Raw genomic sequence first — 144,179 nt, 5'->3', positions numbered from 1 at the left:
TTCCCGATCTCAACTTCAACTGAGAGGAGGTTTATAACGTCATCCTGCCTGTAGGCAGGGCTCGACACTAACGGTGGCCCGGTGGCCCGGGGCCACCAAAATTGAAAGTCGGGCCACCAGATTTCAAAAAAGGGCAAATTTGGTGGCCCGCCTCGAGCCACCAAATTTTTTTGAAAAGTACGTCAATTAATTCGTAACTTTTTGCGCCGGAAATTAGCAGTTATATTTCTTTAAAGGATGGATGAAAAGGACTGAATGAGTGCCTGAGAGTGAGTGTTGCGAGTTTGTTGAGGTTTATTTATGAGTAGATACGTCCAACTTCCAATTCTTACTATGACTGGATAAAACTTAGATATTTGACTCATAAAAAAAAAAGACTTTTAATGTTTTTTTATTTTTTATTTTATTTATTTATTTTTTTTTGGGGGGGGGCCACCAAATTTTTCTCTCGAGCCACCAAACATTTGAAATTGAGGATTTTGGTGGCCCCATCGGGCCACCAAACAAAAAAGTTAGTGTCGAGCCCTGCTGTAGGCCTAAAATATGTTTACAACTCTCCCCAGAGGCAGGTGCGGTTGCCGTTCGAAATCAAATATAAGACATGTAAGAGATACGTAGCAATCGTGTGGTCAACAGTGCTCATTAATTCCATAAAAACGGTAGCTTATAATAGGAAGTCCAGATGGGACAATAATAATTCATTGGTCAAAAGTATTCCTTTACCGTCATGTAGTTTAATGTCTGTAGGCCAGACAAATTCGTATACAAGTTATTATGAAATTCCACGTGCTACGAATAAATGGTTGAGTAAAAGTGAACCTCTTGTTAGACTTTCTGTTCTAGGCAATACATAAAATAAGGTTTAAGCCGCTAGGCGTGCAGCCCGATTGGCTTGAAGTATAGGAGTAGAAGTAGACGTTTTTCTTTTTAATGAATACCAACCTACATATGCTATTTGCCCGACTGTGAGGAGAATAATACTCCTGCTGCAGTGCTAATCTCATGCCCGGAGCTCATGCCTTTTTCTCCTTAATTCTCCTATAGAAAAATGCATTTATAACTAAAGCTGCTGACGATAGCTACGGCATATTATTATAATTATATCCTATATAGCCGTCACTTACATGTTTCGGCAATCAACTCTGGGAAATGTAGGCCTACCAATTTATGCAAGACGTAGACTTTAGCATCTCCTCAGACGAGGAAGATGATGAGTAGACCTATAAGCTTGTCGTGTAAAGCTGAGAATACCAATGCTGTACGACGAAAGAACTCTCACAATAAACCCGGGAGGAGAGTGGTCAACTATAAACTCTATAGTGTCTTCTGTTGTTTCATTCCTGTTCTAATGTGACTTAATGATATGTGGTGAGCATTTTTATGGTAACTTGGACAGCGACAATTAGGCCAGTACCAGCTTTGTCACCATGTCACATATTGGTGGCGGCTGTGGGATTTGGCTTTGTCACAGTGCGTATGATCATGGACTGAAATTTTTTTTTTGGGGGTTGTCGTTATGGAGACTGATCACGACCAGCTGCAGCATGGCAGGTGAAATGTAAATTGGACCAAAGCCTGCGACCAAAGTTCAAAATTTTGTGTAAACATTTATAGCGCCAACAGCAGGATAATTTTCTGGATGTGAAATCGGATCAATGCATGCAATTGTATAGGGCAATATAGCATTATGACACCAAGATGACAGCATTTTCAGATATTATTTACTACGATTATTAGGTACATGCGATATTTTGCATGAATTATTATAGTAATGTTATCGTTAATAGTCATCATCGCATTGTATACTGGCGGATCATAAACGAGGCCATAGGTATTATTACTGAGTAGCTTACTCATTTGCTGGTTTGCAAGATGTTTTGTCTTGGGCACCACAAACTACTGCGTTTTTCTTTGTTTCTTTTTTCTTTCTTTTCCTTTTTGTATTTTTTTTTAGCTGATTGGGCACCATAATCAGTGACAAAAATTATGAGTTGTTTTATTTTGTCTTGTGTTTATTTGTTTGTTTGTCTGTTTTTGTTGTTGTTGTGTTGTTGTTTCTTTGTTTTTGTTTTTTGCTTGTCAGCTGATTAGGCACCACATTTGACTGATATGTTGCGACTTCATAACAATGACAAAGGCAGTGACTTTTTTATCTTTTTGTTTTTATTAACGTATAATTATACAGTGTGTAACATAGGATGATACAAGAAGAATGATAAGTAACATATTTACAAAAATAGTGCACAATTTCATAACAAAAGGATTGAAGCACAAGAGTAGTAACACATGAGAATTGTAACATGAAACATATATATGTAGTTTAGTGGCTATATAGTGTTAACATGTGAGAACTAAACAAACTAAGGTTGAGATCAGACTTGATTTACATTGTGTATTGAGAAGGACCACTTCTCGTTTCTGTGCTATTTTGTACTCGATCTTTATTTTATATTTCATAAACACAATAAAAGCATGAAAATTTGGTTGCTTTTTCTGAAATCTACATCTATAACTCAATGTAAAATTTCAAGTACAAAAACAAACACTTTGTCTTTATCCCCTGATCATGGATCTCGTCGTTATGAATTCCAAACATCTTATTGGTCAAAGAGAGGTTTTAGTGAGAACCTGTTTTCTTTCTTATGAGGGATATCAGTTCTTGCCAGAGTCGCAGAATATCTGGACATGTACCAAAAAGGTGAAGTAACGTCTCTGGTGACTCCTTAGAGTAAAAACAGTTCGGGGATTCTATCTTTTTAATTCTAAACATAAAATCATTGATGCCAATATCATTATGAAAGATCTTAAAATAAAAAGATCGAATTTGTGTTTCAAAAGAACATCTAAAACTGTCAACGTGATGCCTTGACCAGTCTGATTCTTCTAACTTCTCATTAAATTTTAATCTTTCATTCCATTTTAGTTGCGTTTTTGAAGGTATAATCTTCTGTAGCAAAATTTTTTGTAAGAGTGCCGTGGAATCTTTTTAACTCTTTATGTGCCACGTTCGCACGTCCGGCTCAGTCGACGGCGTGCCAGCTTCGCATATTCTGCTCAACAAACAAAGCCGCCAAGCCCGATCGATAAACCGCTAATTACTGCTAATCCCGCGGCACAATAAAAGCGTTTCTCGTGCTTTTCTTCCTCTCATATACGACTTGCATTCTATGTGGTGGTCGACTATCAAGCGATTTTCCCAACTAGATTTGTTTGTGCATTCTAAGTTTTCGTCACGATTTTATGTACAAAAGTCATGCCTTTACAGTAATGTAGAAACTGGTCATTCAAGAGAAAAATTGAAAAGAGATTCGTCATACAATTTATATCGCAACAAAGCTTGGCATTCCTCTTTGACTTTGCCTACTATTATGCCCATCTTAACAGAAATTTGTAGAAGTTATACAAATCGGAAAAACAGAATTCTTTCTCAAAGCATGACTACCTTCGTGCCTCAGAATAACGTGGCACACAGGGGGTTTCCACCATGGCACATAAAGAGTTAACCTTCAATAAATCTCTAACAATCTTATTGTGACTACTTTCATCAACTTCACAATTATTATCAAACCAACACAACTCAATGCCATTCAAAAGACTTTCATACTTTCTTCTGTCACGAATTGATAAATCGAATTCTATAACCAGCTCTTCAAATATTTTCACACGACTACCTTGAAATACGTCTGAAATACGACAAACACCTCTTTCAAACCAGACTGGGTAATAAAAGTATATGGTCGATTTTCTTGTTCCACCATAAAAATTCTTGCAAGTGGAAACTGTTCAAACCGAGGTCGATCAGAACATTTGATCTGTATTTATACCAGGTTACTAATGACTCCTTCACTTGACAGTTCATTAATTTATTGAGGACACATTCTGGAGGGTTTGCCACCCATAGAGAGCCAGGGTCATTATTAAAAGAGAGTAGAAATTCCAACTCTATTGCTTTCCAAAAACTGTTATATTCTGGGTCAAGTATCAGCTTAACCCAAGTCATTTATTCATTTTTTTTTTTTTTTTTTTGTGTGTGTGTGCACAGGCATAAGTTTCTGGGTCGGTCATACACAAACCACAATCCTCAAAACTGTTAAGCAGAAATTCCCGCTTAAACCCTATCGTTACCGTTATTCCAGATAAATTTTGTATAACATCGTATTGAGTTTCTGGAAAAAAATACTTAGGTATTGAGATACACAGGACTGAAAATAAATATAACAGTTGAGGCAGAATCAGAGCCTTAATCACTGCTATTTTACCTATCAGAGACAAACCTCTATGACCCCAGCAGTGTAAAGTCTGTTCTAACTTTTATTTCGGCACAAAATTAAGATCGTGGCAGGGATTTACTTTTCAAAGAAAAGTTGACGTCCAAGGCCTTGAATGTTTGAGTGCGTCATAACAGACCTTCCTCGCGGAATGGCTCGTGTTTAACATTTTCTTTATTTCCAACATGAATTGCCTCGCATTTACTCGTACTGACTTTGCATCCTGAGATTTTCTTAAAAAAAACTTCTAAAGGCAGTGACTTCATCGCCGCTCGCTGAGGGCGCATATCAGTGGCGTTTGCAGAAGAGTCTGGAAACGAGACCAGCAGCACGATCCAATTTTTCACGTTGGTTTTAATACACAGACTGCGTTAGGCCCTATCTAATTTGAGTGTTGTCTTGGTTGTTGAAACATACGTTATCATGTCAGTTTGTCGCTTTTACTTGCAAGGAAACTGCAAATTTGGTGACAGGTGCAGATATGAGCACCCGAGAAATCAGTCTGGTAAGTAAATAGCGCATGATTTGTGTGATCATTTTCGCCTCCACAAACCATTGCGCAGTCCCATATATTAAGATTAATGTGTGTATTGCTGGCGAAGGAGACCGTATCAGGTTAGGAACCTAACAGTAACACTAACGTTAGCAGCAAATTCAGCACCAGAATATCTAACAGCTCTATACATTATTTACTCTTGTCATCTGCGAAATTTTGCGTTGGGACACTCCTACATATGCCTGTTGGTGGTGGAGCTTTGACATGAATTAAGCTTTAATGATTGGAATATTTTGATTTGAGTAAACATGGTTATGATGGTAGGCCTAAAAATTAACGTTACTTACAATTGTATTAAACATGTTAAATTTAATTTGCCTTTAAATGACATAAATTAATAGTAAGTTTAATATAATAGGGCCTAGCCTAGAGAACTAGGGTAGGAAGTAACTAATGACACATGTTCCCAAATTACTGAAAGCAGGTTTGTGAACTTGACCGCTTCCTAGTTTCTGGTAGAACTTCTGCGTTGAAGTGAGAAATTCACTCATAGCCATAGGCCCAAATTCCCGAAGGTGGTACAAATGAAACCATGGTTTCAACCATGGACAAAAAATATGGAGCGCCAAGTGTCACACGGAATATTTCGATACGAAATTGGTCATTTCGTCGACAAAATGACCATTACGTTAACGGAATTATCATTTTGTGTCTGACGAAATGTTCATTTAGTTACAAAATGTCATTTCGTTACAAAAAAAAAATAATTTCATCGACGAAATATACCATGCGACACTTGGCGCTCCATAGTTTTTGTCCATGGTTTAAACTATGGTTTCATTGGTACCACCTTCGTGAATTCGGGCCATAAAGTGCATGTCTGCCTAAACAGGCCTGTAAATTTAGCTCATTCTGCAATTTATATTGCCTACAGTACAAAACTTACATGAGAGCTTTATGACTCAGAATGTTTCGTTAGAAAAGATAAACATGACTATGAGGCTCTGTTTTTTGCTTCAGTTTTGTTTTGTTTTGCATTTTAGACATGCTGCCGAAAGATTTACCAAGCAAAGTACCAGCAAAACTTAGATGAGACAGAAATGGTAGAGGGAAAAAAAAATGCTTGAATGCTAATCCAAAATGATTGACATGTACATTGTATGACTTGTTTATTATCGCAAGGGAATCCTTATCTGATAATGCATGTACTACTGACTATGTAAGGGGTCAATTGTAAAACATTGTTAACAGTTTGAATATATCTTTACACTAAGTTTTGATACAAAGTGGTACAAGTACAGAATGTACAATGTAGGCCGATTGGTGAATGAACCATGTTCACACTTCAGCAGGTCTTGATCAGAACTTGATCTGAAATTTGAATCTCCAATGTGCAGGCTACAACAGTTACGGAAGATCTCAACAAGGTGGAGGAGGGGGTGGATCACAATACAGGTGGACAAACCCTGGACAGGGAGGTCAGGGTGACAATCGACATGGAGGCAGGGATGTTTGGTCCGACAGAGGCAGGCAGGGGGGATACAGAGATGACAATAGTGGCAGCTGGGGGAGTTGGAGTGGAAGTGGAGGGGGAGGAGGGGGAAGTTGGCATAAAGGTGGAGGTGGGGGTGGTGGAGGGGGAGGAGGAGGAGGAGGAGGAGGAGGAGGAGGTAGGGGAGGCGCTGGCAGGCAACAGGTGACGTTCCGAGACTCATTTGGTACACAGTCCTCCAACCGATTTGGCGCCCTGCAGGACACGAGGGGGCAGGATTCTCGCAATTCTTCGGGAAGCTCTACAGCGCAGGATATGAACAGTCAGGAAATCATGTGAGTTAGATGAACCAGTTGCCCTTTTCCTTTTTTGAGTCGAACCTTTGAAATTCAAGCTCCTGACTGAATTAGATATTCAATTTTGTAGTACCTAGGAAATATACTTGTAGCCAAGGATAAAAGCTGCATAACTATAAGTAAACATTCCATTACCCACAATACAAGTCATAACACCAATTCAAACTAATACACCAGACCCTTAGAAATGTACAATGTACAAATGTAAAATTATCCAGTGCTGTGATCTATTTATGCAGTCAAAGGTCACATCTCTTTCCAGGAGACCTCAGCCTCTTCATTAACAAAGTTAATGGGTTAAAGAAAAAAACAAACAACAACTTGTAAGTGATTAGTATTAAAAGCATGACAAGATCATGTAATTTTTCTCCTTCATCACCGCTAGTGAGACCATACGATTTGATGTCGAGGAGTGGGAGAGTGGGGGGATGTGGCCCTTTTCCAGTTATGCACCCAACAAGTCAAAGGCCTGTTTACCGGGTAAGTACATAATGTACAGTAACAGCCAACTTCATGTAAATAAATTAATGACCAAGAAAGTGTAAGTGATGTTCATGCTAGCCTTGTAAAGTTACTGAAGAGCAATTATCTGATATCGGCATTTTATGATTTTCCAGTCTCTTACCATCCATTTGATAACAGATTACCTACTCTGTATATGGTGTGTATTTGACAATACAAAAATCTACCATTATAATGGCAAGGAAAATCAACACTGGAGAAATACATGTGCAGTCTTTTTATAAACTTGGCTTTGAAAAGATAGATGTTTTCAATAAATCAGAGATTCAGCATGTATTGCTAGTGGTCGATCTAAGTTCCATTTCATAAATGCCGTTCAGTCAAACTCACAAGTTTGTATCAAGACTCTAAATTTAGACACCCCCCCCCCCCCCCCCCCGACCTTGGCCATCAGTGGTGCGATTGCAATGAAGTTCTGAAAATACATATAATGCCGAAATCATAAACTCATGCTTGACGAAAAAAGTATACATATCTATCTGTGTTTCAAATTGTGTCCTGTACATCCTCTGATTTCCATGCTGATAGGTTTTGAGGATCTGTCACCTGAAGAACTGAGATATTTGGCTTACGTGGCGGAAAAGACCAAGCAGTTTGATCAATATGTAAGTGTGTGCCAATCAAAACGATTTTTGTCAATGTTGTTGTTGCTGTTTACTATCCCCTGACAACCATTAGATAAACTCTGCAGGCTCTTTTGTGCCATATATATATAGGACTAGTGCTCAAAGCCTAGTAAAATCCAAACCGGACACGATGTTAGCAATTTTTGTGATATTTACTTTCTGTACATACAGGTATTTCGCATTTAACTGAACTAGAGTAAAATTATTTTACACATTATACCGTCAACCTTTATTATTATTATTTGCTTCAGAATGGTCTTATATTCAAGTAATGTGCAGTTTAATGATTCCAGGTTAGCATGCCTGTACGGTGACGGGGCGATCGTTATGCACATTACCAGTACTTGAATATGAGACCATTCTGAAGCAAATAATTTTCACACAACAATAGATATATAATGTACTGGTACTCTCAAATGAATCCCGCAAGGATTGGAACAATCATCCCCCAGCATTCCCACTGATTCCACTGATCAGTTACTAGCCATCCCCTTTATAGATAACTGTGACTAATCCTAGTACTATTTTAGTTTCCATATTTATTTATTTTTTCTTTTTGTGGACACCGTTGTGTGTCACAAAAACTGATTGTAATACATAGCTTTAGGCCTCTCAATTCAATTCAGTTTATTTACCTTACTGAATGTTTGGCACAGTAACCTTTAAAGAAAAAGGAAAAAACAAGAAAAAAAGAAAAGAAAGTTTAATTTCTTGTTAGAAAGAAGCCCACTTTGTACTCTGTCTCTTACTAAGTACTGGTAACTTCTTTTTCTCTTCCTCTTTGAATTCTGGTTGCTGAACAGAGGGCAGCGTTCACATCGGCCATCAATGCTATCAAAGGCAAGCGAGACCAGCTGAAACGACCATCTCAGACCATGAGGAGCCAGCTTGTAAGTTCAAGAAAAGTTTTTTTTTTTCCATTTCCGTTGAAATAAACAGAGAAATTATATATAATTAGTTATGGCAGAACATCTCTGTGATAACTGCAAAATTTGAAATTAACAAAATACATGTGATAATGAGTTCACAACATGAAAAAAATGATATATAATTTTTTTTTTTTCAAATGATATTCACAGTACATACGTATCAAATGAAAGTGGGAATGGAAATTGAGGGTCCCATTTAAAAGCAAAGCTTGTACAATATGTGACCTCAGAAAATACGTAAGAAAAAGGTGTGAAGGCTCAAAGAGGCATAGCACCTGTGAAAAGCATTTCTAGTTTTCTTTCATTCCTTTAACCCATTATGTTCCCAAAGTAAGATGACTGGTTTGGTGTAACTTACTTGAAACTTACTTATGAAATAATCTCCATGGCATGTGTGTCACAGGGTGGAGTGTCATTCTTTAATATGTGATCCATTAAATATGTGACCCGCTACAACAAAATGATCCTAAAGTCGGGGGAGGTCGATTATTTGAAAATTACATGATATAATCCCCTAATCTTTCTGCTTTAAATTGATATATTATAACACATTTTATAAAAATAATCGGCTGCAGAGAAACCAATGTTTAATAGAGAGCATGTCGAGACGTCTGGAAAATCACTGTTTCGAGAAAAGCGCCCTAAAAGTCTTCCTTTTGACGCAATCGCGATCAAGGGACACGCAAGTCAGTTTTCACCTCTGGACAATAGAAGGTAAGCCCTAGCAACCCCCGAAGAGTTCATTCAAGCACATCAGCGTCGGCGGTTTCCTCACCAACCAATCAGTGACCAGGATGTGAGAAGCGGCTGAGCATAGCGCACCCCGCCCACACGCACCAGTCGACTGGGCAGTGTGCGAGCTTCACGCTTCGGTTAGCAGCAAGCAGCAAACTGACCAATGAGATCACTGGTCGTTGTTAGGGGCGGAACCTATCTGTGGCGCTCAATCCAAATTTTCGAACCAGTTTCTGCTTCGTTGAAACGCCAAAAAACATGGCTCAGAAAAACTTTATTTTTTAGTCTTTCCTTTGATCATTTTGCTTCAAAATTTCGACAGATGATAGGAGACATGTTAGACTCCAATAATATATCAAAATCAGAAAATCATAAGTTTTTACCAATTTTAATGCTCTGACTTCAAACTCGATTTTCACGGCTTTGACAGTGCGCGACTTTAGGACCTTTTTGTTGTAGCGGGTCACATATAACTATTCATTATAGTGGCAAAATAAAATCAAAATTCTCTAACTCACTGCATTTGACACAAGCCTTCTGCATATCAAGATTAGAAATTCTGTTTCTGTTTTGTATTGGCTTTTTTATTTTGTTTCTGAATGATTTCCTGCAGATTTACTGGAACAGTGAATTTGAAGTCCTTTCGTCTAACCTTTGACCAATATTTGATATGCAGTGACTTAAGATCGATGTTGCCAATTTACAAGGGACAAAGGAATAAACATTATATAATAGTTTTTTTTTTTTTTTTTTTTCCAACACAGATTACCTTAAATGGCATGATTGGTTAACTCTTACTATACTAGGAACTGTAGACAGTGTATACAATGCCATGGAATTTTCTTTGCCAATCGACACTCAAGGCATGCAAAGGGTTAAATCAAAGGGTTAAAACAACTACATTCAAAGAGACCAGCAACCTGTCTCGATTGGCAATTGTCTGCATCACTACACAAATACTAGGACCATGGCCCAGTGAAGCCCACTGAACTTTTGTAGAGTGTTGCTATGTCTTCTCATATCATGTAATTCCCTCTTTGACAAGAATTTTTTTTTTTTTTTTTTTTTTTTTTTTTGCCAAAAGGGATATTATTGGAGGGTATACATAATTTGAGACTCACAGACCATGATGTAAATATCAAACTGTACCTCTTTTATGCACTCACTGTGGTAGACTACGGTGATGGCCCTTTGGTTTTCTGTAGCTGACTTGTACTATGCACTGAATGGAATCAGTAAGGCACTGGTATGCCCTCTTAATAACCCACCCCAAAAGTAAATAAACTCCTAAAGAAAGAAAGTTACAGAACGATACAAAAATGACAAAAATGGGATAAGAAATAAGGAAGATAAATATGGAAGACCAGCTTAGCGTAGCTGAATATGGGCTATCCAGCCATCTTCTCAAATGGAAATGAACAAACAAACAAACATTACATGGTATTTCACTTTCCAAATTTTATAATAAGGAGAAAAAGTAGAAGGTGATGAACTTGTGTGTTGTTGTATCTTTTTTTTTTTCCCAATATGCCAGTGGTTTCAGGATTGCCTGTACCCTTAAATACAATTTTTCTTTCCTCTCTTGCTTTAGGGCAAGTCCAAGATAAGGTCCCCTCGGAAGGCAAAATTTCATCTTTGCTCAATATTGACGTATTTGGTATCATTTGAAGCTTATGAGTTGAAGTTTTGATTTCCATGGAGGAAAAAATGATATTATGTAAATTCATGCAAATTTCAAGGGCTTCATTTGCCTAAATGTAAAACACAGCGTTACGTATGGGACATTTATAAAAATTCATATTTATTCAAAGGAAAGCAAATGATAATTGATTAATATGTGGACATAAGTATGTGGACATAAGAAGTTCATCAAATAGGTTAACTAGATGGGCAATTCCGCGGTTAGTAACGTTACATTTGAACAAATTTAGATATTTGTTTTTACTACTAAATTACCATTTATTCATTTCAAGTCAAAATTATGACAAAAAACATGTTCATCTTTCCCAGGTTTATAATACAGAAAAAAATGGATACAATCCACGAAATATTAGAATTGCTATGGCAATTTAAAGGGCTGGTTAGTAACGTTACGAAAAAAGGACATGACAAAAAAATCAATGTCTTGTAACAAAAAGTGTGCAAAAATTAAAGTTACTTCAAACAAAGTGTTGCATTAATTTCAATTATCGCATCATGACAAATGTTCACACAAATTTTTTTAGCAGTTCGACCAATAATTTCTTAGCTAGACCCCCAAAAGCATGGTTAGTAACGTTACGGTTAGTAACGTTACATTTGTCCGGAGTAATTCCGCAGGTCATTTCACCCTTTTGTAATTGACAAAATGTCACATGACTTCTGGAGTACTTAAATGTATTCATCTTTTACCCGTTAGCAAAACTTTGAGGAAAAAATTTCAAAGGAACCCACTGTAATTTGCATTTAAGTGAATTTCAGCGTCCCCAGTCCCACATGTACATTTTCACTGATGGTTTTAGATCTCGCAAAATCAATAAATATGAAAAATAAAATCTACTGAATTTGAAAGACCTTAATGATTGGTGAACATCCATGGCATTAGTTGAAACCTAAATTAAAGAGTATGATAAAGAGGCCCATTTCTTTTATCCATGTCATGTCCACCTAACTGCGGAATTGCCCAGATATGAAAATTTAGGGATTATGCAAATGATTATGCAAATTAGCTCGTGTCCTATCATGAGATGTCCCATATGTAACAAATTGAGGTCATTTTTTTAGGTTTTTGTGAAATTGCTAAGGTTATTTGAATGCCCTTTTGGAAAGTTCTAATTTATTGTTTAGAGAAATTAAATACCATAGAAAAAAGAAAAAAAACAGTAAATGAAATAATTTTTATTAGGCGTTGAAATAATGTTACGTATAGGACAAATGTGTTATGTATGGGACATCCTCATATTGCATGTGAATGCATGTAGCTAGCTGGGAAGGTCTCTCAGTACACAAATGGTCAATCATCCTGAAGAAAGCATCCCAACTTTGTTGCTACTTTTTGAGTTATAGACATTTGAAACAATACATGCACTTGACTGAACAATTTTCAGTAAGGGGGAGGGGAAGATGGCAAAATACACAATGAAAATCAGCATTAAAGGGATGATATAGTTTTTGTAGAAATGAGGATTCAGTTTTCAACATTTTATGAGATGACTGGAAACCAATAATATGAATTAAAGAGTATACAATTCTAAGACTACAGGAATTCAAAGTAAATTTGATGGAGATCCATTTTGAAACGGTTGTGATCACAAAGAAATAATGATTATAAAGTAAAATGATTTTTTTTTTTAATTGCAAGTGATACACAAATTGTCCTTATTCAGTTTCAATAGTAGCCACAACAAAATTTATGGGTACATACATACTGAGGTGTGACTCAAATCAATGACCTGACTGCTAGACAGACATCATACATACTACTCCATCACTGGAATTCCACGCAGCAGGTATTGCTTATTTATTAAGATTAATAATTCTTGTGTCAAGTTGCTTTTTATTGAAACTAAATGGCAAACTGCCCTTCATCAATGGAAGTAAACATTTTAAACTATTCAATCTTTTAGTAGTAACTATCCTGATAAAAATAGGTCATACATACTCAGGTTGGTCATAAAAAATATAGAATATGATTGAATATGATTATGATGATAAATATTTGGGGGATACTGTTTCCTTGACAATCCGGATCAGTATTTGAGTAATTTCAACTGATTCCACCTCAATAATTATGCAAAAATTTGTTTATGGGTATTTTGCAAAATCATTTTGCAAAATACCCATAAACATGGTTCTCCACGCACTAAACGAATGGGGGACAAAGGGCATGCATGCTCAGGTTGGTCATAAGAATATAAAATTATGATTGAATATGACTATGATGGTGAATATTTGGGGAATATTGTTTCCTTGACAATCTGGATCAGTATTTGAGTAGTTTCAACTGATTTTACTTCAATAATTATGCAAAATACCCCTAAACATGGTTCTTCACACACTAAATGAATGGGGGACAAAGTGTCCCATACGTAACACGTCATGTCTGTCTTTAATTAGAACCTGTAATTAGAGCTTTTTGCCTAATGACATGAAACTTACCTGTGATAATCTTGAGTGTTGTGACTTTCATCACAGTGAGTTACAAGTTATAGAATGAAATACTTTTAGAGAGTTTTGAGGTTGGAAAAAATGTTCAAAAAAACAAAAGTTTTCTGGTCCCATACGTAACGGCACATATTTTCTCTTCTAGAATATAACTGTCAAGGTCATTTTTCTCAATTTTTTACATGTTTATACTTCTAGATATCAATCACCATGATGAAGTTCAGTATGATCAAAGGCCATTAACACTATTTTTCAGGTCATAAAAGTCTCTGAATGTCCCATACGTAACGCGGGTGTTATCTTGGACTTGCCCTTTATTGTTTGTGTTACAAACATTTTGAGAAAGTGATACATACCTGTGGAAAAGTGGGAAATATTCAATGGGCTTAGAACTGTCAGTAATAATGTGATACTGTTCATGATGAAATTTTCGCCATGGTTTTATTAGCTCACCTGAGCCAAAGGCTCAAGTGAGCTATTGCGATCGCCCTTCGTCCGGCGTCCGTCGTGCGTCGTGCGTCGTGCGTCGTGCGTCGTGCGTCGTCCGTCGTCCGTCGTCCGTCGTCCGTCGTCCGTCGTCCGTCGTGCGTCGTGCGTAAACTTTTTACATATTCATCTTCTTCTTGAAAACCCCATGACCGATTTTCATCAAACTTGGCAGGTAGCATCCCTAGGGGGTTAGGAACTCAATTTGTTAAAATGGGCACCATGCCCCACCCAGGGGGCCCCCAGGGGGGCCCAAACCCCCCAAAATTAAGGAATCTGTAAAAATCTTCTTCTCTAGAACCAGAAGTGATAGAGCTAAGTTAATACTATGAGTTAGTACATTGATGACTGTAGTTTCAAGTTTGTTCATGGCAGAATCAGGGGTGCCCCCCTTGGGACCCAGGGGAGGGGGGTGGGGAAGGGTTCTAATGGGGCCTATTAAATTGTACATTTTCATCTTCTTCTTGAGAACTCCATGACCCATTTTCACCAAACTTGGCAGGTAGCATCCCTAGGGGGTTAGGAACTCCATTTGTTAAAATGGGCACCATGACCCACCCAGGGGGCCCCCAGGGGGCCCAAACCCCCCAAAATTAAGGAATCCGCAAAAATCTTCTTCTCTAGAACCAGAAGTGATAGCTCTAGGTTAATACTATGAGTTAGCACATTGATGACTGTAGTTTCAAGTTTGTTCATGGCAGAATCAGGGGTGCCCCCCTTGGGACCCAGGGGGGGGGGGGGGGGGTGAGGAGGGGTCCTAATGGGGCCTAAATTGTACATTTTTATCTTCTTCTTGAGAACCCCATGACCCATTTTCACCAAACTTGGCAGGTAGCATCCCTAGGGGGTTAGGATCTCAATTTGTTAAAATGGGCACCATGCCCCGCCCAGGGGGCCCCCAGGGGGCCCAAACCCCCCAAATGAAGGAATCTTTAAGAATCTTCTCTAGAATCAGAAGTTATAGAGCTGAGATAATACTATGAGTGAGTACATTAATGACTGTAGTTTCAAGTTTGTTCATAGGAGATCCAGGGGTGCCCCTCTTGGGGGTAGGGGGGGGGGGGTGGTTGGAAGGGTCCAAATGGGGGCCTGAATTGTACATTTTCATCTTCTTCCTGAAAACCTCATGATGGATTTTTGTCAAACTTGGCAGGTAGCATCCCTAGGTGGTCAGGATCTCAATTTATCAAACTGGGCACCATGCCCCACCCAGAGGGCCCCAGGGGGCCCCAATTCCCCCAAATTAAGGAATCTTGAAAAAATTGGGCCCTTATTGTACATTTTCATCTTCCACTTGAGAATGCCTCGTCAAATTTTGGTAGAGCTGTGAATAATTTAGATTAGTGACTGCGTAAAAGGTGAACTTGCGATACTCAGGTGAGCGCTAGACCCGCGGGTCTCTTGTTTCTGTAAATTTTATCGCATCTAAAGTGCGAAAATAATAGCAGGTGAATTTAACAACATTGAAATAACAGAAGGCAAAAAATATAACTAAAAAATAAAAGCAAATCAATCCATGCAAGCATTGGATTGGGTGCATCTCATCTGATGTAAGGACTAGCATGTTACGTGGACAATGATGTAGCGATATTTGGAGCAAAACATCCCGTTACTCACACTACAGTGTAGTACAGTACTTCGAATGCAAAACACACTACTTGGTTTATGTACAGGGAATCAACACGTAAAGACATTTAGTAGACATACAGCTGTATTGTCACCAATTGCTCATTCTAATTTTTCCATGTAAAGTAACAATTTCTAGACCCTAACAAACAAGATATCAACAAGTGAAAATGCCCAACAAGAAGCAATTCGCAAAATTATTTTTGCATAAATTTCAGCTCCTTTAGGAATGTTGGGGCCACTATACAGTATACTCTATTTGTTTATCATACAGGTGGATATATACCGAGGAATTGCCGACAGGAACCCATTTGCAGAGAGCAGTGCACCTTCCCTTTTTGGGAGTAATGCACCATCACTGAAAGATATCTTCGGACCAAAGTAAGGATTTTTTTTTTTAATCACTGTATTCATTACTTTTTCCTCATCAAGAGATATGAGCTTGAAATGAATTGAGGTTTTCTATTGTAATGTGTTTACTATTTGAGATGCTCTTCTGTCAGGCAACAAAATTGCATGGTTTCTTTTTTTCAGTTTCATTGTAAAAGCAGAAATTTCTCCAGGCATAGTGTACATGGATTGCAAAATTAATACAGAAAGATTTGTAAAACAGTCAATGAAAGTATAGGGGTATTCAGACTGCCAATACAAAGTCTATGAGTCTTTAATAATTATTCTTGTTGAATTTTGTTTCGCTGTCCTCTTTATATGAGAATTCAGGCTATTGCATGCAAATGTAAAAACTCAAATTGTGGTGGCGCTATTTCATTGTTGTGATAATTTCTTGACAACACTCTGTTGGTGCAACAGCCCGATCTCTATTTAGTGGTACATGGAAGTCATGGAGCACTATAGAGGTATCCCTATCTCCAAACTGCATGGTTTTTGTAGATTTTTGTACAGTGGTCTCTCGTTATAATGAAGTCCCTGGGATCGGTAGTTTTCTTTCATTATATCAAAATTTTAATCAATCAAATGTACAGTAAAAAACAAAGAGCTGGTAATGTTGTGGCCTGAATTTTTACTTTGGTTTATTGTAAACTGGAATTTCATTATACAATGTAACAGTGTTATAACAGGAGTGCACTGTAGCAATAGTTGGGAAAAGAAATATCAGCTGTAACCTCTAAAGACGCAATTTTTTTTTTTGTGAAGTGACAATGTAATCATGACAGAAAGAGAGAAATAATATGCTGTGAGTATTTCTGTTGCACAGTAACTCCATATTACTTGAAGTAAACAAGTAAACGCTGAGAACGTTCCCCTGTTTGACCTATGTGTGTTGCATTTGGTTGTGTATTAAAAATCATCTCATTCATCTGTACGTAGTATATGACCATGATAAGGACCTGACTGCTTGTGAACAAAATGTTTATATTTATTAAAGGAGCAACGAACGACAATGCATGTATCAGCTGTTGCTGGCGGAGAAATATATGAAGAAGAAAAAAACAACAACAACAAAAGGAAAACATGGAAATTTATTTTTCTAGGACATTGGACAAAAGTTTTTATTCTTACCATCTCAAGATTGCATTTACATTGTATATCCTTAATATATCGTAGTAAGTGGTCAAAGAAATGTGTACTTTGTATATCAAAGAAATGGAGATTTCTGAAATTTACATTGCATTTTCTTCTGTCTCTCTGCTATTGGGAATACACAAATTGTAGCTGAGCTCCAATCCAGATACAGTAGAACAGGGAATGAACTAAAACTTTTGAACTTCATGATAATAATATATAAATTATGATAATTGACAGTTCTTATCAAGCGCATAACACAAAGTGATGAATGTCCCGATGCGCTCTTCACTTTTGAATGAATTTTCATATTTTCCTTGGAAAATGACCCCTTGAAACATGCCTGTACTGAAAACCAAACCAGAACAGGTAGCCAGAAAGCATTGCAATGTGTAACATTTAAATCTGTGATACTTTGTTTCAGTCTTGCCAATCTTCAAGTGCCTGAAGGATCAAACTCTGCCGGTGCCAACAGTGGCTCTTCATTTGGGACCCAAGGACAAACCACTTCAGGTTCGGTGTCGTCAACAGTTACTGGATCAGGAACCAGTACCTTTGGGTCGACATCCCCATTAAACAGGACTAATGCCATGGGACAGACTGCTGACAAGGCATCGGTGTTTGGTGCTAGCACAAGTAGCGGTGCTGGTACATCTCTGTTTGGATCGAGCGCAGGAAATAGTTCTGGCTCTGTTTTTGGGACTGGGTCCAAGTCAACAGTGGCAGCACCCAGCACAGGACTGTTTGGCAAGCAGCCCACATCTGTACCTACCGTCCCACAGGCCAAAGCTGCTAGCTCCAGGACTTACACGCCACTAGCGGAGCTGACGGCTGAAGAGAGAGAACAGTTTGAGGCACCTCTTTTCACGTTAGGTAAAGTTCCTATGCGGCCACCACCCATTGAACTGACCAGGTAGCAGCCAGTGACATACTGACGTATTATCCAGGACTGCAGTGTATAGTGGATATTATAAACTACATTTATAGTACATTTTCTTCAGGTGTCAAATGAAACATAGTATGTAAAACACTAGTACACACACATTTTAAGGATCTTCCCTTATATCTGCAATAGAGTAGAAAATAGACAGATGAAAGGTCACATGCATAAGGTGCCATATGAAATCATTTTTTGATGTGCCAATTTGCCAAGACTGTATGTGACCCTGCATCACAGTGCTAACAAAACGTCTGCAGACATGAATTTTGAGTCGATGGATGTATAATTTTCATGAAAAATGAATTTTTGTGGTATTTTCTTCATTATTTTCGTCATGTTATTGTCCACTTACGTTGTATACACTCCTCTGTGGGTTTCACTGATCATTTCTGAACCAAGAAAAACTGTACTTCTACCTCTCATGCCTTTTTTGCCTTCAGACTAACTCATCTTATGGTTTCAAACAGCAGCAACAACAACATCAACAAAATATTAATAATAATTAAAAAAATTGATTGTTATTGTGCTGCTCCACCCAGAGCATTTACGGACCTTTTGTGGACCCAAATGAAATTAACATATTAGAATGGAATGAGAGGAACTATACTGTAATCACACTCTTTGCATTTGTTATTCTTTTTTTTTTATATTCATCCATATAGTCATGTATTCCCTATGACTGAATGTATGTAAGTTCTTAATGTAAAGATCAGGTAGTCAAGGTCAGTGAAAGTCACAGTGTGTTGTACTCTATATTTTTTTATTATAAGAGAGAAATACATTTATACATGATAAAGACTATTAGAATACAAATGAATGGATTTGAATTTACCCATTGCTATGTATATTATAGACCATGGTGTAGTAAAATTTGTCACCAAAAAGCTTAATTTCTGTGGCTTACATGAGCATTTTAGGCTCCCCAAAACAATTTAGTGCATGAGTTGATGTAATTACTTACATACAAAATGATTATTCATTTTGAAATTCAGTCTAACACATTTCTGTAGATTACATCACCAGCAATATGTGTGGTGAGTGTGCATACATTGAAGTTTGACTGCTGACATGCGCTGCATAGGTGGGATCTCTTGGATGGTGGGAAGTTGTGGCAGAATGCAACCACAGCATAGGCTAAAGCCTGGCTAGAGTAACAACTTCCCATTGCAAGCTGGATTCTTCTTGAAACCGTGATATTTGCCACTCAAGCAAGAGTTGCTATCCGGGCAATGTTTTACAGTGTACAAATTGTTATTGGGTAGGCCTGTCATTGTTGCAGTTGGATTCTTGAATGCTGTTACATATCCTGTAGAATGAAGTGATTTACTCATGATACAAATATTATGGTCCTAATTCAGGGCTCCACAGTAACTTTTTTGTTTGGTGGCCCGATGGGGCCACCAAAATCATCAAGTTCAAATTTTTGGTGGCCCAAGAGAAAAATTTGGTTGCCCGAAAAAGCAATAAAAAACATTAAAAGCCTTTTTTTTTAATGAGTCAAATAATTAAGTTTTATCATAGTAAGAATTGGCAGTTGGACGTATCTACTCATAAATAAACCTCAACAAACTCGTAACACTCACTCTCAGGCACTCGTTCAGTCCTTTTCATTCATCCTTAAAATTAACTGCTAATTTTTGACACAAAAAGTTACGAATTTGCTGACATACTTTTCAAAAAAATTTGCCCTTTTTTGAAATTTGGTGGCCCGACTTTCATTTTTGATGGCCCCGGGCCACTGGGCCACCGTTCATAGTGTCGAGCCGTGCCTAATTTAAGGGTTTTGAACTGAAACCTGCTGATTGCTTTGCACATGCTTGCAAGGCATAGTGGATTGAGCTCCTATTCAGTACCTGCAATGAACAAATACATGTACATTGTACTCCATTTCTCTCTGTATCTGGCTTCATCATTTTCTTTCTTAAAATTGATAAATATCATCTCTATTCCTATTCCTTTGTTCTTTTCTTGTGTGTTTGTCGATGTTGATGGTGTTTTTTTTTCAGTTGAGCAGATTTACACGTGTAGAAATTTATCAAAGGTAGAAGAGGACAATTATGATGTCAAGGTTCAATGGGGCAGATGAAAATTCAAAAAAGTACTTTGTAAAAATTACAGGTCAAATTGCATAAAAGGAAGTGAATCTACAATTGATATTTCATGAGGTGAAGCTGAGCTTGTGACCACAAAATTGTCTAATTAAGTCCATGACCTGCCAAAGGGACATATTTAATGTAAGAAGTCATAATGGAGCATGGGGACCAATTTTCGTCTCCCTTTTTGATACAAAAATTTCAGCCCAGTACCAATTATACTGACAAGTTTTCTTGCATGGCAGTTCTAGAATGTGCCCTGTGATGGATGGAAGCATCTGTTATCTTTCCCCTTATGGAAGGCATAGTGAATGCATTATCCTTTGAAGTCTTTCTTTTCCTTTTTTAATTGAACCATGTACATTTAATATGTCGGCATGAGGTAATAAGGCAGTATCAAGCTGAAATGAGGATTAAAGCCGCATGCTCTGATGCTGAAACAGTATAATTTGTGTTGCCAAATTAAATGTAGCCGGGCATGACATTCGAGAGTCAATTTTCAACAATGTTTCCTTTGTTCATTATGGGTATGTGTGTTGTGGGAAAAATGTGTGAGATTTTTTTTTTGTCTATCTATTTTAACACCATTTGACAGCTCAGTCGTCAACTTTCAATACCATCTGTATTGAGCTGCCACAGTAATTAATTGAAAACCAAAGAAAACTTACAGGATGACACATTCTTTTTGTCCATTATGGGTATGTGTGTTGTGGAAATGTGGAAATAGTACACTTATTTTAATGTTTGAGATTTTTTTTGTTTTGTTTGTCTATCTATTTTAACACCATTGCACAACTCAGTCGTCAACTTCCAATATCGTCTGGATTGAGCTGCCACAATAATTCATTGAAAATCAAAGAGTACTTACAGGATGACACATTCTTTTTTATATGTGAAATATTAAAAACTGCAAGTTATAAATCTTAGGCTAAATATACTTCCTAGTTTTACGTATTGTACACCAGGAACTAGCGAACAAAAACACCAAAAGCAACAACAACAAAGAAACAATAAGCAAACGACGTGTAAGGAAAACTGATCATATCAGGAAAAGCGTATGGAAAACTGTATAATTTTCGTCATTCCTGTGTTACCACCTTTGGTATTTACAAATGAAGTGCTTGAGCCCAAAAAGAGCTAAGTGCCAGTTTCATGAATTTTAAACTCAGACCATCATCAGATTGAGCAAAATCAAACCTTTCCGATGTAAGGTAATCTCACATGTAAGGTAACAAGGAATATCCTTCAGGTTAGGATTAGAAATATCCCACATTTTCTTATAATTTCCTTTGTTTTCTAACTTTAATCGCAAGTATTTCAACTTAACAAGAATGGAGTTAGCTCGTTTTGCGGTCAAACTCTTCACATTTTTGAGTCATGTATTCATAAAAACACACATACCTATGTGTTGGGTATGCATTTTGGTATGAATGTAGGCCCTACGTATATGCGGGGTAAAACTATAATTTGTCTACATTTGCATTGGCCTACTAATTTACGTGTGTAACTTAGTACAATTGTATGGATGTACGTATGTGGGTATAACTGTATTTGTCTACATTTGCATACTAATTTACGTTTGTAACTTAGTATGCATGTACGTATGCGGGTAAAACTGTAATTGTCTACATTTTCATGCTAATTTACGTGTGTAACTTAATATGCATGTACGTATGCGGGTAAGACTGTATTTGTCTACAAATTTTACGTGTGTTACTGACCAGTAGTCGCGGGGAATCCCCACATGCACGGATATACCACCGTTCAATTATGCAGTACACTATTTGACTGTGGTGTGAATCACCTTGCGTTTTAGATTCACAATTTGGATATCAAGATAGATATCTAATTTCATTTCTTTTCATTTCGTTTTCATTTTCATTTTCATTTTCATTTTCATTTTCATGGAATAATGGCAAAGAGTTGCCCTAGTAAGTCTTGGCTGAATGATTCAAAGTCAATTTTGAAATGTCGCGGAAAATCACCACTTGCACGGCTTATTATAGGCCTACTGTACGGTTTGATAATGAATGACACAATTCCAAATGTTGTGATTCACCTTAATACATTTTAAATTCTTAATTTCAATACATGGATCAATCAACAAAGGTAATTTCAGGGCCAGATTACGATACATACACGTACGCGCATATTATATATTCAGCTTGTATATATATTCCAAAAAGGAGGAACAGTAAGAGGAATAACGATGTTAAAGCTACCCACCGATTTCTCCTCCCTTTCTCATATCTCACATATATTGATATATATATATATATATATATATATATCCTGTATATATATATATATATATATATATATATATATATACTGTACATAACATGTACATACATATATATGTATTGATATTATATATTGTACATGTACGTCGTACATTGCATAGCCGTATGCAACTAGTGCCAAGCTGGGTAGCTGTATTGCATGGGTACCGTATAATATTCTCCGCCGATAGGTTGCACCCCGACTTTGGCGACAAAAAGAAGACAAAAAAAAAAAATGCTGAAGGGTTTTATTCTTTTTAAAACTTCCACTTTTTCTGAATTTTGACAACATACTTTGTATGTAGGCCCTATTTCTACCTGGTTTTGCATGTTGCCCTTTTTTTTTGGTGAGAGAGAGAGAGAGAGAGAGAGAGAGAGAGAGTGTGTGTGTGTGTGTGTGTGTGTGTGTGTATGGCTCTGTTCTGACGGTATGAACACTGAATGACGCAAACTCTGTGTCCCGTAATGTGAAGGAAAACTGTGTGTGGGCGATGCATCAAACTATGGAATGTAAAAAGAGCGTGCATATTATGTTTGTGTTTGCATTCTAACAGCTTGCTGTACATACGGAGCATTGTGCTGCATGAGATACAGCTATGATTATGAAATGATCATTATGTGATGTTATGATGCGTGCTAGACAGGTTACATTATAATGCAGTGGCCAGGACTGCTCTGCAAAGCAACTTATTGTTCGTGTTCCAAAAATTGGCACCATATACGTGCGTGTAAGATCCAATCTCCAACATGATTATATAACACGTCAGTTTCTTTTTGTTGTGTGGCGCTATAGCTCTGCTATCATTTACTTCATGTATAATGATGAATATCCATATCTAATGATTAAATAGGGCCTACAGATAATGTCTTAAAGAGGAAAATGTATTTTTTTTATTCGTGATAGTGTACTGTGTGTAAGTGTTAGTATAATAATGTGCGATTTTCTCATATAATTAGGCCTATAAGTAAAAAAAAATTGACTTCTGCACACCAACAGGTTAACATAACACACTCACACTCACACACACATTTACACACAGACACACACATCCCAACAATAGGTACAGTACTTGTGATCAGTACCCCGCACACGTCGGGTGCCTTTAATGGACCACACCCTGTGGAACGTGACATTCAGCATATGGTAGCAGTCATAACGATGAGATCCACATTGACCAATCGTGGGCTTTCGCAGCCAAATGGGGAGGTTTATCATGTAGTGATTTTACACAGCTGATTTGCACTTGGGTTAAGAAAAATAAAGTCATACTCTTGACCCGATCAGGATATATCAAGTATCAAATACATATATAAATTATGTTGCCTCCCCCCAACAAACAAACAAACAAACCCAAAACAACAAAGAAAAGAAAAGATGCAATTTCAGATAGGTATAGCCTTTACCGAAACGGTATATTAATGAAGCCTGCATGGATATGCATGATACGTGGTAACGTTCGTCATAACCATGGCGCTGGCTGTGCAGAAGAATATTTGATCAGTATTATTATGATCGATGCGGAACACCATGGTTGTCGATGCTTGCATGGTTTAACCAGGGAGGTGGATCACATCCCTGGTTTAACTGACTGCCTGCCAGACAATGGTATAACAGGAAAGACTCACAGATGGATTGGTATAACAGGAAAGACTCACAGATGGATTGGTATAACAGGAAAGACTCACAGATGGATTAAGGAATTTTTAACCCACAGGAAACAAAGGGTGGTGGTGGAAGGAGAAAGATCAGAATGGGTCACCGTAGACTCCAGGAGTCCCACAAGGTACGGTCACAGGTCCACTCTACTTTCTGTTATACATCAACGATTTGCCAAATGACTTAGACTCCACCTGTCGATTATTCGCTGATGACTGCATCATCTACAAACAGGTCTCGAGAGTAGAAGATGCACAAAACCTACAGAGAGACCTAGATACTCTAACTGAGTGGCAAGATAAGTGGCAGATGGACTTTGAAATGCCCAAAAAAGTCATGTCTATTACACATCACACATGCAAAAAACCCGGTCAAATACCAGTAGGCCTACTCACTAAACAACAGCACATTGACAGAGACAAAGTGTCACAGATACCTGGGGGTTGATATAATCATCAGATTTGTCCTGGAATGCGCACGTCGACAGAACAATACATGTGCTAAAGCCAACAGAGTTGTAGGATTTCAAAGGCGAAACCTTCATGATTGTAACAATAGAATTAAAGATACGACACATAAGACTCTTGTTAGACCATTACTAGATTACTGTTCTACAGTCTGGGACCCCCACACTCAGACTCTGGTAGACAGACTGGAAGCAGTGCAGAACAGAGCAGCGCGTTTTGTTAGAGGTGATTACTCTAGACACAGTAGTGTTACAAAAATGAAGCGTGAGCTGGGCTGGGAGCTGCTGAAACATCGACGCAGAGTAGGCCGCATTACCACATTCCACGAAGCGCTTGCGGGTCGCCTATCCATCCCAGTTCGAAAAGCCCTGCGTCCGGTCCGAAGGGTTCTCCGGAAATCATCTACAAATTTGTACTACAAGCTTCATCCCAATCGCCACGAACAAAAACTGTTATAAATACTCGTTTATTCCAAGAACAATTACAGACTGGAACTCACTCCCATCAACAGTTTCTAACATATCACAAACAAGGACTCTTTTAAAGCAGCAACCCTACAATACATCCAGGAGCAAAGCAACTAGACCCCACACTTCTCTCTCCGCGCAATTTTAACACCAGCGCACCCCCTGTCCGGATGGCCCCTATAAGGGTGTTGGACAGTACATACGAAGAAGAAGTGATAGACATTGCACATGCGTGACATGGTGTGTAAACATTTGAGCATCTCATAAGTGAAAGAGAATGTTGTTCACGGGGAATCCCCTGAGCTGGGCTATAACATGAACTTGTTATTGTGGAAAGCTATGCAGTTGAGACTGGGTATTTGCTCGGATCGAACTTGACTGTATTATTTTCACATAGGCATACAGCGCGATGGCCGGTTGAGCCACATTCATTGTAGTCACCTTATGGCTGTTTGAGATTAACCGATCCAAGCGTCCTAGGCCTAATGCGAGTTAATAGGCCTTTTACATACATGGAAAATTTTACCTTCCTGCTGCCATGGACCTATGTAGGTCCATGCTGTTGCTGATGGCAGTCATTTTTTGGAGACGTGCGTGTGGATCAGGTAAGCTCACACGATCAGTAATGAACGTATACTGTCCTGCTGTTCTTGTGAGTGTCAGTGTGTGGTATAGTGTTGGAGTGGCATCATTTCGTAGTCCCCGATAGAGGAGAAACAAGAAGCAGAAAATAACGTGAACTGGTTGATTCGTTTGAGGTCCTAGCCGTTGACTAAAACCAAGATGATAATGTCATGTGACTGTTACCTATAGAGGTGAAAAAAAGACTCGGAATGATTCAGTCATGTCCAGTAGAATCAAAATCGCGCAGCGGGGAGATATAAGGAAGTTAAATTTTTCTTAAGAATAAATTTAGCAGATTGCGAACATTCTGGCAGTACGCCAAATATCAGTCGTTGCATTATAGAGTCCTCACAGCCTGTAAACATGCAGAACAGAATCTCTCCTCCCCCCCCCCCCCTGACTACTCTCTAAAAAAAAAATCGAGTGAAAATTTTCACTCTAAAAAGAGTGAATACAAAAAAGAGTGAATTTCGAGTGAAATTGGAGTGAATTTTGAGTGAAAATGCTCATTTTCACTCATTTTGGAGTGACGTCAGGGATCACTCGAAGATTTGAAGATAAACTGCGCAAAGTTTATTCGCCTACATACATTTTGTGACCGACTCAATGTTTTCATGTATGTGGAGATTGCTACATCGAAGCGGTGATTAAGGTGATTGTCATACTTGCACTATCATTCGCACATTGACTGGACGCGGTTGTTACAAAGTCTGGATTTTTCATTTACCGCTGTGGATTTTTACTTTGGATTACCTTGCCTTTAACTAATTGATTTACTTCTGAGTGGATCATTTATCCGTGCATCGAATTGTCATCTTCTGGACATGTCCTGGGAATCTTCGAAATATTACATATTATCGCGGAATCACGTAAGTCATCAAGATTAATTGTACTTTGTGATTTACAGCTGTATTGTCATTATTGTTGTTAAATTGATACCTGATTATTTGTGCGATTATTCTCAGTGTGATTTTGGTCATAACAACACCTAATTGCTCCTGGTATAAAACTTAATTGTAGCCACAGCATTGTGGTCGGTTACATAGAGATAATGCTGTATAGTGATCGACATTATATCCTGAATTAGTTTGACTCTGCACCCTATAATAAGAATTAATCCTGTCGTACTTGCAACTTCTTAATCTGAAAACGCTGGATTACCGAGATCGTATGTAATAAGGCTATTTAGTGCATGGGCTATATATTTTTCTGAAGAACAATAATACTGGGTCTTTATCTTTTGGTGCAGCGAAGGAGAGTAATTTTTCCTCAAAGCATGATGACATTACAATGTGTAGCACTAGCTAGACCCTCTCCCATCACACTATAGCTTCCGACTTATATAAACCCTTCAAAAAAGTTTGGAAATCTGAGTTTTATCAATCATTTCTCATCTTTCCTTAAAAATGATTTATTTGTGCTTAGTACCACACAAAGATTGTTTAATTCTCTTTAAAATGATACCATACATGTCATGATTATCGTATAGACCGATTCAAGCGACTGTTCATGGAAGTGCGCCCTCTTAAGGCGACGCCGTAACTGGGGGCCAAACAGGCCGGGTCGGCAAGCGCCGTGCGTGCGTGGCAAGTGTGCCGGCGGCAGCCAGTGTTTTTACCCGCCAGCCGGCCAGCTAGCTATCTCTGGCGCTGGCAGCGATCGACGCATCTGGCAGAGACTCCAACCCCATGCACCCTCTGATCTGGAGATTCTCCCGCCCGAAACCCCTAGCAAACGGGAGACTCCAAGTTGATGTGTGCGAAGCGCGAAGTCCCTAGGATTCTAGATGTTCTCTGGTGCTATCTAAGGCTTATTTTTTCAATATAGGATAGAAATAAGTAAGAAATCCTTTCCACCGGGAGACACAGAGCCAGGGCGGGAGAAATCAAATCTCAAACGGGAGAACGGGAGATTGTGCAAAAATGGGCTTTCGGCGGGAGATCTCCCGTCGAAAACGGGAGAGTTGGAGTCTCTGATCTGGATTTGTGACAACTACAGTCTATATATATATATATATATATATATATATATTTTTTTTTGCTAGCTAATTAAAAATAGATAAAATTAAACAACTTATACCGACTATGAGCGAATGGGTAGATGACATACGGCTGTAGCCAAAACTTGAATTTCAAGGTAAATATCGGTACGATCCGTGAGTGTTTGTAGACTCTATTTCTTTGGCGATGACTTGGGTACTCGCGTGTAAGCCCCGTATATTCACATTTGAGCTAGACTTGCAAGAGAATAAAAACCGCTGGGGAGAATTACTGCTAGGCGCAGGCAGACGTCTTGCTAATAAGCCTAGGCTGTTGACAAGTTAACTGATGTAATTAAATACAAATAATGAATAATAATCTTGAGCTAGATAATGGCGCAATAAATTGGAAGCTATCACAACCAGTTAACGTAACCTTTTTAGGGCAGGCTTTTGCCTTTACTCTGGAGTGTCGGGCCATTAGGGATAGAATCTGTCTAACGTTAGATCTTGTCTAGAAATCTAGGCAAGAGTCCAGACTAGATCTAGACCTATTGACTTCTCTAGAACCCTACATCCTATCATTTTCGGTTGTCGATAACTTCAGGCAAGCCTACTGAGTAAACCAAACGGAATATAAATCTAGGCGTTTCTAGACCGTATCATATATGCCTAAACTTAAGTTACGACTACGTCGCCTGATGTACAACCGAAACTTCTACTGTTTTAGGTCCAAAGTAACCTTGCATAACATCACGCTAACGCCTAATATTATAATCTACAAAAGTGATTTTGAAATCATACTTTCTTAGTATGATTATGAAACAGATGTTTGCCACCATCCATGGTTTAATACTTATAAGTATCACTTTATCAAGTCAAATTCAGAGTTCCAGGCCAAAATTGAATAGGCCTATGGTCAATTCAGTGCTGAACATTGAAGAAGTGAAAACAATATAAGAATTTAACGCATCTTGAAACATTTATTTAGCTGTAGTGTAGGCTGTAAAATGTTTGTCATAATGATAAAGTCTAGCCAGGAAGTGGATTCTAACTTTGACAAGTAGAACACCAAGGATAAAAAAAAAAAAAAAAAAAAAAAAAAAACGGCGGTGAATTATCAAATTCTTTGATGTAAACTTGTCTTCTAAGATGAACAACATATTTTACGAATATGCAGTGATAGGCCCTAACCTAATCAAATAGAGAATCTAGTAGACATAGTTTGTTTCAAAATCTGTGCATTTTTACACCGTTGTATTTCACTTAATTTTCTTTAATTTTGCCTTAATTTATCATGCGTCAGCGGTGTCTGAATTTCACACACTGCCGTGCAGCTTCCATTTCCAGTTTTTTTTTCCTGTTATTTGTGCACCCAACAACTGCACAATGTGTTTTCCTGATCCTTCCTTTGAAGCTTTCAAAGTAGATCAATATCACTCAATTTGTCCAAAAGAAAGGCATTAAAAGCCGCTGAATGACTTTTCCACACAGTGAGTAAACAAGCACAATATTAGCGCGGCGCCAGCGGTCGCCGGCCGCGGCGCAGCGGCAGCGCCCGGCTACTAAATATATGCGCGATGGGTACGCTAGGCTGCTGAGCTGCAAGTGCAACTTCGCTGGGTAGCTAGCTCGCTGGAAGCCCCCGTTGGCCCCCAGTTATGGCGACCGTTATAGCGCCGCTAGCGGCGGTAGGTGAATAGGTCATCGAAATTGAATTGGTCTATACATGGAGGTGCAGTGCTTACAAATATGAGGTAAAGTCAGAATTGAAAAGTTGCAAAATGGCCCAATTTTTGACGTCCGTAATGCAGTTTCCTCGTGATGAGTGAGTTCCCCATTTTTTCTTTGGTGTTCATTCACTGTAACATCAGCATTTTTATGGAGTGAAACATGCATGGGTTCAACCAAATAGATAAACACACACACACACACATACGCACACACACACACACACACACACACACAAACGATCATGACTCAAACCATTTCATCTCACAGAACCTCGCCACATTAACCGCAACAAAGACATAAAGAGGTGAAATGGCATGGTCTTGATTTTATTGGAATTTCATCTTTATTTTGTCTTCATTTTGTCATTATTTTGTGTTTACTTTATGTTTACTTTGTCTTTATATTGTCAATGAACATGATCGGGGCTCATCTGGTGAACGAGCCAAGTGCTTGCACCACCGCCTGGCACCGTGTCCTCATGCTGTTGATTAGCGTCAACCAGTATCTGACGGAGTCCTGCCTATGTCGTTGCATTTGTGACCCTCTTCCCTACAGCTCGACCAAGTTGATCCCAAAAATGTTCTATGAACAATTCAGATTTCCAAACTTTTCTTGAAGGGTTAGAAGATTATATACCTCAATGTATTATATAGAATCCTCTCATCTGATTGGTTAAAAGGGGAGTCATGAAAATAGCTGCGCCCCATTGTTGATCAAAATGACGTCATGATTTACTGTGCCCGGGGCACAGTTGATTGACTGTGCCCTGTAAATACGTTTGGAGACAGACAGTCGCAACCCCGTACACATAGATCACATGTACGCACCAATGATACGACCGCCGCGCTGTCGATCAGCGTTGATTACGAATGCTACGGTAGGCCTATCTATATTTCGGAATCTATATTTTCGGTATATAAAACAAATAATGACAGCTTGATATTCGAGGCACAGTTAAAATTATGTAAGCCCTCGGTGATGTGAAAACCATAACTATGCCCTCAGCTTCGCTTCGGGCATATGGTTTTCACATCACCTTGTTCGCTTCGGGCATAGTTATGGTTTTCACATCACCTTGGGCCCATAGTTTTAGCTTTGCCCCTCATAGCAGTCATTATTTGTATAATAGGCAATTTTATTATACCCCCGCCACAAATAGTGTGAAGGGGGTATATAGGAATCACCGTGATGTTGGTAGGGCGGGCGGTCGGGCGGTCGGTCGGTCGGGCGGCAGGTGGGTCGGTCGGTCGGTCGGTCTGTTGCAAAATCTTGCGTCGCGAACTCCTCCAACAGTTTTTAAGCAATTTTAATGAAACTTAGGTAAATGATGATATTGAGGTATAGATGTGCAAGACATGTTTTTTGTGTTTGTCGGACAATGCGTTGCCATGGTAACCATAATTTTACCAAAACCTTGTGGATTGAATAACTTCCATAGTATTTGAGCAATCAATTTCAAAATTGGTATCTATGATGATCTATAGGTGTAGTTATGCAAGACACTCTTTGTGTTTGTACTTGACAAAGCGTTGCCATGGTAACCGCATGTTTTCTTCGAAATCTTGTGGAGTGAACAACTTCCACAGTTTTGAAGCAATTGAAATCAAATTCGGTAGGCATTATAGGCTTGAGGCATAGATGTGGAACACATAATTTTTGTGTTTGTCCGACAAAGCGTTGCCATGGTAACCACAATTTTACCAAAATCTTGTGGATTGAATAACTTCCACATCATTCAAGCAATTAAGGTCAAATTTAGTATGTATGATGATCGGGAGTTGTAGTTATGCAAGACACCAATGTGTTAATATAAGAAAAATGTGTTGCCATGGTAACCCCTCATTTTTGTATCAAATTGAACCATTTAATCTATGAAGGTGAAATTTGGTGTGTATGATGCTCTTTAAGTGTAGTTTTGCAAAATGTCCTTTGTATTTGTACCGGACAATGCGTTGCCGTGGTAACCACATTTTTTTTTTAAATCCTGTGGAGTGAACTTCTTCCACAGTTTTCAAGCAATTGAAACCAAATTTGGTTGGCATTATGGCCCAGAGGTATAGATGTAGAACACATAATTTTGTGTTTGTCACACAAACCGTTGCCATGGTAACCACAATTTCACCAAAACCTTGCAGATCGAATAACTTTTCCATCATTCAAGCAATTAAAGTCAAATTTAGTATGTATCATGATCTAGAAGTGTAGTTTTGCAAGACACCAATGTGTTAGTGTAAGGAAAGTGTGTTGCCATGGTAACCACTCATTTTTGTATCAAAATAAACCATTCAAGCTATGAAGGTCAAATTTGGTGTGTATGATGGTCTCTAAGTGTAGTGATGCTGGGGAAAAGCATGTTTCCATTTGCTGTAAGTTTTATAATCAGTGTCAACTCTGTAATTGTACAGTAAACTAAAATTATTCTGTTTCCATTTCGACAAGTGCACAAACTTGGTATTGACGTCATTGCCCTCATGACATCACATACTATAAAGCAACACTAGGGGCGGGGGGTATCAATCACCTTCAGTGATAATTCTAGTTATCTAAGAAACCTAGGACTGTGAATACATCAAACTATATAAACTTTGGCACACTGGACGTTAGTTGAGCTGTCATGCATTAGTTTTGATTATTTATGAAATAGAAGCTGTTCATTAGTGCACAAAAATGCTCAGCCCTGGATGTACTGTAGGTATTCGAAATATCCGTAACATTTATATATTGCTACATTTTGAGTTACTGCGAGTTTGAATATCGTTATAAAAAGTCAAAAGGCTAATCTGTGTTATATTCATATGTCACAACTTCATTTCAGACATAAGCAGTTACAAGTAGATTAGGTACATTACAATATGATACAAAAGTTGACAAATAAATTAGGGGTCAATGTCGAACAAACTGTCCTCAGATATTTAGCTACTGCTAATACAAACGATCTCATGAAATGGCAAGAGTAACATTTGACATTTTTTGAAAATAAATAACATTCCATTTGAAAAAAAAATATCTGAAAAGGTAAATACAAGCATGTAACCTCTACTTTCAGAAAAAAAAGACAAAACTGTAACGCTTAAGATGTCAAGTCCTAACGCTACAATCATGACTTTATATGTTTCATTATATAAATCAAATTTTATTCTAATCCAACATTTCTGTACATGTTAAATGATGTGTAGATTGGTCTATGTGATTAAACTATACTTTTGAATGAATGTTATAAGCATGATAAGGCATGCAAAAAAGTCGGGATCAAAGCATTTTGTCAGTATCTGCAAACATTTTCTGCAGTAACTGCTACATACTGACCTGGATTGAAACATAAGCTTGTTTCAGGGTGCATTGTTTGCAATTCCATTCTTTGAGTTCAATTAAGATAATGTCTCGTTGCATCTTGACCTTTTGAAGTTGCAAAAATATTGTCTGAAATGCATAATGTCCGTAAAGCTAGAACTGCTCTGTTTGTTTATTTGTGTGTGTGTTTGTGTGTGTGTGTGTGTGTGTGTGTGTGTGTGTTTATGTATACCTCGGTACCTCATCATCTCTGGTCCACATGGATACATTTTACAAATCTAGTTTGTTTAGCATATGTATATAAAGATATATATATATATATATATATATATGTATATATAAAATATATATCTATATTTGTTTCAATAATGACTTTAAAATATGTGGCATATACATATTTTCTGATGTGCATATTTCTGCAAAGTGAGGAAATTTAGAGAAAGAGAGATGATTCCTCTTGCAGTTTCTTTTTAGCACTGCTTTTGTCACGGCATTAGTTTGTGTGTATACTTCCCATATAGAGAGGGAAGCACGTGGAGCCAATCGAAACTTCACGTGCCACGTCTTTTGATTTTGATCATTGTTACGCACAGAAAGAAAACCCATAAATAACCCCCACGACCCGGCTTGAACCCCAGAGTTCGATGGGGATAAAGGGTGAATCATTAATGCATTGTGCGCACGCTGTAAGCAGTGACACAGGGTGGACATTTTTCATTTCCACTATGGATATGTATGACTTGGAAGATATGAGCCAATCTCAGTACTGGTCGAGCAGAGTATTTCAATTTTCTCGCATGATTACACTTAGCACATTGTCTACCGAAATCTGAGGGGTTATGCACACACACACACACACACAAAATCCCTCACATCTGCTGCAGTTCTTACTGTTTTTACTGTGTTTATACTTTACTGTAACTGTCTTTGTACTATTTGTGTTTTGTTTTGTGTATATTTCCGTGTTATGTTCTGTACATATGTCTATGTTTGTGCATTTGGAAGAGATGTGAAATAAATTGAATTGAATTGATATTAAGTTGAAAAGTTACTCAGGGATCCTTTACTAAACTGTCAACAGATAATGTCGCCAGTGGGATTCCCCCATTCCCTACTCGAAAAAAAAAAATCACAAAAATATTATAAACATATTTCAAAAACCACGCCAAAAAATATTTTAACGACATTTTTGTATTCAAAAGTGTACTGAAAATACAAGAAAAAAACCCTACAAAATATATTTTTGAAAATATATATTTTTTTCATACAGTTTTGGAACACCGAATACTGTATGTTAGAAATATATTTTTTGAATATTTTTTGTCACGTCGTGCTGCTGCAGCAAAAAAAAAAAAACAAAAAAAAAACTGTAAAAATATGTTTTCTAGCTATTTTTAATACCTTTATGATTTGGGGCTACAAAAATACTGCAAACATATATTTTTCAAATATTTTCGTTTAACATGTTCGAGTTTGGACAAAATAAATAGTATTTTCGTGAGTTATGTTGATGTTTTAGCGTATCCCAGAACACATATATAGAATGTACATTCTGTATATATGAAGACATTATCAATATCCAAATTAACCTTTCACAATCGTAATCCTACAGCTAGTCTTAGAGCCTAGGCCTATGAAAACCTATATGTATCTATACCCTATGCCTAGTTGGTACCAGACACATCACACTCACTTATATAGGGCCATTTAGATATAATGTTTTAAGACGTGGTTACCAAGTAAATTACACTTTTGATATTGAAAAATGGAAATGCCTCCTCATACCACAAGATGAAATTATGGATAACACAACAATAATATTGAGTAAACTTTTTAACACAGTTAAAATCCTATTGTAATCATAAAAACAATTAGAACTATTCTATTATTATGTTTTCTTTTTCCATAGCAAGAGAATTTGAATAGCTTATGAATAATCATGCATGACCAGTAGAAACCAGTAAAAACCAACCGGTATTATGGTTAATGGGTTTTAATCTGGAATGAACTGGTAAGCAAGCCCAGTCAGGTACATAGCTTTCAAGTGTCAACAAACTGTTTACACACAAATTAACACACACACAGACACACACACGCACACATACACACACAGATATATATATATATATATATATATATATATATATACACACACAAGATCATTATACATACCTGGTCTACATAATAGTTTGCTAGTTGAAATGTCAACTGACTTCAATTTGTACCAACTGAATTCACTTTTATCACAATTTTACCACATTTTTAATTTTAAAGCATATTTTAATGCGTTTGTTTATCAATTTGTTTTTCAATAATTAAGCTGAAAAAAAGTACGGAAAAAGTATAAGTAGTATTTCAAATTTGACAAAAATACCCCCAAAATTTCCTGTTTTAAGAGTATTTTTACAAACTGACAAGGACGTTTATAGGGAAGATGAAAAAATATAGGAAAAATATTCGTCTCATCTCAAGACTCGAAAAAATACCCCCAGAATATGCTATTTTCATAGTATTTTTTTAAATATGAATAAAATATGCTATTTTTAAGGTATTTTTCCAAAAAAAAAAAAATCGCAAAAATATGCAGTTTAAAAGAAAATACTCAAAACATGTCCGAAAAATAAGTAAAAAATATATTTTTCAGTTGGGAAAAACGACTGGGGTTATTGTGGTATTCTTCAGGTCATTTTTCTCAGCCGTCCAATCAAAATGCACAATTTAAGTACAGCAGTGATATTATAATTGTTTGTCAGTAAAGGCAACCTTAACCAGGTTTGAGATTCGATGAAGTTATCGAGCAATCGTAGTTTCATGGTCAGTTTCAGATTTATATTATGCCTGGAGGAGGATATTTTTTGTTACAGCATATGCTGTTGGCAGTCTTTTCATGTGGATTAGCGAATGGTTCGGGTAAGTGTACACAATCATGCTATTTGGTGCTGAATTTATCGTTAACCCTATAAAGCCCAAGGGGGGGCACATTGTGCCCCCCCTACCAGATTTTCGTTTGCCACTCCTTCGTCCTTAATCCGATTTCAACCAAATTTGGTGACTTTTCCTAAAATCTTATTGGGAACATTTTGATATATAATTTAGCTATATTTGATGTTGCTGGTTGCCATGGCAACCATAAACTGACAACCATGTCAGTCAGATTTTGCATCTTTTTTCTGTTCTCATTTCATTTAACAGCATTACAGTGTATGAAATGGGTGCTTCTTGGCTGAAATTTGTTGAAGAAGCAAAATTTGAAGTAATTATGGCCCTGGAAAGTTTTTCTTATTATTTCCTTTGTTTTTATGTGACAAAGGCATAAAACAATAGATATAATAGAGATAATTGAAAACAATAATATTTTCTACAGATTGCCCTTATATTTTGAGTTATTTTGATTCCTTCACCTAAGTTATGCCTCTAATATCATTAGTTTATCATATTACCAATTTGCAATCTCAAAATTCCACTATTATGCAAATATGAAATGTCATAACTATACATGTTCCCATCCCAAACATTTCATCTCAGGTCTCATAATGTATCACTATGTTGATATGAATAGCGCCCCCATGTGGTGACCTTGAGAAATTTCAAACATAACAAATAATAAAATTCCACTTGCTTATCATTTGTGGCAAATATGAAAATGATTGGTCTATAAAAGGACATATATAATGGGGATAAAGAAATTATACCGAAAAATCATGTTTTTAGCATGTTTCCTATGTATTTCTTTATATTTTTGTAAATAGCGCCCTCTATGGGTGACCTTGAGAAAATTCAAATGTATGGTCATGTAGAGTATGAGTTACTCTACCCACGTGCCAAATATGATGATGATACATCAAATAATAAAAAAGTTATATAGGGGGGGCACAATGTGCCCCCCCTTGGGCCTGCGAGGGGTCAAAATAGCTTGGGCTTAATAGGGTTAAGACATGCACATGATTGCATATCATGGGACACACGTGTTTCATGTTATACAGACTCTACATTGAGATATGGACTTGTCCACGTGTTTCAAAACAATACTGTTTTAGACACATATGTATGGAAAGTATCAGGTATAACTGGTTATAGCGGAAATGTCTATTGTCATGTTGCTTTACGATGGGGTTTTTTCATTTGGCACCTCGATCCATGGCCAAGCAAATGGTAGAAAATTACGTGTTTTACTCTGTTCGATAACTCGGAACCCAGTTCAATCGTCCAATACTGTGTGATTGCAACATGCAGGTCTATACGCCTTAACCTGCAACAGGATGCACTTGAAGAAACTTTCAGATTTGTCACGAGGAACAAAGCTAGATACATATATATTTCTTATTTTTGTTTGACTAAAATTTCCAGTGCTTATCTTGAGGATACCAGAAACAAATTTACATGCGTATCTGATTATTTGATGTTTAGGTGACATTTCTTGTTTTGTGATCGTTTGATTTTGTTATTCGTTCGTTCTACTGCAAACTTCAGCATAAAAGAGAGAGAGAAAAGGCCTTCTCCCCCGGCATCAAAAATCATTCAAGCCATATAGGCCTGTTCAATGAATTACAAAAAACAGCCAAGAAAAAAAAAAACACACACCCATAACCAAAAAAATGACAAACATAAAAAACAACAACAACAACAAACAGGGCTTAAATCATGTGCATCAAATTGTTTGAAATTTGATCGAATCTTGTCTTTCGTTACCGTAATCATAACACTATAATAAAATGTGTTTTAAACTAGTTGAAACTGTTTCAAGTGATTCAGTTTTTATGCCTCCGCCACGAAGTGGTGCCGGAGGCATTATGTTTTCGGGTTGTCCGTCCGTCCGTCCGTCCTTCCGTCCGTCCGTCCGTCCGTCCTTCTGTCCGTCCGTCCGTCCTTCCGTCCGTCCGTAATGAATTTTGTGGACAAGGTAACTATCAAAAGCTGTTGAGGTATCTTAATGAAACTTGGCATGTACGTGTATTAGGGGGTGAAGTTGTGCCTATCAACTTTTGGGTGCACATGCTCAAGGTCAAAGGTCAAAAGGTCAAGGTCAAATACATAAAATTTCACTATTTCCACCATATCTATGCAATGCCTGAAGATATTTTCCTGAAACTTAGTGTATACATGTATTACCCAATTTAGATTCTCTGGTGAAAGTTTGGGTCATGAGGTCAAAGGCCAAAGGTCAAAAGGTCGAGTAAAAGTATTAAAACTTCTTTTTTTTTCTCTGTAAATTGGAAAATTGTTCAAGGTATCTTCATGGAACATAGTATATACATGTACTGACTGGCAGTGATTATCTAGAGAATGTAGGGTTCATGGGGTCAAAGGTCAGGGGTCAAAGGTCAAGTGCAACACTTCAAAATTTTACTATTTCCCTCATGTTCATGCAATGCCAGCAGGATTAGTATTCTTTTTTTTTACACTTGGTGTATGCATGTGTAACCTAATAGAAATTCTCTGGAGAGTTTTTTTTTTTTTTTTCTTTTTTTTATTGCCTCAAAGGTCAAAAGGTCAAAGATCAAGTGAAAGTGCTGAACTAACTTTTTCCTCCATATCTCGGAAGTGGCTCAATTTATCGTGAAACTTACTGCATATCTATGCATGTTCTTCGTGAAAGTGATTATCTTATGAATTTTAGGGTCAAAGGCCAGATGAACATGGTAACAAATACTATTCAGTACAGAAATTGCACTTTTTCTCCATACCGGTACCATGAAAATTACTCATTGCATTAAATGTATGAATGGGTCAAAGTCAAGTTAAAGTCCTTAAATCCCCAAATACATGCTCTCCTATTCATCCAATTAAACCAAGGTCAAGGAAGGTGAACATTCAACACATTTGTGACAAACTTGTCATTTCAATATTTTGCCAGTTTTGTGAAAATGTAATCACACATTGTCCACATGAACTATCTAGACCTATTAGGAGAATCATGCATTATGGCGGAGGCATACCAGTCGCCATAGCGACATTTCTAGTTGTTTTTATTTTCCCTGTTCCCCTGCATATCTTACGTTAGGCTTTCAAAAACGTTTATTATTGAAAAACAATCAATACGAGTACAGAGCGCACATCTTCGTCACGATTTGGAAATGGGGACACGTCCTTCCACATGACTCTCCCCTCTCAGTCCACCTCCAAAACAATTCAGTTGACAATGATTAGAGACGAACGCGTGAAACTATAAGAGGTGCACATTTCACGATTTGGCCATTCACATCTCCCCTGGATGATTATTCTCTTTGTAGACACACTGTTTTACTACAGAATTTCCAAGGTATTCTATCCAACGTATGCTACCCAGATTACTGAACTGAAAATACAATTCAGCTGCCGTGTGTGTGTGTGTGTGTGTGTGTGTGGGAGGGGGTGATCGTTACTGGGGAAGTTCACCTTGATAGCTATGAAATTTTAACTAATGGGTTTGAGCAGTCTTGCACAGACAGTTTAATGTCTTTTGTATTCATGTGTGTGTGTGTGTGTGTGTGTTACCATGACTAGATGATATAGAAAATATACTGAGCTGAAACGTTGAATTGGGTTTTATTTACCACTGAAATAAGTACCACTTCTTGCACTGTCACCTTAAGTATGAAGTAACTGTTGTTGTTTGTTAACAATCTTATCATCATTTTGTTTTGTTTCAAAGCATAACAATAATAGGATTACCGATGTAGAATAAGAAGGTATCTATATGAATTGTGGATCCCCCCGCAATAGCACACAAAAAATGATACTTTACAAGAAATGCGTTATTATATATATATATATATATATATATATATTTATTTCTTATGAACCATTTTTTAACCAAGACTGAAAAAAAAGATATGATACCTCGAAGAATCCAGTTGTAACCAAAACAAAAATTTTGGAATATGTGAGACAAACCAGCATATCTCTATTTTCTAGATCTCTGACATCCGAAAGATAATGATTGATACTGTAAACTCTCCTGCGCTTGATATTTCCTTAGGGGGAAAAAATCGGCAATATGTTTTTTTTTTAACTCTTGCTTTCAAATTCTTAATAAGTCATTGATTGTTCTCTTTTAAAATTGCTTTTTCTGTTCTTGTAAAATTGGAATTGCCATTTCCAAAGTCATTTCGACAATGTAGAGGACTGGCAAGAATAACAGAGTGTATAAGACTTCAGCCCATTTGTTGTTTTTAAACATCCAAATGTCATCGGAATGTTTGTTTATCTTACCTCCTGGAAAAGAGTATAGTACAATAAATGTAAACCAAATTGACCTTTGGTTATCCCAAATTGTTTTCAATGTAATATTGTTTTCCCGTATAAGAAAAACAAAGATATGGTACGAATTGTTTGTTCTTAAAATTATAAAGCATTTGATTCTCTTGATAATCACATCCTGTTATAAAAAGAAAAGTAAATACTTTGTTTTGGCATCCATGGTGCTATTTGTAATTAGTTAATACTTAATCGTTATAATAAGTAAATAATCGAAAGCAATTTGATTTTGCATGATCCTGAATGACGATATCTTGCAGTGCTCTACCTTGTCCACTAGTTTTCATAATTACATGGTGCATGAATGATATCTTAAATGTTTCACAATGTTTCACAATGTTTTCTCAATGAACGTGAGAAACTACATGAGTTAATGTGCAATAAAGTTGTCTTCAATATTGGTAACACAGTGTTGTCTTTGCCAACAAGTATGCTGAATCATATGGTACGTTGTTCTTTGAATTGAAGGGAAATTTACTTAACGTGTGAAGCACAGGAACTTCTTTGGTTTAACTATGACGAATTGTTAAAGTTAAACAAACACACCGGTGTCATCTGCAAACTTTCTGAAATAGTGTATTGGTGAGATTGATAAAGTTAGACGTAGGCTACTGATTCCTTTATAACACACTTATGTCATCGTAACAGAGATCCTGCATCCTTAAATGGAACAGTTGTTCTGATTTTGATATCAAGATTTCTTACATAATCCCCCCCCCAAAAAAAAAAATCGAATAGTATAACTACCGTTTTTTAAGTTCCGTCTTATTTGTTAGCTTTTATCAGAACAGAACCAAACGTAACGGATCACGAGCAGCCCTTAACTGTGATATGATGCTGTGATTTTTTTCATGTCATGTTTACGGCAAACTTTTCTGACAATATGTTAAAGGAGCTACCTTTTAACATCATCACTACGGATTCACCTTTAGAGAGACATTGTGGTCATAAAAGTCCTGAATATTGGCGACACGTAACCTTGATAAGGCAATAATTATATTGTGATATTAGTAAATGATAGTGGTGCTATTTAGGAGACATAGTTTGTATCTCCTTAATGTTTTCAACTAAACATTCCATTCAATCCCATGGTTTACTGCTGACACTGCTTATAGTGAGCTATACATTTTCCACACGCTGCCTTCCTAAAGCTGGATATAGGCCTACTAGGTGTTACAAAAAACATTACCCACTTATGATCCTTATAGTTCGAAAATATATCAGATAACACTGTCATTGATATGAGTAAGAGCTGATGAGTGTATAATTTTAATATTTGGAATAGATATGAATATGAAAGCATGAATCAGTTTCATGAAATCCATGATTAATTTGAAAGCTAGTTTCTAGATTTTAGTCAAATTTTAACCCTCTGCACAAAATTAAGATTTTGAACATTACACAGAAACCAATGATGTGTATGTGAGTGTGTGCTTACAATGACCCTGAACAATGGACATGAATATCACCTGTTCAGAGCTCTGCTGACTAGGCTTCTGGTCTACTGCTCCAAGGCATATGGATGCTTTGTTAATAATTCATAATGGATTGTTCTGGGCACTGCTAGTCTGAATTAATGGCAAAGAGTAACATACATGCACATGAAATACTAGTAAGTAAGCACGTGTTTCCATGTGCTTGCGTACACTGCATTTCAGGATGAATGAAGACTAGCTGTTACAGTGGAATTTCTCATGAATGAATAATAAAGCATTCAAACCCTGGCCATTGTCCAGGAACACTGTCTTGGTCCTAACCACACACTCTCATACACATCAATTAACTCCTGTACAAAAGGAAGGTTTATACGGAGGGTTGAAAATAGAACAAAATCTGAACCCTTGAAAATTAATCTTAAACTTCATGAAACTGATTAATGTTTTCATTTTTAAATTACCTGCAACGAAATTGTACACTATTGTTCGTATCAATGTCAGTGAACTATTAAAGATCAAAAGTGGGAAATGGTTTTTGTAACACTTAATACGAACTTCCCCCTTTTTCATGTTTATACAGAATGTAACGTTGCTACACAAAGAGGAGTATGACAATCATTAGTGAAACAAAATGATTTTGCTTGATCAGGGCCAGTTTCATAATATTCTGTTTGACTCATTTATTTTATGTTTGATATACAATATGATATAATACGTTTGAATTTAAATGAATCTCTTCGTGTCTACGACAGAATAGTTCCGAGATTCGTCATTAAATGCCACATTAAAGGTATACTCTATATTCCTTTCTTAGGTACAAGCTTTGATATTATTTGAATGAGTTCCATTTGTTATGATTGACATGCGAATTTTGATAAAACACAAGCCAACCTGTCTATATAGGGACCTTCTCACAATAAAGGCAATCTAGTACGTTCCCCCTGTTTTAGAGGTACAGATATTGTAAACAAAATAATAGAGAAGTCTGCACATGGAATCAACCAAATTTTTGAAACGACTTTTTCTATTTTTCACAAATTAGATTTGAATGTTTGTCAAGTCTTTCTGCATCCCCTAGATCCACCACCATTGGAGACATTTCCTCTTTTGACATGTTTGATAATGATAAAGAAGCATCGCTCCACACATACGATACCAATAGCACATCTTCATCTTGATTCCTTGATATGATAATTCTTTTTTTTGTTTTGTTTTGCAAAGCAGGCGTATGTTTAGCATGCCATAATATGCCTACAATGTCAAAAAAAAAAAAAAAAAAAACCTCTGGTCGAACTCGATACAATGCGTACGTGCAGAGTCTGACTCGGAGTTGTCGTTCACAGCTCCAGTGTGCCCTCCTTGGGTTGAATCCAATATGCCACGTCAGACTAGCTAGGCATAGAGTATGTTGTGTGAAGTTCAATTGGGTCAAGAACGACCTGAAATCCGATTGGCTCTCCAGTCTGTAGTTTTGTTTGCTGCGTGATGTGGACTCAAACGGTAGTGCGTGGACTTGCTCCTTTCAGAAGCTCGCGCTTGTGCATAATACTGCCGCGCACAGCGAAACGAATGTATACACTGACGAAGGCCCGAGGCGGGCCGAAAATTTTGTAAATAAAAACCTTACTGGAACTACAAATGACGTGCTCGAGACTCCTTCTTCTTATAAAAATAACACTTGAAGTCCAACACGTGCAAAATTCAAAGATGGCTCTCTCTCTCTCTCTCTCTCTCTCTCTATATATATATATATATATTATATATACATATATCATTTTATTTTGAAATTTGGTGGCCCGATAGGACGATTAGAATTCAAAATAGATTGATATGCTTTCTTCGATCTACAGCATATTTCTTTTTCAAGCCAAGAATTCAAATTCAATGTTTTTACTGACACAAACAAGACATCACAGGGGGAAAAAAGTTAGTGTCGAGCCCTGTTATATGCATTATCATAGTTATTTTTTTTTCAAACTCGGATTAAAAACGGATTAATGTACCCTTGAGAATAATTTTAATTGATTTTGTGCTATGTAAATGCTTTTTGTATATGGGTGAGAATTTTGAACGATGTACAATTGACAATTTTCGCACCTTATGACATTCTTTCCCTTAGAACACGCCAGGATGATCTAAGAAACCAGATTTTTTTTTCATGTTATCTCAAAGATTGGTAAATTTCCTTTCAGGAAATGTATGGTTTGGTTGACTTTTGCCTGATATTTTTCATTTGACAAGGACTTAAAGCGTAAAAATAAGGGAAAAACGCTATTTTCACAATAATTTTTTTTTTCAAACTAATGATGTGCCTTTTTTATGGTACGTGGCATCTAATATCTGACCATGTTCTGGATCTGACATATCATGGCTATGTAGCACAAAATTATAAGAACTTTATGAGCACGTATAGAATTACAGAGAACAATTGAAATATCAAAGCCCTAAACAGACGAACGTCCGTGATGCTTTTATTTCTATCGCTGCTGCAAATTCTACTTTGTTGTCCCAACTGTAATGTATACGAAAATTTGATGTTCCACCTAATGAACATATCCTGCAAAAATTGTACGTCTGCTGGCTGTACATGGGACGTAACATTCTTTTATGCAAAATTATACTCAGTTTTCGTCACGGACGTGCTTCCGCTATTTTCTAATAAAGATCGTAGCACATTAAACGTTATTGGCGATATTGTTCTGAGTCTTAATCAACTAAGATCTACCCACACGATAATATGTTTGTTTTGAGTTTCTGTCCATCCTTTGTCAAATAAGAACCGAAATTATATTTCTAGACGAACCTCCGAGAAAAAAAGAACGTCCGTGATGATTAAGACGTTTTCGAGTGGGACACCATCTTGCTTTGATGGCGAAGGTGCATTTTACCTATGGCTCTCTAGCCGAGGAGCTGCATGTCATTTTTGGAGCGGACTGAGGCTCGTCCGCAGTCTTTGGACCATGCAATTCACCGAAATACGAGCAAATAATTGATATTTTCTCTGAAAATTCACCTCCTAATCACCCTCTGAGCAATATTTATGTTGTAAGGATGTCAAATTTCTTATAATTTGCATTGACAATACCTTTTCAAATTTTTGAAAGAGTTAGGAAGGCTAGGTACTCTCTGCCGATTGATTATCCGTCCTGGAACATGACCCTAGTAGTAGAACGAACGTCCTTGACAATTCCAGCGAACGTCCGTGACGTATGCAATCCCACCGATAGGGATAACTTGTCCCGAAAGTGTCCTGTATTCTTTAAAACTTTTGGCTCCAATAGCGACAAATAAAGTTTTACAAAGTAAACAATGAGTTTAGAGCAGTAGTTTCAGAATTTTTAAGGCGTTATGTGATCATGATGAACAAACAGTTGAAAATTTACTCACAATTTTACGCTTGTTTTCCCTCTAATTATACAAAAACAGCTTAACACTGAAAACAAAGTTATAGGAAAATGGAATTTTGCGTAATCTGTAATTTCTGTGCATTTAAATTTCTTTTTGATGAGGTTCTGGAGACAATTTGTACTGTTACAGGTTCTGAAAGTTTCGCTCACGGACGTTCTGTCCGAGAAAGGAAATTTCTGATAATTACAAATATATCACTGCACATGACGTTAATGTTACTTGATAATATTACTAAATCACCGAGTCGCTCATACCCAAAAGTGAATAACGTTCAGCAGTCAATTTACCTGTAATAACAAACGGAAAACGGTTTGGTCACGGATGTTCGTTGGTAGAATAAGTCAATGGATTACATAGTAGGAGAAAGAAGAACAGTGCCACTTTCTAGTGACAGATGCTCCAAGTGTTTATCTTTTGAGTATGGTAGCTGTCGTCTCAAACAGAACACATCCAGTTTTGGTCTCCATAACGGACGGTCGCTATGATTGTCATGATATTAAATGCCATAATTCATTCTTATTTTTCTCTTCACGACGATTTTTCTCTCATTCCCTAAGTAGCCTGAACATGCTGCGACCAAACAGAAAACAGAAAACAAAACAAAACACAACAAAACAAATCCGAAAAGTGCTACGCAATCACATTCAGGATAATGACGGAAGAAGTCTGTAATGGGCATGTGTTGAAGAAGAAACGGAAAAGTTTCAAAAGGACGTGGAAGCAGTTGAATGAAAATGAGAAGAAACAGAGAAGGGATCGAGCTCCAACACACAGAGAAAAGAATTGTCAGTGCACTCCCGTTATACCAAATTCCTCTGGAGAAGTTTTTTTTTTTTCTCTGTTGTTTATTTTTTTATTCATCGAAATGCCGTCACAAGCGCACAAAAATAGTGCAGTATACAATCATTGTCTGATGAAAACACGCAAATCCTCCGCTTATCATGACATGGTGTTTTTTTTTATACTCATCAATGAAAAGCAATGTTAATTTCTAATTCTTTCCAAGATTTTTTTTTTCCATTTTACATTTAAGTGACAGAGAAATCGTCAATTTGTTTGTGCTTTTGTGCTTACTTTGAAAACACATGCTAAAAAAGTAATGATTAAGAATAGGTTTAAGGTTGTACTTTGATACGTTCGCTCTTCCAAAGATTCGTTACTCCGAATGTCCAAAGGTTTGTTATTCCGAAAATGGAAAAAAAAAATGTTCGTAGTTAATTCAGGAGGTTTCTTATTAAAAATGTTCTTATTCCCAAAGTTTGTTAGTCCGAAAATCAAATATTAAGGTTCATTATTTTTAGGTCCGTTCTTCTAAAAGTGGAATGGGCCTCATATTCGTTTAGGTGAAAACGGTTATCATGAGGTTTTGACATTTGGAGGATTTGGTTGTTAACTTGTTTCTCCACATTTGGATAAGCGAACCTGATTTTTCATGTTCCAATAATAAACCTTTCGATTAACTTTCGGAGATTCCTATCATTTACCGAATAAAAAATGAGCGAACTCTATCAATTTTCGGATTGACAAATTGTATGAATAACGAGCCTCCGAAATGACGCGCTACAAAATGTTTGTAGCGCGTCATATTGTATAATATTGTATAATATTGTATAATATCGTATAATATCGAAGTCACAAAAATCCATCCAAGTTATATGGACTTACTGTGTCTTGTTATGACGAAACTTCGCAGTATCGAACCTAATATCATTTCTGACTAATATAATAACACAAATTCTCCTCGGTAACAGTGTGTTACACAAGGAGCAAACGCAGAGGGATTTCTTCCTATTGTATTCGTTTGCCCTCCCCAGCTAAACTTTGTATTTCTATAACGGAGCACATTTCTTTTGTTTTTCTATGTTAATTCTTTGTCATATTCAGCTGTGACCATGTTCGTTATAAGCAAATTTTGCATTGTAGACTTTAGATAACAAATTTAGGACCTGAATCTTTACTTCGTGATAACGAAATTTTGATAAATATATTCGTTCTCAAGGATGGACTACGTCACTGAGATTACACGTACGTTTGTACGTTCATTTACGAGAGATGGAAAAATTGTTTTCTTTGATTCGTCAGTATGAGAAGATAAACAAGCTTTTATAATTGAGAATTGGTAATATCTATTCAGGATTTTGCAGATGAGTTTGTTCTCGACATGAAATTGCTGTTTGTTGTGAGTAGAATGCGTTTCCAACTCAAGAGAGCTGCATTGTTCAATATCTTGTTTGTTCCGAACGTCCGTGATCTATATGCGAACCTCCGTGATGAAAGCTATGCTATGTTTGTTGGGTTATAGAGACTGCCTAGATCAGATACATCTTAAAAGGGTATGTTATTATTTGGGAGTGAGGATTAAAGTATTGGATAGTGAAATAAGAGGTCAAAATATTGAGTTTCTGTAAAATGCGCGTAAAGTGGAGAAAGTGTTTATCGGAAGAGCAATATTTGAACAGAAATGACGAATTTGGTTAAATCATCAGTTGTCTGCCATTACGTACAGGTTAAGATTACAAGCTTAATATTCTGCCAACACGTACACATGTCCCTTAAGATATTTCGTTACGATTTTGAACTGAATCAGATCTTTGCAAAGTATGTTAAATGGTATTCAAATGTATGTGCAGTGCTATTACTAACGGACGTTCGCCGCTCTGGACATGGGAAAACTTCCGCGGTGAATAAAAAACGTTTTCCTCTGGGAAAATCCTAGTATATTGGGTTCATATTAAAGCTTGAGTTATACTCTTTTAGGTAAGATAAATGATTTGGAAAATTTCCTTCTTTTAAAATTTTGCCTTGTTTTGGCTCAATTGTACATCGTTCAAAATTCTGACCCATATACTGAACTTATAACTTATGATTTATGTGTCACTTTACACTGTACGATTTGTGTGGAAACCTAATTAATGAAATGAAATGAAATGAAATATAGTTCAAATTTCTCATTATTACAATTAAATTCCTGTAATGCGTCCCCTTCAGGCACTCACGCACCCCAAGCCTGATCTCTAACAACGATTTTTCTTTTCCACTTTTGATGTACAACAGTTACGATAAAAATCGTATTATCAATCTTTCAAATAAGAGAAATCATTGTAGCATGAGAAGTGTGTAACTTCTTATTGAATTTTGACATTAAAAAATTGCATTTAATGACATCATACGTGTGTGAAAACACTTTAACTAATTCTGAACCCTATATGCCACATCCATGCATCGCTTAAGCATAGAGATGATGACGTAATTGATTTTGCCTATATGCAGACCCAAAGAGTGCCCTTCTTTGCACCAGCCAAAAAATCGGAATGTTTTGGTCCTAGCTAGATGTGTACCGAATTTGGTGCTTTTGCGAGAGAAAAAAATGAGCCAAATACTAGTAGTCCCTTGCGCCTCCACTTCGGCTACATCAATGAACTTTGAGAGAGCAGCTGCGTATAGTGGTTTTGTGTTATGAGAGCCTGCACTGCACAGACAGCTGGGGCTTATAGTCTGGTGAGATTTGGGGAAAATATGACTGTTGGAGGCATTTTTTAGTAAAAGTTGGGAAACAGTCTATTTTGTATAATTCAAGTACGCTGAATCCAAATATTCCGGTTCCCAAGCGGAATTTTGAGTCTAAGAGCATCTAATTTGCATAAACAAAATGGCCGCCAATCCATTGCTTTTTAAGGTGTTTCGATGATCTAATTTTCATAAAATCTCCATAGACATCAGAAATAGTAATGATTTCAGAAATTAAGGCGCAGAGACAAAAGCTACGTCATCAATTGTTCATAACTATCACTTATATATCGTCGGCCTCATGCCAAAAGGGCCCTAATAGTGTACAAAGTCTATGGTGTTAAAGCCCTTTTGGCATGAGGCCGACGATATGCAAATTAAGAAGTGAAATATGCAAATTAGAAGTTGCTGCTGATACAGCGATGTATTACCGCATAATTATGCACATGTATGTACCTACTTGTTCACTTCTGTTTTTAATCATTTTAACAAGTTATCGGGCAAACAAAAAGTACATGGTGTCGTCAGAGTCCAGTCAAAATTAAGTTCTGCAATCAATCAATTCAAAAGGATTAGTTAACACTTTTGCAAATATCTATGCAAATTTTTATACAAGAGGATACATAACTGGCAGGGTTCTAGATTCTACAACGCACTGCCGCAATATATGAATATGAATCATAGTTCTGATGATAGGTATCATTGTATCAAGACTGGTTCACGATTCCTAGTTAAAGAGATACAAAAGCCAACTTCAAGTATTAAAATAAAACACTCAGCTCATTTGCATGAATAATTATGCAAATCCATTTTCTCAACATATTTTCCCCTAAAACAAAGTATTGGTATAATGATAATAATAATACAATACATTTATAAGGCGCTTAATACCGATGTTTCTAAGCGCACAGTTTACCGGAAAATTAATATCTATACCAGAATAATACAAAAATACCAAAATACAAGTACAAACATACCAAAAAGAAAAAAAAATAGATACAGAGTATAATTACGATAAATAATGAAAATCAAAACCAGTGTGCACCTCCATTGACCGACCCACAACTGGACTATTCCAAAGAACTATCTACTAAAAAGATAAGTCTTAAGCAAAATCTTAAACTGATTAACGGAAGTGGCTTGATGTATATAGGCGGGTAGAGAATTCCAGAGAGAAGGGGCAATTGTAGAAAAAGCACGATCACCGTATTTTGTGGAAGTACGTGGTCCAGGAGTCAATTGCATTGTAGAGGAGGAACGGAGGGGTCTTGAGGAAGTAATGGAACGTAAAGAAACAAGATCTGTGAGATACCTGGGGGCTTGCCCATTCAGAATTTTGTACGTAAGGAAAAGAACTTTAAAAGATATGCGGTGATGTATGGGAAGCCAGTGGAGAGAACGGAGGATTGGAGTTATGGGCTCGGATTTCCTGGAGAGGGAGACAAGTCTTGCGGCAGAATTTTGTACCCGTTGAAGTGGGAATATATGTGTCTGAGGGAGGTTAGAAAATATGGAATTGCAATAATCTAGATGACAAGAAACAAATGCATGAGTTAATTTGGCAGTTGTAAGTCGGTCAAGTAGTTTCCTCATCTTCCCAATTTTGAACAATCCAAAAGATGCTGCCTTACAAATGTGCTTAATGTGGTGTTGAAGGGTAAGATTTTTGTCAATGATCAAACCAAGATCGCGTACCCATTCACTACACTTGGTAGAAACATTATCAGAAACTAAATCTGGGAATGGATTGGTGTTTCTATGTTTGGAATATATATGGATCATCTCTGATTTTTGTTCATTGAGGCAAAGCTTATTGTTTGAGGACCAGATTTTGATGTCCTGAAGACAGTTCTGAAGTTTTTGAGCTGCTTCAGCCGTCTCCTTTGGTTTGAGTGTAACATAAATCTGTGTGTCGTCAGCATACACCAAATGCTGAACGCCTTGGTGAGATTCAATGACTTTGGACAATGGACTGGTATATAGAAGAAAAAGGAGTGGCCCAACCACAGAACCTTGCGGAACCCCGCAGGTCAGGGGGAATGGTGAAGACAGCGTGTCATTGATGATGACTCGTTGAGTACGGCTGTGAAGATATGAACGGATCCAGTCAAGAACAGTTCCGGATATCAGGAAGTCTTTTTCAAGGCGGCGAAGTAACACACTGTGGTCAATAGTGTCAAAAGCAGCTGTGTAGTCCAGAAGTATTAACGCTGCTTCATTTCCCTTGTCTACTGCCAGTAGAAGATCATTGAAAAGTTTAACCAAGGCAGTTTCTGTCGAATGATGATTTCGATATGCGGATTGAAAAATAGGAAACATGCCAGAACTTTCAAGGTAATCTTTGAGTTGTGATGACACAATCCTCTCCAAGACCTTACCCAAAAATGGAAGATTAGCGATGGGTCTATAATTGTTGAGTTCATTTGGGTCAAGTGAAGACTTCTTCAGGAGAGGGAGGAGTAGAGATGACTTAAATGGTTCTGGGACGAGACCAGTGGACAGAGAAAGGTTGAACAACTTGGTAATGACAGGAAGAATATCATCCAGCGTGTCCTTCAAACAACCAGGTAGGTATTGGGTCCAGTTTACAGTACTTCGGTGGTAGTGATGCAATAAGTTCCTTAACTTCCAGATCAGATACAGGACAGAATTCTGAAAGTTGAAACTGAGATGGACCAATCAAAGCTGCGGTTGATGACACTGGAACAGAGTCGGGGAAGGCAGATATAACGTTGGCTACCTTCTCAGCAAAAAACTTTGCAAATTTGTTTGCAAGTTCAGAGTCCGACGAGCGTTCAGGAAGAATCAGTGAGTGATTTGATGAGGAGAGTGATTTCACAAGACTGAAGAGTCTCTTGGTGTCAGCATCAGCGATGAGATTCTTAAGGTAAGTTGACTTAGCCTTGAAGATGCATTCGTAGTATGATTCACACTCGTAACGATACTGTTCCCGATCAAAACTAAGTCCTGACTTGATCATTCGACGTTCTGCCCGGCGTCGTCTCCTCTTTGCCTCTCGAATCTCGTCATTGAACCATGGTGCTTGAGGTCTGATCGTTACAGTTCGCACCTGGAGAGGAGCGTACCTATCTAGCAGAGAACGGAGACAGGTGTTGTAATGATCAGCAACTTCAGTAGGACAAGTCAGATCAAGAGAAGAACTGACTAACAAGTCAATGTCACTACGTAGAGAGTCCATGTCGATGTTGCGAAATTTTCTGTAGCTCACTTGTTTCTTGGGATTCTGCGGCCTTGTGAGGTTTGCTGAGGCAACAATTGCAGAATGATCTGAAGGTAGCGAAGATAACATGCTGACACGGCGGATGATATCAGAATCTGAGTCTCTAGTGAAAAGTAGGTCCAGCGTATGACCGGCGCGATGAGTGGCACCTTGGACATGCTGCTTGAACCCCAGAGAATCAACTCGATCCATGAAAAACTTTGCAAAATTATCATTGGGATCATCTACATGCACATTAAAATCACCTAAGAGTACAGGTAAGTAATCACTAACACTTGCGCCTTCAAGAAGAGTGAGGAACTCTTCCAAGAAGGTCCGACTTGAGAAACTGTTACTTGTAGAAGGAGGAGGACGATAGATACAATATAACCTAACTGCAGAGGATGAAGTAAGGTTAAGTGTTAGATCAAGCAACTTAAATGAAGAAAAAGTGTGGTTTGTATTAACAGTGCACCGTACTGTCGATCTATAAAGTACAAAAATGCCACCACCTCTAGAGGATACACGGGGTTGATGAGTAAAATCATAATTTGGCAAAGATGATCTAAGGTCTGCCAAAGTGTAAGCATCTCTACTGCTATCCCCAGAGAGCCATGATTCAGTTATGACCACGACATCAAGCTTATTGTCTACAACTAAATCAGTAACTGCATGAATCTTATTGGTCAAGGACCGTGCATTCCACAGGCCAAGTTGGAGGCCCGTTGGAGACACAGTGGTAGATACCGGGGTTTGCGACCTTGGGATCCTACGCCTACGTCCGCGGTGAGTTGGACGCTGACAGCCGATACCAAGCTCGCAAATCCTATTCCACACAGGCTGAGGCAGCAGCTGGTAAGGCTGGCTGTTCAACTGATATAGGGTATTGACATTATAGCAAATACGATTTGAAGAAACATCAGTATGTGTATAATGAAACGTAGGGTCGTGGACAAGATCAGAACGATGAGCACTGGGTTGTTGTGGGCCTGGATTGGGTTCAATATCACCAGAAGTTAAAGAACATAGATGAAAACAAGCTGTTGTGTTGCTGTAGTACAGTACTGGCTTACTACAAAACTTCAACCTGTTATTAGTAGCGGGCTGTGACTTTAGCCACCATTCCTTACATGCAAGAGACAGGTCAACATCACTGTCAACACTTAGAACGGATGTAACAAGTGTAATGCAAATGAGCACTTTCACATAAAGTCTAGTACCCAGCATTGTCATGATATGCCATGTCAGGCATGCACAAAAGAAGCAGGAATGCCAAGCTGACAATTCAGCTGGAATACAAAGAACACACAGTCAATGGAGTGATGGAGAATGCAACAGGATTGACAACAGAGCCACTCATGTATGCACTACATGTACAAAATGTATTGGCAGTGCAGAGCAAATCATATAAAACCAATGACAAAATTATCTGTCAAAATACACAACAATTAGACCAAAGTAATACTTACAAATTGTCTACAATGTTCCTTGACCAATAAGATATCAATCATCAAAAATAGATGACAAAATACAAACAAAATCATTACCTAAAAAGACAAACTTCAGAGCCTAGATGGGAGAGGCTACCACTCTATGGAGGCGCACACCAAAAATAAAAAATAAAAAAATAAAAAAAAATTAAAAAAAATCAAAATGTACATCGGCGTAGTGAAAAATAGATATACTATCGGTCAAACAAAGTGTACATGGTGTCATCAGAGTCCGAGGACAATCAAGTACTGGAATCAACCAATTGAGAAAAAAAAAATGAATAACGATATTTGCAATTACGTATGCAAACTGGTATGCCAGAGGCTATACTACGACAGGCTTCGAGATTCTACAACACATTGCCGCGATATATGAACCTGAATCATTATACATGTAGTTATCATATCAAGACCCAAGTTGATGATTCTTTTGTGATAAAGAGACACAAGAATAAAAAACAGCTATTAGAAATACCCTAATAATCGAATTTGCATAATGAATCATACAAATAATTGGCTATTTCTATGAATATATTCCCTAAAACAAAGTCTTACTATCAAAATGTACCTTGGCGTACTGAAACACAGTTAAGTTATCGGGCAAACAAGTTGCACGTTATAGTGTTGTCAGAGTCCGAGGTATATCAAGTACTGGAATCAGAAAAGAAGAACTGAATAACACCTACGGAAATATGTTTGCAAATTGGTATTCAAGAGGACTTCGACCAGGCAGGTTTCGAGATTCTACAATGCACTGCCGCAATATATGAATATGTTTCATAACAGTTATTACATCTAGGCCTGTTAATGATTCCTGGTGTGATTAAGAGATACAAAAATTAACTGCAACTACTAAACAACACACCTCTGTTATCTCATTCGAATAATAAACTATGCAAATATTTACACATTTTCTATGCATATTTACCACCAAAACAAGGTTTTGCTATCAAAGTTATCGGGCAATCACATCACTATAGTACTATTGGTGCAACGTCACTTTTTCCTTCCCTGTACTTTGTCGTTTTCATAGGATAAATTGGTTTATAATTATTTTCAATCTGCAGTTGAATGTAAAATCAAGTGGCAACCTTCATAAATCTCGTCTGCGAACATAATTTATGTCTTTTTTCTCTATCTCTTCACCTACTCTGCAGGCTCAAGGAAAAAAAAAGAAAATGTAAGAAAAATCCTGGTATCTCGGACAGTGTCGGAAACAGAAAAGAAGTATGACTTTGTAATTCTTCAGTCATCAACACCTTTATATTTTGGCTGTCGAAGAAACATAATCTGAGTCGAAAAGTCTATTTCTCAATCGAGCTGAATTGATCTACATTCATGCAAGGTTTGCATCATCACATTGTTGGTAACACACACACACTGCTGTACATCGTAGGCTTGATTTGTGACACCGAAGTTTGCATCGAAACGTCCTGCATTGCTTTCGCATGCACTGAAATCATCTCAAGGCAGCTTTGCAGGATTGGAGCTAGATACATCAGTTGTACAGGCTGTATGCCAGATTAAAACGTTCCCACCCATTGTCTACTGGTGAAGAAAGATCAGTTCTGACACTGTGAGCCGGTTTTTCTTCTTTCTTTCTCTATTTTTTTTAATACAGGAGTATTGTTATTGAACTGCTTCCGCGAGCGTTCAGTTTACTTTTGTCGGTAAAATGACGGAACATATTTTGTGCCAAACGAGCTTGTGTTATGCATCTTTTGAATCGAATATAAATTAATTCTTATAAAGGCGACTGATAACAACCATGTTCTTGGAATACTTTAGTTTTCTTCTCGTACAAGCAGCATCCTTGATGATTGTGAGTCCTTGATCACTTACTTTCCTAAGAGTGCTGCTATCAGTATCAGTCTGGCAGAAAAAGCACAACTCCAGTATCTACGGAAGAAGACCTCTTTAAGGTATAGCTATCGGATCGATCTTATCTCTCAAGGGAACAAAAGTAACGTCATGTTCGCAAGGTGGTGGAAAACCCAGGTCCTCCATAAAAAGATCCATATCCTAATCTTGAGGCAGAAATTCAATTGACAACATGGATATTCAAAAACAATACTTGATAAAGCATATAATGAGAGGCAAAATGGCGACCATTTACGTCTGATACGAAGTGGAATCATCTCTATGTAACATGGTTCCTAATGAGTATTCGGTATTCATTAGTTCTTACCACTGGCCCTTAAAGCGAGAGGCCTATTTGCTAAGAATGTCATTTCTATGATCTGAATCACACCTGGTGAGATATATCATAAAAAGTCAGACAGACAAGGGAACGTGGCATCGTCCAGTTAAGAATAAATTGAAATGCATCAATACCTGGGTGGTTATCACAGGCGGCATGTTATCCACGTACATTGAAAACAAAAACAAAAAGGACCAGGAAGATGTAAACCCCTTATTTCGCCGATTGCACTGGCAGAGGCAATTTCAGAGTTCAAACTGTCTTGGAAGTTGACTAAGTTACATTCTTACAACATCAGATGTAGAAGGATCAAATCTAGGTAGATGTGTGCCACACGTCTTTTTTTTTCCGTTTCTTCTCCCTCACTGCTATTCTAACATCGTTATTACAGTTTATCATGATAAGGCGCGGTCAGTGTGGCAAAAGATCGCAAAGTGAGAGTTTGCAGTCACACGCACTTAAAAAACTTCAAGATCTTAAAGATTGCGATCTTAAACTTCTCGATATTTTGCCAATCTGACCGCGCCTTTTGAGAGCTTGGAGATCGCGATCTTAAACTTCTTGATCTGATCGCGGGCTATTCTACAAGCTTAACTTCCCTGTGGATCCTTCTCCGGTCTTAAAAAAAAAAATACATATATATAATTTCATCTAAAGGACTTACAACATAATTTTGTTTATTCTTTGGGGCATCAGTAATGTTTGTTGTGAAATTAAAGGTGGTTTTCTTCGACTTGCAAGAAAACAAAAAAGGCCTCAATAGAAAATAGAATAAAACCACCTATCCCATTTCAACATATACACAAATGTTTGCTATATATAATTATATATATATATTTATATAAGTTATACTATCTACCACCTGAGAAACGTTTATCCCTCGAATTGCTAATTCCATTCTGTGTACAAAGATTTCAAATCACTCTTTTCCAGCTCGTTTGCAAAGAATTTCTAGAAAATGAGTGTCTGAAACTGACAATTTCTGTGGCTGGGCAGCCATTTTGTTTATTCAAATTAGATAGTTAAGATCGGTGAATTTCGCTTGGGAACCGGATTTTTCGGATTCAGCATACTCAAATTTGGTAAAAGAGACCGGTTCCCAACTTTTACTCAAAAATGCCTCTAACACCTTTTTAGAGAGCCCTTTTTCAGAAATCCCACTAGACTATTACTGAACTACTGTAATTAGAAAACCTCTCTACCATCACCACCAATAAAAAAACAAACAAAACAACAACAACAACAACAGAAGCAATACTGTAAAACGAAGAATGTTCGGGTGCATTTGAATTTCGCGAATAGTATAGTACACACATGTGATCCTTGAATACACCGTGCGTGTAATGTACTATACACAATCACTAGCTGCTTGTACATGCGCTTTCCATTGCCAGCTGGCTAACCAAAGGCGTGGAGGGATCGAGAAAATTTCGGGCTGATGGAGACGCACCCAAGATAGCGCGCTATTTCACAAATTAGCGCTCTAGTTGACGAACTAGACCAAGATTTTGGGGGAAATTTTCCCGATCAAATAGCGCGCTATCTGCGTCTTCACTACACAGATAGCGCGCTATTTTGACATCGGACTAGTTTGGTAACCGCAAGATAGCGCGCTATTTTGAAACTTCGAGCTGATGAAGACACGCCTAGTTAGCTTTCCCGACGCCTGCCCGACTTGGCAGATAACAATGGCCTTCATGCTTCAATGAATTTACACAAACATGAAGAGAGGGGTTAAACGTTCCAAGCAAGTACCCCTATCAGGAATAAAACTGAATTATGATACGCGTACGGATTTATTTGTAATCAAACTTGATCGAACCATCAGTAGGTAGCTCGATTGATATCAAGAGCAGGGAAGTAAAGTGAAATGAGCGGGCAAGTATACCTACATTCCCTTGGTCTTGCTTGCCTGGAAGCATCTCGTTGAAGCACCACAAGTTGGTTCTCACTCACTCTAGTTTCTTTTTTTTTACTCTTTTTTTACTAGTTTCTATAGATGTATATAATTATGTGTCTATTAAAAAAAAAATAATGACCTAAAAAAAAATGACGACCTAACGATAACTTGTTTCATTTTGCAGCTTTCAAATTTTTAGCTTTCATAATATTTCAAAGCACTGGTCCTCCTGATAAACCGTAACCAGGCAGAATAAATAGGTTATCATTTTATGAAATCTGATTTATAAAATATAATAATATATTATAGAAAAAGAATAAACCAAAAAAAAAAAAAAAAAAACACACCCCACAACCACAAAAAGGGTATATATACACAAACAGAAAAATCTCCGGGCCTGAATAAAGTCATCACGATCTGGTCATTATTGTCAACCACCATCATTGCCATTCCCATTTAATCAGTGCTGTCATCATCACCGTCCTATGCTATCTACCCACTTCTGCTTATCCACGAATGTAAACATAAGTGTTTATACATCTGTTTAATTCATTTACTTATTGTTTCTTTTTCGACAGACAATGTCAGGACACTCCCAGCCATAAGTGGTGTAAGTGGGTCGACTATTGAGCTACCGTGTGAAATTCACGAGCCGGTGGCAGTAGTCACTTGGTATCGCTACAGCTTCCTAGGGGATACGGCCGCTGAGAACGCCAAGAGCCTTGTATACACGATTGGAAGTGAGGTGACCAACGAGGCGGGTCCTAGATTCAGCATGACGCCGACGTACTCCTTGGCGGTGAAGGACCTATCAGTAGAGGACGAAAACACATATTCATGTTACGTGGCTCTGGAAGTTGGTGGAGGATATGCTAGTTACATTAACTTGACGGTAATCGGTGAGTATTACACGATAAAGGAAATATAAACAGAATTACTTGTAAGGTTTCAAGCGGATATTTCCATATTGATGCAATGTTATCAAAGCGGGTGTACAGTCGGTGTGACAGTATATGGGGGGGGGGGGCGTTGACACTTATGACATTTCACTAGCCTGCGAGCTAGAATAAGAATAATGATATCATGGAAGCTACAAGTTGGATATCAAATTTCACATCTTTGAATATATTTGTCTATTGATTAATTCTCGGCCCCAAATTAAAGCCTGGGTGCAGGGGAAACTTGGTATAACGAATACTTATCGGTTATTACGAGGAAATTTTCCCGGTCCCAAATTTCCTTCCACACGAGTCTATGTAAAATGCTACTCTTATAGCGAAATCGGCTATAACGAAATAACTGCTATAACGAGATAAATTTTGTGATTTCCAAACAAAGAAAAACATAGCCAATCAAACCTGATATAGCGAGGTAAAGCAAAATGTCTTCGGGTAAAGCTTTACTTCGCCTGTGCTATCAGTATCACGTTCCGAGATTGTAAAGCTCGATGCGCCAAAAACTGTCTTGTACACACATATTTTCTTCCGTTCACTCTACAGCTAGCACCGCATGTTGTACGTGTATGTGTGTGTGTGTGTGTGCGCGCGCACACTGATACATGCAGAAAATGTGGTGGGACGGCCGTATACATGACATCATCATGACGTTTAGCAAGTGTGAGGCAATCTGATGCTGTGATTGGCTTTCTACGTAGGGATTTCCCCATCTTCACACACACACACACACACACACACACACAAGCATTGTGCAGACCATATTCACGCTTTCCACACAAAACACACACCCATACCATAACCACATACCAATCCACAGACGATCTTCACACAATCGCAAGCTATATAGATTTACAAATTCAAACATTTACAATTAATAAGAAAAACATTCTTGATATCGGATTTCATTGGCGAAAAAAACATCTTCTTACCCATAAAGGTGATTAATTACCTCACACACATTACCAAGTTAATTATCAGTATTGATTGAAAGATGATGGGTAGTCCCACGTGTGCAAATTAATGTCTTTATGTTATGCGTTCTTTTATGCCTACTGATATAACGAGATATCGGCTATAACGAGGAAAACGACTCGGTCCCGACCATCTCGTTATATCGAGTTTCCACTGTATTACACTTATCATGAATGTATCGTATTATTATTTATGATTGACATCCATAAGAAGAACGTCGTAGTTGGTACCTGGACTTACTGCTTTTTAGTGCAGCGATTCAGGGGACGACTGACTGTGAGTTTAACTGGTAAACTGTACTGGTATACCTTCACGTGGTAGGGCTGTTGAGTTTGCTGACTAGTTCAGCTGGTAACGAATAGACCAGGGGCCCGTTTCATAAAACTTGCCATCAGTGGAAAGTTGTCGTAGATGTGACAAGCTACTGAAATCCTTGCACCTGACTGACTGAGAGCAGATTTGTCATAGAAATGTGGCAGTTGTCACTGATAACAAGTTTTATGAAACGGGCCCCAGGGGTCTAACTTTTGGAAGAAGATAAACCTTCTCATCCTTACCAAAGAACTGCAGGCGGTTCGGCAGCATGCCAGAAGGCTGATCAGGATGTAAGGGGAAATGTCTTTATAATCGTAGGCCCTACAGAAATAATCAAGCAATGACCATACTTTTGAAATTGCCAGTATTGAGATCAAACTGTGGAATAGAAACATTACTCTTGCGTTTTGATATTAGGACAAACTCAAGGGCAGGAACATGTGTAATCGCGCAATTCAGGGTATCTTTTCAAAACCGTGTCGACATCCTTGCAGTCTCTCAACCTAGCTCCGATGAATGCTGTGACCATCCTAGAGAGGCAATGGGATCTGCTGGAAACTCGGTCCTTAGTTGATATATAGGCCTATATATCTATATATCAGATATGAGAAAGGACGGAGAAATTGGTGCGTAGCTTTGGCATCATTATTCCTCATACCATTCCTCCTTTTCGGAAAAGCGCAAGAGTTGAAAGGTAAAATTGGCCTCCGCCGGGAAATTCAACCCGGGTCTTTGGCATATGGAACACCAACGCCTTAAACCGCTTGGCCACGGAGACGTCATAGGGTTCAGGCAGATCCAAGCTCGAATACCCGACGGACCAACCCTTCAATCCTTTATGCGCATGTTCCTTTTTTTTTGGGGGGGGGGGGGCAGAGAGTTATGACTTAAACAACCAGCCGCGTACCGGTGAATTGGGATATTGTTTTGCAAGAAAAAAAAAATCACCGCTACAACAGCTTTTTGACTTCACCTGAATTAATTTTGCATATGTGAGATATGAGAAAGGAAGCAAAAATTGGTGCGTAGCTTTGATTCCTCATACTGTTCCTCCTTTTCGGAAAAACGCAAGAGTTGAAAGATAATATCGGTCTCCGCCGGGAATCGAAACCGGGTCTTTGGCATGGAACGCCAAGGCCTTAAACCGCTCGGCCATGCATGGATACGTCATAGCGGTTCAGGCAGACCCACGCTCGAATACCCGACGGACCAACCCTTCAGCCCTTTATGCACATCATATACATCATAATTATTGTTCCTTTTGGGGGCAGAGAGTTATAAATAACAACTAGCCGCTTGCCTCAGCTGGATCTTTTATACCCCCGTCAAACCAGAGGCGGAATGAGCCGGAATGCCGGACGTTCGAATGAAAATTCTTCCTGCATTCCTTCATATTCGAAGTGCATTCTAAAAATTCTGACGACATTCTGAGTGCGTTCCAAACATTCGGGCCCATTATCGTGGCCAGCCCGAATGCTTTACCCATGCTTAAAACATTCGAGGAGCATTCAAAGTGGAGAAATATCGATTTTTATTCGAAGGATATTCTAACTGGACTCTGATTGCATTCTAAATATTCCTACGGCATTCTAACAGCATTTGAAACAATCTGATCTCATTTGAGGGAGAATCGGAATGGTGTTCCACCTCAAATTCTGCCAAAATATCTCAAATGCTCAAATGCTCCTACAATTACCCCAAGTTAAATACTGGTTAGTGAAAAGTTTAGAGTAAAGGTAAGAGTTTGGGTTAGGTTTCGAGTTCGAGTTCAGGTTAGGGTTAGGATTAGGTTCAGGATTAGGCGTATAGGGTTAGGGGCACGGGAAGGGTCTTGGGTAATTGCCCAGGGAGTACTGGCCTAGACACTCTCTTTCAAGGAGGTCTTGCTGGAGGACAGCAATCTATAGCAAAGCAATATTTTCCAAGGATGATCGAGTTGAGACTGGTGAAAATCACCATTTTATACGCTATCGGAGACCATTCCGGAGGCATTCTTGACACTCACACGGGATATTCGTGTTGCATTCTAAGTACATTCTAAGTGTATTCTAATTTTTCGGGCTGCATTCTGATTGAATTCGTGAATATTCAAAGTATATTTGGTAGCCATTCATGGAACGTTCTGACCGCATTCGAAATGAGTTTTTACTCCATGCGAGACGCTTTCCGACCATAAGACTTCGGGCAGCAATCGAACCGCGCTCGTGCGACATTCAAAGTGCTTTCTAAAGATTTTGACCGCATTCTAACAGTATTCTGAATATTCCTACAGCGTTCCAAGAACATTCGAGCAGCATTCGAGAGCTAATTCATTCCGAATGTGCAAGAATGATTCGAGAATGATTCGAAGTGCATTCCAAGTATTCGAGCAGCATTCCCTACCAAACTGTTGGAATTTGAATTTTTCTCCCGAATGTGCCGCGAATTTAGAAAATCTTTAATTCCGGCTGGTTCTGCGTGATTCGTGCTGATTCCGAATAAGTGTGACGGGGGTATAATAATGAGATTGACGTACAGGTGAATTGGGATAATGTTTTGCGAAAGATCACCGCTGCAACATCATTTTAGCTTTTCCTGAATTAATTTTGCATATGTATATATATAGCCTATGTATAAAGGATTTGATCAAGAACCATATATTTAAACTTATTCAAGAAAGGAAACAGCTGAATGCTAAAAGACATGAGGAGTGTATGATATCAAAAGTTACCGCAAGAAGTCCACAAGATCTGCGCCAAAAACAAACAAACAAACAAACAAACAAAACAAAAGAAAAAATGGCAGGTTTTTCTCCGATGGGTAGAAAAAGCTATGAAAACGGTGAACAGAGCACTTCAAAGAAGTTCTAAGTAGACCACAACCAAAATAATAGTTTCGCTGAAGTAAGGAAGGTTAAAATGAAGGATAACTATATAGTACCTGACAAGTATTACTGGTAAGATGTAAAAAGCTGGAGGGGATACTAGTATGTTTAGTTCACTTGATTCTCCACAACTGGAGCTGTGCATGGGTGTATGGACTGGAAAGATGGTGTTGCTGTTGACTGTAACTATAGGGGTGTGGTAGCATTCATCGCCCATCCCTGCGGGAGATATCTCATAATCTTATGGTCTGGCTGAAATAATGGTCCAATCAACCGTTGATAGCATTGATTGGACTACCGACAAGCATAGACGAACTCAAATGACTTGCAAGAGCTGGTGGTTGATGCCATCAATGACAATGCTGGATCACTTGGTCTGAATCAACTGTTGTCGATAACTTCACATACCTTGGCAAGAAAGAAAGAAAGAAAGCAAGCGAGAACGTTGAAAGTATATGCAATATTAAAGGATGTGCTATCCACGCTCTAACAGGCCTGTTAAGTGTGAGGTTTCAAGTTATCTTAGGAAAGAAAACTTGATGCTTTTCATGCAAAGTGTCTCCGAAGATATCTGTGCACCAATCACTAAGAATTCATTACCAACAAAAAGGTCAGAGAAAAATCAAAACATTCTCCAGTATCCGATGCAATCTGTAATAGGCGCCTAAAATGGTTAAAGCATGCTGCAAGGATCCCACCTTGGAACTTAAACTGACAGTTGCCATCATGCACATTATGTTCTTGTCAATTTTGACACTTGTGGCGTGTTCCATGACTGGTTTGCAGGAGTATCATTTATGGTACATGTAAATCCACCTTTCACAAATAAACCGTAAACATAACAAAAGACAAAAGATCGAATGTGTGAATATATTGTCGACTAATATTACATGAGAACTACGGAGACTGTACATAATTGCATGAAGGGCGTAGATTCCCAGGAGCTAATATTAAGCTAATTCTTACATGAACCTTATAGTTGTAGAGAACAGCTCTTTCAGAAAATGTGAACAACTCAAGATTGACCTGGTTGCCCTGTTTCACCTTTTTTGGTGTCCTCATTTAAAAAGATCAATGGGTGCGACTTTTTGTTGGCTTTGTGCTGCACTGTCACATTATGATTGAAAATCCGACTTGATGACTTCTTCTTGATTACTGATCCACTCCCGAAACTGATATCAATTCATATTACCACTTTTCCACCAGCTCTTGCCCAACCACTGCACCCGACTGTTGACTACTGCACACCAACACGGGAGGGAGTGTGCATCTACACGGTAGCTGAGTCGATTGAGGATTCCGAAACATTTGCTATTATATGTCGAGTAAACATGGTTCGCCCCGCAGTTCGCCTCTCATGGAACATCACCGAGGGCGGCACGAACTTGACGGAGGAGAAACAAGTAGAAGGGGGTCTGTGGAATGTGTCTCTTTCCATAAAGGTGAGAAGTCCTCAACCAGGCTTACGCAAATTTATGAATATTTGCCTTTTGTCTCACTAAATCTTTAAATACATATTTATGAAAATAAACTTGTCTCAAGGAGTGTCTAGTGTAATTTATGAATAATCATATGATACCCTGAATCACATCTCAGGCTTTCCGGTACTTATAGTTTGTCCGAATCTGTTTTCAGAATCCCTTCTCAGAAAGGGGGGGGGGGGGGAGTGAACAAAACAGTCAAGACCCGATTTCGAAACTGGGAAGAATATTCTCCCCGAAATACTCAGAGCAGGGATTAAACTGTCAAACCATTTGTATTTTCATTTGCAAAGATTTAGAATAGCAGCTTCGATATTGCCCATTGACCTTTAATTTGTAGTTTTCACAGCTGTAATGTTTTTGGGTGCATTCTCGGCGTCCATGTTCAAACGTCAAATTACAAGTGGCCTATCATTATCGTGAATTAATTGATTGTAAAAAAAAAATGTATAACCCGCTTGATATGAAAGTAACCACAACCACTTTTACTCCATTTTTTATAGTTTGCTTTAATGCTGTTTTACAATGGAGCAAGATTGGTCCAATCTCCCTGTCCTATACAGACAAAGATATTCAGTATTATTCATTATCTATAGTTGTCGATAAATTTTGTGACTGTTGCAAGTAGTGAACGAAATAAATAGTTTGTTACTGAACATGCATTATATATATATATATATATATATATATATATATATATTATGTTTATAGTGAATGAGGCTGAATGCACTATAACATTATAGGGCTCACACCTGTAAATAAAATGGACTGTCTCAGACCCCTTCACAAAGTCGTACCAAAGATACCAAAATAAATGAAGAAAAAAAATTAATTAAAAATCAATGATGTAGTTTGGCAAATAAAACTGAATAGCTGTAGACATTGAGTATGATTTCCTGTAGAAACTGAATTTTGGTTGGAAGATGAAAGCTTCTCTGATGGAATTTGAGGGGACTATATTTCATTGGGTACGTGTACGGAAAATGGGTGATTTTTTGAGTGACAAGAACTCGTAGTCTGGCTTTGCGGACCCTTTGACAGAATTAGAGCAAAAGAACCCACCCTGGAAATTTGATGGATGAAAGGGTATATCTCACTTATTCAGGTTAGTGAAGATGAAACACCTCATTTCTCCCAGCTATTTTTACAGATTTTTTTGAAGTTTGAATTTTAACACACGTCTCTATGGGGTATTATTTACCCGTGTGAGCCCTATTATAGAATTTATAAAAAAAAAACCCCAAAGGCCATGATTTTCAAGTGTCCCCTTTAAGAAGCTGTATAACACTTGAATGTGTAATTTCTAATATGATGTAGGGGCAAATATCACCAAAAACACATTTGTGATGTTAAACAGTCAAATAAGAAATATGACCTCCACTATAGAGAATGCACGCAATGCATCAAGTCTATGGGAAGTATTCATCCCATACAAGCTCTGCTGGTGTATGTTGGTCTTGTATTGTGTCAGATCTCTTCCTCCCTCCCTTCCCCTTCTCCTCCATACCCCCCCCCCCCCTCTCCTCTACTCCCCCCCCCCAAACTCTGCCTTGCTACAATTTGTTTTCTTATTATGTTCTTGTGGTACAGGTACTAGATCTTAGTACATAGCAGTCAGCAGTATCACACATCTTTGAATTACTACTATGTTATTTTAATGTGTTTCTTTGTTTTGGCTACCACTGAAACAGCTCAAAATACATAAAGTTAGTCTGTTTGACAAAACAAAGTCTCTTCAAGTACTTTGTAGGCAATAAGGTGATGATAACACCCCCATAATCAAGGATAACTGCCTGCATCTATGTATTCATCTTATGAAGAACTGATCAACACTGCAAGAATTTATTCAAAAAACCCCCAAAGGCCATGATTTTCAAAAGTGTCCCCTTTGAGAAGCTTTATAACCCTTGAATGTGTAATTTCTCATATGATGTAGGGGCAAATATCACCAAAAACACATTTATGATGTTAAAAAGTCAAATAAGAAATATGACCTCCACTATAGAGAATGCACGCAATACATACAAGTCTATGGGTAGTATACATCCCATACAAGCTCTGCTGGTGTATGTACTTGGTCTTGTATTGTGTCAGATCTCTTCCTCCCTCCCCCTTCTCCTCCATACCCCCCCCCCTCTACCTCTCTCCTCTACCCCCCTACCCCCCCCCAACTCTGCCTTGCTACAATTTGTTTTCTTATTATGTTCTTGTGGTACCAGGTACTAGATCTTAGTACATAGCAGTCAGCAGTATCACACAACTTGGAATGACTGTGTTATTTTAATGTATTTCTTTGTTTTGGCTACCACTGAAACTGCTCAAAATACATAAAGTTAGTCTGTTTGACAAAACAAAGTCTCTTCAAGTACTTTGTAGGCAATAAGGTGATGATGACACCCTTATAATCAAGGATAACTGCCTGCATCTATGTATTCATCTTTTGAAGAACTGATCAACACTGCAAGAATTTATTTAAAAAAAACCCCAAAGGCCATGATTTTCAAAAGTGTCCCCTTTGAGAAGCTTTATAACACTTGATTGTGTAATTTCTCATATGATGTAGGGGCAAATATCACCAAAAACACATTTATGATGTTAAAAAGTCAAATAAGAAATATGACCTCCACTATAGGGCTCACACCTGTAAAGAAAGTGGACTGTCCCAGACCCCTTCACAAATTCGTACCAAAGATACCAAAATACATGAAGAAAAAAATTAATTAAAAATCAATGATGCAGTTTGGCAAAAAAACTGAATAGCTGTAGACATTGAGTATGAATTCTTCTAGAAACTGCATTTTGGTTGGAAGATGAAAGCTACTCTGATGGAATTTGAGGGGAGTATATTTCATTGGGTACGTGTACGGAAAATAGGTGATTTTTTGAGTGACAAGAACTCGTAGTCTGGCTTTGCGGACCCTTGGACAGAATTAGAGCAGAAGAACCCACCCTGAAAATTTGATGGATGAAAGGGTATATCTCACTCATTCAGGTTAGTGAAGATGAAACACCTCATTTCTCCCAGCTATTTTACAGAATTTTTTGAAGTTTGAATTTTAACACACGTCTCTATGGGGAATTATTTACCGGGTACCCGTGTGAGCCCTATAAGCACCGACAGATTCTAAATTTGCCCCGAAGGTCAGTTATATTCGAAGAGGCCGCAGGCCGAATTGAATATAACTGCCTGAGGGCAAAAATTCAGAATTTGGAGGTGCTTGGTACTTGTTATAGTGCAATAAGAAGTCATGCAATAGGTATGTGTTAAATGTAAAATAGTACACATACCCAAGGCAGATAAATGGGAAAAAAAAATACGAAAGCCTTGATCACTTACCAGTTTCTTTCAACCTGTGTAGACAAAATCCTGAAGATCCTAATTTAGCTAGAGCAAGTAACAATAGGTTTAATGGGACTAACGTTAGATCTACGAGCGATAGAGCTAGTTAACACGTAGGTCTAGTGAATCTAACAATTAGACGCCCTACTTACTGCAATGGGTCCAGGACTAGGACTATACCGGGTGCCCCCAAAAAGCGGAACGGTGGATTTTCAATACCTTGCGTTCTAAGTGTGATATATTTTATGACATCATTAGAAAGAGGATCTTCCGCAGAAGACAATGACATCAAAATCATTAAATTTGGTTCAGTACTTTTAATTCTGGCGACTTTTTGTTTGTTTTGAGGTGCAGGGTCACAAATATTAACTATGATGAGGTGCGGGTCACTCAACCATAAATCTGAGGTAAAATGTAAATTTCTTCGCATTTTTACATTTCTATGTCGCGTGTTTTTTTTTGTTTTTTTTTGTTGTTTTTTTTTGCAATTTCGGTCCACACAACTTTCTGTGAGGCTAATCTACGAAGTCTCGCGCGTCCTGAATGTCATTAGTACGCAAAAATGTGTGTGTCCGGAATTACCATGCTGTCCGGTAATACCATACCTGCGTATACAATATGTAATACGCTGCCCATTTCCCGACGCACTTCCGCGTAAAATGTACAGAGAAAGCGGCACATATCTTGGGTTGACTTGTTTTCAATATCCGTCGGACTGATTCCTTTTTTAGAACAGTAGGAGTCAAAAATTCGTAGGGCGTGTTTGATGACATCCTTTGTTTTCTTTGCGTCCTTATCGTCTAGTCTAAGGTGGTGTTTATTTCTATAGATCAGTCTCTGTAAGATAGGCGAACCTGTTGTTTTCAGCTTCCATGTTTAGATCTACCGCTGAGAGTCTAGTCCCACACAGCTAGTTGCTGGCATGGCCAGCGAGAGTATACAAATGATGCACAGGATAGAGTGTGTTAGTGTAGGCGTGGTGCACTCTCGGGTATTTACAATATAGTGCAACATGCACTCGGCTTCGCCTCGTGCATGTTTCACAATTGTAAATACCCTCGAGTGCACCACGCCTCCACTAACGCCACGAAATAATCCTGTGCATCATTTGTTTTATAAAATGGGTCGAAAATTCGAAAACTAACATCATTTTTCAGCGTTTTTCACGTACCTTTGCGGGTCAAGACGTCCGAAGATGTTCGTCCCAAACATTCACGCACGTCGCACTCGCGGAAGTCCCGCACATACAGTATAAGTATAATGGGGGGTTGGGTTTCCGGACACTTAAGTTCCCGCATGAAAACTTACTTATTTTACATAGAATATGCACCCTTTACCTTAAAGACTTGATATAGACTCCTCATAAAGGCCTACTAGACAACATACTCTGAAAACGGCGTGAGAATTAACCTGCTAAATCGTTGGATTTGCTCTTCAAAGTGACTCCATGTACGCGTCCGGTTCCATAACGCTTGGTCTACTGTACTGTACAAAGTGTACGTATAGTAGAGTATACGTACGTACGCCACACATGTTATGCACAAGGGAAGACAGGCCGGCCGGCCGGCAGCCCGAACTAGTAGAAGTTGTTTACAGGATTGACAGCGCGTATGCATGCAATTCATCAAAGGAGCCGCCGCGCGCACAGACGATCGGCAATCTACCATAGGATTACAGGCAGTGCAATTGTACTGAAGTAAAGGAAGGAGGTGTGTCTCATTTCAGCGCTTCCTATTGGCTACATTCTTGAACCCATTTTATAATCGGAAATAACGATAATATCCAGCAAAGCATATCGCGGTTGTTGCGCAATCGCGTATAAATTAGATGCGGGATTCATGTACTCAGTTGTCAAAGTGAGGGAGCAAAAACCGATTGTCATACCGATAGTGGATTATCGTTTGCAATCGTTATATTTTGCGTGCATTATAACTTTTGTCATGCACTGCCGGCCTGTATCATAAGTATGTTATATATTATACAACACCTCAGAATGATGTCGAATTGTGATTGGCCAAGAACATGTCACATGACATTCAATAGAAAATACCTATCAAACTCATTGAGAGTGACAGCCATACAATAGGCCCCTGGCAGGGGCCTATTGTACGGCTCGAAGGTACTATAGCACGGCTTCGCGGGGGGCTACTAATGCATGGCCGCTCACAGAGTTCTGTGGCTCACAGCAGCAAAGCGCCAGCAAACTACATTGTACGTGCTGACCGGCTGCGCTGCTGCGCTGCCGGTAAGTCTCACAGTCGACCAGGCAGGCGCGGCGAGTGCAACGTTATACAGTGGATGTACGCGCAGCTACTTTACCTAGCTAGTTGCATGTATTGCGGCCTTTATACCTACTGCGGTGTTTTTACTTTTGACTCTGATCTGCTACGTGGACCACAGTGATCCCAAAATCAAGACTTCATTTCAAGTTGAGAAACCGTAATTTGATTATTTTTCTGTGTTTATATACAAAATCATTTTCGGAAATAGACAAAGTCTACACCTACTACTAGATCTACCGACATCTCAGATCGGCCTAACAGTCAGGCCTATTTTTAAACTCGATCTAACGTTAGCGTAGAATGGGTATAACGCTAGACCCTGCGGAGTTTGTGATTCCCGTGACTGTGTGGTCGAATCATGACGAGTGTTTGAAAGCAGTACACAGGGTGGTTTACAATTCTCGGCCTAATTGTTACATTCATTTTTGGGCCTTCCTGAGTTGGCGGTCACTAATTCAGTACTGTGATTGTGGACAAGGTGTTGTATAAAACGAATAATTTATAATTTTGTTCGTGCATTGGGGCACGTAATACCGCACTCGGCGCGAGATTCGCCACTGGTCTATTCAACGCGGCGCTACGCGCCTTGTTGAATAGACCAGTGGCTTATCTCGCGCCTCGTGCTATATTCGTGCCCTATGCACTCACAACTCATAAATTATTCGTATACTATTATGTATATATATATATATATATATATATATATACAGGGCTCGACACTAACAGTGGCCCGGTGGCCCGGGGCCACCAAAAATGAAAGTCGGGCCACCAAATTTCAAAAAAAAGGGCAAATTTGGTGGCCCGCCTCGGGCCACCAAAATTTTTTGAAAAGTATGTCAATAAATTCATAACTTTTTGCGCCGGAAATTAGCAGTTAAATTTGTTCAAAGGATGGATGAAAAGGACTGAATGAATGCCTGAGAGTGAGTGTTGCAAGTTTGTTGAAGTTTATTTATGAGTGGATATGTCCAACTTCTAATTCTTACTATCATAAATCTTAAATATTTGACTCATTAAAAAAAAAGACTTTTAATGTTTTTTATTGTTGTTTTTTCGGGACACCAGATTTTTCTCTTGGGCCACCAAAAATTTGAAATTTAGGATCTTGGTGGCCCCATTGGGCCACCAAACAAAAAAGTTAGTGTCGAGCCATGATATATATATATATATATATATATATATATATATATATATATATGTATATATAATAGCAATAATAATGTCACAATAGAGGAATACATTAAATGCCAGTTGCCTTGATCTTATTCAAAATCCGAATTTTCGGGGGCTTCCCCCTTCGTCAGGGATGACAGTGCAAATTATCATCCCTGACGAAGGGGGAAGCCCCCGAAAATTTGGATTTTGAATAAAATCAAGGCAATTGGCATTTAATGCATTCCTCTATTGTGACATTATTATTGCTATTTCTAGTACTGCCAATACGCGGAGCAATTACGATATATATATAAATAATATATATATACATATATATATATATATATATATATAATATACATACATATATGATATATATATAATATTTATATATATATATATATATATATATATATATTATACATAATACTATCATATATATTATATAATGTACATACTATAGCCTCACGCTAGTTAGATTTATATTGTTACGAGTGTAGCCATACGAGTGAGTCATTTTTGTATCATTACAGCCCTGATGAAGGTCCTAACGAGACCGAAAGCTCGGCAATAAGCACACACGTTGCTATCTAGCTACGTCCATGAATGCTCTTCTTCTCGCACTATATACATATATATACATATATATATATATATATATATATATATATATATATATATACATACATACATATATATATGACCCTGCGTCACAAAACCAACAAAAAGTCACCAGATGTGGATTTTCAGTTGAGGGCAGATTCTTAAAGAGCAGACTCTAAGCTTTAAATGATTTATAACTCAATTGAAATGGACCCCCCTAATCTACCTAAATACTAGAAAGAAAGCACACACTTTCGAAAAGAGTAAAGTGAGAAAAGAGGCTCTGAAGTATAGAGTCTATTCAAGCGCTTAACCTTTACCAACCACCGGAGCAACAGCAATGAGGGGATTATCAGATTAAGCTAAAATCGAGCAGGTTCTATTAACACACTTTGTCCATGATTACTGCCAACTTTCAAATCAGTAGAGTTATCCTTTCAAAAGTTATTAGACTTGAAAGTGAAGAGTGTCTAAAGGATTTCAAGATATGAAAAGGGGACTCTAAGACATTCCTGATCATTTTCTTCTCCCCCCAAAAAGGGTTGTAGGAAAACTGCTGAAATTACACTTTCCCATTCATGTTGCTCCCAAATTAAATGATAATGAAGTAGAAGGATAGCTCTTCAAGAAAATATGAAAATCTCAAGATTGAGTCGGTTGACCTCACGTAAAATCAAGCGGTGCGACTTTTTGTGATGCACGGTCACATAAATATATATATATATATATATATATATATATATATATGGCCTTGCACCATTCTTGTGCGTTTTTTTAATTCCTACCCCTGCCCCTCGAATCGAAACGTATAAATTAAAAAAAAAGGAGAGAGAAGAAGTCGGCCCAAGGGATAGTTCATGTCCATTTCATGTACTATGACCAAAAACATCTTAACTTGGTACAAAGTTATAACTTCAAAAGGGGAATCTTTGGGCAATCTTTCATTTTTCCAGGTTTCCAAATATGAGGTCGGAGACAAACTCACTTGCCTGGCAGCGGGTAGTGCGGTGAACGGGTCGAGTCAAATAACCGCGTTCATTGAACATTACCACCAAGGTAAAATCAATACGACACATCCGTTGCACAAACACAATAGTGTATGAAGAGGTATGTTTTTAATTACTGAAGTTATTGAACGTGGATTTTCCTTTCAATTGATCCGTTGAATCATAAGGATAGATTAGTCTACGCATACAAAAAAAAACCCCTCAAATGCAAGTTCTGAACCCCTATATATGCATCCACCAGTGTACATGACATGTATTTTATACATCTCTTTCCAGTCAGTTAGAGGTCTATATGATGCGGTAATATCAAGATATCTTGATTATCAGCAGACAAAGTAGACAAGCGCTATGACTGAATCCACGTTTGTTTGTTTGTTTTTTTCAACTCTGAAAAAAAAAAGAACTGGAAAACAGATTTTTGCCGTCCAATTATCTCTTACGTTGTGAAAGATTACCCTTTACACTTGCAGAGTTGATGTCATAATTCATTGTTTAATAGTATTCAAATTTGAGAGTACATGTATACATAGCCGATAACGAACACTATAAGAAGATCAGGGCATTGTTATGTCATTATTATACTTCTGTAATGCCTTTTGCACTACTTTCACTAATACATCTTTAGCTTGCACCTATGATTGTTGATGTTTTTATCACATCAAAAAATGAGGCAATACCAAGCGCTACAGGCAGAGTCTGATGTGTACACATCATTACTTAAGAACACGGTTTTTTTGTGTGTGTATGTTTGACGTTCAATATATGTACACAAAAGCAAGTTTAACAATTTCGTGCGTTATGTGCTTCCATTCTTTTATTCTTCATCCTTTCTTCCGTCTGTGGCATTTTTGAATGAACTGATTAAGAAGGGAAGCAATGAATAAACTAACAAATATTTCGGGCTTTACAGGAACTCCTGAAAGTATAACGGTCGAGGCAACTGCACCTGTGTCCCAAAAACCGTTGGTGAAGGATTGGACACCTTTCCTCGTCAGCGTGGCGTCTATCATCGTGACTATCACAGTGCTGTTAATTACCATTTTAGTTGCCATTCGTCATCACATAAGAAAAGGTACCCTCAAACTTCTTCATACGTTAGGAGAGAAAGCCTCAAACATGTTCTTGCTTGATTATCTCCACCATGTAACGATGGAATAGTTGTGTGTGTGTGTGTGTTTTGTTTGTTTGTTTGTTTTTCCAGCAAGTTATATCGAGCACAAGTTAAATTGCTGTTTGTTTTTGGAGTTCATTTTCTGAGAATATTTTGTTTACTATTCAGTTTCCAAATCCATTGTCTGTTTGTGCTCTATATAACCTTTCTATTCTTAACTTGGGTGCATGTGTGTTTGATATTGGGTATATCTGTTAACAATCTCATTCTTACGTTGCATCAGACTAGTATTTTCAGGTATTAAGATCAGCATGAATAGGAGTCCATTTGCTGAACAACCCAGTTTTGAGGGTATGAAGATGCCTCTTTTTATTCATCCTGAATTGAGTATGCCTAATGTAAATAAATAAAAAAAAACATTCGCCTATACGTTGGATCTGCAACAGGTAATTTTATCAGTTTTCAATTTCATGATTTCGTCATCTGCAAAGATGTAAAATCACTACACGCAATATATATGTATATTTATATATACATATATATATATATATATAATTTATATATATATATATATATATATATATATAGAGAGAGAGAGAGAGAGAGAGAGAGAGAGAGAGAGGTGGAGAGAGAGAAGTTAGGCTAATGTCACGAGGCTTGTCCGCAATGACTTTTTTCTCTTTTTTTTTGTGAGGAGCACAAGTCAACACAAAACCGCTTTCGGCAACGAATCATAAGCATCAAAGACAAGATGCGTGCGATACTTGCAATTGATCTCAAGGTGCGTTTAGTTTGTGGAAAAGGAACCTTAGCAGAGCTACTTATACCACTGTCTTTAGTATGTCTACGATCTAGTATAGACATATCTTAAACAAAAAACAAAAAAGTCTGGTACATGTAAAACCACTAACCCTTGTCGCACATCAATTTTCAGGAGTTGGAACAGAAGATCCTGCTTCAATAACCACACCTTTTATGGTCTTTTCTTTTAAAAATTTTCAAACCAGTGAGAGTTCATGCTCCAATCCGAACGTGGTCCGAATTTGATATCTGCAGAATATTGGGTTTACAATAATATGTCTGAATTTGCATCAGAAACTGACGAAAAGTTGTCCTAGAATGTCTGTAAGTTTCGATCACATTCTGAAAACACAGATTCCCACTTTCATTTCTTTCCCCGTGAAAGAATGGCGGCCACTGCTTACCATCTTGGATATTTGTCGTGCTATTTTTGCAACATTTCTTGTGGCTCCCTTTGCAACTTGAATGAAATAAGAGACTGATAGAAACGCTTCCGAGTTTGATGTGTTGCTAAAAAAAGGATTACTTTTCCCAAAACATGAGTGGATATCGCAGTCGAAAACACATCCATTAAGGCTTGATAGAATACTAGCCTGTACAACTGTAAGTAAAACCAGTACTACACCTGGACTTCTTCTTTGTGTTCAATTAGAACTAAAGAGTACAGTCAAGGCTTTTTGAGGGAGAATAGAGAGACTGTTTTTAATTATGTTGAAATTAGACCAATAACACGATAATTGCACTAGATTCAATCTTACCAAAAAAAAAAAAGGAAAAAAAAAAGATGACATCCCTGTCAACAGTCATCAGATGCCCCTTTGAAATAAAAAAAGCCTTTGTACACAGTTGTGGTGGCTGTCCGTCTTCATGAGAGCCATAGAGTTCTACAAGGTTGAGTGTCTTCTTGCCAGCGATTCCAGTGCATGCGATACCAGAATACTTCACGGTTTTAATCATATTTTCAATTGTTCTGAAAGAATTCATGCGACAGTTTCTGAATCAATTTTATGGGTCAAGGTATAGATAGTAAATTTCTAGGTTTTGAGTTTATTGTTGGTGCAGTGTACTTGCCATGTGAGGGATCTATTCACCATTCTAATGAAGTTTTTAACAACCTAGTGCAGGATATTATTGATATTACAATTAGATATGATGCACCCTTTTGTTTGTTGGGTGATTTTAATGCCAGGGCGGGTTTGCTTGATGATTTTTTAGGTGTAGAGGATGTGTTGACAGATCAGACTGGATTAGGCTTTTGTAATGATGTTTCTGATATGCATGTAAGTACTGATGGCCTAGATATTCTAACTTGTCGTTATAATACTGATGTCCATGTAAATGATAATGGAAAGTCTGTTATTGATGTGTGCCAAAGTTTTGATCTCAGGATTGTTAATGGAAGGACAGGGGAAGATCAGTCCGTCGGAAAATACACATGCTTCAACAAAAATGGTGGTTGTAGCACTATTGATTATGTTATTGTATCTCGCCAGTTATTTTCTAGCATTACACATTTCAGTATTGATGTATTTGATAAATGTTTGTCAGATGTTCATTGCCCTGTCATTGTGACCTTGCAATCGCAAAACTCTAAATCTGCTGATGTCGACAGTGTTTTTAACAATTCTCAAAACACTGCTGTAAACAATGCCGATTTAGATTCACAGCCTAATGAAAGTCAACGTTATTTAATATTCCAGTGGAACAGTGAGAGCGCTGCAATATTTAAACAGAAAATCAAGGACTCGGCTGAGTTTATGTGTGAAAATGTGGAATGTTAAGGGAATGCAAATCAAGGTAGTATTGATTTTTGTTATTCACAATTATGCGAAATGTTCGTCAATGTTGCACAAGATGTTGGCATTTGTTAATGGAGACAATCTCGTCATAATGTAAACACACATGGGACTGTCAATAAGGATAAAACCAACCATCAACTTTGGTTTGATGCAGAATGCAGAGCTGCCCGGCAGGAGTATTTGAATGTTAAAAATCGATTGAAGAGGAAGCTTAAATTTCTGGGCAGTTCAGGAGCTACTTGTCTATTGAATCATTATGAATCTACAAGAAAGCTTTATAAGAATTTATTAAGACACAAAAGAAGGACAATTCATAGAGATTTAAATGAATCTCTCCGTTCGTTACAGGATCCAATATTGGCAATTACTCAACAGTAATAATGAACGCAAGGTAAAGAAAATACGAAATGTTTCATTAGGGGATTTTGTTAATCATTTTAGTCGTTTAGGTAATAGCCAAGATGACAAGCCCACAGGCCTTCAGATTTTTTTTTTTTTTTTTGAGGCAGATGGTTCCTTGGATGCCCCAGTCACTTTGGAAGAAGTGGCACTAATGATTAAGAAACGCAAGAATTCAAAAGCCTGTGGAAAAGATTTAATAAGAAATGAATTCCTTGATTTAAGAATTGTCCCGTAGAGATTCATCATGTGTTAGAAAAGTTCTTCAGTGTGGTACTGGACAGTGGTATTGTTCCAACTGAGTGGTGCATAGGGATTATCGTTCCTATTTTTAAGAATAAGGGTTATAGACACAAATCTTAATAATCATAGATAAATAACTCTTCTCAGTTGTCCAGGAAAACTGTACCTCCATTATGAATCATCGAATCTCAGAGTTTTTCGAAGATGCTAATATGTTAGGTGAAGAACAGGCCGGCTTTCGTTCTAATTATTCTACAATTGATATGCTTTCGTTTTGAAGACTATAATTGATGTTTACCTGCAAAATAAAAAACGCTTATACTGTGCATTTATTGATAACAAGAAAGCATTTGATCTAATTGATAGATCATCTTTACGGTAAAAAATGTTGAAGATGGGACTTAGGGGTAAACTGTTTAGTGTCATTAAGAACATTTATGAAAGTGCTATAAATCATGTGTGGCGGTCGGGGGGGGGGGAGGGAAGATGTCACAGTTTTTTACTTGTAACACTGTTGTACGACAGGGTGAAAACCTTTCTCCACTTTTATTTGCCATTTATCTGAATGATTTTCAGGAATACATTAAAAAATCGTATGGTGGAATGAAATATTTGGAAAATGAGATTTCTGACACCTGGATTCTGATGTAAAAAAAAAAAAGCTTTAAATCTTTCTTGTTTACTTTATGTAGATGGTACAATAATTTTAGCAGAATCTCCGGAGGAGTTGCAAAAAGTTCTTGATGCTTTGGATAGTTATTGTCAGACATGGCGCTTGACTGTTAATGCTAGCAAGACTGAAATTGTTGTTTTCTCCCGTAGGAAGGTTAGAAGAATTCCTGAATTTGTTTATACTGTTGATCCACTTGAGGTTGTAGATGACTTTGTGTGCCTTGGAGTTATATTTAATATTATCATAATGGTATTTTTAAAAAGGCAATTTCTAAACAAGTCACACAAGCTAGAAAAGCACTTGATAGCATGTTGGTCAAGGCTAAAAAGTTACAGCTGTCTGTGGACACACAGTGCCATTTATTTGATCATCTTGTTTTACCTGTTTTACTGTATGGTTGTGAAGTCTGGGGTTATGAGTCCATAGACTAAATTGAAGTTTTCCATAGTAAATTCTTAAGAAAAGTTTTGCTTGTGAACAAATGTACTCCAGGGCCCCATTTCATAAAAGATGTTAAGATGGCAACTCTTGCTGGAATGACAACTTCCAGTAGCAACAGCAAATCAGGAAGCTGGATTCTTGTCGTTTTCATGACAATTGCCATTCCAGCAAGAGTTGCTGTCATATCAACTTTTTATGAAACGGGGCCCTGATTGTATGGTTTATGGTGAAACTGGACGTGGAGTAATTTTGAACCATATTAAATGTCGAATGATTGGATTCTAGTTTAGATTAGTTAAAGGGATGGTACAGTATTGCTGGAGATGAGGATTGGGCTTTTAACTCTTTATGTGCCATGGTGGAAACCCCCTGTGTGCCACGTTATTCCGAGACACGAAGGTAGTCATGCTTTGAGAAAGAATTCTGTTTTTCTAATTTGTATAACCTCTACAAATTTCTGTAAGGATGGGCATAATAGTAGGCAAAGTTAAAGAGGAATGTCAAACTTTGTTTCGATATAAATTGTGTGACGAATCTATTTTAAATTTCTCTTTCGAATAACCAGTTGCTACATTACTGTAAAGGCATGACTTCTGCGCATAAAACCGTGACAGAAACTTAGAATGTACGAGCAAATCTAGTTGGGAACACTGCTTGATAGTCAATCACTACATAGAATGCAAGCCGTGTATGAGAGAAACAAAAGCACGAAAAACGCTTTCATTGTGCCGCGGGATTAGCAGAGATTAGGGATTGATCAATCGGTTTTGGCGGCTTTGTTTGTTGAGCAGAATATGCGAAGTTGGCACGCCGTCGACTGAGCCGGACGTGCGAACGTGGCACATAAAGAGTTAACTTTTTGCGAGATACCAAGAAAACACTTATGAAATAGTACAGAGCATACCATTTTAAGAGGAATTCAATGTCTATTTGATGAAAATCGGGTTTGGAATGACTGAAACATCCAAAAACAAACTAAAAAACAAAGCAATCGTAATAAAAGATGGGTCCCACACTTTATTAGAATCGCTCTGTTTTGGATATCTCAGCCATTTCAAAAAACCACTTTTCATCCAATAAACGTTAAATTCATCATGAAATTACATGCTCTTTCATGTTTCATAAGAAGTTTCTCATTATCTCACCCAAAAATATTAGAAACCTAAAATTAGGTCACAACCAAAACTATACGATCCCTTTAAGGGAAAAGAAACCAAACACTCATGTACAATTTTCAAATTTCTTCTGCATTTACAAGAAGACATATACTCTCCGTCAGAATCACAATGGTTATTATTCATCGCAAATATTTTTGATAATGCAGGACTAGGGAATGTGCAATGTGGCTAGGACAAGGGGGTGGATTTAATGCTGCATGGATTTCACACACTTCAAAAGTTAGACTTTTTGATATGTTTAGTCAAGAGTGGAGAGCAGCCACATGGTTAAATAAAATTTGTACAAATTATAGAATGTTTAAGGATAATTTGATATTTGAGAAGTATTTACACGTCTTGTGTAAGAAAGATTACATTACATTAAGTAATTAAGATGTCGATCTATATGATAAAAATATGAGCGCCCTCAAGCCTGGTGACAACACGTACTCGTTTTCGTGCTCTTTCGACCAGTATTTTACCCTGAAATTACTTGTTCTTCTGTCATCACGAGTTGAAATAACTGGCCTCCGCTACTGACAGTGGATATTGTATACTACAGTTGTCACCAAACCATTATGCCGAACCTTAAATCTGCGAAAACACAGAAGGGGAAATCTCGAGGTAACGACGAGGAAACTCACGCCGAACAGTCCTCGACTGCGTCGCTAAAACATCGGGATGGGCAGCAGCCAGCAATGGGGGTACAAAATCTGGTAGCCCTGCTGGTCAATCATCCGAAGACCTACAAAGAAATTCCCGCCAAACATGTAATCTAGACTCACCTGACTCGGTTCTGATGCATACCATCCGAGAACAAGTCGACATAACGCTGAATAAGACCGACACGCGTGACCGCCTGGTGGAATCTATTGTTGAATGTAACGAGGTTTTCAACATTCATGGATGTTGGCGTACCTTTCACGCATCATTCACCTACACACACACACCGGCAGTCGTTGAAAATCAAAGTCCCATTCCACGCAAGTCGTATGTGAACCTTGGTGTCCGCTGGGCTTTTATTCAGCCGAAAAATGATGTGTACAGTTGGAGTGAAATGATTCTTCACTCAATGAGCTACCTGAAGATGTCGAGTTGTAACCAGGGAGGTGTGAGAGAGACACCTCCCTGTTGTAACTAACTATTTTGGGGTCTAGCACCCTGGTTTTGTTTCAGGCTCTCAAGCTTCATGCATATGATTATTTTACTGAGTCCGCCCCTCTTGGAAACCAAATTAAAATGTAACATTAAATATGGCACATAGATGTCCCTCCCCTTGCCGACACAATTAACCAATCATATAGATGACCATTGGTCATCTGATGAATAATTATGAAGTGGACACTCCACAAGGCACTGTCAACAAAATAAAGACTAGTGTCAGCACAATAAAGACTAGTCGTGTCAGCACCTAGGGACTAATGTCAGCACATTACCCCCTTGTCAACTTCAAGCTAGTACTCATGGGGCAGATAAAACTGTCACTCCTCATCTTGTTTTGACCAGTGTCAGACTTCCACCAGTTATACCTTTTCTTTACAACTGGTCTTCCCTTGTCTGATTCCAGGTGCCTACAGCTGACCATTAAAACACGTGTGATCCCTCTCATCGGATTCAGGATACCTTATGTAACGTACAAAGAAGGGTCATATCAGCACTTTGAGACACTTTCTTATTCTGTACATTGTCTACCAGGAACACTTTGTTATTATGTACATTGTCTCCCAAAATGAAGCTTCTCAGCAATTTCCTCATTTTAGAGAAAGACACTCATCAGCAGTTTGGCTTCTCTTCTACTTTGGATGGTCTGCCTGGGCCGATCTACAGCTCTATGTCCAAGCACAATAATGTGCAGTGAATATGTTATTAGTCATATTCATTATAGACCCTATATTCCTTTAATATGCTTCGTCACAGACATCCCCCTACCCAAGACAATGAAAAGGGGATGGAATGCTGTTGAAAGTTTTCACTTCATTAAGACCCTTTTCATATCCCAATTACAATAGCTGCATGGATACCTGAGAGTCACTGTTCTGTATGAAATGAAACAATCATCATTAAATCATAAATCAAGAAATCACATAAACATTATTACTCATGCACTTGTACATAACACCAGAGGCATAATCGATCATATTTCTTTAGTCAGTGCATATTTAGTCACATTTAATGACGACACACCTCCAGTTTTCAAAGTGTCCATGCTAGTTGATTATGCATGTGTGTTCGGGTTCATCGCTGATTGTTTGAATCTCTTGGCTTCTAGTTACTCAGTCTCTCGATGTACGGTTTCCTTTGGATAGCAATGTTCAACATGTCATGTCTAGGGTACAATTGTGAGCTCTCTTTCACTATTGGCAAGGCAGAGTTGACACACATCATTATTTCATTCAAAAGGTAAGTATTGCATGCTTACCGGGCCTAGTCTGGCTTTATAACATGTTTAATATTTCCCGTGATTGGTTGCTTTAGGAATTGAAATTAGCCAGTTACACGAATACCTAACTTTGCCTTTATTTCTTTTTAACTAACATACAATTAGAATATAGACATACTTACAGTTATATCTTAACTGGACATAATGGCTTACAAGTACTTCCTCATCCATCTTAGTCATATCATGCCATCTCAGATATATTACATTCTAGACAAACCGTCTGCATTCCCATTTTTGCTACCGCTCCTGTGCTCAAGTTTCATTGAGTGTGTCTGTAGTGCCAGACTCCATCTCATCAGTCTTGGGTTTTGATTTTTCATCGTGTGAAGCCATTTCAAAGGATTGTGATCGGTTTGTACGAGGAACTGTCGTCCAAACAAGTATGGCTGGAATTTCTGGATGCTCCACACGATTGCCATACACTCTTTCTCGATAGTGGCATACTTTTGCTCTCTTGGCAGTAACTTTCTGCTTATGTATGCCACTGGGTGATCATCACCTTCATCATCCCTTTGACTCAAAACTGCTCCAATTCCCCTTTCTGAGGCATCTACCTGTACAATGAATTCTTTGGAGAAGTCAGGGTTTTTGAGCACAGGTGAGCAAGCAAGGGACTTCTTCAGGGACTCAAATGCCTGGCCACATTCGTTGTTCCACCTAACTAGTCTAGGTTCACTTTTACGAGTGAGGTCCGAGAGTGGGGCTGCCACTTTGCTATAGTTTGGAATGAACTTCCTGTAGTAGCCTGTTAGGCCCAAGAAGGCTCTGACATCCGTCTTTGTTGCGGGCTACGGGTAGTACATTACTGCCTCCACTTTAGCTGGTTCTGGTTTCACACAACCCCCTCCCAAAACAAACCCCAGATAAAGTACATCCCTCCTGGCGACTTTACACTTACTGGGTTTTGCTGTTAGGCCTGCTGCTCTCAACCTTTCTAGCACCTCCCGGACATGGACCAGATGCTGCTCCCAAGTTTCACTGTAGATGATAATGTCATCTACGTACGCAGTCGCAAACTTGCTTAATCCACGCAGCACCTGATCTACAAGCCGCTGAAAGGTGGCTGGCGCGCCCTGCATCCCAAACGGCATCACATTGAATTGAAAGAGGCCAAAGGGTGTAATAAATGCTGACTTTCTCTTTGCATCGTCGGTTAGGGGAACTTGCCAGTACCCTTTTGTCAGGTCGATTGTGGTCATAAATTTGGCCTTTCCTAGCTCATCTATGATGGCTTCAATATTGGGCATTGGGTATGCGTCAAATTCAGTCACTTGGTTAAGTTTGCGATAATCGACGCAAAGTCGAAGGGTGTCATCTTTCTTTCTAACAATCACAAGGGGGCTAGCATATGGGGAATCGGAAGGGGAGATGATTCCCGCATCCAACATCTTATCTAGTTCTTTCTTTACTGTATCTTTTAACGCATGTGGGAGTCGGCATGCCCTCTGTCTGATTGGGCGGTCATTTGTAGTGATTAAGTCATGTCTCACTACATCCGTCCGTCCAGGTTTGTCACTAAGGATGTCGCTATACTCCCCCACTATGTCAGTCACTTGTTTCGTCTGTGCATCTGAGAGGTAGTCTGGTATCTTGATCTCAGATGGTGACGCTTCACAGGTCATTGACTCGATGTCCTCATCTAATTCCTCACACTCTGCACTTTCAACATCTATGTAAAATGTGCTCTCCCGCTCTCGCCACTGACGTAGCATGTTTGTATGAAACACGCGGTGTTTCTTTCTTTTGTCCCCCATCTCAATCACATAGTTAACGTCACTCAGCTTTTGTACCACTGGATAGGGGCCCTGCCATTTAGCCATTAGCTTATTAGTGCTGCATGGGAGTAGCACCAGCACTTTTTGGCCTACATTCAGGTCTTTTGCTCTGGCTTTCCTATCATACCACACTTGTTGTTTCTTCTGCGCCATGGCTAGGTTTGTCTGGGCTGCTTTCGTGATTGCGGCCAGATTTTCTCTGCTCCTTAGCACATACGTCACTATGCTCTCTTGTGAGGGAATTTCACCTGTCCAGGTCTCCCGAATGATATCTAGGGGTCCTCTTACTCTGTGCCCATACAAAAGTTCAAATGGGGAGAATCCCGTTGATTCTTGGGGAACCTCCCGGTATGCAAACAACACATAGGGGATGAGTTCATCCCAGGTCACATCCCCTTCTGTAGTGTAGGGTTTCAGCATCCCCTTCAAAGTCCCATTAAATCTCTCTACCAGTCCGTTGGCTTGGGGTGATAAGGGCTGGTCCTTAGCTGCTTGATCCCAGACTACTACACAGCTGTTTCATTAGGAGGGACATAAAGTTTGACCCCTGATCTGTCAGAGCTCGTCTGGAATCCCTACTCGGCTGAAGATCTTTATCAGTTCGTCTGCCACCTTTTCAGCCTCTACTGAGGGGAGGGGTACTGCCTCGGGATAACGTGTTGCGTAATCACAGAGGACAAGGATGTATTTATTACCCTTTTTGCTTCTTGGTAAGGGGCCCACAATATCCATAGCAACCTTCCTGAATGGCCTGCCGATCACTGGGACTGACACTAGTTTTACCTTCTCTCCCCGGTACTGACTTGCACACTTTTGGCATGGACCACATGTTTTGCAAAATTCTGCTACATCCCGGAATATCCCTGGCCAGTAGAAATGTTGCATCAGCCTCTGTTGTGTTTTACCAACACCCAAATGACCTGCCGTCAGATTGTCATGTGCAATATGTAGCAGCTTTCCTCTGTACTGCTTAGGGACTACTATTTGTCTGTATCCCTCCCCTTGGGCTTGATTTGCACCAGACCATTTACGCATGAGCACCCCCTTGTCCACATAAAAGTAGCATTTCCTGTTTCCATCCTCCTCTACTTTCTCCCAAATTGACTTTAGGCCTATGTCCTCTTGCTGGGCTTGAATTAATTATGTTACCCCTATGTCTAATTGGCTGTGCCCTCTACTTCTCGAGTCTATGGATTCTTTCTTCCCCATCTGTTCTCCTGCTTTGTGGCTACTTTCTTCCCCCTCGTGAGATTCCCCATCCATGCGAGCTTTGTCAGCATCAACTACTTCATCATTTCCCTCATTCATGCTGAACAAGTCTCTCACACGAACTTGGGAGTTCTCCCTCTCTGTTCTCTCGTTTTCTACCTTTTCTTTCTCCACGCGAGCCTGGCTCCGTGTCACCACCAAGCCCTCTTCCTTTCCACTCACTACAGGCATTTTCAACTCAGGGTCCTCGTCATGGACAAGTTCATTGCCCAGTATCATGTCTACTTCAATATCATCGACCACTCCCACACGAATCCACTTCTGAATACCATAGGCATCACTCCTCAGATGCCCTCTGGCCACTGGTAGCTCTTTCTTAATGAATAAACCCCTAACATGGATTGTCTCTCCTGGGATAATGAGGTCAGGGTCTATTACGTCTACTCTAGCAAGGGAATGGGTGCAGCCTGAATCACGCAATAGGCTCACCTTTCTTCCTCCTAGCATAGCCTGGCTAGTGTATGCCTCTAAGAATTTGTGGGGTCTAGATCTACAGAAGTATGCAGGGTCTTGTTTTGCATCCCTTTCCTCCTTTGGGGTAGATTTTTGAGCGCTCTGACAGTTTACTGCTATGTGCCCTAGCTTACCACACTTATAACACTGTATCTTCCCCCGACCGCCTTTCTGTTCTTGGTTGTGTACCGGTTTCTGGGGTATGTTTTCCCCTTTCCCGCTCCCAAAACTGGGCTTTCCTCCAGATTTAGGGAATGATCTGAGGTCCTGTCTGCCTCCTGTGTATGCCTGGGGCTTTCCCATTCCTTTTCTACTCTGCACATATTGGTCTGCGAGCCTCGCCATGGCCTGAAGTGTTGGCGGCTCATGATCCCGGAGCCATACTCTTAAGTCATAGGGGACTTGCTTCAACATTTGCTCCATAAGGATTTGCTCCTTCAATTTGTCAACATCTGTGTCTGCTCCCGCCCCCTCTAGCCAACGCCCTAACAGGTCGGAGAGCTTCACAGAGAATTCTGTGTACGTCTCTTCTTTGTCGACTCTCAACTCTCTAAACTTGACCCGGTACGCATCTGGGGTCAGGTCATATCTTCGCAGTATGGCTGCTTTCACCGCGTCGTAGTCCCTACTACTCTCTAATGACAGTCTGGCATATGCCTCTCTAGCCTTTCCTGACAACAGTGGGGCCAGTTGTAGTGCCCATACATCCCTAGGCCAGTTATTCAAATGGGCCATTTTTTTCAAAAGTACGCAGGAATACATCTACATCCTCCCCTTCTTTGTAAAAGGGAAGTTGCCGCCTAATACCTCCCTCCACCACGCTTGCATTTCCAGGTGCTGCGCCAGGCATGTTTTCACGCTTTTCTTTTTCTAGCTCTGCTAGCCGCACTTGCATTCTCAACTTTTCTAATTCAAAGCGCATGCGCGTTTCTTCTAAAGACTCTTTGCGTGCAGCAGCATTTTGGGCCTCATCCCCATCTGTGCTAACAACAGTCGCCCCTGGCTGAGATGAAACTTGCCCTTTATTTGCCTCTTCTATGCTCTGAACCAACTGATTCCTATTCAGTCCTTCATGTGGCAGCCCCAACTCTTCACACTTTTGCCTCAGCTCTTGCATTCTTAACTGACTTAAGTTGCTTTCCCCCTCCATGTTAATACAGTCTTAACCAACAACCTGTCACAACACTTAACTTAAGATATGACATTTATTATTGTAGTACTGTTTACCCCCTCTGCCTTGCCGTGAAATTGACCAAGAGAAGCTCACTTACCCCCTACGATAAGACTTTTGCTCTCCCTGTCAATCGTCCAGTGGCCTGGCGATGTGTTGTGGTCACCCTGCTCAGCTGTCTGCTGCTCCGTGTAGTCTCGTCCCTCCTGGGTCCCAGACTCCGTCCTGACGGCACCGTCCACGTCCTCGTCTCAGCCCGTCCCTGGACCGGCGTCTGTCTGCAACCTGGTCAGCCCGATGTCGGAAGCGTTGAAGACATCACAACTGCGTTGCAGACGACTGACTTCATGCAGCTCAGCTTATCTTTTCAAATTGTTCTCTCAATGTTGGGACTCGCCAAACTTCTGAGTCTCAAGAAACTGTTCTATAACAGCAACATCACAACCAGCATGGTTGCTACTCGGCTGCTCAGGTGATATTTCTGGATCACACAGAAACAGTCTCAACTGATGGTTGCTTGCTTGCAATTTCATGGGAGTTCATCCCACCGCTGCCACCAAGTGTAACGAGGTTTTCAACATTCATGGATGTTGGCGTACCTTTCACGCATCATTCACCTGCACACACACACCGGCAGTCGTTGAAAATCAAAGTCCCATTCCACTCAAGTCGTATGTGAACCTCGGTGTCCGCTGGACTTTTATTCAGCCGAAAAAATGATGTGTACAGTTGGAGTGAAATGATTCTTCACTCAATGAGCTACCTGAAGATGTCGAGTTGTAACTATTTTGGGGTCTTGCACCCTGGTTTTGTTTCAGGCTTTCAAGCTTCATGCATATGATTATTTTACTGAGTCCGCCCCTCTTGGAAACCAAATTAAAATGTAACATTAAATATGGCACATAGATGTCCCTCCCCTTGCCGACACAATTAACCAATCATATAGATGACCATTGGTCATCTGATGAATAATTATGAAGTGGACACTTCACAAGGCACTGTCAGCAAAATAAAGACTAGTGTCAGCACAATAAAGACTAGTCGTGTCAGCACCTAGGGACTAATGTCAGCACATTACCCCCTTGTCAACTTAAATCTAGTACTCATGGGGCAGATAAAACTGTCACTCCTCATCTTGATTTGACCAGTGTCAGACTTCCACCAGTTATACCTTTTCTTTACAACTGGTCTTCCCTTGTCTGATTCCAGGTGCCTACAGCTGACCATTAAAACACGTGTGATCCCTCTCATCGGATTCAGGATACCTTATGTAACGTGCAAAGAAGGGTCATATCAGCACTTTGAGACACTTTCTTATTCTGTACATTGTCTACCAGGAACACTTTGTTATTATGTACATTGTCTCCCAGGAACAATTTGTTATTATGTACATTGTCTCCCAAAATGAAGCTTCTCAGCAATTTCCTCATTTTAGAGAAAGACACTCATCAGCAGTTTGGCTTCTCTTCTACTTTGGATGGTCTGCCTGGGCCGATCTACAGCTCTATGTCCAAGCACAATAATGTGCAGTGAATATGTTATTAGTCATAATTCATTATAGACCCTATATTCCTTTAATATGCTTCGTCACAGACATCCCCCGACATCAGGCAGCAGGTGACACAGGATGTCTACAAAGCCATTGAACTTGACCTTCATCAACAAAAACAGCAGGTCGCGTCGCTGACCGAGACTGTCAACCGGCTTCAGGGAAAGAACAAATATGTGAAGAACAGGAACAATACACTCGCAGGAACTGTCCGCGTTTCCATGGCATCACGGAGATGACGGACTTACTGAACTTACTGAAGCGCTGCATCCGTCTTGGTAGTGTACCAATGTAGTGCGGCTAGGGTGAGGGAGCTATTCGCCCTTAGTAATCCATTGATAATCTTAATTCTGTTTTGAGGCCGTTTATTGATGTTGCATGAACTGCTGCCGGGGGGAGATTGTTCCAATCTTGAATTACCCTTTGGCTGAACGAATACTTCCTGGTGTCAACTCTCACGTGTTGCTTCTGGATTTTGAGTTGGTGTCCTCTTGTGCTCTGATGTGTTGCAAGTTGGAAGATTTTAGTTGGGTTGATTCTGTCTATGTTGTTGAATATTCTGTAGGTTCGGATTAAGTCTGCTCTTCTGCGTCTATCTTCTAGTATAGTGAGGTAGAGTTTCTGGAGTCTTTCTTAATATGATAGGAGTCTTATGCTTGGGATGAGTTTGGTAGTTCTTCTTTGCACTCCTTCTAACAGTTTGATGTCCTTTTGTAGGTGTGGTCTGCACACTTGGATGCAATAGTCAAGATGGGGCCTAATCAGCGACTTGTAGAGTTGCATGGTTATTTCTGGACATCTGTATTCAAAGGAGCGTTTTACCATGCCAAGCGTTTGGTTTGCTTTCTTGGTTGCTTCTGCACATTGTTTTGTAACTTTTAGGTCATCTCTTATCCAAACCCCAAGTCTTTTTCTTCTGTTACACTGTTCAGTGTTTTTCCATTGATTTGTTACTCATGTTGGGGATTGTTATGACCAATATATTCATTACAGAACACTTGTCAACACTGAACGTCATTTTCAATGTGTCCGACCACTCTTCTTGTAGTCGTTGTCTATCCTGATCTTTTGCAACTGAGTTGGAAAGCTTGGTATCGTCCGCAAATTTACTGACTGTACAAGTGGTCCCATCCTCCAAGTCATTCATATAGACTACGAAACATAGGGGGCCTAGGACTGAACCCTGGACAATAGAGCTATGTACTGCACTTTCCTCTGACTTTGCTCCCTGTATAACAACTCTCTGAGATCTGTTTGCTAACCAGGCTTGGATCCATGCCAGTACTTGCCCTTCAATTCCGTGTGCTCTCAGTTTCTCTATTAGCATCCTGTGAGGGACTTTATCAAATGCCTTGGCTAGGTCAAGATAGATGCCATCAGTTGGCAAGTAATCAGCTGCATGTTTAGTTGACATGTCCATATGCAGAATTAGATTAGTTGCTCATGACCTTCCTTTCAGGAAACCATGTTGTGTGCCTCTGATGAGTTGGTATTTCTCAAGGTGGTCACTAATGCGGTCACGGATAATCTTTTCAATAGTTTTACATACAGACATACAACAGATGTCAAGCTGATGGGGCGGTAATTTCCGGCCTGTGATCTGTCTCCCTTTTTGAAGATCGGGGTTGCGTTTGCAGTTCTCCGTATTTCCGGAATACAGCTTTCCTTCAGAGATGAATTGAATATTAGGGCAAGTGCTCTGGAGAGTTCTGTTGCTAATTCTCTCAACAGGTTTGGTGCTATGTCATCTGGACCAGCCGCTTTCGAGGGATCCAGCTCTTGCGGGTACAGTATTTTTCGACCTCATCTGACGTCACCGTGACATCTGTAAGCTTCAGTTTATCCTCGTACTGGAAAATATTTTTCGCTGATGGTGGATCGCCAATCTCTTCTGTGAATACTGAAGTAAAGAACTTGTTGAGTTCATCTGCTGTTTCTTTGCCTGGTGGTATGTTGTCACTATTTTCATACTTCACTGGACCAACAGTGTCTTTGACTTTCATTTTCGATCTCGTGTATTAATAGAAACTCTTAAGGTTTTGCTTTATATCATCGGCGATCTTTTTCTCAAAGTTGAACTTTACTTCCCGAATTTCTTCTTAGCTACTTTTCCAAAGGACTTGTAGTACTGATGGTCTGTTTTTTTTTTTTTTTGCGTCCAGATACTTTGTACTTTGTCCATGCTTTCCTCCTTTAACGGATTGCTTTCATTTTAGCTCGAGTCATCCACTTGGCTTTGGTTCGGTTTGTTTCATAGGGACATACTTTTCAACTAGGTCGTTCAGTTCGTCATGTAGTTTTTTTCCATGCTTGCTGGGTATTGCAGCCTGTAAGTTCTTCCTCCAACTTTATACTATTCAGTCTGTTCCTCATAGCACTATAATCATCTTTGTTGTAGTTTCTGGAGTAAGACGTTGCTTCCAGTTGTACACTGCAGAACATGTTAAACTCTATAATTCTGTGATCACTGCTTCCTAATTTTGTCCACGACCTGCAGGTCTTCGATCATACTAGGATCTGATGTCAACACTAAGTCCATTATTGAGTCTCCCCTCGTTGGTGTTGTGACATGTTGTGTCCATAGATTTTCTTGAACAATTTCAAGAAATTGCTCCCCTTCTTCCAGAGCAATTCCCAGTCGACTTCTCTGAAGTCGAAATCTCCCATCACAACTGTTTCTTGTGTTCTCGCTTTTTCAAGATCTCGGTAAATTTTTAGCAACATCTTCATCTGAAACAGACGGGGTTCTGTACACTACACCAATCAGCAGTTTGTCCCTGGTTGTCACAGATTGGTTTCTGTTACTGTTGTTTGCACTGTTCATCCTGGTTTGGCTAGTGACATTGTTGATGTTCCTTTTCGTTAATTTACTGCTTTCCTCAAGTTGTGTTTTGATGCAATTGGTCGTTTTGGTCACTTGTTGGCTCGCCTCTCTCTCTATGCCACATAACTCAACCCAGAAAGATTCCTGGAATTCAAAATCATCTCGTTGTATCACGTCAATGCTCTCTTTAACGTAGAGTGCAGCTCCTCCACATCTGGCTGTTTTGCTTTTTCTGTCTGCCCGAAAGATGTAACCTGGCAACTGTATCTCAGCGTCGCTAATTTCACTGTCCAGACAGGTTTCAACGATGCCTATTAGGTCTGGGTTTTTATTCTGTATTGTTAACTCTGCACTCCAATTCCTCAAACTTATTTACAATGCTTCTTGCATTGCTAAATAAACACTTCAATTTTGTCTGTCTTGGGTGCTAACGAATTCAATTGTTGTTGTTTTTGTTTAACCTATGGGGTTAAAAGTGCTCGGATAGACTCGTCTCACCAGACCCCTTTTTGTCCTTTATTTTCTCGGATGTTACAAGTGAATTTGTACAGAGGGAATTGCTCAAACTTGACAGTGGTAAATCATGTGGTCTTGACAACCTACATCCGTATCTTATAAAGATTGCTTCGCCCTTTATTTCCAAACCGCTTACTTATTCGTTGAATTTGTCACTTCATTCTTCAATTATACCTTCTGATTGGAGAAAGGCTGAAATAACACCTGTATTCAAGAGTGGAAATAAGGACAATGTTAGCAATTATCGACCCATTTCTGTTATATGTTACGTCATGAAAATTTTTGGGAAAGCTGTTTATGAAGAGCTCAGTTGCAAAAGGTACTACATCCGTTTTCCATCAAAATCCACTTTTTGGTCTTGATGTACTCATTTTTAGGACCTCTTTACACCTATACAAACGAAAAGCTAAATTTCCCAACAGAAAGTGTTTAAAACTTACATTAAAAAATCAATTCGGTTTCAAAAGGTACTACATCCATTTTAGTTGGGTTTCAAAAAGTACTACACCCATTCCAATGACATCATTGGGAAATCGACCAATCAGAGAGCAGCATTGACTTGACCCTCTACCATTGTCTACTGACATAATCTGCAAACAATAGAAGTTGCCTTTTGGCTCTTTGGATTTCTGTTAAAATCACCACGCAAATCTGACAAATATCTTGAAAAACTCTAACTCATCACATTTTCATCAAGCAATGGAGGAAAATGAAGGAGAACCCATTGAAAAAAAACAAACCATCCTAAGAAAAGGATCAGGAATTAAAAGCAAGAGCAAAAACAAGAGCAAAGGAGAAAGGGCGGATAGAGTGGAGAAATTACGCTACTTTCATGTAGTCCCACGTGCTGCATTTACTGTTAGTTACCGGTACTGTGCGTTACAGCTAGGGTGTTGAGTTTGAGGCATAAATTGTCCCCAGAATTATTACAAACACTTTTTTAGGGTTGGACTATGACTTATATAAATGGGTTCACAGGTAATTAAAGTGTGTGACAACTAGTCTGAAAGCAAAGTTACTTTGTTAAATGTATACAATGGCATGAAATTCTGACATCCCTACCAACAGTGCTTACCAATGGGTATGCTGTCTTATTCTATATACATGTATGATGTAAAATACCAGGGCTGGAAAGTACGTAGTGGCGAAAGGCATTGAACACTAGATTCATATTCATTCTTGTAAATGACACCTTTTACTTATAAAATGTCACAAAGGTAATACCCAATGTGTGTTTAGTATAGGTGGCCATATTACTCATCGACGGTCTTGATTTTATCAGTTTTTAGATTATCAGATTCATCTTACCTGATAAAGAACATACCAGAATGAAATTCATATAATGAATTTAATTACAGCGTTGAGAAAATACACCACGTTCAGATGCTGCTTTTCCACCTTTTCCCTTCGAAGTTCCATTGGAAAAAAAAATGAAGAAAAACAAAAGATAATGAATACAGTATTTTTGAGACACGTGAAGGGAGAATTTACAGAGAGAAAAATAACCAAAGTATTTAACACAAAGAAGAAAAAGAAAAGAAATCATGAGATAAAGCTCGTGAGAGAAAAACAAAACGAGAAAGGGAAGAGAGAAATTACCTGGTGAGATAATGTGACCCCTCCCCATCTATAACCGTTTACGCATAGTGAATCCACCCCCCCCCCCATGCTGGATGGATCCAGAACATTTGAAGCATGTGAAAATTGACCAATGATAATCATTCATTGAAAAATATTGGTCAGCAAGGGAGAAGTGGGACATTAGCTGTGCACATTGGTTTGTTATTCTTGCTGCTAAATAGGGCAGGGCATTGTCAATTACCTAGGCTCCCATCACCTCGTATCCCATTCCCATCAACACCATTGCTTAAAAAAAATATTAAAAAAAATCCGCGAAACATGTCATAACATCACACTGAATATATCTCTGGTATGTGAAATTTTGGTTTCAAAAGGTACTACATCCAGTTTCGGTTTCAAAAGGTACTACATCCACAAAAACATCCAGTTTCGGTTTCAAAAGGTACTACATCCACAAAAAAAAATGATTAATTCATTAAAGATAAATGTATGGACCTGGATTTTCTTAGAGAGTGGTTTTAGTGTTGTATTATTTAGCAGTATAATAGGGGGGAAAATCATTCCAGTCTGAGCTTGCTAAATATGATAATAAAAAAAAAAATCACGTTTTTCTCGGAACTTGAAATTATGGATGTATCACCTTTTGAAACCGAACTCTTCATATGAGCGAGTGTATGATTATTTCTTTTCAAATAAGTTTTTAAGTGATTTTCAATCTTTATTTCGCCCACTACATTTAACAACAGCTGTATTGCTGGATTTGAACGAATATAAAGGAATATTGACGAATGTTATGTAACAGAATGTTTGTTTTTAAATTTCGAACGAGTTTTTGATTCAGTTTCACATATTGTACTCAATGATTTATTAAGATATGGTCTTCATGATGTTGAACTGAACTGGTTTAGAAATTACTTCCTTGATCGCCAACAATGTGCATTTTTTTAGGGAATATTGTCAGAATCTTGAAATATTGAAGTAGGAATCCCACAAGGGTCAATATTGGGGCCTCTGCTTTTTTCTGTATTTATAAATGACATGTGCAAATTGTCATTTTCACATAGTACAACATTGTGCTTATATGCGGATGATGCTGCAGTTTTTTGTAAAGACAGAATATTAATGTTTATAAATTGTTGCAAAATGAGTTTAAGAAGATATGCAAATGGGTGGAATTTAATGATTTAGAATTGAAAGTTAAGAAATGTAAGTGTATGTTGATTGGTACAAAACGGAGAGTCAATGATGCTGTTATAGTTATCAAATATAATAAGGAAACAATTGATCAAGTTCATGAATTTAAATATTTGGGTGTTGTATTGGATGAGTGTTTCACATGGCATAAACATATTGAAAAGGTATTATGTAAAGGTTTCTAAAATTATTTGGTGTATTCGACAGCTAAGACAGAACATTCCACGAAATATTGTGATTATGTTATAATGCATTAATCTTGCCGCATGTTGAGTATGGTCTTGTAATGTGGGGCAGAAGTACAAAGTGCAGTATTAAGAAATTACAGAAATTGCAAAATAGATTATGCTCGTTTGGTTTTAAGTGCTGATTTTTCAATATCCAATACTACTCTTAAACTGACAAACGATTATACGAAGGAGGCAATACCAAACGTATCTTATTATGTATAAATTAATCAATGATATGGTGCCAGTGCATTTAAAAGAAATAGTTGTTTTTCGGAATGTCCATTTGCGAACTCGATATGCACTCTCTTGCCCACTAAAAATCAGTGCACCCCGTAGGGAATAAGAGATCTCTGCATTATCAAGGGTCAAACCTTTGGAACAACTTACCTCGCAGTATGCAAGTTTTGCCATCTTTTCCTATATTTAAAAAGCAGAGTAGAATTTTATCTCTCAAGTTTTAACCTGATTGTGACTTTTTATTAGGATAAACAGAGTGGATATTATGTTTATTTCTGTGACACCGGGAACTGACATATCATTTGTCTTGTTGTTGTCGTTGTTATAGTTGTTTTTTTAACTCGCGTATTATATGTGACCCTGCACCTCAAAACAAACAAAAAGTCGCCAGACATGAATTTTTAGTTAAGACCATATTCTGAAAGAGCAGACTTTAAGCTTTAAAATGATGTATAACTCAAATCAAATGGACTCTCCTAACCTATCTAAATATTGGAAAGAAAGCACAAACTCAGGAAAAGTGTGAACTGAGAAAAGAGGCTCTGAAGTACAGTGTCTATTCAAGCGCTTAATCTTTACCAAACCGTGCTGGCTGTGCGATGAATGGGACAAAAAACAGGAAGTAAACCACAAGAGTAACAACAATGAAGGGATTATCAGATTAAACTGAAATTAAGCATGCCTCATTAACACATTCTGTCCATAGTCAATACCAATTTTCAAAGCAGTAGCACTATCCTTTCAAAAGTTATTAGAGTTGAAAGTGAAGAGTGTGGACAAGGTTTGTCAGAAATGAAAAAGGGATTCCAAAGACACACCTAATCACACTATTCTACCAAAAATGTCGAGATAAACTGCTAAAAAAACACACTTTCCTGCCCGTTTTATGACACCAAATTTTAGCATAATGTAAAAGAAGACCCGCTCTTTCAGAAAATATGAAAAAGTCAAGTTCGGCTGGGTTGACCCATTTCACTTATTTTCAGTCCTCACGCAAAATCAGTGTGTGCGACTTTATGTTCGTTTTGAGGTGCACAGTCACATATTCTCTCGGTTTCTTTCTTTCTTATTCCTGCTGTATTTTTTTTTATCATAGTATAATTTTGTTACATACCCCTTCTTTTCTTCGCTATCTGGTTGATATGTTTACGTTTGTTTTGATTGCAACGTTGTGCATTTGAATATGTGTTTTTGTATCTTTTTATTGTGCGGGGCCCCTTGGTAGAGCAGTTTTTTAACTGTTGAAATAAAACCGATCACAAATAAATACAGTAAATAAATCTTACTTTAATAATAAGTGTAGGAGAGACAGATGTAGGTGATTTTTAAAGAACACAATAATATACTCAATCCTTGAATCAACCTAAAAGATCTTTAAGCGGTAGGCCTACACGTGGCCCTCATGAAGGTAAAAAAGGGGACCAAACACAGTCAAAAGAGTGTGGCTTTCAGAGACATTTTATTTTTCTCCAGAACGATATCACTGCGGTAGCTTGTTTAGCGTGTGTGATGCGTGGTTCCATAAATGATTGCACGCATACTCATAATACTGTAGATAATTGACGAAATTGTATGCTTAGAATTCCTCTTCATTTATAAATATTAGCGTCTGATCGTCCAAAAGAAAAAATACAGTTGTGTTATTTGTTTTTAATATTTCAGAGTTTTTAAGGCGTTTTAGGGAGCTGGAAGACCGCCTTGATCGAGAACATGGTTTCATTGTTGCAACATCAGGTACGACCATAAGAAATAATCGTATGAAATGACTGAATTGTCAATCTCGAAGGTATACAGAGTCTATATGGAGGGGAACCGAATGAGGGGAGGGTCGAAGCGGGTTTGGTATCCCCCTCCCATCCGAGGGAGCTTTTGATTTTTTTTTTTATTTCATATGTTTTCATATGCTTGTTACATTTTCTTATACTGAAATGGTTAAGTATTGTGCACTAACGCGAAGCGGGGGATTAAACCCATGCAGGGTGAAAAACAATAATTCGTATTCTTAAATTCAACTCAGTTGAGCGAATTTGTCAAATCAGCCAAAAGTTATTGACATCCAAAATGACTGTCACAATGGTATTATACTGAGATATTCTGATATGTCTCAAACGGAACTTTAACACGTACTGGAAAAAAAAAGAAGTGATATTGACATCATACTGAAACGTACAAATACAAAGAAAGATACGACTGAAAATGTCTTTATGCATAATTGTTAGAAAATAATGCTTGTGGTCGCCAATAATATGGCTCCACAGATGTGAAGTTAATCCTTTTCGGCTATCAATAGAGTACAATTTAATTATGGCATGTTGGTATTTGGTGTTGAAACTTGTCTTGTATTCTGACGAGTCTCGCCTCGTATTCTTCTGAAACTTGTCGCATATTCTGATTAGGTCATTGGAAATGGTTGCATCCATGACCACTATAGTAGATATCAATAAGGGTAATTTCAAAAGCACTCTGCGCGATTATGATATTCGTAAGTACTGGATAATCAACTATTACCTTCCATGTTGTCGTTTTTTTTTTTTTATTCTGTTTTTTTTTTTCACGGCGCGTTACCTGTGATTTGTCCGTCCCCTCGTGTGTGTTTGTAATAGATTATATATACATATATATATTATATATATATATATATATATATATATATATACATATGTATATATATATACATGTACACATACATAATGTCACATCGTATTGAATAAAAAATTGAATTATAACTATAAAGATGTCCCACTCGTGTCTTCAACAATGTCATCAAGACCACAATATAAACCAAATAACCAATTTGAGTGTTCATGGATGAAGAGATTAAAACTGCTCATGGATTAAGACAGGTGATGTTGGGTAATTTCAGTACACTTCTCTACATCACTATCACAATATGATTTAGATGAACATGTCTTGTCCATTTGTTGTTAGTGTTCAAAACTTATCCATTATATGTAGAGGAAACAGTGTAATCTTGCAATTATTCAACCGCATCTATAGTCTTGAAGGGTTCATTGCTGGCACACTTGTATCGTACCAACTCAAAGATATCTGGTAGAGCTGGTTTCACTGTATATACAGCAAGTTCAAACTGTGGCATTGACGAAAACCTGAAATCTTTCAGTCAAAAAAAAAAAAAAATGGGGCAAAGCCATCAAATGTTATCAATTTCTCACCATTTATAAGAAGGAAATACATTAGAGTTTCCGTTTCGGCGGCCATTTTGGCGGCCATCTTGACTATCTCGAGGTGCATCATCCAGATTCAGATTCAGCACCCTCGAAATAGGGTAAAACCATCAATTGTTTTCTATTTCTCACCATTTAAAAGCTAACACATAGAAATTTCCGGTTTTAATTGGCGGCCATTTTGGAATCCATCTTGGCGGCCATCTTGAATATCTCAATACCCTCAAGGATGCAAAGTTTGCATCATCCAGACTCGGATTCAACACCCTAGAAATAGGGTAGATCCATCAATTGTTTTCAATTTCTCACCAATTAGAAGGAAATACATGGGAATTTCCGGTTTTAATTGGCGGCCATTTTGGCGGCCATCTTGAATATCTCAAAAAATTCATGGATGCATGAGTTGCATCATCCAGATTTGGATTCAGCACCTTCCATATAGGGAGAATCATCAACTATTTTCAATTTCACACCATTTAGAAGGAAATACGAGGGAATTTTCGGTTTTGGCGGCCATTTTGGCGGCCATCTTGAATATCTCAAAACCCTCAAGGATGCAAGGGTTGCATCATCCAGATTCGGATTCAGCACCCTCGAAATAGGGTAAAACCATCAATTGTTTTCAATATCTCACCATTTAGAAGGAAATACGTGGGAATTTCCGGTTTTGGCGGCCATATTGGCGGCCATCTTGAATATCTCAAAACCCTCAAGGATGCAAGAGTTGCATCATCCAGATTCGGATTCAGCACCCTCGAAATAGGGTAAAACCATCAATTGTTTTCAATATCTCACCATTTAGAAGGAAATACGTGGGAATTTCCGGTTTTGGCGGCCATATTGGCGGCCATCTTGAATATCTCAAAACCCTCAAGGATGCAAGAGTTGTATCATCCAGATTCAGATTCAGCACCCCCGAAATAGGGTAAAACCGTCAAAAAACATTGGGTGGACGGTAAAACAAGGTTAGGCCCAAAAAGTGGCTTTGGCACCCAGACTAATAGGACTTGAGGTCCCGTGTATGACCGAGTAATAACTCATGCACGTAAAAGATCCTGCTTCATTCATCGCAAAGAGCAGGGTGTCTAACCCAGTGAAGTGGTCCCACCTCACATCCAACTGGACCCCATGGAAGACCAGCTTAACGTAGCTGAATATGGGCTATAAACAAACAAACAAACAAACAATATTGTATGGAAGTTGACGGGGGTTGGAAGGGGTAGTCCTCCGGACACGATGGAACTTTTGCATATTTATAATTGAAAAAGAACGACATGATGCATATTTTTTTGTGGAATATCAGTGGACAAATTGTCAATCTCGAGGTATACAGAGTGTATATGGAGGGGAACCGAATGAGGGGAGGATTGAAACGGGTTGGTTATCCCCCTCCCATCCCAGGGAGCTTTTGAATTTGTATATTTCATATTTTTCATATTTTTGTTACAAGGACAAAGTGTGCATTTTTCTCTCTTTTTTTAGTGGCTACCATACCAATCGTATTGCATTATATCCAATGATTTGTCCTTCCAAATGATTTAATTGGCAAAATTGTATGCTAAGAATTCATCTTCATTTGTAAATATTATGAGCGTCTGCTTGAAACTTACGTGATTCAAAGTTCCTGTAAATATTAATGTACTCATGTAATCGTCATGTATATTAATTTGTATTACCTTATTTGAATATAAAATCATTCTGAATTGAATTTGATTTGAAGTTGAATTGTCCGAAAATGCATTTTTTTTTGTCATTTGTTTTTAATATTTCAGTGTTATTAGGGCGTTTGGTGAAGCTGGAAGACCGCCTTGATCGAGAATATGGTTCCACTATTGCAACATCAGGTACGACCATAAGAAATAATCTTATAAAATGACTGAATGATCTTATGTTTAGAAATGTGAGCATACCTGCATGCTCTCATCTTGTGTTCGGTGTCTAGCGGTGAGAGGACATACAAAATGTTACACTTATTTTTTTTATTTTTTTTTTTTGTAGAAGAAGTATCGCTGCCGTGGACTGTACCAACATATAAGAAGTTTATCGTCAGAGCTACATGACCAACCGGTGAAAACCCGAATAAGGCTTAGAAAATGACAATTTATTACTGAGTATTCGTGCATACAATTTCTCAAGACTACACACTTAACGACCGCAGTGTCCTAGGCCGCGTTCATGCGAATTTCGTAGCCAGAATCACAAACATGAATCATGATTCAAAACGGCGTTTCAAATCACGGTCTCGGCGGAAGAGCGTTCATGCGGGCTTTCGCAACGCTGATTCTGGCTCTGCTCATCCTTTGCCATTGCGCAGCGCACTGCGCAGTTTGACCTTGTCTCTGCAACTCGAGCCAGACCTCCTTATAATGCCAACTGATCAGTCAGTTTATTATAGGCCTTTTCGTTTTTATTTCGGTGAATACTTTCCAGTAAGGTGTGGCATTCAGGCTCTACCCACAGATCGAGGAATATTCCTAATTCTTCGTCTCTCCAATTCTTTCCCTTGGTAGACACAGCGCTGCAGCCATTATTTTTATCAACTCAATCGGAGAGTAATTACATGTTTTATTATATTAAACAGCTAACGTTAGATACTAGCATATAATCGGTGTATGGCGTTGATGTAAACAAACAAGTGCAAGTATGGTACCGAAACACACGACTCATAAGACGTACACAAGCGCGCGAACAGAGCAAGAAGCTGTGGGATACCCAAAGAGATTTTTCTCCTCCCCACCACTGGGGAAAATCTCTTTGGGGATACCCCACGAGACACGCATGCGCACAGCGCACAATGACGTCATAGAATCATGATTGAAATCACGGTTGCGTTCATGCGGTTTCTGCGATCGTGATTCTGGCAGAATCATGATTCAAAACGCCCTTTTTTCCGCGTTTCAGATCGGCGTTTTGAAACGCGTTTAAATGGAAAAATCGCATGAACGCAACGCAACTAAACACGTTTAGCGACTAAACGTGTTTAGAAACGCAATTCTAGTTTCGCATGAACGCAGCCTTAGACAAAACGTGGTTTGTTAGTTATATGCATTTTCCATGTTAAGGCACTGTCACACCTTTCCGGGTAAACTACGCGAGCTTGTTGCGAGTACGGATTTTCCAGCACGCAGGAAAATTACATCATGCAACAAGCACGCGTAGCTTGCCCGGAAAGGTGTAACAAGGCCTACACATGATTGCGGATAAAAAAAAAAGGAATTGCGTGCGCACCTCCGGGCGACTGCGGGTGAGATACGTGCTAGATTCTGTCATATGCCGGTCATCTGCGGGGACTTCGGGTGGTAAAAATTGTTCTTCAAAAGTCGCACGCAAGGCTTGCCCGGAAAAATGTGACACGGCCTTCAAATTTTGGTAAGGAGGCATTGTACGAAACTGGACATTGTGTTCAGTCTTTATTTGGTAACAAAGTTGTTGTTGCTTTTTTCCGAGAAACAATTGGCCGTTGATGAACACAGCACTGCATTACTAAAGAAAGACCAATCACCAAATATTTCGGAAAATTTATTTTAAGTCACAAGTATATCAAGCGTAAGGAAATACGCCAGCAAGTCACATCGTCACTCTGCAAAGACAGCTAAGACACGCATTAATACATCATTGGACTCATCTTAAAGACCTAATAAAATGCTTGCAAAATGTTTTAATATGCAAAAGAAATGTAAAAGATATGTCATGATTATCAATGTAAATAGGTTGTCAGTGTCGTTCCGGTTTTTATCGCTTCTAGAAACTCCCCCAAATATCACATTTTTGGAGGACCCCGTTGCAGCTTTTGCGAAAAAGATAGTCACGTGACCAACACCCCTGAACCGATTGATGACGTATAAGCACGGAGTTGTGCTCAGTTAGCAGACGCCGCTCAGCACAAGCACTCAGATTACTAACTTGGTACACGCGCGTACACGATAGCTAGCCCGGCCAGGCCCGGGCCCCGCGGGATGTGCGCTCCCGGTCAACCCACTGACTGTAGACATGTACGCATTACCACGTACATTATCACTAAGTTAGCTTGCACAGATACCTGGTACATCGAGCATAATGTCTTCCCCTATATGGGTAAACTTCCGACATTGATGATGATGATGAAGACTGCAGCTCTGACGATAGCGGAGAAGAAGAGGAGGCACATGAAGTTGAAGGGGAAGATGGGGAGGGAGAGGCAGCCAATGAACCAGAACGTTACCGTGGGGCTGCTGTACCTTACCGATATGAACCAGCTGCATCTCCCCCGCTGCCAGTGCAAGAGCGTATGAACATGGCACCAAGCCCGAGAATAGACCTCACGGAAACGATCGCCTGGGAAATACAGAGTGGTATGTCTGGTATGCCCCCATATAGTTTAACGTTAGAAAGGATATACTGTATTCTACATGATTGACATTGTAAGTTGTAACTGTCTAGTAAGTAGATTAGAAGAACAGGCCCAGCTCGCTCACAAAGTGAGCGGCTACTCCGGCCGTAGCAAGCAAGCGGGAGCGTCCCGGCCGTGGCCTGGCCCGTCGGCCGGCGCTTACAAGTTAAACTACCAGTAGTAGTCTAGATCTAGTACTAGTAGCAGTCTGCTAGTAGTTATAGTAGTCTACTAGTAGTAGTAGTCTATTAGTACTACTACTAGTAGTAGTACTTTTACCACTACGGCACTAGGTCCAGTAGACTACTTAAGTAGTAATAGCAGAATCTTTGGTAGTAGTACAGAGGCTACACTCTATAAACGCCTAACGGTTAGGGGGATATGTTGTTACAGGGTGGGTCGTGGCTCCAAAAAAAAAAAAAAAAAAAAAAAAAAGGCCTAACCAGTTTCCCATAGTCAGTTTCTGCAACATTTGTTATCAGTAATTTAGATGCGCCATTTTCTAAGTAAAACGATACCAAGAATTATCGTCAATTTTGGTCGAGTAGTTTTTGTTTTATGCTAAAAATCATACTGTGGAAGGAAGCCCAAACGCCGTGCCTATCTACCGATGAATGCCACGGTGGGGCTGGATTCACGAGTAGGTCTAGGCCTATAAAGCAGGCGAGTCGCCGTAGTATTAGTACAGACACGCAGTGGTGGTGGGGCTATCGTGAAATAGGCCCCACCGCAGTGCGCGTGCACCGTACCCGTGCGTTTATAGCAAGCAAGGGTAGGTCCTCCTAGGGTTAGGTAGGGTTGTATTTATGGTTAAATTGGCCGTGAAATTAGTCGAGGGCCATATTATGAAGCCATTTTCGCCGCATTCACGAGTATTTACTGTGGAAGGCAGCCCCACCGCCGTGCTTACCTACCGAGATGAACGCCACACGGTGGGGCTGAAACAGGCGAGTCGCCGTAGTATTACTATTAGTACAGACACGCAGTGGTGGGGCCTATTTCACGAGTTTGCCGAAAATAATGGATATCCAAGCGTACCACAGTTGTAATCTGTATTATTGGCAGTATTAAGTCCGATACAGTTCATTTAATATTCTTTTGTCTAAAGGCTTAGCCAATGACAATAGTGCAGCGCAGCACCTGCTATGCGCTCTCTAGCTCGCTCCCCCGCCAGCGCTAGCCAGTGCAGCCGCCGGCCGGCTGTCGCTGCGCTGCGCTAGCATAGCCTTGCCAGCTCGCTGGCTACGGCTAGACTGGTCGTGAACGACTCCGTTCTTAGACGTCATCACAATTTAGAGGTGATAGTGCGCCGCACGCGGCGAAAGTATAGCAAGTTTTCCAAAACCGAGGAAATTGCATCCATTATGTTAACAAATATAGAACAAAATTCAGAACAGTAAAAAACCCCGCACAACCGTAGAATTACTTAGAATTTAACATTTAATATTATTACATCATTGAGAAAAAAATGCCTAAACCATTTTATTAGGTCTTTAACAATATTGAACACGGCATGGTTGGCATGCCACACATGCACACATGTGAAATAAAACAAATCAATGAATGCTATACTGCTATACATACAAAGTGGACTTACGACACACGATCGTTAACGATCCCCCCCCCCCCCCCCGACACACTGTACAGGCATGCTAACCTGGAAACATTGAACTGCAAATTACGTGCATATGAGACCATTCTGAAGCAAATAATTTTCACCCAACAATAGATATATAATGTACTCTTAAATGAATCCCACAAGGATTGGAACAATCATTCCCCAGCATTCCCACCGATTCCTATTTATCAGTTACTAGCCATGCCCTATAACTGTAGTTATATACGTGGTTTATAATTTTCTTTATTAATGACACTATTTATACGTGTAGTATATTTACGACGAGGTTCGATTTTGCTGCAGTATCTACGGGAAAATGTTGCTATTTGCTATTACTTGTATGTGTGTGCGTCTCGTATAACCAGTGTCCTCCGGAGTGTTCGTATTTGGTGATTTGTGTGCTGAGTTGTTTAACTCAAATGATGACAGTGCTATTGTGAAAGCTTGGCAATGGGCTGTTTTGATTAGCAATGGTATTCAAATTTACTGTAATGCTGTTTAGGACGGTTTGATTTTTACACACGTTTCCTTTTTTCCTTTTTCCCTTTTTCCCTCATGCCTGTCACCTTTTTTTCCTCCCCGTGTATGAACAATAACAATAGCAGCTGCAGCAGCAGGAGCAGCAACAGCAACAGCAACAACAAAATCTACACTGATATGCCACAAACCAGGACATAGCGGTAATATAGCGACCAATATAATTTTCATTTCATTTCATTTCAATTTATTTTCATATTTCTCACATATATCACAATATAAAGTAAATTGATACGAAATCTATACAGAACATAATTCAAAATAGAACTTCACCGGAATGTTCAAAAGTTTGTCTTGGTATACACAAGGTCTGTATACATGCGAGTTAAACTGAGATCATAATGCGAAAAATATGATGGGGCCTGCGTAAAAGCAAGCTTGTATAGAGCCGCAGGTCCCGGTAAAATCAGATTAGGGGAAGCACAAGTACAGATATTTTTAGACCATACTATAATTGGGGGATCCGATTAAAACGAACAAGATCAAATCAAATGTTGCTATATAAAATACAGAATAAAACACTGAAAGGTCACATGTTGCAACTATAACCTACTACAAGTAAGGCCATTGAGAGAACAACGACTGAGATTGTAAGGATTTAAGTGGGTGTGGAGGTATAGATGATGACGTAACAGTTTGGCATAAATACATAAATGGAAGGTGGGCTAAAAGAATTTTGTCGTGAATATAAAATATACGCACAAGGACAATGGAGCTCAGGTGTCAAATTCCAGCGGGGTCCTAAACAATGCAGGCCGTGTGACCATGGTAACAGACAGCTGCCACGCGCAAGAATTCCAACAATCGAGTGTAACAATAAAAACTTAGAGAGCGCAACAGGCAGACTGATCGAAGAATAATAATGTACATGGTTAGGATCCCGTCGGACTACTACTAGAAAATAAATAAGATAGACAAGGGAGGAAATACTGAGCAACAAGTACTATACAATATGCATGCCGTAGCTGCTCAAAAGATATTGTTTTAATTTTCGTTTGAATGAGGTTAAAGTGGTGCAGCTTGTAAGTTCCGTAGGGAGTTCATTCCAGTACTTAGGTCCAGTGAACATGATAGTGAACATGAACATGATAATCTACGTACTCATGAGGCAACATGCTGACTACGAAAAAAAAAATACTGATAGGGAACAGTAACTTGGTAATTATTTTCGAGAAAGACGAAGAGCTATAGTCTTAGGACGAGATAGAGGGAGTCAGTGAAAAGAATGCAACTCACGCTAATGCACGTTCTTCTAGTTTCAATTTAAGATTGGAGGATATTATAAACGTAATGATTTTTTTTTCTTTTAACCTCGGAATCTCAATATCGAAAGGCCATGGCGTGATGATTAATCGAACGAGAAACTATACGATAATCAAGGCAATTTTGTAAAATACAACCAATGAAATATTCGAATGAATCGATGGTTCATAACTTGACCGTACCAAATTGAATTAAATGTTAAACGTACTTGAGAATTCAATCGTCAACAGAGTCGGTGGAGCACTTAGCGGTGGAACGATTGTCGGCAGAGCATAATATGTCGTGTCACCTGTGTATACAAAAGTGTTAAGCATGGTCGCAGGAATGAATGAATGCTGCCAATAAGCAACAGAGTCATAGACTTGAAGACTTCCTTCTCGTTTGTAATGATAGATGGTAATGACGGAGAGAATACATTAACTTTGCTTTGAACTTTTTCAGAATCAACGCCATTGGAAATGGAAATGCAGACTGTACGAGATGCAGCGCACTTAGAAAATGTTTTTCGAACAAGGTAAGACAACAAAATAATGTTATAAATGTACAGAATGTCTATTTCAAAATATATGTGAACGTACCCACATGCTCAAATGCGAGTTTGATAAGTGGCTGCGAGAGTCTATACAGATTTGTATATCTAGGTAACGATCGGTACATTTCCGGGAAAGAGGAAGTAAGCCCAGTGCCTGACGGAGACTGTGTATTCTCTGTATAATAATGACCAACGAAAAGTATAGTGTCAGAACTACCATGGCAAACCACATAATGGCAAGCAGACGATGTCAACAAAGGGCTTAAAGTTTTTTATGCCTCCGCCACAAAGTGTCGCCGGAGGCATTACATACGTATGTTTTCGGGTTGTCCGTCCTTCCGTCCGTCCATCCGTCCTTCCGTCCGTCCGTCCGTCCGTAATCGATTTTGTGGACAGCGTAACTAAAAAACCGTATGAGCTATCCTAATGGAACTTGGCATGTGTATGTATGAGTGGGAGAAGTTGTGCCTATCAACTTTTGGGTGCACATGCTCAGGGTCAAAGGTCAAATGTCAAGGTCAAATGCTCAAAATTTAACAATTTCCCCCATATCTACACCCTAAAAACAGATTGGTTAAAAAATCAACCAATCTCATTAGTTAACCCGATATTGGTTGTTTCAGCCATTATAGTGGTTATAAACTAACCAATTCGTTGGCCAACCAGTAACCAATGTAATTGGTTAGGCTATATTGGTTGTTTCAGCCATTATATTGGTTATAAACTAACCAATTCGTTGGTCAACCAGTAACCAATGTAATCGGTTAGGCTAGCTAGGGCCTGTAACCAATCCACATTGGTTGCCGCGCTCACAGGCATGCAGTTATCTTATTTCTTTATTATTTATTTATTTTTTTTTTAGTTATGAGCGACATTTACTGGTGTTTTGCAGAGTTTGTTTTAAATACTTTAACCACAAGGCCGGTTTATGCATCTCACAGTAAAAAAACAACAACAACAACAGTATCAGTAAATTTTATATAAAACTTTGTCTCGCGGGAAGTGAGGAAGTGGGTCACCTGACTGGACCCACGCGGTCGGCCATTCCTGAATTACCTATACGAGCGCGATATCAAAAGATGCTTCATACTTGACCTACTTCGATTTTCTTACAGAAAATTGTAAGAAAGTTGTGAAAATAAGACGCGACTATTCAAAAATGGTTAAACATATCAACTTAATTGGAACTTAATTCATTCATACGAGAATTTAGTGCAGATTGATAATGAGACAATGCATTAGTTACATATTATGCATGATTGCATTGGCAAAATACAATCATAGGCCGAAAATGAAATGAAATGAATAAAATGAACTTGTGTATGTGTGTGTGTGTGTGTGTGTGTGCGCGCGCGTGCATTTGTGTGCGGGAATAAAGGTTTTTTTTCAGTTTGAACATAATTTCTGTTGGTTCTTATATCGATCATGCATCTCCATTACAAGACCATGTAAAAATAACAAAATGTGATTCCAGTTGGAGCTTGATTGTTGTCAGTTTTTTTTTTATTATATCAATCATGCATTTTCATGTAGAGAGTATTGTCACAAATGTACACACTCGTAGTTATGTACATTGTATGATGTACTGCATGCATGGTTATTTTAATGTGTATGTACACAGGTGGACCAGATTAATGGAGAACATTCTATGTGGTATAGATATAGTACATACAGGCTGACCAGATCAGTGGAGAATTTTCTAGGTGGTATACAATGTGGCTATGCAGTACATGCATGTAGCAGGAAATACATTATAGCTCACTCAATCTAGAATGATTTCATCCATTCCAGAATGTTCTGGGAAGTGCTAACATATTTGGCTGAGTGAGGCACTGTCCCTGTAGCCCAATGTGATTGGTAGTTATTCTTGGCACTGATGTTTTGTACATAGATAGGCAGTGAATCATCCAGGATTCCTGGAACTTGGACTAGCTAAAATGTTCATATGTGTGGCCCCAGGTTGGAGAGAGTTACAGAATGTGCTAGAAGGCGTTGAATGGATAGTATATAAGCCAGAGAAATTCTGCAGTAGGCAGAGTACCCAACACCTCTGCTCTGAGAGTTACGTCACTTCTGGCTCTGAAGCGACTTGTTATAGTCAGTCCTGTGTTACCTGCTGACCTGTTATGTTTGTGGAGATAAGGCCTGGGAGACATTTTGCCTGCAGAGAATGAATTGGCCTACATTGGAGATAGACTCCATATTTTTCTGTCAGTGGACATTGCTACGGCAAAGCTGTGATGGGCTGGATTCTTAGCTGAATATTATTAAGTGAATCATCATTCAACGCATCAACTGGACGTGGTCGTCATAACGTTTGGACTCTGCACGTTTCGCCGTGAACATATATCGTGGATTTTACCCCGGATCTATACCGTGGACTATCGTAACCTGCGCCTCTGGAGTTACGTCGGAGGAATCATTCATCGGTGCGTCAAGGAGCATTCGTCTGTGCATCGAATATCGTATCTGGACACTTTCAAAGGATTACTTAATACATGTACGTGTAAGTGATTCCACTACCGATTTATAACTGTTTCTATTGATCGTTGTTGTACTGATGTGACGCCGATTACCAGTCTGTACCAACAATATCACTGTTAATAAACCGCCTGAACATCAGTTGATTGTTTCTTTTGTGCGATCATTCTCGGAGTGATTTTGGTCGTAACAAAATTGGGGGCTTGTCCGAGAATTGAATTTAAAGCCAAAACTTAGAATTTGGAACGTTCCGGAATCCAGAATATTGGTACAGACAAAATACCGGTTGACTTGGTATAAGACGCCATAAAGAATGATCGCACAATGTCAATCAGTACAATGGATGTTCAGGCATTCGTTCAGAGGACAGATTTGTCCCTCAAAGATTTGCAAAGGTTACGCAAATGTGATTTGAGTGCTGTTGCACAGCATTTAAATGTAGATGTTCCACAAGGTGCAAGAAAGGCAGAGATTCTTGACTTAGTGGCTGGTCACATGGAGCTCAAAGAAGAAATTGACACTCCAAATCAAGCTCAAATTTCTGATCAAATGCGGCTTGAGCTTGCTAGATTGGAAATGGAGAAAGGGAAGATGAGATTAGAAATGGAAATGAAGGACAGAGAAATAGAAAGACAGCAAAGGGCTAGAGAAATGGAATTGAGAGAAAAGGAACTGGAAATTAAGAAATTCGAAGTGGAGCAACAAGTGAAATTACGTGAGATGGGATTGACTCACGCACAGACTGTTGGAAATCGTGAAAGGGCTCCCCTTGAATTTGATTTGGCCAAGAATATTCGATTGGTGCCAAGTTTGAAGAAAACAGAGTCGATGCATATTTTGTGTCATTTGAGAAGGTGGCTGACAGTTTGAACTGGCCACAGGAATTTTGGCCCATGCTCCTTCAAAGTGTGTTTGTCGGCAAAGCAGCCGATGTGTACTCATCTCTCTCAAAAGAGCAATCACGTGACTATGCTACAGTCAAGAAAGCAGTGTTGAATGCTTATGAGTTGTTGCCAGAGGCGTACAGACACAAGTTTAGAAATTCGTACCGCAAACCAGGCCAGACACATGTTGTGTTTGATTTTTGGTTGCTTTTGGTACAAATAATATATATGAGACTGGCACTAAAAGTCTAACATTCTTGTATATTATGCCTTCTGTGTACCATGACCTGTGTTTGCCAGTTAATGCTTGACCAAAAAGTTTTGTCGTGAAAAAGTCATATTAAGCATCAGAATGTATTGAAACATTTAAAAAAAAAGTAAATTCTTTTGTGTATTTATTATGATGCAGCTCCTTATACATTACAAGTCTGCTTTGCAAATGCCACAAATGCATATATATTTGATGATAACAAAATTGGGAGCTTGTGTCCGGGAACTGAATTTTAAGCCAAAACTTAGAATTTGGAGTGTTCCGGAAGCCAGAATATTGGTACAGACATAATACCAGTTGAGTTGGTTGTTCAATTGTATATTGTGTGTAATACATTGTGACAATGTCAATCAGTACAATGGATGTTCAGGCATTTGTTCAGAGGACAGATTTGTCCCTCAAAGATTTGCAAAGGTTACGCAAATGTGATTTGACTGCTATTGCACAGCATTTGAATGTAGATGTTCCGCAAGGTGCAAGAAAGGCAGAGATTCTTGACTTAGTAGCTGGTCACATGGAGCTCAAAGAAGAAATCAACCTTCCAGATCAAGCTCAAATTTCAGATCAAACACGGCTTGAGCTTGCTAGATTGGAACTAGAGAAAGAAAAGATGAGATTAGAAATGGAAAGAGAGAGGGATAGACAACAAAGAGTACCCAACACCTCTGCTCTGAGAGTTACGTCACTTCTGGCTCTGAAGTGACTTGTTATAGTCAGTCCTGTGTTACCTGCTGACCTGTTATGTTTGTGGAGATAAGGCCTGGGAGACATTTTGCCTGCAGATAATTAATTTGCCTACATTGGAGATAGACTCCATATTTTTCTGTCAGTGGACATTGCTACGGCAAAGCTGTGATGGGCTGGATTCTTAGCTGAACATTATTAAGTGAATCATCATTCAACGCATCAACCGGACGTGGTCGTCATAACGTTTGGACTCTGCACGTTTCGCCGTGAACATATATCGTGGATTTTACCCAGGATCTATACCGTGGACTATCGTAACCTGCTCCTCTGGAGTTACGTCGGAGGAATCATTCATCGGTGCGTCAAGGAGCATTCGTCTGTGCATCGAACATCGTATCTGGACACTTTCAAAGGATTACTTAATACGTGTAAGTGATTCCACTACCGATTTATAACTGTTTCTATTGATCATTGTTGTACTGATGTGACGCCGATTACCAGTCTGTACCAACAATATCACTGTTAATAAACCGCCTGAACATCAGTTGATTGTTTCTTTTGTGCGATCATTCTCAGAGTGATTTTGGTCGTAACAAAATATCACTGTTAATAAACCGCCTGAACATCAGTTGATTGTTTCTTTTGTGCGATCATTCTCATTGACTTGGTATAAGACGCCATAAAGTCGTCAAAAGTCGACATACGTTTTGCTTCTATATCGATCATGAATATTCATGAGAGATGATCTGATATGCAAAAACTATTGGCAAAAAGGAAAATACATTAATCTATAATGTATTCATATTGACTTCGATCTTAAAATGTGTAGAAAAATTGTATACTTTATTGTGACATTCATTATTTCAGCTTGTGTTTCAGGAAATATTTTCATATTTCAGCTGGCCTGATAAGAATGGAATATAGTTCAGTAACCATGCCTTCAATCATTGCAATTTTTCGTGGGTATATAAACCATGGGTTGCGTTGTGCTTGTAGTTAGGAATAGGACATAAACATAGATTCTGGTGTACTATTCATACCCGGCGTTCAGACGATCCCCCTCTTCGCGGGGAGAGCGTAGAGAGATTGTATCTTTTTCACGATCGACCGTCCACACGTGTCTTGATATCCCCCGCTGAACGGGGGACAAATCACGGCTAGGCACCGTATGCGCGTATAAAATGGCATTTTGAGCATGCGCACTTAGGAGGAAAACAGCTGCATGAGCTGCGCGCTCTGTCCCCCATCAGAATTTGTTGCCGGGCTCGACAACCTTTCCGGGGGACAGGGGAATGTCCCACCGAGCGTCCACACGATGGGATTGCCGGGGGATGTCCTGGCAAACGGGAGATCGTCTGAACGCAGGGATAGGGTGTGTAGGATAGGTCATTTATATTCAATAGGCTAGCATTACGTCATCGTTGGTTGTGCACTGTAGTCTGGCTAAAGAGTACGATATGAAATTAGCCATAAATATGACGTGTGACACTCATCAGTCGTATCTTTTTTATTCATGAAATGTGGTTAAATCCCAACCAATATCACTGGTCCCTTCAACCAATGTGGATTGGTTGCATCATATATATAGCCTATACTAGATTAACCAATCTATGGTTAAACTAACCAATCCATGTTGGTTAACTGTGCAACCAATGTAGATTGGTTGATATTTGAACCAAGCGAGATTGGTTACTGTAACCAAGGGATTGGTTGGACACATATCTACCAACGAGATTGGTTAAATTTAACCAATATATTGGTTATTCCAACCAATCTGTTTTTAGAGTGTATGCAATGCCTGAAGGTATTTTCTTGAAACTTAGTGTATACATGTACTACCAAATGAATATTCGCTAGGTAGAGTATTAGGTCATGAAGTCAAAGGTCAAAGGTCAAGTTAAAATGTTAAAATTTAATTTTTCCCCATATCTCGGAAGTGGTTCAAGGTATCTTCATGGAACTTAGTACATATGCATGTAGTGACTGGCAGTGATTATTTAGAGAATTTCGGGGTGATGGGATCAAAGGTGAAGGTGAATTCCTCAAAATTTCACTTTTTCCCCTCATATCTATGCAATGCCTGCAAGATTTTTCTTGAAACTTGGTGTATACATGTATTACATAATAGAGATTCTCTTTGAAGGTCAAACTGTCAAAGGTCACTTGAAAGTGGTAAATTTCAATTCTTCCATATCTAGGAAGTGGCTCAAGGTATCATCATGAAACTAGGTACATATTTATGCATTGTCTGCCTGACAGTGATTCTCTTAGGAATATTAAGGTCATAGGTTCAAGGGTCAAAGGTCAGGTTAAAATTCTAAGAATTCACTATTTAATGCTGATAAAACTTATAAAAGAGTCAAAAGTCAAGTAAAACTCCTCAAATCCCCAAATACATGCTCTCTTAGAAAATATAGCCATTCATCCCATTAAACCTAGTTGAAGGAAAGTGAACATTCAACATATTTGTGACAATCATGTCATTTTGATATTTTTTTTTCTAATTATGCTAAACTGTCATCACACATTATCAAGACGTACTACAGACCTATTAGGAGAATCACGCATTATAGCGGAGGCATACCAGTCGCATAGCGACATTTCTAGTTCGTAATAAATTTGGGTAAGAAACACACTAGTAAAAAAAAAACCAAAAAAAAAAAACTGTGCCATTTTTTGCTAGTGATATTTTTCTATACCTGTTTGTGACATACTTATGAGTGTGACCGGTTACGATTGTTCATGGTCTGATGGTGTGGTAAAAACCGCACACACTCAGAGCTGATATGCTTTTCTTCATTATTACCATTTGCAACCTGTTTGTGTACATTATTACTGATATTTGATACGGCGAACTTAAATAGTTGAGCAGCTGGTGGGACACTCCCTACGCAAGACACAGTGGACGTCTGGTCATATCTTAACTTCTGACATAATAATGCAGCTTCGCCAGTATAGATATGGACATGGACTCAACCATTACGAGTAAAGTGGTATGCTGTTTTATTTGTAAAAGATAGGTGTCTTTCACTTATGTCAATAGCATAATCGTGGAAAGTGGAATGAAGGAAAAGTTATAATACTCAACATATTATGTTGAGTCGATTTATCAGCTCTTGCTTTGTGTCCATAGGACAGGTAGATATTATTATAGAAACTGTACAACCTGAAGAGTCAACTTTATATGAAAAGTGGGAGTACGTGCAGCGCCACTTTGCAGGCTTTATTGAGGAAGCATTAGTTATGCTGGTAGTATTGCAGAAAGACAAAAGCTTGACTTTGTTTATAATATAGGTTTTCCCGGTCAATTTCATACTTTTGTCATTCAAGTTCCTATTTCGAGCATTCGATTTCACGCATTCCACGCTCGCAGCACTGAATCAGCAATCAAATTCAAAATCCGGTCATTCGAATTCACTATCCCAGCATTCAAATTCACTATCGGAGCATTCAAATTCACTATCAGAACATTCAAATTCAATATCGCAGCATTCAAATTTAAGAGAGGAGCACGCATTTCATCAGTGAGCAGTCAAATTCACTACAGACGAGCATACTACGGAGGGTTGGTTGACACTTTCGAGGAAAAAAAAAACCCAATTTCGACTATATTGAAACTGATACTTTAACATTTTATACGTGTTGTTTGTTGTGTATTGCTGTCTTATTGATTTACTTTTGCGGCACTGTGTGAGATCATTGTGTGTCAGTTTGTCTTTAAATTGGTGAATTGTTATTATCATGATTATGTGGTTGGTGTTGGGGCGTTGTCAGCATGCAGTATCACCAAGAAATATGATTACTATAGTCGTTGTGTTGTTTGGATGCACTGCTGACTGGACATTGCAATTTGAAATTTATTGAGATGAAAAACAAAGAATACATGAACAGAGAACAATGTAGAACCTGTAAACAACCATAATTACACTATATGCAAGCCTTTATCGGTTGTGTTGGCCCTTTTCCCTTTCTTAAAAGTCTACTCCATTTTCCTCGTTAAATTGATTGCACGAAGTAGGAACTTGATTGCCTAAAAATGAATTTGAACGCTCCAAACAAGCTCATTGGGACTATCACGTGACTATCGCAAGAATTTGAATGCACGAGTAGGAAAGTTGGTGCTCGCATTTTGAAATTGAATGCCCAATCGTGAATTTGATTTCACGAACACGAAATAGAACGCCCATAAATGAAATTGATCGCTCGGATTCTGGATTTGAATGCCCGAATATTTTCGCGTGCGTGCGCTGCGTGAATTTGAATGCACATTAATGAATTTGAGTGACAAAAGTATGAAATTGACCGGGAAAACCTATATTATGCTTCATTGTAAAACATGCATGTACAAAGCTATTTCATTTGGAATATCAAAGATAACACACGTGAACCGTGGCAAACGAAAATTTATATGTAGTTGTGAAGGTCGATCATTATTATATTCCGGAAATTCTCTTTCAATTCTATATATTATGGGGATGAAGTCCCTCGATTTCATTTTAAATGATGCTATTGCTGGCACCATGGAATAAAATTGCAATTTCTTACCAATCTGCCTTGTCTTTATTTTAGTTTGATCTATAATGAGGCACACGCTCACACACGCACACGCATACACACATACACATAACCAAAACGAAAAAGAAAACACGAGAAAGTACTGGTATATATATATCATATATATGTATATATATATAATTCTTTTTGTTTTACAAACATGGTACGTAGTAAAGGTTTTTCTTATATGAAAACGGGATTGTCATCTTCTCTACTCTCATGGAAAACAGTGATAGTAGTGCATTCTATTATTATTGTCATTATTAATTAATTCATCGGTTTAATATTATGAATGCTATGAGTGTAATTATACAAAGTATTTCGAAAATGATTACTACTGATCTCCATATGTTAAGAATTAACTTCATTTTGCGCTGTCGTGAAACAATATCATACCTCAATTTAACGTGAGGTCAATAATTTACATGTTTCAAAGTACTTCCACTGTCAGATTAAAGTATTACTTGATATCTTTGTTCACTTAAATATGTGTTATATTCAGGTATGGAGCAACTCCGCCCTGGCTTGAAAACCAAGATCTCGGCCAGTGCCGGTCCCAAGCCCGGACAAAGGAGGAGGGTTGGGGCTCAGCCCCATCCAGTAAAAACCCTACAGGTGCAGAAAGAAACAAAAAAGAATCAACAATCAATGTGGACATGGGAGAGGATGGTTCTCAAGCTGGAGAGCTCATGGTGCCGCGTGGGGAAAGCCAATTTTCGGAACCCACTCGGCCGATACCCGTCGTATCTTCTAGGTCTATACCACATGTATAGGTGCTGTAACCTATAAGAACTATGCTTGTAGCACAATAGACATAACAAGTTGCAGCAGAGATAAGGAAGTATCCAGATGTGATCAGCAATCAGGAGGTATGGAAAATGACATGGAACACAAAACACTACAGAGACGCTGGCGTTGGCTACTATCCTCTGAGAACCAGCTGAAAATGTCAGAAGGACAGTACTCGGCTGGAGCCCACAGGGCAACACTGGTTTAGCAACATTGTTTTTTTCATAAATAACATGACAAACGACATTTACGTTAAATATGACAACCACAGTAATCGAGATTGTATCACCCACATAGCCGTGCTGGAAAGAACAGTGTCCCACAGTGTGAAATACAATGTGAAACAAAGTGTGAGCGCATTTTGAGCACTTTTTTCGAGCGTTTTAACAAGGTGAACACATTTTGAATCATCACAGTGTGAAGCAAAACGAAAAAAGCATTACTCTGTGAACTCTCAAAAAACACACAAATTACAGTGTGTAATCGATCCCCACAATGTTAAATTCGAGCGCTTCCCATAGGCGACTATGTGAGCACATTGTGAGCACACTGTGGGCCACTGTGTTCTTTCCAGCAGGGACGTTTGGTCCCACCCAATAGGAGATAGTATAGGTACCCGAAAGGTTCCATTGTGTGATTTATTTAGAAATTTATGTATTTCTCACAATAGAGGTTTGTGTGTTAATCTCTTATGTAATCATGTACAGCTGTAACCCCACCATGACCTGTATAACTGTTAACTGATCCAGGTGAACTAACTTTGTACAAACCTTTAGTGAAAGCAGACAGACCTCGACTTTCCCCTTTTCCTTTCTTCTTTCTCATCTCTACGCAATTATTCCCTCTCTCTTATTTTTTTTCTTTCATCCGATGTGTATTACTAACGAGGGCTGCATGCAAATCAATGCATGCTTAAGCTGTAGCCCTTCTGCATCATTCATTGTATTGCTGATACGTTTTACTTTTTTTAAGATTGTATAAAGACAATTAGGAAAAAATGCTTACCTATAATTATAATCATGATTGTACTGCGTATCAGACCGAAATGTACAGCACAATGTATGTACATATAAATGTAGATGTGTGTGCATGAACACTTTTTTCAAAGATTTTTGTTTCTTATTTCGCAATATTTATTTATATATTTCTCTTCATTTAAAAGGTTAATGAGTGATCACTTCTGCAGCCACCAAAAAGGGAAATTCCAATGGATATAGGGAAAAAAGAATTCAATGTCATGGAAGTCATAGCGTCGTATGAAAGTTGTGTCCCTTGAAATACATACCCCTATGGATATCGAAGTGTTTTTGCTTTGAAACAATGTTAAGATGTTTATTAATTTCAAATTTAGTATATAGAGCATTTGAAGAGCTCAGTTGCAAAAGGTACTACAGTGTACATCCATTTTCTATCAAAACCCACTTTTTGGTCTTGATGTACTCATTTTTAGGACCTCTTTACATCTACACTTAGTCCAGCGGATATAGAGCACATATAGGGTGAATCATGCACATTATGGTAAAAGCACCATACTTGGTACACACGTACATGATGCCAATACAAGTCATTTCTGATATGGAAGCCACTCTGATTCTCCCCTTGGCGGCCGTGGCGGCCATTTTTCAAAATGGCCGCCATGTGATATAGCAATGCTGTGTATTTTGGAAACTATAAGTCCGATTGTCGTGATTCTTGTACCAAAGTATAGGTTTTGAGGGTCAAGGATTCTAATAAAATAATTTTCGAGAGGATAAATCCATAGCAACCTACTCATTAGCGGCCATTTTGAAAAAAAACAAAACATGTCTGCCACTCTACATTCTATCATATATCTTTAAAGCCAATTGATGCATCTTCATGATTCTGGTACAAAAATGTGTTTTTAAGGTTCAATTATTAAAATGGATACATCTTTTCGTGTATACAACCATCACACCCTATGTTTTGGCTGCCATTTTATAACATGGCCACCGCAATATATACTATACTGTAAGTCTTTGAAACTAATTGGGGTCAATGATTTTAAACAAGCATTTGTTGATGAATAGAACTAACACATTTCGTTTTCATGTCCATTTTGATAAATATGACTGCCGCGCTAGATAGAGTATGCACACACACACACACACACACACACACATTTAGTGTGGCCTAGAATTAACGGAAACGCGAGTTTTCACAAATATTTCCTGAGGGGCCACCCTGTATACACCCTCACTTGCCATATGTTTGTCCCGTAGACAAGAATCGTTCACCTATTATTGGTAAATGAACCTCCTTTGTTGTTGTGGCGTTTAGTTCTTTATTGTTCATTGATTGTTGTTGATTGACCATACCTCTATCACATTCACTATTCAAGTAGGTATTGAACATCACATAAGTACAATTGTTGCATGCCTGGAATACTAAATATAATTATGTTGAATATCACAGGTTGAATAAATGGTGAGAATGGAATAGAAGACTTTCCCCCCAATTTTGGATGCATAGACAGGAGAGTACAATTAGTGTACTGTCATAGTTTCCAGCCACAAAGACATGATTATTGCAGTCTAATAAGACCTACTGTTTTCTAAAGTTTTGTTTTCAGTTCTTGTTCATTATTTCATAGTATGACATGGTCAAAACTGTTACACAAAATCATAAGGAATCATATGAAGGATACGATGGAATTCCTGCAAGTGCTTCGACGATTCTACGCTATAAGGGGCCAGTCAGGGAAAATCCTAAGCGATAATGGTACTCAGTTCATTGGTGCACAGCGTGAACTACGAGACATGGTAAGCAATGGTAAGAGGCTGGTCTAAAGAGGAACTACGAGAATTCTGTGCAGAGAAAGGCACGGAATAGACATTCGCGACACTCGCTGCCCCCCATCAGAATGGCAGTGCAGAGTCGCTGGTTAAAAGCTGCAAGTATGCTCTGAAGAGGGCAATCGGGGAGCAGATCTTGACACCGTTTGAGCTGTATACGTGCCTGCTGGAGGTCGCCAACCTTGTGAATCAGCGACCAATTGGCAGGATTCCGACCGATCCCGATGACGGCAACTACCTATGTCCCAATGTTATGCTGTTGGGGCGTGCATCTAGCGACGTCGCTCAATTAAGGGCCGTTCCGGGAAACGAGAAATCCGAGGCATCGTGTCGAATTCATTCAGCGGATTGTCGACACATTCTGGCATCGCTGGACGAGAGACGTTCTTCCGTTGTTAGCGCCGCGACAGAAATGGCACGTCGATCGCCGTGTGTCGTACGTGTCGACGACGTCGCGATGATGGCTGACGCGAACGGACCATCGCCCACGTTATCCAAGTCTACCCGGGACCGGATGGTAAGGTGCGCAATGTGAAGGTGAAAACGCCAGCTGCTGAGTATCAACGTCCAGTTACGAAAATCGTGATGATCTACCCAGCTGAGGGATACGACGAGTGATTTGTATATAAATTCAGTGTTGAAGCGATCATGAGGAGAGATTTCCTCATTGGGTGGGGAGGATATTTCGCGGAGCGAAGCGGTTTAGTTCTGGTTAGCAAAATTTGCGTTTGAGTTTGCTTCATTAGTAATTTGAGGACACCATAGCCGACATGCGCAATGAGTAAACGTTGTCATTTGTCACGTTTCGCGCAGTTTCTAATTGTGCCATTCAATTAGTTAGCAGCTGACCGACGTCACGACTGCATTGGTCGCGTCATGGGATGCGAACGCTGACTCGCCCGTTTTTCCAGAAGACTCATGCAAGTGAAGTTTAGTCCCGCCACAGGAGTAAGTTGTTTAATACCGGAAAATGTGGAATGAACATTAAAAACTGAAAAGAAAGCAAATTAGAGTATGCTTCAGGGATGCCAAGTTCAAAAAAAATTTATGAGTGAGATTTTCATGACTCGGCATCGCTCGGCATCTCGGCGTGCGAATGTGCGTGCGAGCGAGGGTGTGGGAGGGGTTTTCCCCCAGGCCTGTGGCCTCCCTCGATATAGGGAGCTTTTTCAATCAGTTGCATACTTAAGTGACCATTTTTACTTATTTTGAAAGACAAAAGGGAAATATACCTTCAATTGCTACTATCACTTTCATCTTTTGAGCTTTGCCGATTATTATAGGCCCAAGTTGCATACTACGCCCGATGCGTGAGAAAAATGGGTGCCATGCGTGAGATCGTGAGACGGTCCCTAAATGCTTGAGTCTCACGCAGAATGCGTGAGACTTGGTAGCTCTGATGCTTGAGCGAACTTATGAACTCATTTGAACTCAGTTACACTGTTGGATTTGTTGCATGCGTACCAGTAGGTTGCAACGTGGTACGTGGTTACACAGGTATTGTACGTGAACAGTAGTGCATGTTCATGTAATGCACGTTCATGTCATGGCATGTAATGCCAGGAATTTATGAGCTAGCTGCGTGTATGTCATTTAATCAACCTGATGTGGTGGTTGTGTGAAGATACGTGTACAGTTGTGACAGAAATTGACATTAAGACGGATTTCGTGTGTTGTATGAATGTCGATAATGGTTCAAAGAGACAAAGTTGTTGGTGGTGAACAGAGTTGATAGTGGGAAAAGGTCACCACACGTTAGTAGGTTCTTTGTGTATGATTTATCGACATGCATCAGTGTGGATGTTTGTATGTATTGAAAGACAAATTGCAAGATAATTACAGAACTGTGTTTAATGACAGCAGTCCGTACAGTGTATGCAGCGCCTAAAGTGGAATCTCAAGTGTAAAAATCTACTCAGTGGTGTGCTGTAAGGTTTAATTTACATTTCTGGAGTAGAATCCATGGTATATGGAGGTGACAATTTGAGTGTACAGTGTAGTGCTTAGCGAATATGGAAATGCAGGTTGTAGATTTGTTGTAAGGTGTTACATTGAGTATATTCAGCATCATTTACCTAGCTCAAAGTGAGATTATGGGTGTCTACAGTACAATCAGAGTATGCAAGTGATGTTTGACAGAAGAATAGGCCTATAGGTGGTTTGACTTGTACATACAGCTGTATGTAAGTTCTGTTTTCATATCCGTGTGACTGCAAGTGTATGAAGCAAAGTCACTGAGAGTTAAAGGGTGATAACACATGTTGTATTTGTACAGAATTACACATTTGTGCAGAAGTACAAATAAGACAGGATGTGCACAATACAGCTAATAAGTACAGTGTAAGAGTGCCAAATTAAGTGCTCAGATTAATGTGCATATGTACTGTGTACACGGTAGATGAGCACAATGAGTCAGTGTATTATACGAAGCTGCTCCTTCAGTAAGACAGATATAATCTGTGTCTTTCAGGCATACAAGTGTAGTAGCAAACTCCAAGCATTCGATGTGCATGTTCAATTGATGCTTAAGTCTGTGTAATGGAAACATGACAATTTATTAGTCGCTTTTCAATATGTGACAGAGATATAAATCCAGCTGTTGTGTATAATACAATATACAATATACACTGTACTATGAAGGTAACAAGAGAGACTGACAACAAGAGAAGTCTTTGAGTCTACAGTGTTTATGCATGTCAGGCAATGCAAAGATTTAATCACATACAGTGTACAAGGCATGCATGAGTATTACATGTGATTCACATGTCCAAGTTATTACATGTGTATTAGCAACAAGGCGCTAATATTTGTTTGTTTACGGTTTTGATCTATTCACAGATCGAATAAACAAGCTTCACGGCTTAACTATCTCAATCCACGGCTGGGCTAAACTCGGGTTCCATTCTTCGACTATTCATTAGTGGTGTGTTGTTATTTGCCCTTGATAACAAAGTAAGAGAAGCTATTGAATTCTTCTTTTCTGACAGCTTTAACATGCATATTTGTTGTTCGAAGTATAAGTATCATATTACAACCACAGGAGGATTAATGGATGCAGCTGTGCCTAGTACACACAATACGTTACGGTGAGCGTTGGGTGCATTATTTGAATTTTAACGGCTAATAACCTTCAAATATCACAGAAATGTTATAGATTTACAATAATCTTGTCATTCTGGTGGAATATATCATGTTCTGTGGTATTTGGGAAGGAATGCAAAATGCAAAATAAATGAATGTTATACTGCTATACATACAAAGTGGAATTACGACACACGATCGACCCCCCCCCCCCACACACACTCTGCAGGCATGCTAAATCGTTTGCTTTTTTCCCTTTTTCCCTCATGCCTGTCACCTTTTTTTCCTCCCCATGTATGAACAATAACAATAGCAGCTGCAGCAGCAGGAGCAGCAACAGCAACAGCAACAATAAAATCTACACTGATATGCCACAAACCAGGACATAGCGATAATATAGCATGGGCGTCACCAGGGGGGGGGGGGGGGGGGGTGCGTTGGGTGCGAACGCACCCCCCTTCAGACCCTTAAAAAAAAACAAAAATCAAAAAAACAAAAAAACAAAAAACAAACAAAAACCTTCAGTCTGCGAGCGACCTCAACGCCGGACCCTAAATGATAATTATTTTTCATCTATTCTTTTTTTCTTTTTTTTTTGAAATTTTGCATCGGGGATTAAAAAAAAAAAAAAATCATGAGCAAAAACAATTCGCACCCCATGGTTCTGGCAGCACTGATTTTATACATATCTACTAGTACAAGTGTATTCTACACAGTGTTTACTATTTAGATAGATTTTGGACATCCTTCCAATGCTTGGTCACTTCGACGCCATCTAGCTGGTCATACCTCCCCCAGTCATGAACATAAACTGACACCCTTGACTACCAGTGGCGGATCCAGGGGGAGGACCGGGCGTCCCCCCCCCCCCCCGCCCCCTCTTAATTTCCAAAGCGAAAAAGTATAGCTACAAACGGCAGTTTTTGGACTGTAAAATGTCAAAATTTTCAAGCTCGCTCCCTCCGCTCGCTCCCTCCGCTCGCTGGCATTTAGTCGTAATGCCATTCTCCTGAAGTTGCTGCCAGTTCCACCCGGTGCGCCCCCCCCCCCCTTACTGCAAATAAAATATAGCTACAAACGGCAGTTTTTGGACTGTAAAACGTCACAATTTTCAAGCTCGCTCGCTCCGCTCGCTCGTATTTAAATTCTCGTAATATTGCTGCCAGTAATTGGCAGCAGTTGCGCCCGGTGCGCCCCCCTTCATTTCGAAAGCAAAAAAGATATAGCTTCAAACGGCAGTTTTTGGACTGTAAAATGTCAAAATTTTCAAGCTCGCTCGCATTTAATCTTTATGCAATTCCCCTGATGTTACTGCCAGTAATTGTCTGCAGTTGCACCCGGTGCGCCCCCCCCCCCTTAATTTCCAAAGCGAAAAAATATAGCTACAAACAGCAGTTTTTCTACTGTGAAATGTAAAAATTTTCAAGCTCGCTCTCTTCGCTCGCTCGCATTGAATCGTTATGCAATTCACCTGATGTTGCTGCCAGTAATTGCCAGTAGTTGCGCCTGGTGGCATGCGCTCCACCCCCCTTAATTTCCAAAGCGAAAAAAAATATGGCTAAGAACGGCAGTTTTTGGACTGTAAAATGTAAAAATTTCAAGCTCGCTCGCATTTTATAATCGGTATGCAATTCACCTGATGTTGCTGCCAGTAATTGCCAGCAGTTCCGCCCGGTGCGTCCCCCTCCCTTGATTTCAAAAGCGAAAAAATATGGTTAAGAACGGCAGCTTTTGGACTGTAAAATTTAAAAATTTCAAGCTCGCTCGCTCCGGTGGAGCTCGCTCGCATGTAATCGTTACGCTCTCCTGATAATGCTGCCAGTAATTGCTAGGAGATGCGCCCGATGCGCCCCCCTTAAATTCCAAAGCGAAAAAATATAGCAACAAACGTCAGGGTTTTTTTTCCTGTAAAATGTCAAAATATTCAAGCTCGCTCGCTCCGCTCGCTCGCATTTAATACGTTATGCCTTTCTCCTGATGTTGCTGCCAGTAATTGCCGGCAGTTGCGCCCGGTGCGCCCTCCCCCTTTATTTCCAGAGCGAAAAAATATAGCTCCAAATGGTAGTTTTTTTACTGTAAAATGTCAAAATTTTCAAGCTCGCTCTCTTCGCTTACTCGCATTTAGTCGTTATGCCATTCACCTGGGCCCTGTTGCATAAAACCCTTACCGCTGGACTTACCGCTCCTTTCTAGCGGTAAGTCTTCAAATTTGCGGTAAATTATAATCCTTGATGCTGATTGGCTGTGACGCCTAATTTTGACGGTAGTTACCATTGAAATTCAATGGTAAGTTTTATGCAACGGGCCACTGATGTTGCTGCCAGTAATTGCCAGCAGTTGCACCCGGTGCGCCCCCCCTTAATTTCCAAAGCAAAAAAAAAAAAAAAATATGGCTACAAACGGCAGTTTGTCCAAATTTTAAAGCTCGCTCGCTCCGCTCGCTCGCATGTAATCGTTAAGCCATTCTCCCGATATTGCTGCCAGATAAACTTGTCGTTTCACGCCGTCATTCCATAATCCATTTATAGGTAAATTTCAATTCTTCCATATCTAGGAAGTGGCTCAAGGTATCATCATGAAACTATGTACATATTTATGCATTGTCTGCCTGACAGTGATTCTCTTAGGAATATTAAGGTCATAGGGTCAAGGGTCAAGGTCAGGTGAAAATTCTAACAATTCACTATTTGATGCTGATAAAACTTATAAAAGAGTCAAAAGTCAAGTAAAAATCCTCAAATCCCAAATACATGCCCTCTTAGAAAATATAGCCATTCATCCCATTAAACCTAGTTGAAGGAAAGTGAACATTCAACATATTTGTGACAATCATGTCAATTTGATATTTTGCTAATTATGTTAATCTGTCATCACACATTGTCAAGACGTACTACAGACCTATTAGGAGAATCACGCATTATAGCGGAGGCATACCAGTCGCATAGCGACATTTCTAGTTCGTAATAAAATTGGGTAAGAAACACACTATTAAAAAAAAAAAAAAAAAAAAAAAACTGTGTCATTTTTTGCTAGTGATAGTTTTCTATACCTGTTTGTGACATACTTATGAGTGTGACCGGTTACGCTTGTCCATGGTCTGATGGTGTGGTAAAAACCGCACACACTCAGAGCTGATATGCTTTTCTTCATCATCACCATTTGCAACCTGTTTGTGTACATTATTACTGATATTTGATACGGCGAACTTAAAATGGTTGAGCAGCAGGTGGGACTCTCCCTACGCAAGACACAGTGGACGTCTGGTCATATCTTAACTTCTGAAATAATAATGCAGCTTCGCCAGTATAAATATGAAAATGGACTCAATCATTACGAGTAAATTGGTATGCTGTTTCATTTGTAAAAGATAGGTGTCTTTCACTTATGTCAATAGCATATATAACCGTGGAAAGTGGAATGAAGGAAAAGTTATGATACTCAACACATTATGTTGAGTCGATTTATCAGCTCTTGCTTTGTCCATAGGACAGGTAGATATTATTATAGAAACTGTACAACCTGAAGAGTCAACTTTATATGAAAAGTGGGAATACGTGCAGAGCCACTTTGCAGGCTTTATTGAGGAAGCATTAGTTATGCTGGTAGTATTGCAGAAAGACAAAAGCTTGACTTTGTTTATAATATTATGCTTCATTGTAAAACATGCATGTACAAAGCTATTTCATATGGAATACCAAAGATAACACATGTAAACCGTGGCAAACGAAAATTTATATGTAGTAGTGAAAGTCGTCATTATTATATTCTGGAAATCCTCTTTCAACTCTAAATATTATGGGGATGAAGTCCCTCGATTTCGTTTGAAATGATGCTATTGCTGGCACCATGGAATAAAATTGCAATTTCTTGCCAATCTGCCTTGTCTTTATTTTAGTTTGATCTATAATGAGACACACGCTCACAAACGCACACGCATACACACATACACATAACCAAAACGAAAAAAAAGAACACACCAGAAAGTACTGGTATATATAACAATCACTTTAAGCAAATATATATATATATATATATATACACCTGTATATATATAACGAGCTGAAAATAGGGGGTTTCCGAATAGGATGGGTATTATAAAGAAAATAATAAAAATTTAGAAGGTTATGAAGAAGATAGGGCAAAGCACAGGGTGAAGGAATAAAGGGAATAAAAGGGAAGGGAATAAGGTTCAGACAGCGGGCTTAGGGCACGGTAGGACATTGTAGGGAATCAGACAAAGGGAATAAAGAAGAAGGACATTTGATAGACATCAGGTGATTTTTAAGGGGATAAAGAAATAGATAGGACCGGCAGGATGTTAGGAGTATATGTTTAACAAGGAGCTGAGGTGTTTAACGAGAATATTGTGGTTGTGCGAGTTAAATCGGGAATCCTACTGGAGGAGTAAGTTAAAGGGCTCGTAGCGAAGCTAGGTTTTGTTTTATAAATATTAGGAGGAAGGGAGAGTGTCAGGTTGGGTTCGAGACGCAGGTAGGTTACGCAGGTGAGAGGAGAGGGTCGAGTTGGGGACAGGTAAGCGGATTGGTCGAAAGAGGGTTGCCAATAATTCAGGTGTGGGAAATTAATTAAAATGATTGGATAATGGAATTGTAGGAGGGATTTAAGGGTTGGTTTAAAAGGGCATGCATTGTAGGGAGAAGAGAGAATTTTAGAATTTTGGAGAGTTTTGCAGAAGTTTGGAGATTTCTGGAGAGATTTGGTGGACGGAACTTTCGGCACCCCTTTTGGGGAAATTCCGCCCAGATTTCTGCACACATTTTGGGAGAGACTTCTGCGAGCAATTTTTGCGAGAACTTTTGCCGGCTCGAGAAAGAACTCTGCCAGATATTTAAGTTTAGCAAAGATGAAGTCCTCAGAGCAGCAGAATTGAAGATGTAGCCCGTTGGCATAATTTCCTTCTGAAAGTTGTGGGGAAAGACCGAGTTTGGCAACACACAGGTGGGCTGAATTGAATTATAGTGGGGTGTCGTCCTGAACAATGATTGATTTTTGCCAGACCATTTATTAATATGTAGTGCCGTGGGCCGAACTTTAATTTCTGACGTGGAGAACGGCTTGTAATTTCGAATGACAATATAATTAGCGGAAAAATCGGAATTTGATTCGAATGGGAACGCCTGTCCGTGCCATTGTCCGACGAGTTGCCGTGTAAAAAGTGATTGTGAATTGTGCACAACCCCCACCCCTGATGCCCACTAATATCCCGATGAGGCCGAGGAGCAGGTGAAGCGAAGCCCAGACAGCCAGATCGACGCAGCCGCACACCAGCCGTCAGGGAGATGCTGCGACGAGCCGCCGGTGCGACGGAAGCGGTACGGGTCGAAGGCGACGAAGGCAGCCATCAGCAGAGTTACATGTAGCGCCAGCGAAAAGGACTGAGCGAAGGAAGGACTTTCGTACATGACTGCAGTTATCCACGGACAATTTCCCCTCCCAATTACCCCCCCCCCCCCTTTTGCACTTGCACCCGAAGCTGTATGTAAGTATAATAACCGAGATGAGATTGTAATGCGCATGCCCAGTTAAATTGTGTAATAGTGTTTAAATCGCCAGTGTTAAGTAATCATTGATAGAAATTGATTGAACAAGAGGAGATTTTCCCCTTGAATAAAAGGCAATAAATTTTATGAATTTGATGTAATGTTTTCTTAATTTTTGTCCGTAAATTAATTTAATGAATTGCTGATGATGTGGCAGGTGTGTCTATTTATACGAGTGCACTAACCAAATCCCCTCGCGTCTTACAGACCGGGCGCGAGCCCAGCCATCCCCTGCCGCTGGTAGCCCCAGCCCAGGGCGGTGTGTTGGGTCGGGAGTAGAGGGTTAGATATATATATATATATATATATATATATATATATATATATGTATGTATATATCATAGATCTGATATATATACATATATATATATGGGTGAGAATTTTGAACGATGTACAATTGCCAATTTTCGTACCTTATGACATTCTTTCCCTTAGAACACGCCGGGATGATCTAAGAAACCAGATTTTTTCATGTCATCTCAAAGATTGGTAAATTTCCTTTCAGGAAATATATGGTTTGGTTGACTTTTGCCTGATATTTTTCATTTCACAAGGACTTAAAGCGTAAAAATACGGTAAAAACGATATTTTCACAATAATTTTTGTTTTTCAAACTAATGATGTGCATTTTTAATAGTACGTGGCATCTAATATCTGACCATGTTCTGGATCTGACATATCATGGGTATGTACCACAAAATTATAAGAACTTCATGAGCACGTATAAAATTACAGAGAACAATTAAAATATCAAAGTCCTAAACAGACGAACGTCCGTGGTGCTTTTATTTCTATCGCTGCTGCAAATTCTACTTTGTTGTCCCAACTGTTACGTACACGAAAATTTGGTGTTCCACCTAATGAACATATCCTGCAAAAATTGTACGTCTGCTGGCTGTACATGGGACGTAATATTCTTTTATGCAAAATTATACTCAGTTTTCGTCACGGACGTGCTTCCGCTATTTTCTAATAAAGATCGTAGCCCATGAAACGTTATTGACGATATAGTTCTGAGTCGTAATCAACTAAGATCTAGCAACACGATAATATGTTTGTTTTGAGTTTCTGTCCATCCTTTGTCAAATAGGAACCGAAATTATATTTTTAGACGAACCTCCAAGAAAAAAAGAACGTCCGTGATGATTAACACGTTTTCGAGTGGGACACCATCTTGCTTCGATGGCGAAGGTGCATTTTACCTTTGGCTCTCTAGCCGAGGAGCTGCATGCCATTTTTGGAGCGGACAGAGGTTCGTCCGCAGTTTTTGGACCATGCAATTCACCAAAAACCAAGCATATAATTAATATTTTCTCTGAAAATTCACCTCCTGAACCCCCTCTGAGCAATACATATGTTGTAAGGATGTCAAATTTCTTATAATTTGCATTGACAATACCTTTTCAATTTTTTGAAAGAGTTAGGAAGGCTAGGTACTCTCTGCCGATTAGTTATCCGTCCTGGAACATGACCCTAGTAGTAGAACGAACGTCCGTGATAATTCCAGAGAACGTCCGTGACGTATGCAATCCCTCCGATAGGGATAACTTGTCCCGAAAGTGTCCTGTATTCTTTAAAACTTTTGGCTCGAATAGCGACAAATAATGTTTTACAAAGTAGAAAATGAGTTTAGAGCAGTAGTTTCAGAATTTTTAAGGCGTTATGTGATCATGATGAACAAACAGTTGAAAATTTACTCACAATTTTACGCTTGTTTTCCCTCTAATTATACAAAAAACAGCTAAACACTTAAAACAAAGTGATAGGAAAATGGAATTTTGCGTAATCTATAATTTCTGTGCGTTTAAATTTCTTTCCAATGAGGTTCTGGCGACAATTTGTACTGTTACAGGTTCTGAAAGTTTCGCTCACGGACGTTCTGTCCGAGAAAGGAAATTTCTGACAATTACAAATATATCACCGCACATAAGATTAATGTTAGTTGAAAATATTACCAAATCACCGAGCCGCTCATTCCCGAAAGTGAATAGCGTTCAGCACTCAATTTACTTGTAATAACAAACGGAAAACGTTGTTTTCACGGATGTTCGTTAATTGAATAAGTCAGTGGATTACATAGTAGGAGAAAGAGGATCAGTGCCACTTTTTAGTGACAGGTGCTCTAAGTGTTTATCTTTTGAGTATGGTAGCTGCCGTCTCAAACAGAACACATCCAGTTTTGGTCTCCATAACGGACGTTCGCTGTAATTGTCATGATATTAAATGCCTTAATTCATTCTTATTTTTCTCTTCATGACGATTTTTCTCTCATTCCCTCAATAGCCTGAACATGCTGCGACCAAATAGAAAACAAAAAACAAAACAAAACAAACCAAAACAAATCCGAAAAGTGCTACGCAATCACATTCAGGATAATGACGGAAGAAGTCTGTAATGAGCATGTGTTGAATAAGAAACGGAAAAGTTTCAAAAGGACGTGGAAGCACTTGAATGAAAATGACTGAGAAACAGAGAAGGGAATCGAGCTCCAACACATAGAGAAAAGAATTGCCAGTGCACTCCCGTTATACCAAATTCTTCTGGAGAAGTTTTTGTTTGTTTGTTTATGTTTTTTATTCATCGAAATGCCGTCACAAGCGAACGGAAATCATGCAGTATACAATTATTGATTGATGAAAACAAACAAATCCTCCGCTTATAATCACATGATGTTGTTTTATACTCATCAATGAAAAGCAATATTCATTTGTAATTTTTTCCAAGATTTTTTTTTTAATTTTACATACAAGAGACAGAGAGATCGTCAATTTGTTTGTGCATTTGTGCTTACTTTGAAAACACATGTTAAAAAAAGTAATGATTAAGAATAGGTTTAAGGTTGCACTTTGATACGTTCGCTCTTCCAAAGATTCGTTACTCCGATGTCCAAAGGTTTGTTATTCCAAAATGAAAAACAAAAATTGTAGTTAATTCAGGAGGTTTGTCATCAGAAATGTTCTTCGAAAAATAGATATTAAGGATCATTGTTTTTAGGTCCGTTCTTCTAAAAGTGGAATGGGCCTAATATTCGTTTAGGTGAAAACGGTTATTATGAGGTTTTGAAATTGGAGGATTTTAGTTGTTAACTTGTTTCTCCACATTTGGATAAGCGAACATAATTTTTCATGTTCCAATTAATAAGCCTTTCGGTTCACCTTCGGAGATTCCTATTATTTACCGAATAAAAAAGCTTCATAATTATACGAACTCTATCAATTTTTGTATTGACAAACTGTATGAATAACGAGCCTCCGAAATGACGCGCTACAAAAGGTTTGTTATAACAAACCATATTGTATGATATCGAAGTCACAAACATCCATCCAAGTTATATGGACTTATTATGGACTTGTTATGACGAAACTTCGCAGTATCGAACGAATTATCACTTCTGACTAATATAATAACACAAAGTCTCCTCGATAACAGTGTGTAGCACAAGGAGCAAACACAGAGGGATTTCTTCCTAACGTATTCGTTTGCCCTCCCCAGCTAAACTTCGTATTTCTATAACGGAGCACATTTCTGTTGTTTTTCTATATTAATTCTTTGTCATAATTTTAGCTGTGACCATGTTCGTTATATAAAAAGCAAATTTTGCATTGTAGACTTTATAATTATAACAACTTTAGGACCTGAATATTTACTTCATGAAAACGACATTTTGATAAATATATTCGTTCTCAAGGATGGACTACGTCACTGATATTACACGTACGTTTGTACGTTCATTTACGAGAGATGGAAAAATTGTTTTCTTTGATTCCCCAGTATGAGAAGATAAACAAGCTTATATAATTGAAAATTGGTAATATCTATTCAGGATTTTGCAGAGGAGTTTGTTCTCGACATGAAATTGCTGTTTGTTGAGAGTAGAATGCGTTTCCAATTCAAGAGAGCTGCATTGTTCAATATCTTGTTTGTTCCGAACGTCCGTGAGCTACATGCGAACCTCCGTGATGAAAACTATGCTATGTTTGTTGGATTATAGAGACTACCCAGATGAGATACATCTTAAAAAGGTATATTATTATTTGGGAGTGAGGATTAAAGTATGGGATAGTGAAATAAGAGGTGAAAATATTGAGTTTCTGTAAAATGCGCGTAAAGTTAAAAAAGTGTTTAGCGGAAGAGCAATATTTCCACAGAAATGACGAATTTAGTTAAATCATCAGTTGTCTACCATTACGAACAGGTTAAGAGTTCAAGCTTAATATTCTGCAATCACGTACACATGTCCCTTAAGATATTTCGTTAGGATTTTGAACTGAATCAGATCTTTGGAAACTATGTTAAATGGTATTCAAATGTATGTGCAGTACTATTCCTCACGGACGTTCGCTGCTCTGGACATGGTAAACTTCAGCGGTGAATAAAAACTTGTTTCTCTGGGAAAATCCTAGTATAATTGGGTTCATATTAAAGCTTGAGTTATACTCTTTCAGGTAAGATGAATGATTTGGAGAATTTCCTACTTTTTAAATTTTGCCTTGTTTTGGCTCAATTGTACATCGTTCAAAATTCTGACCCATATATATATATATATGTATATATCATAGATCTGATATATATATATATATATATATATATATGTACATATATATATATATATATAACTTTTTTTTGTTTTTCAAACATGGTACGTAGTAAAGGCTTTTCTTAATGAAAACGGGATTTTCATCTTCTTTTCTCTTATGGAAAACAGTGATAGTAGTGCATTCTATCATTATTGTCATTATTATTGAATTCATCGTCTTAATATATGAATGCTATGAGTGTATTTATACAAAGTATTTCGAAAATGATTACTACTGATCTCCGTATGTTAAGCATTAACTTCATTTTGCGCTGTCGTGAAACTATATCATACCTCAATTTAACGTGAGGTCAATAATTTACATCTTTCAAAGTACTTCCACTGTCAGATTAAAGTATTACTTGATATCCTTGTTCACTTAAATATGTGTTATATTCAGGTATGGAGCAACTCCGCCCTGGCTTGAACACCAAGATCTCGGCCAGTGCCGGTCCCAAGCCCGGACAAAGGAGGAGGGTTGGGTCTCATATCAGCAGCCCTATCCAGTAAAAACCCTACAGGTGCAGAAAGAAACAAAAAAGAATCAACAATCAATGTGGACATGGGAGAGGATGGTTCTCAAGCTGGAGAGCTCATTGTGCCGCGTGGGGAAAGCCAATTTTCGGAACCCACTCGGCCGATACCCGTCGTATCTTCTAGGTCTATACCACATGTATAGGTGCTGTAACCTATAAGAACTATGCTTGTAGCACAATAGACAAAACAAGTGGCAGCAGAGATAAGGAAGTATCCAGATGTGATCAGCAATCAGGAGGTATGGAAAATGACATGGAACACAAAACACTACAGAGACGCTGGCGTTGGCTACTATCCTCTGAGAACCAGCTGAAAATGTCAGAAGGACAGTACTCGGCTGGAGCCCACAGGGCAACACTGGTTTAGCAACATTGTTTTTTCATAAATAACATGACAAACGACATTTACGTTAAATATGACAACCACAGTAATCGAGATTGTATCACCCACATAGCCGTGCTGGAAAGAACAGTGTCCCACAGTGTGCAATACAATGTGAAACAAAGTGTGAGCGCATTTTGAGCACTTTTTTTCGAGCGTTTTAACAAGTTGAACACATTTTGAATCATCAATTCACAGTGTGAAGCAAAACGAAAAAAGCATTACTCTGTGAACTCTCAAAAAACACACAAATCACAGTGTGTAATCGATCTCCACAATGTTAAATTCGAGCGCTTCCCATAGGCGACTATGTGAACACATTGTGAGCACACTGTGGGCCACTGTGTTCTTTCCAGCAGGGACGTTTGGTCCCACCCAATAGGAGATAGTATAGGTACCCGAAAGGTTCCATTGTGTGATTTATTTAGAAATTTATGTATTTCTCACAGTAGAGGTTTGTGTGTTTTCATCTCTTACATAATCATGTAACCCACCATGATCTGTATAACTGTTAACTGATCAAGGTGAACTAACATTGTGCAAACCTTTAGTGAAAGCAGACAGACCTCCCCTTTCCCCTTTTCCTTTCTTCTATCTCATCTCTACGCAAGTCATCACTCCCTCTTATTTGGAATAATACTGTATGCACATTTGAATACCATTTAACATATAGCTTGCAATGATCTGATTCAGTTCATAATCGTAACGAAATATCTTAAGGGATATGTGTAAGTATTCGCGGAATATCAAGACTGTACTCTTAACCTGTACGTAATGGTAGACAACAATATTTAACCGAATTCGTTTTTTCTGTTGAAATATTACTGTTTCGCTAAACATTTTCTCCTCTTTACGCGCATTTTACAGAAACTCAATATTTCGACCTCTAATTTCACTATCCCATTCTTTTATCCTTACTCCCAAAATATGAGATGCTTTTTTTAAGATGCGTCTGATCTAGGCAGTCTTTCTAACCCAACAAACATAGCATAGTTTCATCACAGAGGTTCGCATATAGCTCACGGACGTTCGGAAAAAATAAGATATTGAACAATGCAGTTCTCTTGAGTTGGAAACGCATTCTACTCTTAACAAACAGCAATATCATGGCGAGAACAAACTCCTCTGCAAAATCATAAATAATCGTTACTAATTCTCAATTATAAAAGCTTGTTTATCTTTTCATGCTGAGGAATCAAAGAAAAACTTGTTTCCACCTCTCGCAGATGAACGTATAAACGTACGTGTAATCTCAAGGACGTAGTCTATCTGATGAAATATTACGCCTTGTCGTTAGTATGTTCCATCATGCAAATCAGGAAACTCGGTAATTATAACGACTACCATTTGTAAATTTACACTTCAGCTTAAAAGAATGAAAGGAAGTGCCATGTCTTGTCACTTGTAAGCAGGTCATCGGTAACCTCTGAAAATTGGGGGAAAAAGTTATTTTCCACACACATTGCCTTCATTAACATTATCCGAATACATTGATGATGTTTTTGACAACATGTTTTTATTGTTCCTCTATATAGATGTCTTAACCGAAGAGCGGTAATTAACCCAAGTCCGTATGAAAAAAAAAAACATAGAATAAAAGATCGCTTTAAGAGTTGACTTATTTCAAACACTTTAACGCTCCCATGCAATCGCGATAAAGTGCACGTCCTTGAGAACGAATATATTTATCAAAATTTCGTAATCACGTAGTAAAGATTCAGGTCCTAAATTTGTTATATATATAAAGTCTACATGTACGATGCAAAATTTGCCTATAAGTATCACGATTACGGTCACAGCTGAATATGACAAATAATTGACAAAGTAAAACAAAAAGAATGTGTTCCGTTATCAAAATACGAAATTTAGCTGCGGAGGGCAAGGAGAAATCCCTCTGCGTTTGCTCCTTGTGTTACACACTGTTACCGAGGAGAATTTGTGTTATTATATTAGTCGGAAATGATATAAGGTTTGTAACCTCGAAGTTTCGTCATAGCAAAATACAGTAAGTCCATATAACTTTGATGGATTTTTTTTTTCAATTTTCGGAATGATAAACCTTTGGAATAATGTATCCAGGTAACAACGGACATTCGAAGTAACGAATCTTTAGAAGAGCGAACGTATTAAAGTGCCACCTCAAACCTATTACTAAATCATCGAAAAAAAAAATTATGGTGAAAATAGCATTTTACCGTATTTTTACGTTTTAAGTCCTTGTCAAATGCAAAAATATCAGTCAAAAGTACACCAACCCATACATTTCCTGAAAGGAAATTTACCAGACTTTGAGGTGATATGAAAGAAACTATTTTCTAAGATCATTCTGGTGTTTTCTAACGGAAAGAGTGTCACAAGGAGCGAAAATTTGCAATTTTACATCGTTCTAAATTCTCACCCATATTATATGAATGTACATGTATGTGCATGTACACTTTTTCAAAGATTTTTTATTCTTATATCGCGATTTTCGTTTATATATTTTTCTTCATTTAAAAACAATGTTAATGCGTGATCACTGCTGCAGCCACCAAAAAGGGAATTTCCATTGGATATAAAGAAAGAGAATTCAATGTCATGGACGTCATAGCGTCGTATGAAAGTGGTGTCCTATGAAAAATGAAGTGGATTTCGAAGTGTTTTTGCTTTAAAACAATGTTGAAATATTGATTAATTTCAAATCTAATACAAAAAAATATTTGTCTTAATACTCTCAGCTCATTAAGAATAATGATGCAATAGCAGCTCAGATATAGAACTTTTGTTCTGAAATAATTCACTTTTGTTCGGAAATAGATTCAGTTTGTGATTGGTTAATCATAACCAACTGATAAGAATAGATTATCATTGTCATATTCTTATCCGTTGGTTGGGATTGCCGATCATGACCTCAATTATGTCTTGCTTCCAAGGAAGAACGTTCACACTATAAACAACTGTTCCAATTTGCATTATTATTCAGTACTCCGTCTATGGCTCGAACTATAAGGGTGCTCTCTTTAAATTGTCACCATACTTAGGCATTTGCGCAACAATCAGGATTTTTTGAATTAGTTTAATTTTGAACGTAAGTGCGTTTCTAAATTTGGAATCTTGCATATGTGTACATTAATGATCATGCATAAAGCGTCTAATTAAAGGGAAATCAAGTCCAAATTTGAGTTAGCCTGATAAGAAAGACTAAAATAGTACAAGTTCAACGGTGAAATTTTGATCGAAATCGGGTGAAATATAAGGAAGTTATGACATTTCGAAGCTTTACTAATTTTTCGGGAAACAGTTCTTGAACGGTCAATATGAATGTACAAAGTGAGCATGTCTTTCCCTCACAACTCGCCATACATAAAATTTGAAATTTCCAGTTCTACATTTAAACGCAATTATACCCGAGTCTCAAATCCCGGTATGTCTAACTGATCACTATTTTGAAGTTATTCACCCAGGAATAACATCATGTTTCCGACTTAAGTGAGAGAAACACTGAACATTTGTTGTTGTTGTTATTACTGTTGTTGTTGTTTTTTACACGATCAATGGAAAATATTATTGTGAGGGTGTGGCAGTGGTAGCTCACTCATTGGAATATTCATATCCACTGTACAAGAACTGTTTTGCAGAAATTAACAAAACTTCAAAATTTCATATCTTCCTTATTTTTTATCCCATTTCAGTCATATTTGTACCATTGAACTCGTTATATTTCACTTTCTTTATTAGACTAACTAGTATTTTGACTGGATATCCCCATGTAAATGCTATGGAACAACTTTAAGGAACTTGAAGAAGTCATCATTCACAGGTTTATTTTGTCATACGTACATCACGTACATAAGAGCAGCGAGTCTTTCTATGTTTAATACCAGAATTGTCAATCTTGTATACCTTTAACCACCATAATGTAGAGTACTCCTCTTCGTATTTTTTCCTCTCTATCTTTTGTTCCTTTCTTTCTCTCTCCTATCATTTCCCTATCTATGAATCAATTGAACGTGAATAATACATTTTTGTTAATGATGTTTATGTACATAATATGGGTACATTAACCATACTGGACGTCCAAGTCAAGTTTTTCTTAGCTTATGACAATCCACACAAATGTATAATAACATATTTCGTGTACAAACTATTTGTGAATAATGTATGTATATATGCATTATGCTAATAAATCTATCAAATTAAATCAAATAAGATACAATGAAATAATAAGTATACGTTTCTGGAAAGCTTGAAATAAGCTTTCCAGAAACGTATAATTCATAGGCCTAGGCACTCTACTTTGACAACATGTTAGAACCAGAAGCTACCAGCCTCTGCAGAAGCCTAGCTATACATATTCACATAGGCTTATACATGATCTAGATCTAACGCTAGTGGTTACAAATTGTAGATGTGCAATATCAACATTTTATTGAGGTTTTGCGAGTACTTTATGTCGTTATATGCGAACTTTAATAGTCAGGTACCTAATCATGTCATGAACGTTTACATGTCCGTGTGCATGCCACGTACGGTAGCTATTTAGCTAGAGTGAAATTCAGCAGGGCGGCGAGCACCGCCGGTAAAGAAATTTTGTAGAAATTGGAACTGTCGGGCTCCGGGCGTTAGGAATAGTCGGGAGCTACATTATATCAATCAGGTCGCACAAGCATGCTGTGACTATTGAGAGCGCGTTTACACCGAACAGGGCAACGGCAACTGTCTGCTTTATTGCAATGGTGCCGCAAAATTATGCCTAAATAATGTCTGGCACTGTAAAAAATAAAATAATAATACAGGTTTTCCCAGTCAACTTCATACTTTTGTCATTCCAATTCATTTACCGTGCATTCAAATTCACACAGCGCACGAACGCGGAGATATTCTGATATTCAAATTCAGAATCCGAGCGATCAATTTCATTTATGGGCGTGAAATCGAATTCACGATTGGGTGTTCAATTTCTAAATGCGAGCTTTGCATTTCCTACTCGTACATTCAAATACACGAGATAGTCATGTGATAGTCCCATGAGCTTGTTTGGAGCGTTCAGTTTCATTTCCAGGCAATGAAGTTCCTACTTCGCGCGATCAATTTAACGAGGAAAATGGAATACACTTTTTTTTTTAAGATAGGAGAAATGGCATACATAACCAATGAATACTTGTATATAGTGTAACTATTATTGTTTAAAGGTTCTACATTGTTCTCTGTTCGTGTATTCTTTGTTTTTCATCTCAAGAAATTCTAAATTGTAAGGTCCAATCAGCATTGCATCCAAATAACACAACGGCAATCTAATCACATTTCTTGATCTCATTTGTCTCATTAGATGAATCATGTTATGTACTCCGAAATGGCATCCTTGTCAAATTACAAAGTCTTTCAAAAATAGAATTGTCCTCATACTTACATACAAAATAATGTAAGCATGCATATTTGCTAAGATATCGTCCCACTTTTCACGAACTGACGGGAAGGGGGTAAAAATGATTTTTTTTTTTCAATTTTGAGTTTTTGCCATATTTACGCCTCATACATTCGGCTCTACAACCTGATGAATTTTCAGGGCTTGATTGTACATGGTTACGTAATAAATGACGTAATGGCACCAGTAAAACCATCATATTATTGATTTTTCTACACCACGAACTGACGGCTCGGTATATGTGCTCATTCCAGTCACATCGTGATGAAGGAAGTTAGCTTAACTTTGCCAAAGAAATTTTTTACGAAGTGACAGCTCAGCTTGAAATCACTCCACTAAAATGGTCAACCTGCAGTGATGCAAATACTTTCAGAACTGCCATCTGTGATTTCTGCTCATGCTGTTCATCAATAAGACTCTCCAAAGTTGATTAAATGCATATTGATCTGATAAGATTTAAAGGGTGTGTACAGTTCTGGTCGAGGTGAGGATTTAGCTTTTAATGTTTTGTGAGATATTCAGAAACCACTCTATGAGATGTCAAAGAGCATGCAATTCTAATCCTAAGGGGTATCAAAACTTTATTTGATGAAAATCGGCTTTGAAATGGCTGAGATATCCAAAAACAAGGTGAAACAAAGGGATCCTAATAAAAGGCGTGGCCTGTCGCCTTTTATTATTATCACTTTTTTGGATATCTCAGCCATTTGAAAACCAATTTTCATCAAATAAAAGTTGAATCCTTCGTAAAATTACATGCTCTTTCATATTTCATAAGACATAAGAGGTTTCTCATTATCTCACTTAGGAATGTTCAAAACATGAATCCCCACCTCAACAAGTACTGTACAGTCCCTTTGAAATAAAGATCTGAAAATTGTGCGTCAAAGCTGTTATTAAGTGCATAAAAAAAGCATATTTATTTGTGAGTGAACAAATCTATTATGTCCACTCTCCATTTTGAGCCTGAAAAGTGTGTCGGGCCAGATTCGTTCATCTTGATAGTGGGAGCATAGTTTTTTAGTTGTTTCCATTCTCGGGTGTTTACATGTCCATTCAAAAATCACATCTGTGATATTAAAGTTTGAGAATTTTTTAAACATCGACCCATTACAGTGTTACACGTTGTCTTGAAGGTACACAGTCAGTCCGCAGCGTGTGCGATAATGAGGCACGAACGACAATTTTATTCAGAATTACGTTTACGCAGTTTGTGCCCTTGAGACTGACGAGATTTCGCGATACTTTGCGAGAGTTTTTGCAGAGGTCGCAACAACAGCTTTCATAGCTTTCGCAGTGCATTGTTTGATCCAGGATGGTTAGGTAAGTTATAGAGCTGATTATGCACATTAATTTGATACCTAATTTCCCTATTTTTGATGTCAATATAGTAGTCCATTTTAGCATCAAAGTAAACGATTATTTTGCCAATGTTCAAGAAGCTTTTAGATCATAGTTTGATGTTTTGCTAGTTCCTGACTGGTATTGAAAATAGATCTCCGTAATTTCTTCGATTTCACAATCGTGAAACTTGAGCGAGTATGATCAATTAAAAAACGAAGAGGGGCACCATTTTTAAGGTTGTGAATTTTCCTGTTGAAAACAAGGCAAATTACGTTTTCTTACTGGAAGTGGGGTAGTGAATGAACACGCGTGGAATGTGTTGTTGATACCCAGACAATGGTCGTGGACAATGGCCAGGATTGGAATGTTTCATGAGGAATTCCACTATCGCAGCTAGTCTCTGTTCATTCTGAAATGTGGTGTGTGCAAGCACATGGAAACATGTGCTTACTTCTTTCATGTGCATGCATTTCACCCTGTGTCAAGAATTCAGACTAGCAGTGCTCGGGGCAATCCACATGAATAATTGATTAAGCATTCATGTACCTTGCAGCAGAGCTCGGGACAGGTGGCAGCCAGGTCCATTGTTCAGGGTCATTGTAAGTGCACACTCACATACACATCATTGGTTCCTGTGTAAAGTTCAAGTTTTGTATAGAGAGTGAAAATTCGATCACAATCTGGAACCTAACATTTAAAACTCACAGCATTGAGTCAGCAGCCAATGGATACTACGCAATGCGACACGCCGCGTCTTGCGACAGATTTCGACCAATCACAGACCCGGAATTCCGGTGCGAATGCGAGGATAATCTTTTTAAACTCGACGCCAGACATGTCTCTGAATTTTGCTAGTTCCTGACCCGTATTGAAATGAAGATGGGAAAACGTGCCCTTATTGTGATACTATATACTTTAGCGGACATAGTCTTCACCATATTTTAGAGGGGCATGAAAGATTTCAGGTTATTTTTTTGGCGTCAAACGTGAAGGAATATTTTTGAATACAATACCGAACGTCGAGAGGGATTTTGATATTCTATATTCCTCTTTTCTGTTTATTTTGATCATGAGCATATTTGCTTATGTTTTCTCTTTCAGACGATACTAAAAGTGTCGAAAACTGACGAGAAATACTCGTTCTACACGGATTTATTCATGACCATGTATCTGCTCATTACGTATGCAAGCACCGCTCAGCCGTGCATACGACTTGAATAAATACGTGCGTTTTCGCTGGCGCTGCGGACTGACTGTACACGAAAGATGAATGAAAAGTGAGGAATTTGAAATATTGTACATGTGTACAGCGTGACCCAGAAAGAAAGCAACACTTACGATCATTAAAAACAAATGAGTAACAAAATGAAAGAGGATTGTTGTTTGCATAATTGGGTAGACGATTCTTTTTCCAGAAAAATTACACCCAGATTTTGATTTACGATTTTGATCAAAGAATCTGGGTTCTATAGTAATTTTTCTGAGGCGATGTCAAATTTAAAATGTGCTACTCTTGTCTCGAAAGTGACACAGCATAGCAAAAATGGCCTCCCCGGTTGTAACGTCAAAAATTTAAGTAGGGAATGTCTGTTTCCTACGTTGATTATGTTAATTCTGCCCAATATATAGTGCAAATTGGGGAAAAAGTATTTAATCCGTTTTAGCTCTTTGGGATGGATGAAATCTGGTTAATGTACTGAGAACTGATGAGCCGCAGAATAATATAATACTTGAGTGAAATGGAAAAGATATACACCAGTAGCGAGTAATGTAGAAACCATTCGAAACTGATTTGTAAATAAATGCCGAATTCCCTTTTGGTTCCACGTTTACGAAGACCGTGACTGCGGCATGTTTTTTTTTTTTTTTTCATGTAGGCCTATTTTAATAATGGATCATTGTAGCGTGTTAGATGTTCGTAATATTTTTTAATGCGTTTTACACTTTCACATTAATGAAAATGACTGGAGAATTTTATTGCAAAACAAATTAATTCCATTCTTGCCTATCAGATATACACAGGATTAAAAAAAATGAAGCAAAGAATAAGATATGGAATACATCCATTATCTGCAAGAATATTCCTCAGTATGCAACAAGAAGTGAAATATTATTGGAGAGGTTATACAGTATTTTTCACTAACTAATGACGGCCTTCATCAATACACAGGGACGCCAGTCATTGCCAGTTTTCAGGCAAAAACCTGATTTCAGGTTCTGTCGTCCTGATAGTATCAAAGTTCAGGCCCTTTTATTTACAAAGAAGCTTCAAATTTAAGGTGTGATTCAGGCCCTCTCTTTCGTTCTAATTGGCATCCCTGAATACATTAAAATGATCAAAAATGCAACAACCAGTTGTGCAATCAAACTTTTTATTCACTAACTAAGATGACAATGTCTGTCACTGCATTGTGGTATATTATTGAATGAATCACATGACTATGAATATATATTTGTAATTGTATTTGTGTATTTTGTGATATTTTTTTCAGTAGATTTGTCCAATGGATGTCTTGTTTACTGTCACGATAATTAGTGCATACTTCTGCCTGCACATTCAGTTATATTCATTGTAATTTGTTTTGTACATTCGTACTGCATTATAATTTCCTTTGCGGAGTTCTAACGGTCCATTATCCTACAAAATGTATCTGATGGTACTTAAGTTATGATTATTTTTTATATCAAATGGTTCAATGTTTCACTTTCTATACTCAGATCATTTGCGTAATAGTTCTCTCATACGGTCCTCTTACATTTGAGTAAGTATACTAGTGACCGTTACCCTGGAAAAATTGTCTTGTGGTCTAAATCCCTGGCAAAGAATGGTGTTAAAAACTGGTGTTATAAAGTCAAACAGTTATTTGCAAAATTGCAATGTTTGCATGTTGAACCTTTGGCTGAGCTTGTTAGTTCACAAAATTTTGTGAACACCGTATCCATAGCATGTAAATCATTTGTTGAAAATAAGTGGAAATGCTCACTGGTTGATGATAGAAGGAGAGTTTCCCAATCCAGAAATAAACCAGAAATTCCTTTGTTTAATGTCGTCAGATTCACTTCATATTATATTGGTATCACATATTCAGATAGGGCCTCAGATATCACATATTCAGATATATTGTATTATATTGCTATTCAGATAGGGCCTCATCCACGTCAAGCTCTGCTTATGATGACGGTCCTCTGTATTGATTTCTCCTTTGTTAATAGATACAGTATGCCTTAAAGGGAAAGTAAACCCAAAAAACAACGTGGATTGAGTGAAAGCAGTAACATTAGTAGAACACATCAGTGAAAGTTTGAAGAAAATCGGGCAATCGATGCAAAAGTTATGAATTTTTAAAGTTTTGGTGTTGGAACTGCTGGGTAAGGAGACTACTAGAGGTTATGACGTATGAGAGGACTACAACATGAAGAAAATATAAAGGGAATTCAATAGAAATTCATTTTTCATGAAAATTACACATTCCATCAACTTGATACTGACATATGTTAGGGGTAGCACTTATTCCCCCGTTTTCTGAAAGCGGTTTATAGTCAAGTACTCTTTCATTTTGCTATAAAAGTGATTTTTTGTGGAATTCCTTTTATATTTTCTTTGTATTGTTGTCCACTCATACGTCATAACCTCTAGTAGTCTCCTCATCCAGCGGTTCCAGCACCAAAACTTTAAAAATTCATAACTTCTGCATCGATTGTCCGATTTTTCTCAAACTTTCACTGATGTGTTCTATTAATATTAATGCTTTTACTCAATCCACATTGCTCTGTGGGTTTGCGCTCCCTTTAATATGTTATTTTGATTCATAATTATGTCACTTCAGACTGAATGTTGTTACGCAAACGATTTTTTTTTGTATTGATTTGTATGTATCTGTAGCATTTTGTTTTCATTTGCAATTGTATTAGGAGAAAGAAAATGCAGAAATAAACCAAACAAACAAACCAAACAAACAAACAAACTTTGCTGCCAGTTTTGCCAACCCTCTGTATTGACGGTCCTCTGTATTGATTTCTCGTTTGTTAATAGATACAGTATGCCTTAATATGTTATTTTGATTCATAATTATGTCACTTCAGACTGAATGATGTTACGCAAATGATTTTTTTTCTGTATTGATTTGTATGTATCTGTAGCATTTTGTTTTCATTTGCAATTGTATTCGGAGAAAGAAAATGCAGAAATAAACCAAACAAACAAACCAAACAAACAAACAAACTTTGCTGCCAGTTTTGCCAACACTATTTTAATGTGCCGTAATGATTTTTATATTCCCACAACTGAATAACTCTTTCATGGATTATTTAGCCCACAATAGTCTCTCTTTTGTTGTGTTGAATTATAATTCCCGTTACTGTATACATGTATTACTTGATATATTTATATTTTTGTGTTACTGTCTATGTTTGATGTATACTAATCACTCAATAGGACTCTTCAGGCCGGCCGTCTGTGTGACGGGTGTGATTTTTTAATAAAGAAATAAACTAAACTAAACTAAACTAAACTTTGAATTATATGTGACATTGTTTGTTTCATTTTGATACGTTTTTCCAGTTTTGAGATTCCGTGGATACTGTATCACGACATGCAGTGCGAGTCCTGTACACTATAGATCATATAAGATCATTTTGTTATATTGTGCCTGTTCAATAAAATGCAATTCATATGCCACACTTTCACTGATCTCGCGAAGTAGCTTCTTTCCGAAGTAGACCTATCTTAGTGATCCTACCCATCTTGCCCATCAGTCGTGTTTTTTGATGGCTGGTTCGCAATCTACATTACATCTTCACTGATCTTGCGATTTATCACTTCGCTTTATACAACACTATGCAGTCTGAGGTGTCTTTGTGCAGGTATAGGGCCCAAGTATTTCATCGCCCAGTGGCGCTTAAACAAATTTGCTAAATACTGGACTTGACTACAACTTTGTCATCCATCTTGTCCATGCCATTCCTTCTATTCCTTGAACACATCAGGTAGACTAGTAAAGAATTGCTCTGTAGACGTAGAAGCATGCCATTCTCGTCAGTGGCTCAGTATCTTCCACGCCACCAGAGATCAGAGAGTAGATTAAAAATGAAGAACTTGAGAAGTCATATCATGGAAGAAAGATCCTCGTCACCAATAACATCCTGCTTCAAAGCATCCCACGAACTAGACAGACAGTAGTCATACTGCTCACGAGATAGACAACAAGTCACACAGGCCCAGGAGCAAGACCCTATTAAGGGGAAATCCAGTCGGAACAATAATTAGTTAGTCTGATAAGAAAAATCACTAATTTTTCAGGAAATACTTCTTGAACGGTCAATATGAATATGAAAATGGCAAA

General features: G+C 38.5%; 2 protein-coding genes and 1 long non-coding RNA gene across 3 annotated transcripts; all 3 read left to right on the top strand.

Annotated features, from left to right (window-relative positions):
• The first annotated feature begins 4,680 nt into the window (after positions 1-4,680).
• On the top strand, positions 4,681-19,073 carry LOC139743331 (nucleoporin NUP42-like). Its single transcript, XM_071653823.1, has 7 exons — positions 4,681-4,773; positions 6,162-6,591; positions 6,998-7,092; positions 7,663-7,739; positions 8,564-8,650; positions 15,954-16,060; positions 17,628-19,073. Exons 1-7 carry the CDS (start codon positions 4,692-4,694, stop codon positions 18,118-18,120), a joined length of 1,371 nt encoding a protein of 456 aa, XP_071509924.1. The 5' UTR covers positions 4,681-4,691; the 3' UTR covers positions 18,121-19,073.
• Positions 19,074-25,479: 6,406 nt separating this feature from the next.
• Positions 25,480-95,855, top strand: LOC139743336 (uncharacterized). The gene is made up of 6 exons (XM_071653827.1): positions 25,480-25,714; positions 57,712-58,032; positions 63,446-63,681; positions 72,054-72,156; positions 73,018-73,179; positions 95,633-95,855. The coding sequence occupies exons 1-6, from the start codon at positions 25,648-25,650 to the stop codon at positions 95,734-95,736; spliced, it is 993 nt and encodes a 330-aa protein (XP_071509928.1). The 5' UTR covers positions 25,480-25,647; the 3' UTR covers positions 95,737-95,855.
• A 3,068-nt stretch (positions 95,856-98,923) lies between these two features.
• LOC139743337 (uncharacterized) lies at positions 98,924-120,066 on the top strand. The gene is made up of 3 exons (XR_011711749.1): positions 98,924-98,999; positions 105,384-105,456; positions 114,854-120,066. It is a non-coding gene; the product is annotated as an uncharacterized lncRNA (long non-coding RNA).
• The last annotated feature ends 24,113 nt before the right edge of the window (positions 120,067-144,179 follow it).

The sequence above is a fragment of the Diadema antillarum genome, unplaced genomic scaffold (genome assembly GCF_040938485.1).
Source record: "Diadema antillarum isolate AM-2024a unplaced genomic scaffold, OU_Dant_1.0 seq00001069_RagTag, whole genome shotgun sequence".
NCBI lineage: Eukaryota > Metazoa > Echinodermata > Echinoidea > Diadematoida > Diadematidae > Diadema > Diadema antillarum.
Note: the sequence above shows the minus strand (reverse complement) of the source record. Positions and strands in the feature narration are given on the sequence as shown.

Coding starts and splice junctions, on each gene's coding strand:
- LOC139743331 (XM_071653823.1), top strand. CDS start 4,692: ATGTCAGTTTGTCGCTTTTACTTGCAAGGAAACTGCAAATTTGGTGAC. Junction 4,774..6,161: donor GCACCCGAGAAATCAGTCTG/GTAAGTAAATAG, acceptor TCCAATGTGCAG/GCTACAACAGTTACGGAAGA. Junction 7,740..8,563: donor CCAAGCAGTTTGATCAATAT/GTAAGTGTGTGC, acceptor GTTGCTGAACAG/AGGGCAGCGTTCACATCGGC.
- LOC139743336 (XM_071653827.1), top strand. CDS start 25,648: ATGGACCTATGTAGGTCCATGCTGTTGCTGATGGCAGTCATTTTTTGG. Junction 58,033..63,445: donor CATTAACTTGACGGTAATCG/GTGAGTATTACA, acceptor CTTTTCCACCAG/CTCTTGCCCAACCACTGCAC. Junction 73,180..95,632: donor TCGTCATCACATAAGAAAAG/GTACCCTCAAAC, acceptor TTAATATTTCAG/AGTTTTTAAGGCGTTTTAGG.